Source organism: Vulpes vulpes, chromosome 6 (genome assembly GCF_048418805.1).
Source record: "Vulpes vulpes isolate BD-2025 chromosome 6, VulVul3, whole genome shotgun sequence".
In the NCBI taxonomy this organism is placed as follows: domain Eukaryota; kingdom Metazoa; phylum Chordata; class Mammalia; order Carnivora; family Canidae; genus Vulpes; species Vulpes vulpes.
This window is the reverse complement of record NC_132785.1, coordinates 123,558,643-123,702,821: the sequence shown is the minus strand read 5'-3', so window position 1 is coordinate 123,702,821 and position 144,179 is coordinate 123,558,643. Positions and strand designations below refer to the sequence as shown.

Sequence of the window (144,179 nt, the reverse complement as noted above, 5' to 3'; positions counted from 1 at the left end):
CAGCGAGGCACGGGGGAGAGGCCCATCATGTGCAGACAGAAACAGAGATTGGAGAGAGGCCACCCCAAGCCAGAGGACGTCAGGAGCCACCAGAGTCTGGAAGACACAAGGTGGGCCTCCCCCAGAGCGTTTCATAGGGAGCTTGGCCCTGATGACACTTTGGTTTAGGACTTCTGGCCTCCAGGACCATGAGAACAAATTCTCATCGGTTTAAGTTACCCATTTTGTGGTAATTTGTTGTGGAAGCCACGGGAAATGAATACACCCTGTCTGGCCGTTGCAGAGGGCCAGCTGACGCAGGACCCACCTGCCACCCAGAAGCGGGGACTGGGCTTTGCTCATAATTCAGATGGGACTGTCGCATCGTAACCGCCAGCACAAGTATCCAGCTGTTTCTGTGCACCGTTAGCGACCCTGGCCTTGGCATTGTGGCCTCCCAATACGGCTTCCCCCTCGCAGGAGGAAGGAAGGGGCAGACACACAGCCCGTTAGACACAAGGAGAACGAAGAGCGGTGGTTGGGGAACCTGCTGGCTCCCATCCAGGTTGCACCACCCTGTGCTGCGCAGTCATGGGTCTGTCATTTCCCCTCTGGGCGCCCACTGGCCCATGTGCGAGGGGTCTTGTTGAGAAATGAGTTAGCGCGGGGCCCTTAGAAACCCTCCACCAAGGGCCCGAGTACGCGATCGTTAGGCAAGACGCTCTGAGTCAAGTCACCACCGTGACGGCATTTCCCTCCTCGGCGCGTGGGGCAGGTTCCCTGGATCTGCTGCTCAGTTAGCGCTGCTCCGGCCACGTACCGCACAGCGCGGCTTCAGCAATGGACATGTATTGTCTCCCAGTCCTGGCGGCCAGGGATTGGAGATCTGGGTGTGGGTGAGGGTTGGTTCCTTCTGCAGGCGGGGAGAAGAACGTGTTCCGGGCCTCCCTCCCAGCTTCTGGAAGCCTCCCAGCCTTTTGCTTGTAGATAGCTGTCTTCTCCATGTGCCTTCACGTTGTTTTTCCTCTGTGGACATCTCTCGGTTCAAACTTCTCCTTTTTAAAAGGACACCAGTCATATTGGATGAGGGGCCACCCTAAGGACCTCGTTTTAGCCCATTTACCTCCGTAGAGACCCCATCTCCAAAGAAGGTCACATCCTGAGGTCCTGAGGGTTCAGATTTGGTGGGGGACACAATTCAACCCACATGCTGGAACAGCAACTAGAGGTACGGATCCTTCCAGAAGTCAATCAACCATTTATTGCTGGGGAGGCAAGTGTGGGATACAGCGGAACGGGGCTGTAGCTCGACGAGCTCAGTTAGCTCGTCATGGTGAGAGGTCAAGTGCATGGATGCCCTTGCCTGGGTTTGGAGTGTGAGCTTTTTGTCCTTTACTAACTCTGTGAACTTAGGCAACTGTCTTAGACCCTATAGGGCCCAGTTGCTTCCTCTATAAAATGAGAATAAAATCTCAGTACTTGGCCCACGGGGTATCTGCAACAATTAAAGGAGAAAAGCCCGTGAAATGTGCGCACGTGCCCTCAGCAAGCAGTACATGTTACGACTGTCTTATGTCCCCACTTTCTGGCACACCGTGGGCATTTAATTCAAGTGTGGGGAGTAAGTGAGAGAATCAGAATATATATATATATAAAAAAAACAATAAGTGGGCATAATTTTGAAAGGTTTAGGAATAACCACTAAGCTCCCCGCGTTTGGAAAATTACCAAAGTGCCCAGTGGGTTGAAAAGACAGCCAGTGTCACCACGTGTCCCCACCAGGGCGTCTTCCGTGGGAGAAGGCAGTTTCGCAGTTTCTCCCACTGTCGAGACTGGTAAATGTTTTATACTTATTTACAAGGCAGAGCAATTATGTATAATTATTCCATAATGCAAACACATTATGAATACTTACAGCACCATTTCCCCCCCTCCTCCTAAGGAATCTGGCGGAACTGTGTGTTAAAGATATTTTGTGTAATTGAAATTTGGAACAGGTGTAGGAAGGGAAAAAGCCTTCCTGACAGAGGTGAGGGGAACTGCCAGGCGCGCTCTCTGGTTCGAATAAGAAAGCCATTCCGGGAAGGACTGGGGAAGGGCTCTGCCGTGGGAGGTCCTGCAGATTAGAGCATCAAATGCCGGCAAACTCCTAGGAGAGGCCAGGTGCCAGCCCTCTCGAACACAGCACCTCTTCTTACCCCTCATAGCGCTCAGCACCTCAAAGCATCCTCACCTGCTCACTTGTCCGTGGCCTGCCTCCCGCCACGAGAAGGGGAGAATGTTTGGTCTTGTGCACCAAGTGTGCCCCTGCAGCGAGGCACACAGCTGGCACTCAACAAATTCCTGTTGAATAAGCAAGTGCAAAAATGAGTAAGTCAATCCCCGAGGGGGAGGAGTGGGGCGGGGGGGGGGGGTAAGGAATTAGCATTCGATGAGCAGCTACTATATGGGACAGTCACAGGACAGCATTAGTCCTCGGGAGCTCTCGGGGCTTGGTGTTTTACTCCCAGTGCCCAGGTGAGGAGGCTGAGGCACGGGGATGGCAAGAGGCTCACCTGAGATCACACAGGGACTGAGCTGTGGGGATGAGCTTCTCGCTGGGGCCCCGCTCCACCCCTCCACGCCTTCTGCGGCTACCACCAGCCACCTGATAAAAGCAGCATTTTGTCTGGGCAGCCAGGACATGACAAATCACCCAACTGAACAGTGCCGCTGTGATCAAAAAGGAGCCATCAGACACAAAAACTGGTTTTAAAAATGAAAAGGGGATCCCAGTGGCCAGGGCGGGGGCCGTTCATTAGGCGAGCTCATTTTGCCGACAGCTGAATGGAAACGTGAACCGCAGTCTCTCAACCTATACTTCGGCTTGGCCTAATTCCGTATCAAGTGACAAGTTCGCCACCTGTCCTGGGTCTGGCCCGTGGAAGACCTCAAAGGGCACCTCTCCCCTCACTTGGCCTTGACATACAAATCCTAACTGTTCTTATGTAAGAAACAATAACAGCATTTGTACCCCATCGCGCACAGATGGCTGGACAATCGCCTGCTCCCGTGTCTGCCCCTCCATCTGGGAGAGACGGTGGCGGGGACGGTCACTTTGACGTGTGAGTGCCGCTGACAAAACCACCTGCAGGCAGAGAACAACAGATGAGACTCGGCCCACCTTTGCTCTAAGTGTCAACCTGCGGACACAGTGTGAACCTCAGAGTCAGGCAGACTGTGCTCGGGACCTGGCCCCCCACGTACTCGCTGTGCGACCTTGGGCAGGTCACTCGACTTCTCTGCTCAGCTATCTTGGCCATAAGAAGGACCCCTTCCCTGTGGAGTGATTGTGAGGGTTTGATGTAATGGGATAATGTATGCAGATCACTGCAGACCTGACACAAAACGAGCTTTCTCGAGCAGTAGGTGTTATTCTTAGATTGCTGAGACTCTCAGCAAACGTCTCCTGAACCAACCAAGTGCCCATGAACTCGGCTGCAAATCTGGTTCCCTGCAGAACTAACCCCTACGCAGAGCTCATCCAGAAAGTCAGAGCATCACCAATCTGTGAGGGACATTACAAGTCATCCAATGTGCCCATTTTACAGATAGGGACACCAAGTCCCCAAGAGGGGAAAAGAATTGGCCAAGGTCCTCCAGGGAGGTCACAGCAGAGCCAGGAGTGGAACCCCAGATCGCCGAGTGTTTCCCCTTATCTCCTCTTGCTCCATATATTCTGGGTCAGTTACTATCACTTCGTCACAAATGCCCCCAAAACATGGTGTCCTAAAACAACAATCATCTTCTCGTCTGTGTTGGTTTGCTCAGGCTGCTATAGCAGCACGTCACAGCCTGAGTGGCTTAACCAACAGGAATTTATTTCTCACGGTCCTAGAGGGCAGAAGTTCAAGATCAAGATCTGGCAAGGTGGGTTTCTCCAAAGCCCTCTCCTTGGCTTGCAGGCGGCCACCTTCTCTCCGTGGAGGCCTTTCTCCCGCACATCTGCATCCCTGGTGTCTCTCCCAGTCAGATTGGGTTAGGGCCCCACCCTTATGATCTCATTTAACCTTAATTTTCCCTTTACAGGCCCCAACTCCAAAGACTGCCACATTCTAAAGTATGGGGGGGGGGGTTAAATTCTCCATATAAATTTGGAGAAGAAGGCAAAATTCAGCCCCTGATATTATCTGTCACTGTTTCTGCAGGCCAGGAATTTGGGAGCACTCAGGTAGACAGGCGGTTGGGCTAGGGCTCTGGTGCCAGTGATCCAGCCACAAGCAGGCAGATGGGCAAGCAGGCAACAGCATCACCCCCACGACCTCTTTCAAGTCACGAACTGTACCGGTTGAAGAGGGTCCCAGCAAATGCCGTGTAGAACCAGAACCCCAGGAAGTCACCTTATTTAGAAATAGGGTCATTGCAGAATTAGGTATATGAGGTCATACAGGAGTAGGTTGGGGCCTCAGGCCCATAAGGCTGGTGTCCGCAAAGGAGATGGAGAATCAGACCCAGGGATGGAGGAGACTCTTGTTTTTAGACTTATCCCTCAGGGTTGCAAGGAGGCTGCTATAGCCCCAAGCATTACATCTTCACACTGCAGCATCCATAGCAAGGAGCAAAAAAGGAGACTCTAGCAAAAGGAATCCCTCATCTATCCCTCTCTGTTCTTGTCAGAGAGGAGTCTTCCCCAGAAGGCTTCCTGTTCATCTCACAATCCCAAACTAGAATGTAGGACTGCTCCCGTGCATATGGCACAAGGGAGCCTAGCAAAGGGAGTAACAGGATTTTTGAGCCTCTAGCGTGGAAGATGAGCAAGGGTGAGGGAGGTGTAGGATCGGTCTCGCCACCAAGCCTAACTCAAGACCAGCCGCAAAGTAGGACATCCCGGAGGCTGCACGGTGCAGATGTCCAGGCCGACTGAGGAGGGGAGCTGGGTCAAGTCAGAAGTGGTAACTAGAGATGGGACCTGTGCCCCTGCTGCCCAGCCACCGAGAAGTGAGCCGGAAGGTCCCGGAGCCGGCCCGTGAGGTAGGGTTCGAGACGCTCCCCTCGCCATCAGAAGGACGATCGTGGGGATGAGGACCGACCCTGTGGGTCGAGCCCTGCGTGTCTGCAGTGGCTCACCTCTGAAGGCGGCAGCACATGGGCTCAGGACAAGGCACCGTCTACCTGCCCGCCACCTCCCTGTCCTCCCAAAGCTGCTTTCCCCCTATTTAATTTCCTCCTCTTTGGGCCACTTGATAAAAATACAGTGTGATATTTTCCCCTCGGAAAGGACAGCTACTCGATCAGTATTACAAAGCACCTCCAACTTGAGCTCAACTTGTAACCTCCACTGAAGACTATTTTGCTTTGAGTCACCATTATGTGGAACGTTATTCATTACTTTCTTTTTATTCCCAGCAACGTGTTTTCTATCAATGTGTATCTTTTGGAACTTTTTTTTTTAACAAGAATTAATTTTTCTCTACCACGATATTACAGGAGGAGACAGCATGCATGCTAAACTCCGGAGTGTCTGGCTTCTTGGGAAGCAAAACCAAAATGGAATGGAGTTCATTCTTTCTCCTGGGCCCATCCTGAGGATCCATCAAGCACCCAGTTCTCGCTGCTCACCTGCCTAATGAGAATGCCCCCTCACCCCGCGCCGCCGGCCTTGGGGCCACAGCGCAGGCTCAGTCTTTGAGGTCATCCCAAGCTCTTTGGGTCTTGTGACCTGTGCACACTCAGGTTCAGGACAGACAGGAGTTTGGTGACTCCGGACCCTTGGCACCAGATGTCACCCCCATTGAAGAGAAGGCCTGCTCTGGCTAAGACAACAGTTATAACTGGCTACAAGCAGGGATGGCTCTGGCCCTCTGGATAGTCTGGGGGTAGGTCCAGAGGATGTATTTTCTGAGTGAGTGACCTTAGGAAGGTCAATGATCTCCAGAGAGGCCCGGTGAGCCTCAGGGCTACCTCTGCAGAGTTGAGGTCAGCCCCCAGGGCTGTGTGTAGCCTTCAGTGTCTCCTGGCTTTGTGCTTGGGCACCTCTGAAGGGCAGGGCTACCTCTACATGGGAGTCATGTTTATTCTTCAGAAGGAGCAGAACTGCCCATCATTGTCACTGCCCTCAGGACTTTACAGTTTGGGAAGGAAGAAAGGCAAGACATGTTTCCTATCCTTAAGGCACCATCCTAATGCTGCCTCTTCCAGGAAGCCTTCTTGGTCCCTCCACTCCTGCTCTGTGCCTGGGGAGCGAGTGGTGAGCAGCTTCTCTCACATTATTCTTTGTGGATCTGCAAGCCTCTGTCATGCCTGAGCTCCTCTCCTTTGTCCCTGAAAACCCAGAGCCTAATTTCTACTTGAAGATGCTCAGAAAACACTAGCCGATTTCATGGAGACCCCAGGAGTGCAGACAGAGGTAATTGTGAAGTTAAATAGCATCAGTCTCTGCAGCTGCAAGTGGGTCTCATGAGCATTCCCTCAATGCACAGCTCCTGGAAGAACTGGTTTAGAGGAAGGGTAAGCACACTGAAGGGCCAGGTCACGGCCAAGTGGTCATTTGGAAAGCTGAGTGCCATGAGTCCCCATGACAGTGAGAACCTATCACTGACCAGGCACACCACCATTTCCAAAGAGCTCCAGGGGACAGAGAGGGAAGCCATATTCAAAATGTCTAAGCCTGCAATGGGTTAATAGCTAGAATGTGCAAGAAACAGCTGTAGGTCAAGAAGAAAAAGAGAACAGACTTAATAGAAAATCGGGTGAAAGGTAAGAACAGGCAACGTGCAGAAGAAGAAAACAAAAGGGCCAAAAGGTATGTGAAGAGATGTGGGAACAGAGTGGTCCTCAGAGAAATGCTTTTTAAAACAAAGACAGCACGTTACACATATAGGACTGGCGGAAATCAGAAAGCTGAGTGACGCCACGTGTTGGTGAAGATGTGGGCACCTTGGTCGGATTACAGGCCCACGACTGGAACATGCCCCCTGAGGGCACCCCCCACGGCCTTACAGTACTTCCCCAAAGCCAAGCCTCACTCCACTGTGAGGAGCACCAGTTTTGTGTCTAAGAGAGAGCAAATTGCTGCTATTGACAAAATGCTTTCTTATCATTTAGGACTTTCATACTCATCGAAAGGGCTCTTTTCAATGTTTAGACACAGCTCATTTTATTTTTTTTTTAAGGATTTTATTTATTTATTCATTAGAGACACGGAGAGAGAGAGAGTCAGAGACACAGGCAGAGGGAGAAGCAGGCTCCATGCAGGGAGCCCGACATAGGACTCGATCCTGGGCCTCCAGGATCATGCCCTGGGCCGGACACAGCTCATTTTAAAAATCATTTTCCACTCTTAGACTCACATAAGAGGGAAAAGATTAGTGAAAGAAATGGAGTGGAGTCTTCCTAGCTTTCCTTCCCCTCGGTCCAGCAACTACGCACCAGCTTTGACTTGGTGTTGGCAGCATGCAAGCATGCATTGCCTTCATGGCATTAATTGTGAGCATATCTGAAAAGAGTGCTTGGCCATCAGCCCCCGGCATTCTCCCTACACAGGTTGTTCCAGAACTCCTGTGATGGTGCTGTGATGTCCGTGGGGGGCAGCCAGGGGCAACGGGTCACAACGGCCAACAGCAGGCACAAGGGGCCAGCCAACCTCAAGATGTTAGAATAACTAGAAACGCACGTGTCAAGATCCCTGAGATTGGGAGCCCATCTGGGAACGATGGGGAAAACGAGGCACAGATATCACGGAGAACCATGTGCCTGGAAGCATCAAACAGGCTGTACACACGCAACTGCTTATGTAAATCAGAGCGGTAATTCTCATTAAACATATGGGAACGGTTGTCTACGTGGAGGGAAGGACAGAGGGAGCGGGGAGAAAGCGGAGCAGCTAACTAAATACGTAACAACGTGTACAAGAGTGAAAAAGTGGTGAGGCGGCGAGGTCCCCACTCCAGCCATGAAACTACGTGGCAGGCCGACAGCTTCCCTTGCCCTTGGCATTTCTCTCCTTCCAATGTACTATTTGCTCCACTCCAGCAGACTGTAAGCTCCACAGGGGCGGGGGTTTTGCCTGCTTTATCCTCTGCTGCACGCCTGGCACCCAGAACAGTGTCTGCACACCGCAGACCCCAGGAAAATCTTGGCTGGATGAATGAAATCAAGAACATCTTACATCCCACAGCCAGGCATGTAGTGGCTTCCTCCCCGAGGCGCCAGAGTGGCCCCTGGAGAGTGTGAGCAGGCCTGTGACACGCTCCAGATCTGCAGGGGACGTAACGGTTAGGACAAACTCGGGCCAGGCTGCCAGAGTGTGACTCCTGCCCCTGCAACAGGCCGGCTGTGTAATCTCGTGCAAGCCACTTAACCTCCGCTCCCTCATGTGCAAGATGGGGATGACAACAGTACTCCTTTCAGGGTTCTGTGAGGATGAAAGGAGTTCATACATGTGGCCTTTAGAATGGCGCCTGGAACGTAACATTTGCTATGTAAGTGTAGCCATGTACCAGTTAGCTTGTGCTGCATAACAAACCCACCAAAGTTAGTGACGTAAAATGGCAATCATTGATCCAACTCATGATTCTGTCGTTCGGCAATTTGGGCTGACCTCCACCACGCAGTTCTTCTTCTGGTTTTGGCTGGGCTCACTCTTGCATGTGCTGGCAGTCAATGACCTCACTCACATGCCAGAGAGTTAGCTGGATGTAGCTGGGGTGACAGGGGTACTGGGGCCACGTGTCCCCCTCCTCTTCCAGCAGGCCAACTCAGACTTGTTTGCTTTGGGGGCCATCACAGTGACCCCAAAAGCAGAAAGCGAAAGCAAGCCCCAACATGCAAGCACGTGCCAAGTTTCTACTTGGGTCATTTTGCTAATATCCTACGGACCCCAACATGCCACACTGCCAACCCAACTTCAAGGAGTAGAGAGGCAGACTCCACCTCCTGATGAGAGCAGAAGAATTTGTGGCCATTTGTGCAACCTACTGCTCCCTTGTTTTGTTGTTGTTTTCCAGAAATGCCAAAAACATCTAAAGAGAATTCAGAAAGCCTCTGCCGGTGGCCAGGCTTGATGGAAGCCTGGAAGCCCTCCTTGGGGCTGAGAAATGGAAAACCAGCTTGTTCCATCTCTTATTCCTACTTCCAGCCCTCCATGATAAAAACCAGTTATTTTGAGTGCTAAAGTGAGCTAATGCCAGAAATTCCATCTCAAATGGTCCTTGAACTTCTGAGGATAGGGATGGAGCCCGGGCTTAGAGCAGACGTTCTGCACGGGGTGGGCAGATCTCTCTCTGCCTGAGGCATCCTTCTGAGGGTGACATTTCCACCCCTCAGCCCCCACAATTCTGGCTGTAAAAGCCTGATCTCACTTGCTGCCTTCTCAAACAATAATTTGAAATCAACGAATTCTGCTCAGACATCCTCCTCCCCCATGATTACTGAGCTCTAGACATGGGGAAACAGACATTTCTCAACTGAGCCCTCGATCAGTGATTACCATTATTGCATAATTGGGGACATGAGAAGCAACAGAGTGCCGCGAGCTGCCAGGCCCAAGCTCCCGCTCAAATGACACTCTGAGTTCAGCTGCTGGAAGACGGGGAAATGTGGCTAATTGAGACTAAAGACTGTTCTGCATAGCTTTCTAATTTTCCATGGTTAGTTCTTTTTTATTCTGCAGTGGTATCCTTTTGGTAATTGACTTTCAAATACTACTTGTTACATATCGCACTTAAATGGGAGTATTTCTGGCAGGGTTGAGCTGCACGTCAGATCTAGAGGTGGATTTCATTAGAGGAACCAGCTCTATAGATCGAGGGCACCCCCAACAGTGCCTGCCACACATCAGTGCTCAAGAAACACAAGCCCATGAGATGCATTCACACAACCATCAGTGTAAAGAGCTCATGGTGTCACGTAGGTGTGCATACAGCGGCCACGCACATGTTCACAGAATTCCCACATCTGTCCTCTTACTTCCCAAGATCCTGTGACTTTAGGACACATGATAAATGAGCCAACGGGTCCATCAAAGTTGGAGCGGTCAATCACAAAGCATCCTACTGCACATCTACTACGTGCCAAGCATTGGAAATACAGATGTGAACAGGACAGCACCTGCCTGCAGATGTCCACAGTGTGGGGATGTGAAGGTGGGGGTGCGGGGAGACAAAAAGCAAATGAATTGTAGTAATGCCCTGGGAAAGTCTACATGATGGAGATTTACACAAGTGCAAAATGAGGCAGAGAGGGGAGTAAATCTGTGGGGAGTGAGGAAGGGAAAGTCAAGTTGAGTCTTGAAGGATGTCTAGGAGTCGGCCCGGTGAAGAGGGGTTTAAGGCACCCTGGTTAGAGCAGCAAACTGTGCCTATTGCGGGGAAGGAGGGGGTCCTCTGGGACCATGTGCCAAGGGTACGGCAGCGTGGAGACTGACCATAAGCCCCTGGCCTTGACTCAACACCCATCATTTTTGTGGCTGTGGGCTACCTAAGCACTTGGCAAATACATCCCCCTCTGTGCCTGCATGGGACCTTTTATGATGTCCCCTGGGGAAGGCACATACTCATTTGATTGGGACTGTCACTGCTCCAACCTCATCTGGATTCTTATTTTGGAACTGCCACTGGGACCCATTTGTAAATCATACAATGGCCTCGTTTCTTTGGCCACACATTGTTTTTGATTCTCCAGCGCTGTACGCCTCAGCCCAACTGCCCATTTCATTTGCTAGATCTGCCTCCAGAACCACGTCCAAACATCAAATCTGGCCCCAAAGGTTGGTGATGGCCTCTGCACTGAGCGTGTTCAAAGAAACCCACTTTTGTAGAAGAGGTGCCCCTCAGCGTGCTGCCCTTTACCCCTGTCGGGGGAGGAACCTCCATCTGACCAGTCGGCTCCAGGACTCGGGTGGGGCTACTCTGGGGAGGGGACCCAGGGCCCGGAGGCCAAGGACCCTCAGTACCCGTGGGTAGCACCGTGTCCCCAACTCCACCACGGACCCCGAGATTTGGAATATAGAAGGCTCTGCTGGGGTGCCTGGGTGGCTCTGTCGGTTAAGCATCTGCCTTTGGGTCCTGATCCCCGGGTCCGGGGATGAAGACCCAGGTGGGACTCCCTATTCAGCAGGGAGTCTGTTTCTCCTTCCCCCGACTCATGCTCTCTCTCTATCTCCTGCTCACTCTCTCTCAAATAAATACATTTTTTTTTAAAAGGCTCTGCTTGTTTTGATAGACAACATACTCATTAAGATACAATGTGGAATGTTGTTTCAAAACTTCTGATGATTAATTAAAAGCCACACCTCGTGCGCAGTCAATGTTAGGGAGGGTAGCAAAGCATTTCCCATTAAAAAGGTTGGCAAAATCCATTTCTTTTTTTTTTTTTTTTTAAGATTTTATTTATTTATTCATGATAGTCACAGAGAGAGAGACAGGGAGGCAGAGACACAGACAGAGGGAGAAGCAGGCTCCATGCAGAGAGCCCGACGTGGGATTCGATCCCAGGTCTCCAGGATCGCGCCCCGGGCCAAAGGCAGGCGCCAAACCGCTGCGCCACCCAGGGATCCCCAAAATCCATTTCAAGAGAGCATGACTCTGAATCCAGACAGATGATGGGAATCAAGAGCCCATTTCGTAGACCAGCCTGCTAGTCACAAGATTCCCCTCCTTCAGGGCACCAGGTGCTGCCTTCATGCACAGGACACCTCCCGCGAGCTGCGATGGGAGCCCCCGGGCCGGACCCATCACCTCAAGGAGGACACTGGTCCCACCACACCCACCTTGCCTCTCGGAATTACATGCTGTGAACTATTGAAAACAGAACCCCGGGATCGCACAGGGCAACTGAGAGGAGGACTGGCATTTCTGGGCTGGGGATTACAGATGGAGGTGCCTTGGTGGGGTGTGCGGTTCCTGCTCTTGAGGGCGACCGGGGCAGCTGGCTGCCCTGCTTTCCCCGCGAGCTGGCGAGCAGTGTGACACCGTCACTCACCAAGAAAAGTTCACTTCCCAAAATACCACACGCTGCAGGTAAACGGAAGAAAGGTCAGAATGATGTAGGTGTGCGTGTTATAAACCACCTCGTACATAAAAATTGCCTAATTACTGGGAATATATGGAAGAGCATATATTACTCTGAGCAGCTAGCCCCCAGGGCTGTGCATGAGGGGGAGCACACCTCGGAGCTGCGCAGACCCAGCAGACCTCAGCTTCCTCCAGTTGCAGAGAAAATAGCAAAATTCTTTAGCGCCCAACCCCACCACGTTATTACATATAAAGCCATCTCTGTAAAAATAGAGTGAAAACGTCATTTAGATTAGAATCTTTTGTATTGCTTTCATACTTAAATAAGGTGACTAATCATTGTGGGTATTTTTTTTTTTTTTTTTTTTTTTTTTTTTTTTTTACTCTTTGTCTTTGAATTTCATTATGAAAATTCAAAAGGTGTAACCTTCACCCATTAGGTTTGGAAGCATACATAGTATGCTATTTGAATGAATTAAATTTTGTTGACTTCTATTTCAATCAGATTTTGAAATAAGAGATGGGTGAGCATCATGTCTGCCATCATATCCTTCCATGTTGCTTGGTATCCAATCTCTCTGTGCCCCAAACTCTGCAAATAGGGGTTATCAGTCAAGGACCAAATGCCTTTGGAACCAATAAAACTATGATTCCCTTAAAATAACTTCATAATTCATTTATCCCACTAAAAAAATAATGTGTTGGGTGTCCCTTATGTTCTAGACATTGGGCATTCAGGATTAAGTCAGCAGACAATTCTTGTCCAATATTTCTATAAGCTTTTCAGAAAAAGACAGTCTATAGATATTTAATCATAAAAATAGCTATTTAACAGAGGGCAAACTGGTGAGATATCTAAGCCAAGTTGGTGGGATCAGGGAAGGCTTCCTGGAGGAAGTGGAACCGGACTCTCAAAGGATTAGTAGGAATTAGTTAAAGGGGAAGGAGGAGGAAGGGCTTTTGGAGCAGAGACGGTCTGGGTGCAAAGACACAGAGGCTGGACACAGCAGCTCACTGGAAGACCCACACATTGTTCCTTTAATGCACTACATTAGCACAGACCAGGATGGGTAAGTGCTTTGTTTCTTTTTTTTTTAATTTTTTTTATTTATTTATGATAGTCACACAGAGAGAGAGAGAGAGGCAGAGACACAGGCAGAGGGAGAAGCAGGCTCCATGCACTGGGAGCCCGATGTGGGATTCGATCCCGGGTCTCCAGGATCGCGCCCTGGGCCAAAGGCAGGCGCTAAACCACTGCGCCACCCAGGGATCCCAAGTGCTTTGTTTCTAATTAGTTTTTCCGCACAATAAATAGAACACCTTCTGGAGTCTTCCTTTTTTGTGAATCAGTGTCATAAATCTATACTTTTTTAGACAGCCAGTAGTAGAATACCTAAGCCAGGGTAGAAGAGATTTCTAGAGAGACGGATGAGCAGTGAGGTCAGTGAGGGCCTGAGACATCCTGGTGAAATATGCATCTACCAGACATAGGAAGCGACTGAGCATCAGAAGGGAAAATGGAAGACGCAAAGTCAACCTCTAAACAGGGCTAGACTCTGCACGCCCACCTCCCCATATGCCTATGCACAGGCACGCACAGGCACACACACGCACACAGAACTAGAAGTCGTCTGGGATTGCTCTGGGTCATTTATTCAGGTAGAGGGTGGATCAGATCAGCAATAGTGATTGCAATGGCCTGAGTGAGAAACTCCAGAAGTAAAAGCAGAAATTCGATCAGAAAGGAACGACTACAGAGCAGAGACGGAGTGGTCTACGTTCCAGGAATTACCAGTCACAGAACCAAGGGTGTCCCCAAGATCCCAGATGGTCCAAATGTCTGTGGGGGAACAGATGACTTTGACCTCTTGAGGCCTTCCAGAAAACACTGCTACCCTGCAGTGCCCACCTACGGAACGGACAATGCAAATAACCTCCAGGCCTTTCCATTCACTGGAATTCCATAACCCTGTGGTAACTGGGAACTGTCTTTTTGTTTTTCTTTTGTTTTTGTTTTTTAAACTTAATTTCCCAATCTTTTTCCAAAGGGAAATGTAAAACCAGAACCACTAGTTCCCCCACTCACCCAATCTCTCCTGATAGTGAGCTTTAGCGAGAGGAGCTGCTCTGTGGATTGCAGGAGAAGCAGAGGGCGCAGGTCCAGGGCAAGGGGCTCATGGTCCCTGGTGGGGAAATGAGATTTTGCACAGGAGACAACAGCCTGTGACAATCCAGCCAGGAGCCTGGAGGCTGTGCTGAATGGGAGATCTAGTCAGCAGACCTTTACTGAACGTTTGCTCAAACACACGTTCCCTCATCTATCATCCAGTGTTTGCCAAGCACCGTCCAGGTGCCAGAAAATGTGGAGGAAAACAAGGGTGAATCAGAAGCCAGGTGTTTCTTGCCAACGCAGGGCAAGAAGAGAGTCGGACATGACTGCAGCCCACCTTGGAGCTTGTGAGGGCTACAGGTGCGGTTGCTGTGGCCATCAGGGAAGAGCACCCTGGTTGACCCTTGGAGCACCCTGGGCAGCCCGAACCTAGTAGCAGGCTCATGTGGGAGAAGGGTGTACAAAGGCTCAGGCCTTCACCGGAGTGTGGGACTGCCCTGCAGGACGGCCCCAGCTTCCCTCCACGGTGCTTGCATGGCAGCTGAAGGTCCCCTCCTCCCCACTGGTTTCCTTCACTCCCCCAAGGCAGGGGTGTGCTGGAGCCTGTGGCCACCGGCTTACAGGAGTCAATTCTGGGCCCCTCTTCCTAACTCAGGCATCAGGGCAGGTAGGTAGTGAGTTCACTGTCTGAGAACCGACACCATGGATGTTGGCAAACTACAAGTCAGGACTCTTCCTCACCAGGAAATTGTTATGAAACATTCACCAGCATGCTGCTGTCCTTGTGGCCCATCCCAAAGCACAGTAAGCTTCCTGAGCTCAAGACTCCTCTGCACCTCAGGGTCTGTTTCTTGGGACCCAATTGAAGGCACTAGCTGACCTTAGGCAGGGCCCCTCTTCAAACCAGATCTGCCTCCACCAGCAGGACTCGGGGGTTTTCACCTAATCTCACTGAGCCTTAGTTTCTGCATCTCAAGTGAGAGGCTTGGCCTACCTCTGAGAGTCAGGGCCGTGTTATGTGGGTGCTCTGGGAGTTGGTGAGGTCATGGAAAGGGTATCTCGCCCCAGCACAGCTGGAGATCTCAGCTCTACAGTCCTCATCTACGCAATGGGGACAAGTCTCGGGCTGTCACCAGGAATGGATGAGACCAGTGAACAAAAGACCCCAAGCTGGCGCCCAGCCTGAGACGGTCTCTGTGCAGATGAACGGAGGGCTCCTGGACCACGTTCCCACGAGAGCAGGGTTCCCTACTCACTCACCAGAACCTGACAGCTCAACAATGTGTCGGGTGAGCAGACGACACAGCCAGAGTCCGTTGTCCACATAGCGGCACACAGCATGGGCAGAAAGAGCAGCAGGCAACCCACGCGTAAGGTTTTCACTCACACAGCTCTTCATTGATGCCGCCAGAAACAGCAGACCATCGAGAATTCTCGGAGTGGCTTTTAACAAACACTTCAATTAAACCATGGTCTTCAGAACCAGTCTGTTGTGCTTCCCACCATTAGGCTGCTGGCTGGTGCACCAGGAAGGGTCTGCCTCGGGTTTGGGGTCACACTCTGGCTTCGTAAAGGAGATTCACTCTGCCCCGTCCACCTCCGTCCAGCTTCGGGTGAGGACTGATTGTCACCTTGCAGTGAGTTTGCCACTGCGGTTCTCCCCTTGTGGAGGGTCATCAGGGTTTCAGTAACCCAAGGTGCAGAATCATGCCTTCTTGGAAGCAGACGAAAGCCATTTGTCTTCAGCATTCTGTTGTGGGCCTTACCGATCCCCAAATCACGGGTGTCGGGAATGCAATCGGAGACACTACTTCTGTGTAGCTCAGGCAATGTGCTTTCCTGAGCTGTCTCCTAGTATTTAAAAATTAGCAGCACTCGTGTTTCAGGTGGAGTGTAGCAAGCAGACACACAGGACCCCCGGTGACATGTGGATTGCAGATAAATAATGAATAATGTTTTTAGGATAAGCATGTCCCAGGCAGTATTTGGGACAGATCTATACTATGAAGTTATTTGTTGTTTAAATGAAACTCAAAAATAGCTGGGCATCCTGTGTTTTACCTGGCAACCCGAATTTTAGGGGATTTTCAGAAATCAAAAAGAGTAAGAGAAATCTGTGAGCTTCGACTCAAAGCTGTGTCAGCCAGTTTTATTTTGTGTCACGGGAGGTGTGCACCATCGTTTAGCCGTCTCCCTGGCCGACCCGAGTCCCTGTACGGAGTGGCTGGTGGAGGCCCATCGGTGAGAGGAGATGGAGTATGCAATATTCTAAAGACTTGAAATTGAACTTCCCAGCTTTGAAACATCCTAAGTTTTGGAGGAAATGCTAAGCAGTGGGGAAAAGACAGAGGAAAAAGTCCCCCAAACGACACACATTGAATGCAGCTTGGGCCATCTGGAATGTCCTCTTACTGACCTCAGTTCCTGACCTAAGAGCGGTTCCTGCCATTGGGTGCACCTCCTCCATGACCTTCTGAGAATGGAGCGGACCTGAGTCAAGATGAGAACCTCTGCCCTTCCACAAGGTAGTTTACTTCTGGATTTGGTGCCTTCGTTTCCAAACAAGAGCAGAGGACTACGCCGTACCCGAGAAGGGGGGGTGGAGGAGGCAGAGGGAAATCTGAAACCGTGTGCAGCACACGACTCGCCCTTGGCTGTGGACAAAGAACGCTTGGATTCCTCCTGTGTTCCTGGGCCAAATGGCAGAAGGAGATGGGTGCAGACACACATTTCCACACTTCCGCTGATGACAGGAGCAGTGCTATCATGGCCCAGGCTCTCGCCACCAAGGCTTGCACCCCAGGCGGCTGCTGAAGGAAATGGTCCTCACTGTCCATGTGTAAGGACAAAACCACAAGATGGCCTTGCATAGGCTACATGGGAAGTCTCGCTACAGAACATTCATGCCCTCTAGGTCATGGTCTTACTCCAATAATTTATTGTTTATAATTTACTGTTATTTTTAACTTCCTATTGGCCTATGTGAGAGCCTCTGTTGGTCACCAGGTATTTCCAGATCTCCTTTCCAGTGCAGCCTGGGTCCTAAAGCACAGGAAAGGACAAATCCCTGTGACTGGATTTAAGCCGCTGGGATTCTAGAACTGTTGGCTGCTGCAGGATGACCTGTCCCACACTGACACAAGTGGGGTTGAAAATACCTGAGGGGTGCGAGGCCAGGGCGCAGGCTGAGCATGGCGAAACAGGCCACTCACAGAGACTGTGGCCACAGGGGACAGTACCAAACATGGTGGCTCTGGACGAGATTCGCCTCACATCCCACTGTAGGAGTCCTAACTGTGACTTCAGGCATCATCTGACCTAAGCATCCAATTCCTGGGAAATCACAGCACCATCACCACAAGGACTTTAGGAAGATTCCACGGGATGATGCACGCACGCCAAGCATGGTGCCGGAACACAGGAAACATTCAGTGAAAGTGAGTTAATATTAGCAAGTTTTTCTATATATTATTTCAAGATGGAGGATCTAATACCTTTATTAGATTAGATCCGATTAGATCCGATTGCATTCCCGACACCTCCAACATCATGCGTAGCAAGCTTTACGGAAAGCATTGAGGGCTACTGGTCCTATTTGGACCAATTCCCTGTCTGCCCTGGGCCAGCTCCTTTGAACTTCTGCTTCCTCAGGCCTTGTTCTGCTCCTCTGGTGACTCAGTGAAGTCATATTCTTCTTTCACAGATCAAATATTTGCACACACGGACCTTCTCCACTAGACTCCCGTGACCACCTCTGTCCTCTTCTCCAGACTAAAGGGTTCTGGTTTTTTTCCAGTGTTTCCTCATGGGACATGGTTCCTTAACCTCCCTCTATCCTTTCCACCCTCCCTTGGAAGGCCCTGGACTTGTCCAGGTCCATGCAGGTGGGGGCACCACTATCTGCTCTACTGGGTGGCAGACCACTGAGTCATAGAGCAGCCTCCCTGTGGCCATCCCCCTCCTGCTGACCTAGCCCAGGAGATGGTGCTCAACCCAAGCCCCATGCCTGTCCCCTCCATCTGCTAATGGGCCATGTCTCCTTCATCCTGTTCTTAGGTAATTGGTATTTTTTTCCCTTAATACAAATGTTTGGCAGATTTATTTCACTTCCCAGTTTTCCTGGTCTTCCAAGCATTCATTAATACATTCAACAAATACCTATCCCACATCAACCATGTGCCAGACACCGTGCTTCGTAAGGAGGCCACAAACACCAAGACAACAAGATGCACATGGGCAGCTGAGGGAGACTAATCAGTAATCAACAAGACCGTGCACTCTTTTGATGCTTGGTATCATCCAAAGTATAAACTGCTAGTCCTAGTAAATCATTTCATCTGGAAACATGATAAGCAGATTTTTATGTCTTTATATAAAACAAAATTAAAATGTGGAGAGAAGGACTGAGAATCACAGCAGGACAGTGAGGACTCCTCTGGGTGAGCTCCATCAGCCAGCTACGTAACTCTGACAGTACAATGCCAATATTTCTGCACTTTTTCCAGGACTCTCTGCCTTGCTAAGTCTTGCTCTATTTTATTCCTCCTAAATGCAAGCAAAGTAAGTATATCAAAGAAGGAGGGAAGGAGGGAAGGAAGAAGGGAAGGAAGGAGGGAAGGAAGGAGAGAAGGAAGGAAGGAAGGAAGGAAGGAAGGAAGGAAGGAAGGAAGGAAGGAAGGAAGGAAGAAGGGAAGGGGGAACAGAAAGCTTTTTTAAAAAGAAAAGAAAAATAGAAAATCTTATCTAGAGCTGAGTTTTTAAATTTGACACAAACAGCACAATCCATTTACAAGGCAAAAATTGATACACTGGATGGGTGTTAAGGATGAATGTGTCCCCCCAAATTCATGTTGAACCCCATCTGGCACACAAATCTCATGGGACCTTGTAATTAACCCAGTGAAATGTATCTCACTCAGTGTGATGGTATAAGGAGGTGGGGCCTTTGGGAGGAAACAAGGGCTAGATGAAGTCAAGGGTGGGATTGTCATGAATTGGATTAGCGCCCTTGTAAGAGTCATGAGAGAGCTTGTTTCCCCTCTCCGCCTTCCACTATATGAGGATACAGGAAGCTGGCAGTCTACAACCCTCACCAGAACTCAACCATGCTGGCACTCTGATCTCGGACTTCCAGCCTCCAGAACTATGACAAAGTAGATTTCTGTTGTTTATAAGCCACTCGAGTCTATCGGATTTTTGTTACAGCAGCCTAAGGAAAGACAACCGGGCTCTCTTAAGAACTCAACTTCCTGGGCAAGGGATAGGAAGACTCTTCTCTAAGGAAAAGGACTAGTCCAAGAGGAAAGACTAAGATAATTACACGACAGTGCAGGGGTAGATACCTCTTGAACGCTGCTTCAAATCCTCTCACTCCAGCCCAAGCCACAGAGATGGACTCTGCACAGGCTTCCACCCCCTTAAGTATAACCTGAAAGCCCCGCTTATTTCCTTCTCTGGGATTTGCATGAAATATCTGCCAGGAACAGTGGGCATTCCACATGTGCAACTCAGAAAGCACCCCAAGAAAGGCTGTGAGATGCATATCAACTGGGTTATTTAGGAGGTCCTTGAAGATTTGAGCACCAGTCATTCTTCGTTCACAGCCAATGTGATGATGCATCCCTGGTTCCTATCTCCTGTCCCTCACTTTTCATTGGGGCCACTTTCATAATAAACCATCTGCACATAAGCCTCTATCTCTGGCTCAGCTTTCTGAAGGTACCAGGTTAAGAGACAGGGTTCTTCTATTCTTTTTTTTTTTAAGATTTTATTTATATATTTGAGAGAGACCGAGACAGAGATAGCGAGAGAGAGCATAAGTGGGGAGGAGAGGGAGAAGCAGGCTTACCACTAACAGGGAGCCCGACATAGTGGCACTCGATCCCAGGGTGCTAGGATCATGACCCGAGCCAAAGGCAGGCACGTAACTGACTGAGCCACCCAGAAGCCCCTGTCTTGGGGCACTAAAAACAGCTCATGCTAGAGAAAAAAAAAAAAAAAAAAAGACAGCTCTAAACCCCTCCCCATCACACAGACTCGGAACCCCCAATCACCTTTTTAGTAGCTGATATATAAACAGCCAAGGAAACCAGACATTTGAGAAAACTGTCTCAAATGAAAAAGACCAAAACAAACAGGGCAGGAAAATGGGAATGTAACTTGAGAGAAAGAGAAACTATGTAGGGACAAGAAAGCCTCCAGCCTCCAGATACTATAATCAATGTCCTTAGAGACAGAAGATCCTGCATCCATAAACTAAGACCAAGATGACATTTTAAAGAAATTAGGATAACAGGGAGCTCCTGGAAAAATCTTAAAAACCAGAAGAACAGAAGAAAACTGAAGCAATCTCCCAGGAAGTAGAGGGAAAAAAGACAAAAGCAACAGAAAGCAGGTGGGGAGGGCAGGCGGGGTGAGGAGAAGGGGCTGGGATCAGCCCAGGAATCCCAACATCTGAATAACAGAAGTTCCAGAAGGAGAGGACAGACAAGTATGTTCAGCAGCAATCCTAGGACCCAGAAGTCATCAGAGTGAGGCCTTAACAACGAAGGAAACGATTTCCAATCTGTAATTCTATGTGAGTCAAACTAGCAGTCGAGAGCAACGGGTGAACAAAGACATTTTTAGACCTGAAGACTTCAACAAAACAATTACCTCCCACACATCTTTTTTCTCAAGCAACTAATGGAGGATGTGCTCCACCAACTATGAGGAGTAAACTGAGAGAGAGGAACACGCTGGACCAGGAAACGGGTGATCCCACACAGGGGATGCACAGAGGAAGCCCCAGAGTCGGGGAGAAGGGGACCAGGAAGACTGCGAACAGCCGTGGCTCTGCAAATCCATGTCCGAGGTCTGTGCTGGGCTCCAGAGCCAGAGCCACTGGCCTCCAGTGTGAACAAGCAGAGCCAATCACTTCTGTGGCTGGGTCATTAAGAGATCTTCAAAGATAATGATGTGAAACTCAGACCACATAATGAGATGGTATGTCCCCTAGCATCACAAGGAGTTACACTGAAATCTGGCATTTGGTCCCATACCTTGACTCAAACTTTAAACCAATAAACTGCAACACAAAAAATTTAAGAACTTTCCATCTCCCCCAACCTCGCCTTTCTCTTTCCCTCCCTGTCTCTCTCTCTCTCACACACAGACACAGAGATACTGTGGCTTTGGAAAGCTATCTAAACCTAGAACGGAGGGTAAGTGACACTAGGGGGAAGGAAAGGGTCTTAATTTTTCTGCAATAGATTCTGTGTTTAATGCAATGAACAAAACAGGATTGTTCTCCATCCAGATCCCTTAGAGGCCCAAGATCTTCAATTTAAGATTTCTATTTGCTTTTCTCCCTATTTCTGTATCATGTGCCATGTACATGTACTGTCTATTCAAAAAAAAAAAAGGGTATTTCCTAACAATTAGTTTAAAATGCTGTACGGGGTAGATGAGGTCTAACACACGTTGTAGACATTCACTTAAAGCTCTCACAGTTCACCCATCAATAGCCGGGGGTCAGGGGGAGGGTGTCCCTGAAAAGCCACCTCAGGGCTGGTCCTGCGTTCAGTCTTCCTTGGGAGAGGCCATCAGGCCCTGACCTCTTAGAGAGTTTATGACCTGATCTGCAGAGCCAGTTCCATTTTTATTAAAGGCCAATTAGTCACATATACATTTTTAACAGGATGTTAATTTTAACTTTAACATATAATCTAAGACCCGGATAAAACAGCCTCTCTTGCCCTGTTCCATCAGCTTCTGGCAGAGAACAAAAACCACCAGAGAGGGCCTCTGGCATTCCTGGCCCTTCCTTTGCTATGACAAGTGAAGCTCTTCACCTCTGTCACGCTTTGTGATGGCGCCTCAGCCAAGGAGCCCAAGGCTGGAGAAGGAAACCAGGACAAAAGGTCTCAGTGTGAGCTGGGCTACTAGACCTTTTCACATGGAAACCTAAGTAGAAGGAGCTGTTGGGCTTCACTAGAATCTACCTGCCAGGTGGTCTTTGGGAAGGAAGACATCACCATCAAGGCCAAAGCCCGACGGCGGCCTGGAGGGAGTCAGAGGAGGCCAAGAATGGCCAGACATGGGAAATGAAAAGTACGCAAAGCCACTCATTGCTTTAGAAATTTAAACTACGATTCCCATTATCTTCTGAGTGGGAAGACAGAGTCATTGGAGTTGTTGTTTTTAACACATATTTTTGGAGCAGAAAAACTACCTGTTAGTTTCAAAGCAGGCCACGGGCTGAATGGGCAGGGTGGGGGTGGGCAAGTGCTTCAGAAGCACTGGGCTTGGTCAAGGTGACAGACTCATTTGCCTGCTGGTTTCTCTCCACATCTTCATTCCCTGGGTTCCAAGGATTCAGAGATGAAATGTCAACTGAACACGCCCCATACCAGTCTAATTTCTTTTGACAGCCTGCTTCACAAATTATACGAATTTTTGAAATTAAGTCTCTTTGAACATGGAAAACAGATCCACTGTCTCGATCTGGATGGAGGAGGACCCCACACAGAAACTAAAATCATGGTAAACTAATTTGCAGGGGGTGGGGTGGGGAGTTCGTGTTAGAAATGGTCTCGTGATTTGACAAATAACGACAATGGCGACTCTCCATTAGGCAACGGGCGCTCGGAGCCTATGTGCTGGCTCGGCTACAGTTTTCTTTTTTTTTAATGTCTGGCAGAATGTTTTACAAACTAAACCCAGCAAGACTACAATTCTACCAGAAGGTGCCTCAGATGGTTTTGCTAATAATTTTGATCAGCTGAAATGGAGAAAAACATCCTTTCAATTATTCACTTTCAAAAACCGTCAATTTTAAGTTGGAATACGAAATGCCCCTTTCTTCCCCCCTCTGTCGCCACCAACCAAGTGAAGCCCAACCCCAAAAGAACCCTCACAGAAAGGAACCGGGTGTGAGCGGTGACATTTTTGAATATGTTAGCCTAACAAAAATCTTGTCGCCGGGAGTTTCTTGCCACTTGGAAGTTCAGTCCAGCTTGTGTGTAACTTTGCTCGAGGAGGCTGAGTTCCTTCAGAGAGCTCGCAGGAGGCTGGCATTGCTACGGCTGCAAAGATGGGAGCGCGAACCACCATATATTGGCTTTTGTTTTAATAGCCTTTTAACCAACTTTGTTAATGGACTGAATGCAATTTAGATATGGAACTTGGCTAAAACGTAGCTTCAATTGGCTATTAAAATTTAAGAGCCAACTAAGATAGCTAATTACAAAAAAAGCTCCAGTGCTAATGCTAAGCAGAATTAGTAATAGCAAATGACAGCCTGTCTAGTCTTATTCCCATAGGGAAAGAAACTCTTAACTGAGAAGTCAACCAGACAATGTGCAGCAAACCTAATTGCATTACTGGTATTATGGCATACAAATCTGGCAGCTCGCTGGGACAAAACCGGGAGTAAAGTCTGTCAAACTCGAGTCAGGAAAGCAACTGACCCTCCTTCGCAACCCAGTTGTAGCAGATTCCGGGAAACCTTATTTTTGTTCACAGCTGACGGGTGAGTGCTGTTCCACTGAGGAACGTTCCCGTGTGACCCCGGCAGGGCCTGGGGACAGAGGAGAGGGCAAGAGGCCCCCCAGAAAGCACAGTTCCAGGGGAAAAGACCCTTCGCCTACCCAGAAGGAGAGTCTCCCTGCAGACATTCAGGTCTGCAAGAGACAATAAATATCTGACTGCTAAAAAGTTGAGCTGAGGGAAAAAAAATGTTCTACTTCTTTGCTTCATTACAGATACCCTCATTATGGCATCAGCTGAAGTGCAGACTAGCTCTCCTGTGAAGATTTATCATGTGTGGTGGCCACTTTGAATCGGAGGTACTGGAGTCTTTAACATTCCCTACTCAAGTGTCTCCCTGCTGTGCCTGTAAATGTCAGTCCAGTTTTTTCACGGCTGTGCGCACAGATTAGAAACAGCGGGAGAGCTTGGGAGTATGACTACAATACCAGTAAGGACACTTGTCTTCGTGGCACTGCTCAAGTGATTCTTGGAATGTAGGACCCTGCTGTTTTCTAATATTTACACACAACTGGAGTCATCAAGAGCAGTAAATGCAGTCTAAAGGCAGCTTGCTTCTTTTGTTAGGGACTTTACATTCAAATAGGGGTATCAACAATAACACCAAAAAAAAATAAAAAAATAAAAAACCCCACCATTTTAAAAAGTTTCATATCCCCCCCCCCCAATTTTGCTGCTAAAAGACCAATCAGGTATTATCATGACTGTTCACTTCGCTCGACCCTCGCTTCCAAACATTTTCTATGTGCATCACACAGTTCACCGGGAACAGCGGGTGTCTGGGATTCCTGACCTCGAATTGTGTCTCTGCGGGCTGTGCTTTCTCTGACCTCTACAGGAACAGACAGGGCCTTGGAAGACATTTTCATGTAATTTCAGCCACCTTTGCTTTCTGAACACTTTGCATGGCATAGCAAAGGCATATTTGGGGCCTGTAGCACCTGGAATACAGACACTTTCTTTCAAAACCCTGGTTAGGAACTTTAAGGGGGGAAAAAAAAAAAAGAAACATGACATGGCTATACGTGCATCTTAAGAAATATAAAATGATCATTGTTTAAATTACAAATGGCAGGGCAAATTACATATCTTTGTCATAAGCCTTTAAATATCTGCCAAGGATTTTTGGACTAGAAACCTGAGGGGCTGGGGGGGGGGGGGGCGGGTAGCAGGGAGGCTGTTACACAAGGACCAGATCACACAGCTTTGCAACTAGTGTTAAACCCATCTGGATGTGCACAATACTTCTCCAGCAGAATGGACTCATGCCTTAGCACCAGAATGTTCTATAGTTAATGAAATAAACAAAGACAAAAGAACACAGCTTTTATCCTCCCCTTTGGGGTGGGGGTGAGCCCTTCTTAGGGATCTTGAAGGCACATTTCTCTATGTGGAAAACTGCAAGAACTATTCCTCTCTTCTCATTGCACTGGGCAATCTGAGAGAATCAATACATACTATCCAACTGTAACTTTCCCTGTGTCTACTGCCCTAGAACTTTCTAGCATTCAGTTAGCAGACCCTTCAGTGGCTCAACTCCGACATTTCTATGGTGCTGGCACATACTAGACCCTCATGAACAAAGTTTGGGAAAGGTGCAGGGGCATCGCTCCCATCTGAGAAGTATACCAATAAGGATCAGAATGACCCTCTGTACTGAGATTCTTGTATCAAGGTCAGAAAGAATGCTGAATGAGCAATTTTTCAGTTTTCAAACAAGCTAGCCTGGCTGTTAACAAGGTTTTCATTTATATAACTGTGATAGTTCTTCAGTTGCTTATGTAAGGTAGCAGCAGAAAGACGACCTACAGAAAAGCAGGAATAGGTTTAGCCTACTGTCCCCTGGACTCCCCTCTAGAACTCCTTCTCGCCCCCACAGACCAGGCACAAAAGTTATGTTACAGATCATCTCCATTCATCCTTTTGATAATTCAGACTTCTAAGGAGTGCTGTACTCTAAATCAAAAAGAGGAAAGAATTTTTCCAAAGATCATTTATGGTGGCTCACTTAAATAAAACCATAATTTGCTCAATGCAGAAATGTTACAGGTTAACTTGAGCCAAAATTACAAAAATTCAGGACCACCACTCACAAATTGCAAAATACTACTGCCGTAATAAAAGAAAACTCACCACTATATGAATAATACATGTTCAGAACAGCGGAAATGGTAAACATTTTATTTGCTAAATAACACCCAAGGAATGAGAGAGCTGCCTAAACCACCTGGTCAATGGTGCACTGATAGACTCTCTGATCCAGTGTGTGAGGCTGTGTTATCCAAACACCCTTTTCCAGTATTGATTCTTCAGTCTGTCTTGTCCTCCTTATACCAGCAGAGCTTAAAGAATGAGGGGGACAGAAAACCTGTGAACTATAAAAGAAACCAAAACCCACAGGGTCTTATCTATGCAACTGTTATAATTATGAGAAATTATGAAGCCAAAGAACAAGAGTTTGATTTTTGTAGCATAGTGAGCTCATAAGTGAATTTTTTCTTTCATTTTGATTTCTGTTAATGTGGTTTGGGCAACAAACAAGAATTAATAAGTAAAATGGCATTAATTAAATCAGTGTGATGCTGGCATCAGGACAGACAGATCAATGAAATCGAACAGAAAGTCTAGAACCAGACCCTGGTATAATAACTTAATATATGATAAAGCAGGCATTACAAGCCAGGATTTAGGGGCTGGGGAGGAAGATTTATTAAACAAAGGTTATTTGAACTACTGGTTAGCTATTTGGAAAAAAAGTACATTGTGATCCTTACCAACATAGATATGCCAAAATTAATTCCATATGGATGAAAAATTTATAAGCACTAAAACAAAAAGCCTAGAAAAAAAACATGGTAAGTATTTCTGATTTCAGGATGGGAAGTATTTTAAAACAGTGGTGGAAATTACCATGAAAAATATCAAAAGATGGAAGCCATAAATACTAAATTTCACAAAAATAAAAAATATTACCATCAACAAAACACAAATCGAAAAAAGTCAGCAACGAAAATAACCAAGGGTGAAGATAATCACTATACAAACAGATACACCAGGGAGAAAACAGAGTGATTATTTACAAATAAAAAGGTGCTCAGGTTCACTAGCAATTAAAAATCTTTACCTTATCAATAGGATTATAAAAGTTAGTAAAACACAAGAATGATAAATCCAAGGTGTGCACCCTGACCTGCTGGGCAAAATGCTGGCTGGCTGATTTGCAGAGCAACTTGATAACGTGCATCAGTTACTGTCCACGTTCATAGTTTGTGACTCAGTGGCTTCCTCCTGAAATATCTAAGGAAATATTTGTACATGTGGACAAAGATTTCTGCCCAGTTTAATCAAGAATATCACTTATAGGAGATCCTGGTTGGCTCAGTTGGCACAGCAAGCAACTCTTGACTGCAGGGTTGAGTTCAAGCCCCACATTGAGCGTAGAGGCTACTTGAATAAATAAACTTAAAAAAAAAAACTTTAAAAAATTACTACTTATAATACCCCAATACTGAAGACAACTTAAATGTCCAATATTAGGGAAATGGTCAGGAAAGCATCATAAATCCACAGGAAGAAAATATTATAGAAACATAATTATATTCATGACGTATCTGTAATAACCTGGAAAGTATTTAATTCTAGCTTTAAAAAGCAATATATGAAGTTTTAATACAAAATAATTTGAAGATAAAAATGCACAGAAAAGACTGGAAGAAAATGTGTCAAGACATTCACAGTGGTTGCCTGTGGGTGGGAGTAGGATGGCTAGTTTGCCTTTTGATACTTTTCAACGTGTCCTAAATTTCCTAGTGACCAGGCTTTATTAATAAACTTTGATAATCATAAGGATATAGCCAACAAAAAAAAAAATAGCATTTTAAGGGATAATCAAGCTACATACTGCTCTACCACATATAAACACATATACATAAACACATTTATATTTCTAGCACTGATTTATTGCTATGCAACTTAGGCCCTCATATGCACATTTAATTTAGTAATTCAAAAAAATAATTGGGGTTTTATAGCTCTGGCTTATTAGCACTTTATTTGTCTTAAGAGATCACTACTGAAAAACACCAGAAGCTACTTTACTTTAGGGCTTAGCTGATTACCAAAGATGTACCAGTTGCTTTCTGGAACATCCAGAGCACATATTGCCCCCGGCGTGCAAAGGACAAGAGCCTGGCACAGGTGCCAATCCTCAACAGCTCAGACCACCTAGGCTTGCTAACAACCGAGGGAAATGGCAAAGAAGGCAGGACCACTCGGTGCCAGGAACACCTGTCAGAATGTGGACGCTGGGTTAGGAAAGAACAAAGACTGGCAAAGTCCACTGAAACACAGACCGGAAAGGAAAGAAATGATGCAACATAAAAATAATAAATACAGAACTGAAAAAGGGCAAGAAAAAAAAAAGGCATAACTCCAAATGACGAGTCTATTCGATCACTGGCTTAAAATAAAGGGAATGTAAGAAAACCCAGTGTAAGGTAGGAAGGAGAAGGAGAGCAGTGAATCGGGAGATGCAGCCAATGAATCAAACTGGCTACTATGGCTACTAGTTTTTAATTTCTGCAGCCCTGCCAAGAGAGTAACATTCGAGAAAATGCCAGCACTTGTTAAAAACAATATGTGAGGAAATATTTGTTTTCTTAATATTTAACCAACAGGTTTTGCTATGTTTTTGTGTTTTGAAAAATAAAAAAGGCTAAGGCATATACACAAAAACACACCACACACATTTTATCCTATTTTAAGCGTCAATGTGTTTGAAACAGAACTTGAGAGTTGATTTAGGTGTTACAAATAAACTTGGGACCATAACACTGATGAGCACGAAAATCCAACATTCTACAGAAAACAGGAGGCGGCTCTGCCCAAAATCTAGTTCTCTATTCTGCGAAGACACACAGCTTAAGAACTTCAAGAGGCATTTAAAAGATTAACTTTCAAAGGAAAGTCTACAGATCTGGTATACACTTTTCAACATCTGACCACTACTGGGACACATGTTCCATGTGACAACTAAACACCCACAACAGGGAGCCAAAGTTTTAAAGTCTCTGTGTTGGCTCTGTTTTGGCTCAGAGCTGCTCAAATGCAGTACGCCTTGACAACATGGGGTAAATCTACATTCCTCCTGTGCTACTACTTACTTAATATTTTCTTTAAATCAGCTCACTTTTTTAAAAACAGAAATACCTACTCTAGGCTTGTCCTAAGCAACAGAGAAATCACCAGTTTAATGTGCTACTTATATTCTGAATACATATTAAAATACAGTTCTGGGCAGCCCGGGTGGCTCAGCAGTTTAGTGCTGCCTTCAGCCCAGGGAGTGATCCTGGAGACCCAGGATCAAGTCCCACATCGAACTCCCTCTGCCTGTGTCTCTGCCTCTCTGTCTCTCTCATGAATAAATAAATAAATTTTTTTAAAAAATAAAATAAAATACACGTTCAATCCTTAAATACTTAAATAAAAGTCTGTCTCTATGCCACCTAGAAACATGGGACATGCCATTAAGTGGTAAGGTGTCCCACCCTTTAGGAAATCCAATTCAATTCCAGTATCTGTAACAAAGTAAGCCTTGAAATTGTTCATAAAGGTTTAAATCCCAAGCTTTTATCACCAGGGTGACTAGAAGAGTCCAAACCTTAAAATGTTTGATCACTAAAACTCTCAAGTGCTTAGTTTACTGCACAGACATCATATGCTACAAAACACAACACTTGTAAGAAAAATAATCTGTGAATGAGCAATACGCTTGCTTTGTTTGTTTGTTTCCCAGGATCTCCTTAAAAGCAGCCAGTCTACACGACTGTGATCATGCTACCACTCGATACTCTATCACCTGTTTTCTTTTCATACAGTTTGCATGCTTACGTAGTCCTTCTGCAATCTAACTTTGAAATACATGCATTTGGTCTCTCGCAGAGAGACCCCACTTAAGTACCCCACTTTTGCTTTCATAGCCTTTTCCCTTTGTTCCTCTTGCTTCATACAGCAGTTGCTCAATGAATACTTGCAGAATGTAACAGAACCAGTACGATCCAAATCTTAGAGCCACAACAAATGGTGTATTTGTATCATGCAAAGAGACCTTTATTTTAAGGTTTGTATCTGCTTAAAGGTGAGGACTTTGCCAAGCATTCTAAACACTTAGGGCAAATGTACAATGATTACAAAGTGCACATCATGGGGTTTTTCTTATAAGCTACTTCAGAACCTCAAACACATACCACTCGGGAGAGCTTAAAGAGTATGACCTAAAGATTTTCAATTTTATAAATTAGTCTTTAATAAATTGTACAAAGTATTTACTTCATTAAAAAGTTTATATTTTTCAAAGACATAGGTATTTCATGGTTAGTCCCACCCTAATAGACTCACATGAAAATACAACATTTAAAATAGAGAAAGAGGAAAAAATTAAATGACAGGAAGAAAAGAAAAGTCGGTTGACAGCATCTGATTTACTTCTGGACTCTTTTTCTGGTTTTTGAACCTTGAAGAGAAAAAAAACAAATTCAAATCAGTAACTTATTAAAACTAAAAAACAGAAATATAAGCATTTCCAAATATACTTATTTGTATTTAAAAATCTAAATGACTACAATGATTTGTGAAAATGAAATTCAAACACAAAGGTAATGGTTAATAGCCTGAAAATCTTAGGAAACTGTGTCAACTCTTTAATATGTCAGAAAAATATGCTAACCTGTACCTTCCAGTCTTAACAGAACTCACAACAGAACTCTGCCACTAGCAAAACACATCCAATTTATAAGAGAACTAAAATATTTCTCCCCAAATATTTTATTATGCAATCTAAAACAGTAACTCTTAATGTAAGCTATAGCAACAAGACAGGCAGTCATTTCTTGAAGGGAAGCGACAAAGTAATGCATATTTTGAAAAGCAAAGAATAAAATGTGTTGCTTTTTAAAGCCTGTTACCTATACTCTTTAGGCAGGAGGACACTGGGCCATTCCAAAACACAAAGTCTTTTCCACTAGGAATTAAATAGATCCCAACTGAGTAGCCTTCTAAAGAAGCATCACATCTGATAACTGGTCTAAGTGCCTTATGACAGTTCCTATCCAACAACTCCTGAGTTGGAATAAATCAGTGATTCTACAGTAGGGGCAGAATTCTTTATGGGAACTCCACATGGGCATTCCACCTCACCGGGGAGACTCTATTCCCACCTAGCACCCCCACTCTACCTCCAAGGCGAACACAGCAGTTGGAAGGGTATGTTGAAGGCTGATCACGGCTCCCTAGCACGGGCAAACGAAGTATGCCCTCCCACTGCCTCATGCCTCCCTCTGCCAGGAAAAGAGCAATGGTACCAGGGTGAGGGGCAGTGTGGTCGCCCATAATTTATCAATGAATGTACTAAACAACAGATCAATAATATTTCTTTTCTGAAACATATAAAACATTCTTTGAATCCAGGACAATATTTACCACATGTCTAATAAAAAATTCTAAAGATGTTCTGTTTACAGGCTTATTTATGTGGAAGATCAGTTTGAAAATTAGTGTTTTTTATTTTTCCACGTTCCAGTTTTTACTTAATTGCCATATACTTCAATTAAAGCAAATTTCAAACTTTCATGGATATCTTTTTTTTTCCTGCCACTGATAATCCATAGCCCATATTATGGCTGGTTTAAACTTTTGAGCTTTCTCAATTTTTGTGATATATATTAAAAAAAAAATCCCATGGTAGGTTTTTAGTTTTTTATTTCAAGAATTTTGAAATTATTTTTGCACAGAAAACTAAGAATGTTTTGATGGGTTGAGATGGGCATAACAGAGTATCACGAAATCCAGGTCAGTAATCAGTACTATAGTACATCTTCCCTTTCAATAAATTTGAAATCTAGGGATCCCTGGGTGGCGCAGCGGTTTGGCGCCTGCCTTTGGCCCAGGGCGCGATCCTGGAGACCCGGGATCGAGTCCCACGTTGGGCTCCCGGTGCATGGAGCCTGCTTCTCCCTCTGCCTATGTCTCTGCCTCTCTATCTCTCTCTATGACTATCATAAGTAAATAATAAAAATAAAAAAATAAAAAAAAATAAAAAAATAAATTTGAAATCTATAGTCACATTACAAAGGACACTTAACAACAGTTATCACTATGTTCAAATAGTAGTATTCTCATTAACATTCTAATTTGTCATTTTATTCTTAAATACCACTGCTGATCTCCTTCAAACTAGATTTAAAATTTTTCACTACAACTAAAACACTATCACCATCTTGAATATATTACATAATAATTACGTAATAAATTCATGTTGCAGGATTCTGCAACATGGAGTCTTTGCAGCAGGTATCCATTCAGTATCTTCCCTAATAATCAACTCTAATTGTGGCACAAAAAATACTTTTGTGATTCTCATCTCTTTAAAAAATATACCCATTTTCATAATATATTACTACTGGTAAAAGGTGCAATTTTAAGACTAATATGTAAAACTTAACATCCAAAAAACAAAATATATAAGTTTGGGTACTCTTCTCTGATTTTATTAATGCAGAAATTTAAAGTAAGTGGGAGTTTCTTTGTTCATTTAAAAATATCCTTTTGACAAGATCATAGGTATTTCAGAGGCAAACGTAAATCCTGCCTCCCTCAGATTTCTCTAGAATGGACCAGTATTCAAGGTTACTTCAAAAACAACACTCACAAGAGAAGGTTGTGGAGTACTGTCCATTTCATGTACGGGAGGGACAAAGAACACCAGCCATAAATATCATGGCTACATTAACTAATTTTTGGTATAATTCTGAAGTATTGGCACGGTTTTGAAATGCCAGAATATGCATGGTTTTTTAAGGCTTATCATTTTGTGGGGGGAAAAATTACTTAAAGCAAATAACCAAATTTTCTCAATTGGTAAAAATTATGCCTTGCATAAAAATAAAAGGATTAGAGGCCTCTGTTCTTCTTGAAAACCACCCCGTCACCCCCTCTCTTTCTTTGAGAAAACCTACACAATACACATTTTGAAAGCTTTCAGAATGTGTTCTTACACAATAGACCCCCAACTAGTCAAAATGAGTTTAGGTGTATCAAGAAAATTATACACGTTTTTAAAATGGTCTAAATAGATATTAAAGGAAAGTTGCTCCCATTTTGCCAGGCACAGCATTCTGAAAGATCACACAGTGAGAAAAATCTCTTACCATATTGTAAACCATAAATTGTGTTTGAAAATAAAATTGTTAATGAAGAAACTGACATTTCTAAAGCTGCTGTTAGAGGTAACCATTCTTGAAACACGTTTATGACACAAAATCTTAAAGCTCTAAAACACAGAAGTCACTGAATTGTATTATATATTTCTTGAAAACAAAATTCAAACGTAATAGTGTGCCTCCTCCTTCAAGTTACTTTAAAATGATGAATACAAATATATATTTTCATGAACATTAAGCCTTTTTTTTTGCCAGAAGCAATAACATTTTACCATCTCAGGTAATATTTCTTTCATTTATGAATATTTAGACGGCAAAATACTCTAACTAGCCCTTTACTTTAGAAGAAAGGATAAATTACAATAAGAGGAGAAACAATGTTTAAGTAAAACAATTCAGAGTTTATATGAATAAGGGAGAATTTAATTATTCTATCTTCTTTTTTCTAAATCAAAACCAAAAATCTAGATTGTTCTCTTTAAATTTGCAAGGGGGCCCACACTCGTTATTAATAACTAAAAAAAAAAAAATACAAATATATTTTCTTCCAGTAAAAGCCATCAGTGTAAGGACCTTAAATTAAAATTCTAGGTATAAAAAACATTTTTCATAATTATAGTCGAATTTAAAATCATCTATGTATCAAAACAAATGACGCTGATGCTCATTAAGCAAAGTGCAGGTAACAAATGACCTTCAGGCAGCCAAGAGAGGCAGGAGTCTTCTCCAACACAGCTGTGAATTCACTCTGGGCTAGATGGGTATCAGCCCCTTCCTAACACAATGTGGGCCCTTTCCTAAACTAAAACTGCCCGTTTTAAAACATGAGGGATTTCTTAAAGTAAGAATATTGCTCTATCTTTACAAATGCTCCTTAATTTCACTCCCACTCACTGTCATAGCTGCTGCTGCTAGCCTCTGGCTGAGACAGGCTTCCATGCACTGCTCCTCGGGACTCCTCACTTCCTAATAACAAAATGAACAAGACGGGAGGCAGGAAGAAAGTGGGGATGGGAACAGGCTGTAGGAGAGAGAGAGGAATTTCTTCAAAACCTTTAGCCTCCAGGGTGAAATTCTGTCCTCCCTCTTTAGACACCCCAGCATTCTCTGGGGTGAATTCATGTAAACCTAAGGATGTTCTATCCACACTATATGATAAAGACAATGTTAACTGAGTTGGAGGGCAGACAATTCTCTTGGAAAGTCGAATGTTTGTCTCCACAGATGAGACTATCCACAAATGACACTATCAAAGGAAAGGTAAAATATATCCATGGCCTGACTCAACAGGGCACTTGTACATTAATGAAACTTTTCCCCAGAATAAGCCTTTACTATTAGAAGGCAAGAAATGTTTTGGAACCAAAAAATAATAAACAAAGGGCAGAGAGGTAGGAGAAACCTGGTACTGCAGCCAGTACTGCATCTCTTCATTGCATCAAATAAATCCTCTCTTGTGAAACCTGAAACCATCTTCCCCTTGCCTGAGCTGCTCACAGGTGTGCCTACACATCCCGCACTGCCCAGCTATGAAGGGGACCACATGGAAGCCCAACCCTGCCATGCCCTTTGCAAGTGGGGCCCTGTTAATGTCGATGATGGCTCTGGCTCTGCTCCATACTGGAAGAGCCTTCAGCACTAGTTTATGAGCCACCTCAGAAATGACTTTCTACTTTGCCTTTTGCTTCAAGAGCTTTGAAAAGTGATGACTTGGGGGCTCCTGGGTGGCTCAGTCAGTTAAGTATCTGCCTGCGGCTCAGTCATGATCTCAGGGTCCTGAGATCAAGCCCTGTGTTAGCTCAGCGGGGAGCCGGCTTCTCCCTCTTCCTCCCCCCCACTCATGCTTGCTCTGTCTCTAGTGCTCGCTCGCTCTCAAATAAATAAAATATTAAAAAGAAAAAAAGAAAAGTGATGACTTGAGGCTTTAATTCCTTGTGTCCCAACTTGTTGAGAGAAAAGGAGGGTTGGCACACTTTGTGGGGGGCACTCAGGCGGCCCAGGCCAGTGGAACTCAGCAGCTGCAGTAAGCCCGGGTACTACTCGCCTGATCTGGATCTTCCTCGTATCCCATTATGTACATCAACATGTGGAAATGGAAAGACAATAGCCTGAGAGGTAGGCTTTCTGGCTCTGCCATTTAAATGTCTCGTATCTTGGGCTCCCTAGATGCAAAATGAGAGCAGCTCCCCACCCCAATTTCATGATTACTGTGAATAGTAAATAATGCAATGTATGTACGAAGGACATTGTGATAATACTATACAAATATACGATCTTCTTGCATGATGTTTTATTATAAAATCATAGGTTACCTTCTTGGAAGGAAATGAAATCTGTATTTATATACAGAAAAGGCTAACAGGTAAGACTGTTCAACTTACGGGTCTGTGTGGCCTCTTTTGTCTGTGTATCGGAGCATTCCATGTCTTCAACACTGGACTGTGTGCTCTCCTCAATTCCTTTCTTGCGCTTCTTACATACAAAGATTTTTTAAAAGAAAGAGAAAGAGAGATGTAGTCTGACGGTCAAGCAAATAAATACAACTTACCGTATACTGGTATACATGCCAGTCTATCTAGGTGGGGGTGTTATCAAAACATACAGTAAGAATATATACAATCTCAGGGTGGGTGTTACCTAAGGGGAAGGGGTTGGGGATAGAAGAAAATGGAATTAAGAGAATCTTCAACTATATGTAGTCTCATTGTCGGCTTGTCTGTTATAACCACTTCTAACTTTTTATGCTTCTTATAGTTCATCACTGAAACCGTACCCATCAGGACTGATTATACAGAAACTCTGTTTTGAACATCAAAGCATTTAACAAATTTGGAATTGGCCCTGAGGCTAATGACACTTAATTCTCCCAATTTTTACTGTGTGTGTGTTTGGGGGGGGGGGGGGGGGGGGGGGGGGGGGGGGCGGGAAAATATACTTTATCGATATAGTATATAACTGCTTATACACTGTCAATCGGTGGCAAAATTCTACTCACGAATCAATAATGACCAACTTCCAGTGAGTATTTTCCTTTGTATACTTTTTATTAAAATTTTAAGGGGGACACCTTCCTATAAAGGAAGAGTCTTAAAAGTAAGCACATAGCCCTCCTAAAATCTTGAAAATAGGTTGGATTTTCCACCTCCCCTCAAGCTTTCCCAACTTTTTTTTTTTTTTTTTTTTTTTTAAGATTTCATTTATTTACTCTTGAGAGACACAGAGAGAGAGAGAGGCAGAGACATAGGCAGAAGGAGAAGCAGGCTCCATGCAGGGAGCCCGACGTGGGACTCGATCCCGGGTCTCCAGGATCACGCCCTGGGCTTAAGGCAGTGCTAAACCGCTGGGCCACCCGGGCTGCCCCTTTTCCAACTTTCTATTTATTTTTCTAGTTAAGAGCTACTTAGGAGTAAATGCTTATATTCTGTCACCAGCTAGTCTTCCCAGGTGTCTGTTCAATTTCTTTTTATTATTTTCTATCACTATGACATTTTCTAACTAGTTCAGTACAGTATGAGGGTTTTAATTTACTCAACATGTCTACATGTAGGAATAACTATGGAAGGACTTAGGAAATAACTTTAGAACTTTCTATTTTTCATATAATTTTATCCTATGTAATCTCAAATTTAAATGCGATAAAATCCAAATGATAAGTCAAAGAGCTTCCCTGGGTTGCCCAGATTTCATTTAGGAAATCCTCTCATCTGTCCCAAATTTTAGATTCGCAACGCATCGGAATATCCTCGCTTACGTTTTCCAACAATTAATATTAAGTTAAACTTCATCTGAGAATTCACTTGCTTCGGGCCATGTTGCACACTGCCTGCTGACAGCACACTGCTCTCTTGCCTGACAGCAACAGGCTCTGTTCCACAGAGACCTACATGGGAAAGCTCCCCTCTACTCAAACCACATTCCCTGAAACCCCCCCCCCCCAACCAAATGGTCAGAACTGTTATTATCTACATATTACAAATAACCCCACTGTTTCAAAAATATTCTTAAGGCAGCCGTGAAAAGATTAAAACGCTGAGGTTCCTGCCATTTTCCTAAAGAAAATTCTTCACATAGACAAAAATAACTTGACTAAAGTTTAAGAAACTTTCAAAGGCATTCATTTAGCAGATCTGTATATGGAGGTATTGCCTCTCAGAAATAGCTGTTAAGAGAGGCTGTAACTTCATATAACTGATGAGAGAAGGGGAGAGTGCCTTACATCTTTCTTTTCCAAAGTGTTGCTTCATGATTACCATCTAAACCCTGCTGGGCTGAACAGATTGGCTCGATAATTACATACAATAACTGCAGTGGGCAGGTAACCCTCAGCTGGCACAGGGCAGCTCCCCTGTGAGAACTTCCATATGCAAACTGCACTGATGGAGTGCACTAGGTACATCTTTCCTGTCGGTGCACAGGCCTGATTAACGCCAGCCAAGACTCCAAGGTTAGCATGTCAGCAGATTTGTGATGCATTAGGCAGGAATAAACACAGACACTTTTGTTCGTTCGGACCAAAATTAAGGAGGAATATTTCACTACTATATTGCTTCCTATACAGGAAAGAATGCATTTTTTTCTGATTTTAAGGAGGCAGACTTTTAGATGCTCATTATAAAGGGAGCTATCCAATACATTCTACCCAAGAACCTAGTGCATTCATCTTGTTCCCAAGCTTATTTAATAAAAAAGAGCTTTCTTAATCTCCATGCAGGTAAATTACACAGGAATGAATAAAACAGCCAGTATTCAACCACCACCACCAAAAACAACAACAAAAAAAACCACCTGTGTTTTAAGCATCATGCAATAGGTAAAGCACTGAATTTCATTAGTCCACACTTCAGCTAGGTGTCTCCTGCCCAACTTTTCTGAGAATATATTTAGTTTTGATAGAAAGGGCCAATGGTCTACAGGAAAAGACCAATTAAAAACAAAAAAACTTCAAGTTTAATAGAATCTAAGTGTGTTATTGATTTTATAAGGCAATGAGCAAAATTCCAAACAATTCACTGGCAGCTTCTTTCTCCTGATTATCTCCAAATGCTTCATTCTGTTATTTGTCAACATCCTGGGCTTCAGATAGTACATATTTGGGTTCTCCCAGAACAGAATACTACTTCACAAAGGGACTGTGCTAATGTCTGATTTTGTCATATTCCACACCAGGTCCCACAAAGTGCCTTTGCATTTATAAATGAAATCAAAATATTGTACGGCACACAAGAATGACTTATAAACTTAGAAGAGAGTTTTCTTTTAATTCAGCACAGCTAAAATATCTGCAGAAAATTAAGTTTTTTTTTCCAAAGGGCATTAGTGTATGTATTACGCATTGTATTTTTGAAGTGTTCAGATATGCTAGGCTAAAATTTAGTTAATTAGCAGCTTCTCACTTCCAGCTTAGAAACAGGAAGACAAATCAGCTAGATGCATTTGGACTGATAATTTACTAATAGTCTAAACACTGACTAGAGACCACTTAGAGACTTAAAGCTGTTTTAACGGGACAAAGAATAAAAATCTTGCGAGGCAAAAACCAAAGACCTGTTCATTCTTTGCTTCCCAGGTCCCACATCAAAAGATCACCTCCAGATGCTTTCAAAAGCCTCTAAAAAAAGCCAATCAGATCCACTGCTCTATCAAAGAAGAGGAGTATTCCAGGACTGTTGCTGGTTTTTTCCTCCTTATTACAAAAATCACCATTCTAAGTTTCCTTATTACAGAAACTTAAAATATACAACCTAAAACTTCCAAAGGTCTGGTACTTTACATGTGGCGATGAACAAAGAACTCCAAATACAAACATGTGACTCCATCCATCAGTTCATCTCATTTTATTTACTTAAGGCCACCTGAAGTCACTGGGAAAAGGTGCATACTTTATAAACTAACAGTATTATTTATTTATAGTCCTATATTCATTAGTAGCAACCAGGAGCTAAAAAAAAAAAAAAAACATGGAACATACCTTCTATGAAGGCAAAGCAGACACGTTGTTACGTAATATTTACAAAACCAGTGGAGTTAGTTAACATTCACAATATAGACAGAAAACGCTGAGGCTGGAGACAGAAGGCTAAGAGAACAGGCTCAGTGTTTCTCAGCTGGGGATGGGAAAGATCAGAACTCAGAACTCTTCATTCTCGCTCTAATTTCTATCTTGGAGCTATGTCGTCTGGTACAGGCCCTGCAGTGGACACAGCAATTCCCAGTTGCTGTGCTCTCATATCAGCGCAACCCTTCCCGAAGAGTTCGAGTCCACAGAACTTGACACATCCTATTACACACCCTATTTCTCCCGTCTACATGTGTTCCCAGAAGGCAGGGACTACTGTTCCCCATTTGGGGAGCACTCGTTGAGTCGAGCACAGTATTTTACATAGAAACATCTATGCGTCTGCACCTGTCGAGGAACTCTTCATCCAGTGTTGTAATAAGTGCTGACTTCCTATTTTACTCCAAACCGTTTACAAACTGTGTAATTTTAAGTGAACATTAAATAATTACAGGTATATTTTGAGAAAAAGTAGGAAGAGGCCAGACATAATTAGAAAAAGAAGAAATGAAAGATGGGAAGTGGGTCAGGAAGTGAAGGACTTAAAAAGAGGGGCAGATTAATTTGAAGAAAAAATCTAAAAATATTCTGCTAGAATGCATTAAAGTGATTTATTATTTTAAATGAGTTCCAGTGATAAAGGCTGTAATAAGAATCATAAATATTACAATTTCTTCTGCAATAACCTGCAATACCATGTTACCAGGGGGAGAGAACCCACCACATATTTACTAAGCACCTACTGTGCGCCTTGGTACTGTTACAGGCTGCATTCTCAAGTTGAAAAATACATGCTAAAAAATAGATTAAAGCAAGAGGAAGCTTATCTTTTATAAAAACATCAAACACACACAGGTTAAATTTATGACACTTTAAGTCCTAGAAGACATCACTTCAGAGTTCTGTAAATAGTCTTACATAGTAAGTGTCCAGTGTAACCCCACATGCATGAATGCCATTCAGTGAAGTATCAATGCACCTGTAAATGGAGCCCATGCATGACTTATTTTATTTGTTGTTCCTCTTGTTATTTGCTGAAACGTGCTTGTCAACACGTTTCATTGTCTACTATGGAGGTAGGAAGAGCATGTAAACTCATGTCAAGTTTGCTAGTTATTTCCAGGTCTGGGGGACAGGGTTTAACAACAGAAAATGTTTCATCATATGACTAACAAAGTTTGGAATATGGTGTTCTTCACCAGTTCAAGTTCTTCACCCTTAAAATACTGAAGAATGCTGAAGAATGAAGAATTTACTGTCATTGTCCGAAAATGAATTAATGCTACCTATTGTACAAAAACTGAAATCTCAGGTGACTGTAATGTGGGAGACAATCTGTGAAGAGCTGAGAGGGTGATAGCACAACATGCAGTTTACTCTTGTAGAGGAAGAGCATAGATTTTGGGTTACCCCAGAATGTTCATACTCACAAACAAGCAATAATGTTTAAAAATAAGGGACATTTGTGAGGGGTAATATTTCAGCCTCCCTCCATCTGAACTCTGAAGAAAAGAACACACAATAACAGTTAAGAAGTAATTCAGCAGCAACAGTGACAGAGTGTCACACCATAACCTTTGAGAAGTGATGGCCAAGAAAAGTCAGACACTTTTAGAAAGCACACACCACCAAACCATACTGAGGAAAAGAACATGAGTGAACACCTTTCAGAAACTTTTCACCACTGACCTTCAAGTTACAAAATATAAATAGGAAGCTTGGGAAGAAAGAGTAGAAGAGCCCCTGGAAGAGACCTTCCCTAGTTCCACAGTCCCCGATAGAAAGCAGGACATGTAATTCTGTTTCTTCTCTGGCTGAGAAAAAATCTGGAGAAAGGGGGCAGAATAACTACAATCATTCAAGACTAATTATTTTCAATAATAAACAATGATTTACCAAAATAGATGACAAAAGAGGAAATGAATAAAACAGCTCAAACTATGGAGAAGAATCCCCAATGAGGTTTCTCTTAATATGGGTTTAGATTTTACCAAACTTTTGCCTCTTCTGGCCAGGAAGGGAAAATGGGGCAGGTACTGAGGAAACACAGGTAATCCAGCCTGCAGTACCAGCTAAGCCATGGCCCTCCAAACCCTCCCAGACTGTGAGCTTCAGGCAAAGAATGTCCCTTAACAATGCCAAACCCCCAAATCCAAACTATGAGGAAAAGCGAAACAGTTTCATCAAATGGAAAAGCCAAGGATTCACAAATATGATAATCTGTTATGCCCAGATAAAGCTATCCTATTCAATATTAATACGATCCAGAGAAGAAGTATGCCAACAAAATGAGAATCCTCAGAAACAAAAAAAGAAGATGAAATAAATGATTGCAAAAGACAGCCAAGATTCCACTCTGAAAGAAAACAAAGTCCTCCCAAAAGAAGAAAACTTTATAATGTGCATTGGAGGCTTAAAAGAAAAAAGATTTAAAAAACTGAGTAAATGAGAATTGATCATTTAAAAGAGAAAACAAGGAAACTGTGCAGCCAATAAATAGAACAGTAATCACCATAGAACTTATAAATATATTAGAAACATCAAAAAACAGCAGAGAGAGCTGACAACCAAATGACATGAAGGTAAGTTCTATGGTAATTACAGATGATACAAAAGAAATAGATGAAGAATTAAGCACTTAGAAGAAAACAGAAAGGAAGACGCACATGTATGATCTCTACACAGCCAGAGGCGACTGCACACATGACTGAGAGAAATGAAAGATCACCTAAATAAATACAGGAGTATACTATATTCATGGACAGAAAGGTGGATTGTTAATATGTCAGTTCTACCCCAAAATGAGAGTCAGTGCAATCTCAATCAAAATCCCAGAAGTATTTTTTCTAAATCCCAGAAGTATTTTTGTGGAAATTAATAAACTGATCCTGATATTTATACATAAAGCAGAAGGACCAAGAATAGCTAAGACAAAAAGAACAAAGTTGAAGGAGTAATACCATCAGATACCATTATGAAGCCAGGAGTTCAAACAGTGTGGCTTGGTAAAAAGGTAAGTGGGCCAATGCCACAGAACAGAGTTTCTAGAAGCAGATCCAAACACATATTGTTACCTGAAAACCTGCTACATGCTGTGGGGACATTATAGTCTTTTCAATAAATGGTTCAAATCAACTGGTTATCCATAGGAGGTAAATAAACACAGACTCACACCATGCACAAAATCAGATGCTGTTATATCGTAGACCTTAATACAAAAGATAAAATTTCTTGATAATAAAAGAATATTTTCATGACCTTGGTAGACAAAATTTTCCCAAAAACAGAATACAAAAGGGCACTAACCATAAACAGAAAGACTGATAAATTAGGCTTCATTAAAATGCAGAACTTTCTGTTCATCAAGAAGTACTAATACATTGACACAATGAAAAAATAAACTATCAATTATAAAAAGAAAAGTGTATAATACATAGACTGCATATATATGAGGTAGTCAAATCTACCAAATCAAAAGAAAGCGGACGACCTCCTCCTTTTTCATGGACAAAAGATTTGAAATGCACCTCACAGGAAAAGGACAGTAAGACTGATGGGCATAGGAAAAGGTGTTCAAAATCAATATTCTCAAGGAGATTAAATTAAAACCACAAAGGAACACCAGTGCAAATCTATCAAAATGGATAAAATTAAATATAATGCAAAAGCTACTGTCAAGCAATTAGACGTCTCATAAACTGCTGGTGGGATTATCAACTGGGACAACTGCTGGGAGAAACTGCATGACAACACCTACTAAAGCTAAACATAAGCCCTCCACCCAAGTACTTCCACTATGTATATACCCCAGTTAAAATAAATATATGCAGTTCCCAAAAGAAATTACAAGAATGTTCTTAACCAGCACTACTGCAAATGCCAAAAACTGGAAACAGTACAAATGTCCATCAAATATCCATCAATAAAAGGGATTAAGGAATTATGATGTTCTCATATAACGGAGTGCCATACTATACAGTAACAAGAAACAGAAAACTTCTGTTGCATGCAACAGCATGGAAATCTAGACATACAATGAATAAAAGACACAAAAAAGCATAAGAAGTATACATTGTAAGGTGCTATTAATTTTCTTTAAATGGCAACTAATCTATGGTGTCGAAGTCAAAACACTGGTTACTGTTAATGAAGGGATAATGGCTGGGAGGGGGCCTGCTAAAGGTTTCCTGGGTTCAGGTGATAATCCATACCTTGATATGGGGGATATTTAAATGTGTATGTTCACTTTGTAAACTTTGAATTCCACATTCACTTGTGTATTTTTCTGTACATACGTCATAATCTCACTTAAAAACATAGGGGAAAAAAGCTACCTGGCAAAATCCAGCCAAATAATATGAGATTTAAAATACAGAGCTCAAGCAAAGATCTAAAAAAGAGAATCATTAGTAAACACTGAATCCACTTACATAGAAAACTATGACTAAATCCTCATCAGAAAACAGAAAGAAGGGATCCCTGGGTGGCTCAGCGGTTTAGCGCCTGCCTTTGGCCCAGGGCACGATCCTGGAGACGCGGGACTGAATCCCACATCGGGCTCCCAGTGCATGGAGCCTGCTTCTCCCTCTGTCTATGTCTCTGCCTCTCTCTCTCTGTGTGACTATCATAAATAAATAAAAATTAAAAAAAAAAAAAAAACAGAAAGAAATGTACTGACTTCAACCATCTAAACTTATACAAAGGAAAAGATAGTTTCTATTATTCTAGCATGCTAACCCAGCTAGACAGACTTTCGCCCAAGTTCAGAGGGTGTATCTGGGGCTATCTGACTAGAACTATAAGCTGCCTTGGGGGCAGTCACCTCGAGACAGGAAGCTGTCCACCAGAGCAGCTGCAGACCACTGGTGGGCAATGGAGGGCCTCTACTCTTGTCTCCTTGTACCATGTTTCAGGGTGAGTACCAGCAGGGATTTATTTAATGGTTAATCATTTTTCAGAGAAACTCTAGGAAGGGAACTAGCATAATACAACTTAAAAGAACCAAAAAATGTGGGAGTGGAGAAAAGGGTATGTGCACGTCATTCACAGGAAACAACAGTATATACTGTTGGGAAAAATGCAAATCGCAGGGCCACACTCTAGACCTACTCAATGAATCTCCAGGGATGAGACTTGAGAAATTCTAATGAACAGCCCCTTTTGTTGGCTTGGGCAAGTAACTTAATCAAAACCTTACAAGAAAATAGCTAATGGAGGTATTAATGTCCTTTTAACTTGCTGAGTTCTTTCCAGTAAATTAAGCTGTTCTTAACCCAGATGGGACAGGGAGGAATTCTTTAAGGATGGAACTACGTGCTATTGATCTTTATAGCCCCGGGGACCTAGCCTAGACCAGGTACATAAATTAGACCTTTATATTGTTGAATGTTGGTTTAAGAGTACACACTGAATCCAGTGCTGGAACTGTACTGCCCGATTCTAAGGCAAGTGTTCAGTTCTGATCAACAATGAAAATCTCTGGCTGTGTACTTCCTAAGGGTAGATTGATACCTAGTTTTTTTCTACTTCAGCTTTATATTATCCCCAAATCCTGTGCTTTAAATAAAACTCTTAGGCTACTGAGGCTGAAAACATTTTCAAGTGGGAAAATTCATACTTCACTCTAGTTTCCAAATTTACTGTAACATAATCAAGCATGGCTATTTAAAAATGGATAGAAACCTTGTTTCATTCCACTGCTAACCAATTCTTACAGGTTCTTACCATCATGGACAACTCTCAGGAACATAAAAGAAATATGTATATTGAATTAAAACTATTATCCCTTTCCAAAAGAGATTTGAGTGTCGTAAATACAAAGAGTACATACTTAAAAAGTTTTAAGAAATTATGACAAAGGGAAAGGAGAATACATACTAATTATAAGGATTAGCATAATTTCTATGATTAAGCATAATTAACTCTGAGCTTCCTAGTAACCAGAGCAAAAAACGACATCTTGATTATACACCCCTTGCTAAAAAAGAGATGGAATACTAGTTTATCAAAGGGAAAGTTTTCCCTTGTAGAGAGAAGAGTCCCTAACTTTTCAGTTGGTGGAGCTCTGCTATTATCTGCCTTAAATGTGTAGTATTTACAATGTATTTGAAGAAAATGTTCTGGGCTTTTAAAAAAAAAAAAAAAAAAACTTAAAAAAGAAAACTGGTCTGGTCCAACTTGTTCAGGTTACAAAAACAAGACAAAAGGCCACCTAAAATTAACAACTCATCTACAGTTACATGGCCATCAAGCAGCTTCAGGATCTTACCTAATCTGAACTTTTATTAACTTCTTTTTAATACAAAGAATAGGCCTGGGTCAGCTATGAGGGAAGGGGAAAAAAGCAGTAAACTAATGAAGCAATCTAATAGTTCAGTTGTTATTCATTTTTTTCCTCCTCTAAATGAAGCTTTATACATGTAGGGGATGATCCAGCAGGAAATTTCCAGCCTTCTGAACTACCCAAGGACACATGAGAATTTTAAGTTCACAGATGTTAGCTCTGCAGCAGACTGACCTATTCAGCTATAAAGTCAGCCAAGCTGCAGAAACCAAATTTTCTCCAGCATGTAAGTCCAAATAACAGTGATCTGAAAAGTAAGAGGGTATGGCACTGGACATGTTCTCACTGCAACAGAGATCTTTATTTCTCAATCAGCAAAATTTTAGAGGAAAACACCACAGAAGCTATCTATGAATATTAATGCACAGAAACCTGTCCTGAGCAGAAAGGTGCAAGCTGTATGTTTACACATACATGCAAACTATAAGTTTACTACCTTACTGAAAAATCCCACTCGAGCTGCCATTTTATCCTCTTCATTTCAAAACTGGACGTGGCTTTCAGCACACTTGTTGACCACAAAAATGGAGCGATGCAATTAAGACAAAACTTACAAAAGAAAAAAATTTAGATGTAGGCACATGTGCATAATTTCAGATTTGGAGCGAAACTACACAGAGACCTACTAACTGCCCAAAAAAAGTCAAATTCAAGATACAATTTCAAAATTCCCATCTCCTTTATAACGTTAACTTATAAAGTTAAAAAGAATTATAAAAACCTTTTAATAATGCTGCTTATTTTAAAAAGAGAAAATTTGCTTTTAAACCCTTTTTCTCATAATTTGGAGATTTCCAAAGGAATCTACTGGAATTTACAGAGTCAGTAACAGGAAAAGTAGTATTGTAAAAAAATATTTTTTTTCTAAGAGTAGTTCTTCTTTTTGATTTAAATGCAGCTAGCATTTTATTCAATAATTTCAGACTATAAAGGAAATCTGAGTTAATAATTTAATTAAAAATATCCAATAAGTTAAGTTTAAAGTCATACCAAGAAGTTATTTACATGCCTGCACAATACTTTGCCCACAATGTTCACTGTTAACATAGCTGTCCGATAAGTGAACCTCTTTCTATGCAGATACATAGCTTTACATAATGACATTTCTATAAAGAGCAAACTAATGGTCAAATGGTAAGCACCCCACACCAGCAAACAAACTTTCGAACACTAATTTTCAAATAGTCATTTTCAAACACTGATTTTCAAACGGTAAACGCTTTGACCACATCAACAAAGGAGGAAAAGCTAAGAAAGAAGACCAACCGCACTCAGTGGCCTGGGAGAAAAAAACACCCACACTCTAAATCGCATGCCCCATCCCAATCCCCCTGTCAGTGGTCAGTATCCCAAGTGACAATCTTTCCAGGAATTTACTAACTTGCTACTGCACATAAGAAACTGATACTTATTCATTCTTCTACAACCCTCTACATGTTTTTGTGCCTTTACTTAATGGTGATAGATATTTAATTGCCAAGCAATCTGTTACATTTTTCTTTACTGATTTATTTCCCTAAAATTAGTTTGCGGCAATTATCATCATAGGAGGCCAAAGGATAACTTAGGATCAAAATTCACCTTCGTCATTGACTTTGTTCTCAAGCCTCCATTCTCCACGGGGCTGAGGTCCAGCTTGCCATCATCCTTGCTTCCTATAGCTTTTAGTCCTTGCAAAAGAGTGTCTCGCAAGTTCTGATAGAGAGGTTTCTCAGCATAGCCCAGTAATTTCACTGTTTCCATGTATTTAGCAATTTCATCTAAAAGAGTAACACAATTGTTCTGTAATTTTTTAATCACAAATACAACAGATTTATCTCTTACTTCTAAGAAAATAAGTCACAGTAAAATTAGAATGCAAATGTGTATCCTGTTAAAATATGTTTTTTACATAAATCACTTCTTCAATAGAAAGTACGCTTTTGAAGTCGGGAGCTGTCAGGTAAGTGAAATAAGAAACTTATTTTGAGATAGAATGTAAAAGACATTTTTGTAATTCTAAGGGACAAAAGATGAGACACATATTAAAATTTAAACATGCACGAAATAACTGCTGTAGTTTTAAGGCTACAAAAACAAAACAGGAAAGAACCTCAAACAGATTACAAAGTAAAAGGTACTTAAGTACAAGGACAATCAAACCATTTTTTTTTTTTTTTTTGCCACAGAAGCCATTAATTCTATAGAAAATAGCTGCATTCTTTGTGTAAATGGGAAATAAAACATACCAAAGCCAAGTTGAAGGGAGAAAGAAGCAAGACCTACTTTTCCCATAAAAGAGGAAAATCAGCTTCTGAATGATGAAAGGCTCACTGTACACTGAGGCAGGACCAATCCCCTAAAAAGAAATCTTACTAGTCAAGATAGACACTCCTCAAGGCCAGAAATCCATCGTTAAGCTAACGACTCCTACATCCCCAGCCTCATCCGTCCACTGGCCCCCAGGAATCTGTGTGCCCACTCCTCATACAATGGCTCTTGGATCTCCAACTATCCCCTTGAATCCCAACAAATCCAAATCCAAACTCCTGACCTATCCCTCCACCTGCTCTCCTGCAGTTCCTCCCACCCCAGTTACTGAGAATTCCATCCTTCCAGCTCAAGCCAAAAACTCTTCCCACACCCCACATGCCATAAACCAAGAGATCCTGAGAGCACTACACACACACACACACACACACACACACACACACACACACACTCATTCAAACACTGACTAGCACTTACCATGCGACAGGCACAATTCTAGGTACTTGGGATATGTGAGGAAAAAAGAAATGGAAATCCCTCCCTTCATTTTCTTAATCTATAGAGGATCTATGGAAAATCTAAAGCAAACTTCACCTAATAAGGTCACATATGGAAAACCTTCCTTTAGAGGGGGGAAAATGTGAAGCATGTCCACATTCACCACTTCTGTTCAGTGTAATAGTCATCTATGCTTTTAGTCAGTACCGTAAAGCAAGAAAAGAAAGAGAAGGCAAAGAGAGTGGAACAGTTTATCCACAAACACAGCACTGTATGCAGAAAACCCTAAGGAATCTATAAAAAAAACTAATGAAACTAATAGGTAAATTTACCAGGTTACAGAATACAAGGCAAATATTTAAAAAATCATTTTCTATGTATCAGCAACAAGCAATTGGAAAATAAATTTTTTAAAAATAGATCACTGGGGCAGCTGAGTGGCTCAGTCAGTTAAGCCTCTGACTCTTGGTTCAGCAGGAGTCATGATCTCAGGGTCGTGAGAACGAGCCCCTCAATGGGCTCTGTACTCAGCAGGGAGTCTGCTTCCCCCACCCTCCGCCCATCCTCCTCCTCCTCTCACACACATACACACACACATATGCTCTCTCTAAAATTAAAAAAAAAAAAAATCTTAAAATAAAATTTAAAAACAGATCATTTACAATGGCATCAAAAAAACATCAAATACTTAGCAACAAATACGATGAAGACAGGCAAGACTTTTTACAGACAAAATTATAAAACACAGTGAAAGAAATGAAGTGGAGGATATACTTTATTAGTAGATTGGAAGACTCACTAGTACAAGAATGTCAGCTGATCTAGAGTCATGGCAATCCCACTCAAAATTCCAGCAAACTGGAAAGGGAGGGGATGTGTGTGGAACTGACAAGGTGGCTTTAAAATGTACACAGATACTCAAGGGTCAAGAATTGCAGAAGACCAAAGTCAAGTTAAGGAGCATCAGTGCTGAAGGACTTATACTACCAGATGTCAAGACTCAGTCAGAGTCATTATGACACTGTGGCGCAAGAACAGATAAAAAGAATAACAGAAAGAAGGAGTTCAGAAACAGATCCACAGATCCACAGATCCACACTTGATTTAAGACAAAGGTAGCACCATAGACAAGAAGTGGTTTCTTCAAGAAAAGCTACTTGGTCAACTGTTTATAAATATGGGGGTGGGGAAAAAATCTGGCTCATCCTGATATAAGGCACAATAATCGATGCTAGGTGGACTAAACATCTATATCTGTAACAGGGGATCTATAATTGCCAAAAATTAGAAACCATCAACAGCAGAATAGTTAAGTAATAGGATATAAATACAACAGACTACTATTAGAGATGAGAATGAACACATCACTGTTCAACACGCAACAATGGGGTCCCATGAGGATCAAATGCACAGCATGGGGACTATAGTTAATAATCTGGTACTACAGACTGGAGAGTGGCTGAGCGTAGATCTTGAGCATTCTCACCACACACACACACACACACACACACACACACACACACCACAAAGTTAACTGTGAGGTAATAGAAGTGTTAATTATCTTGATCTTGTTAATCATTCTATGATATAAACATATATCAAATCACCACATTGTATGCTTTAAATGTATACAACTGTATTTGTCAATAAAGTTAAAAAATAAATAAGTAAAAACATTAAGAAAAAAACCCATGCAACAATGGAAATGCATTTCACAAATACAATACTGAGTAAAAGAAACAGGACTCCAACAGAGCTAGCAGTCAAGATCATGAGGGCAGGGATTTTTATCTATGTTGTTCACACTCTATGATTCCATTTTTTATAGAGCTCAAAAACAAATCTTAGGGGTTGGAAGTCAGGCAAGTTAAGTTATTCATTAGCCTAGGGGGAAAGGCTCATGATTCGTAGGAGGCACAAGGGGGGGGACTCTGAAAAGCCTATAGCGTTCCACTTCTCTTATGGTACTTGGTAAGATTGCAATTTTAAACTGCATAAGGTCAGAGTGGACTACCCTAAAAAGGAGACAAATGAGCAAAGGCTTGAAAAGACATCTAAATATGTGTGAAGTAACCACTTCTCACTCCTCCCACTGCTACCTCCCTTCCCTGGATCTCTGTGGTGGCCCTCCTAGCCAGCTCCTGCTCATACTTGCCTTCCTCCCTTAGCAGTCTATTCTCAGAACAGGAGCTAGAGAGTTCCCTTAAAAATACACATTGATGTCACTCTTCTACTCCAAACCTTACACTCCTGCTCAAAGTAAAAGCCAAAGCCCTTATAATGGATGGCCTAAAACAACGCAGTCCTCTAGTTCACCAGACACATTCATTCCTCTGCCTCAAACACTGTTCCCCAGCCTTGCACAGAGCTCAATCCCTATCTCCAACTGCTCAAATGTCACCCTTCTCAATAAGGCCATCCCGGCCACCCTATTTAAAATTCCAACGCCCCCTGACTATACTCCCTACCTCATCCCCACACTAATTCTATTCCCCACTTTCTTTTTTTCCATAGTACTAACCACAGAATATACTATAAAATCACTCCTGTGTTTACTGTGTCTCTCTCCCAACTACAACATGAGCTTCATGAAAACAAAAATTTCTCTTTATTTTGTTTACTGTTGTAACTCTAGTATCTAGAACAGTTCCTGGCATTCAATCAAGCCTCAATAAAAAAAATAAAAAAATAAAAAAAAGTTGAATTTATGAATGAAATTTGGTTTCCTTTCCTGAAAGTTGAACAATAACTTAAGGAAGCTCAAATCCCCATTTAGTCCACCTTTGGAAAGGGGACTGCTGTCGTGATGAGAACAGGCCTCTATACAACAATCACACTTGAAAATACCTAAGCTCTTACGTTATGGGATATGCTGTGCACATCATGATTCTTAATCTTTTTCTCCCAGAAAACAAAAACCTTATGAACATTTAAGAAGTCTTTTCCTACCTGGCTTGTTTCTCTCAGGAAAACATTTGTCCATCAAACCAGCAATATTCTCTCTATATCTGTTAAAAATTAAAGAATGAGTCATTGTTTGAAGCTTTATACCATGGAAACTTATTAATATTTAATGACAGTAAATAACACAATAAGCAGCACTGTGTTACATCCTAAATATGCTTACAGGCTTTCTTCTAAAATAAACTGGAGAGAGAACCAAGGACTCCTCCTATTTAGCAAGTACTTTCTTATTTCTACATCAGTAGCCATTAAAACTATAGTCTCTTCAAGAAATTCTGACATACACATTTATCTTATCATGATTTTGCCCAAGATAATTTAAGTTTTCCTTTACCTCATTTTGGAATCTCTAACATAGTTAGGATCTTTCAAATTATCCTCCCATGGAAGATGACCACTAAGCCACTGGATCATGCAATAACCAAGTATTTCCAAATCACCACGTCTTGATGGGGCTGTGAATACAAAAGAAGCAGGATAAGGATACTAAAATCACTTCTAGGTATAGTTTCAAATATATACAAACCAATAAAGTAAAACAGCCAATCTTACAGTCTTGTTTTTCATCAAAACTTATCATTGCATTTAATAAAAGTACTGAATAAATACTTGGCAATACGAAAGAAGTCATTTACATCCAACTAACAGCTTACTTTAAAATCCAAATTGGCAAACTCTAGAGTTTCAAACTAAGACTATGAGCGTAGGAAATAAACTATAAAGTGGAGACACATTTAATATTGCTCTTGGAAAACCTGAAGACACTAAAATGCTATGAGCTACGGAGAGGCCCAGAGAACTGGGGGTCTCAGCTCCTCTATACTGTACGGGCCCCAGAAAAGCAAAATGCCTGCTAAAGAAAGCAGGATGATTTCACAGGTAAGAAAGTCAGTTTGCCTGCCGCCAAGTCGTGGCTGTCTAAGAAACTTATAGACTTTTAGGGGGAATAACACCCCACATTCAACTAAGCTAAAGACAATCAAAAAGAAATCCTGAGCTGAACCAAACCACCTTCCCTGCTCAAACCATGGCGTCTGTGAAGGACAGAAGGGGACCACAGGGAAAGACAAGGTGGCCGATTACAGGGCTGGAAGAGTCTAACCTCTTCCCCGGATCCCTCCCTGGCCTTACCTTGCCTCTGCAATTCTTATTTATTTATCAGCTTGTTTATTTGTAGAAGATTAAGAACCAGGGAGGAATCTGACATACCCACACCATTGTGTGCATCAATGCTGGTGAATTCAATTGTGCCATCATGACATCTTTTGGGGTCTTCCTTATATTCTTTATGAATTCCTTCTGGGCAATACCGGTAAGCAAGGCCGTAATCTACCAAGTACACCTATAAATGTCCAAGCACAAGGTAAAATCAAAGCCAAAATGATTGTACATATAATCCTTTATGGCCCAGAGATAAAATACTATCATATAAAGGTGGATTCATCTGCAAGGCCACACCACTGTATCCCCCAACAAGTGAGATCCAATATGCTAACATAGCAAATACTGAATTCTGAAAGACTTTTTTTTTGTTTTTAAAGATTTATTTATTTATTTTTAGAGAGAGAGAGCATGTGCGTACACAGGTGGGGAGGGGCAGAGGGAGAGAGTCTCAAGCAGACTCCATGCTGAGTGCACAGTGCAACACAGGGCTTGATCTAGGGCCCTAAGATCATGACCTGAGCCAAAACCAGGAGTCAGAACACTTAATGGACTTCGCCACCACGGTGCCCTAATTCTGAAGGACTTATTTCAAGAAAAATGTTGAGTGATCATGTCACTGAAGTCCAGACACTATCGCCTGACTTTATATACTTTTTAAAATAAGTATGTTATACTTGTAATTAATCCTGTCTGCTAACTTGAGCAAAGATTATAAATCTTGTACTTTTTCTTGCAGGGTCTAAAACAGAATAATTGGGCACAGAGGAAACCATCAATATTTGTTACAACTGCCCCACACCAAATATAAGACTACTGGTGTAGATGATACATGATACATTATCTTCTATTCCTCTGCTCCTTCACTTACAAAATATTCTAATTATCAGTTCATTTCATAAAAGTATTTCAGATTACAATAATGATCTGAAGAACCTTTAGATGACTTTTATCTATAATATATGAGATATATTATATAATACATAATTTAAATATTATATAATAAAGTTTCATATTTAAAACTAAATTTTAATACTACAAAGCACATATCTGTGGCCATGTATGTGTGGGTTTGATGAGCATAAAAGCTAGTAAATTTGGCTTTCTTCTAATCCATAGCCACATATCACATCTCTAATTCTGGGTAACTGTCTCACAAATGTATGCATGTGATCACAAGAGGAAACTGAAGTAAAAATATAGGGACAGATCTAACACACACATCTAACACTAGAAAAATAATCCCATCCAAAGCATATGCCTGAAGGATAACAGAGATGCAAAAATATTTTCCTATAAACAAAAGGCAGCATATTTTGGTTAATAGCAAACTGAAATCAATGGTATTTTTATTTATTACATTGTACAAGTCCAGTTCGCCTCAATTAATGGAATCCTTATGCTTAATGGAATCCTCAGCTATGTTGTTTGTTTGCTTGCTTGCTTTTAACCTTTTTAAAAACATCTAACACAAGATGTCTGGGGATCCTGCGAGTGCCTTTAAGACTTCTCCATGAGCATTCTACAAGTATACCAACTTTCCTTTGTTGTGCACGGAGAGACCCCTGACAGCCACTGTGACAGAGATGGGGCTGGGGGGACAATGCCAGGTGGACAATAAAGGGAAGGTGAAGGGACAAGTGGAAACTAAGCAAGAGGAAGTCAAAGATTGGTTTGAGAAAAAAGAATAAAGTGGAGTGTCAACATAAACACACTTCAAATACCTAACAGTCCCTTCTTACACACCATCAATAAGATGCAAGAACACATATGGAACTGATTTCCTTCAGTGGCCCTACCAGGAGCGCCTACATCAAACCTTACTTTAACCAAAATTGTGGTACAGCTTCAAGAACATTGTATAAACCCTTCTATTCTGACTACACTGATCCAAATAGAGATATAATAACATTAGCTTTTCTCTTTTCCTTAAAAAGTAAAAATTACAAAGTGAATGTAATAAACTAAAAAAAAAAATGCACATTTGAATTCTAAACACTAAGGGTATACAAATTTAGACAGCTAAGATATTTCTGTAAACCAATTGATTTGAATAATCAACATGTTAAAGACCAAATTTTCCAAGTAATAGAACACTTACATTTGATGGATTTCTTGAACAAAGGAAATAAAAAAATGACAAAGCAGACAGGCAAACATAATTCATCGGTGCACTATATAATTTTAAACTTCCACCCCCAAATAGCTATTTGAAATTCATTTTGTATCACAAGCACTTCTTCTGAATATTATTTAGGGCAAAATAGCCAACTTGATAAAGTGCCAACAAATCGCATCAAAAATGTAGAATGTTAACTAGATAAAAGTGTCAAGAAGAAATATTATTATTACCATATCGACTCCAAAAAGTAAAACTTCTGCACAGGTTCAAAAGTTCAAAGCAACCATATTTGTTTTCAAACAACAGCTTTTAACTAGTAGAAATTAAACTTAACAAAGCTACCTGGTCAGGATTCTTGTAGCTCAGAAGCAGATTTGAGGCCTTGATATCTCCGTGTACGTACTCATGCTCGTGAATATATTCCAGAATATCCAGCTATGAAAGCATCATATAGAATAAATTAATGCAGTACCTAACACCAGCCAGCAGAGGACCGAGCTTCAATGCAACTCGCCTTCGCTGGATTAAAACAAGAGGAATGTAGCTCACATACAATTCTCAAGCTTAGCTGCAAGACAGTTTTCCGAGAAAACCTTCTGGCATTTGCTTCATATATTTTCTGAAGGTCACTCCCAAAGCGATCCATTATCATAAACCTGTAACTAAAGACAAACAAGAAAAGTCAATGAAACAAAACAGAACTTGGGTAACCTACTTTGCAGGGACTACTCTCACAGTCATTTTTTTCAAGTCCATGTTAGTAAGAAAGCAGAAGGAAAAAGGAAGAAAGAAGAAAGGAAGAAAGAAAGACAAACATTTGAAACCATTTTTCCCAACTAGAAATCTCAGAGTTGGGAATACTTCCCTGTCCTGCCTGAGGGCCTTCTCCTGGTGGCAGCCAGGTAGTTTCCTGAGACACCCGTCAATATAAGGTAATTAGCCCACAGACTGACTCCAGCTGATTCATTCACAGGAAAGATAAGACAATATGAGTAAGACCAGTATCACGGATTTTCTTCCCGCCGAAGTCAATTCATGTTTCTGGATATTAGCTTGTTGTCTGTGACCGTTTTTCTCTATTTTGGGGGCACATTTTAGCAGTATTAACATTTTATTAAAATCAAGATACCAAAGATGCTATAATAATAGCTGAATTCAATGAAATTGTTTAAATGGTATAAAAGGGCTGTATGTTAAATACTCAAAGGACAAGAGTTAGGGGAAAACAAATATCCTGGGGAAATGTGCAGATTTTTGATTTTGCCACAAACCCACTAGGTCACCTTGGCTGACTCACATCACTTCTTTGAGCCCTGATTCCCCCGGTGTCAAATGAGAGCGTGGGGCCTCATGTCTACGGAGGTCTTTTCTGGCACTTGAATTCTAACCCTCGACAACCGTGACACTTCTGTGTGTGCCCAAACAGCAACACCTCAGTCCAGTAACACAGTTCACCTTATGCTGCTCTAAGGATGACTTTTATCTTTACCAAGTTTTCCAGATTCTGATTTGCCTGGTTAAATCACTCTGAAAAATCGTAAAAACCAATACTACACTCACAATGTATCTTCCAATGAGGATAAGATTAATGATGATCATCAAAACCACACCTATCACTCACTGAAGCCTTGGTCTACTTCACATGTACTAGTGCATGTCAACCTCACATCACCCTCATGAGGTAGAGGCTCCTATTCACCCCATTTTACAGCAGAATAAAACTGATGATTGGTAATTTGCCTTCCAGGAAGTGATGGCGTCATTCTTTTTCACATATCCAAATAAATAAACGTCAGTGGTACACAAAAATCCCACTTATTTTAATCTGTGAAGCCTACAACAAATACCATATGACAAGTTCAACAGGGAAGGAAAGCTAACATTAAAAGACAACATGACAAAAAATCAGAATTCTATTCATTTTTGAAGTGGAAGGGAATGAGAGATCCTCTTATCTAAACATCTTTTAATAAATAAATTAATGTGTATACACATAAAATGCTTTGTCCAAAGTCATACAATTAGAGCAAAATGCATTCATTCGTGCAAGATTTTCCAGTACACCACGATCTCTATCATCATAAAGAAGGAACAATAATTCTGACTTCTGATTTCATTTGTACAACTTGATTTTGGAGGGAGGACAAAAGGACACACATACACATTTGTTTTTATGATAAGTGATGTAATTAGTATAATATAATACAGGGGTAACGAAAATACAACCTCTGCTAACAGTCTAAAAGAGGGCTAAAACACAATTGCTTAAATCATCACGAGATCTATTAAAACATCACACTGAGTACATCTTTGTTTTTATTCATAGACCACTTCACCACTACTGTAAATAATCCCCTAATCGTCTGTTTCAAATTATACACATCAACTGATTTTCCCATCATTTGTGCCATTTTATCTAAGTCCCCAGGAAAGCAGACATTGATGGCTTTCCCTTGGAGGAATTACCTAGAAATAACTTTCATTTTACTATTCAGTGGGAGAAGCATTCTTACAAAAGAAGGTGGTGAAGATTTCCATGCTTCCACAGGGCTCTCCTCTCCTCACCCCAGTCTCCATTACCAGCCTCAGGCCCCTTCTCCCTTCCAAATGCACACCCTGTTCCTGGTGAAAGAGTGATGCTGAGTGCCACACAACAGGCCAAAATCCTACCCTGGCCCTGCATTCATATTACTCTCCCACCTGAGATGCTATCCTGCTCTCCAATGGTTTTCTAAATCAGTAGTTCTGAACATTTAAGGGATTAAAATCCCCTTGAAAGTAAAAGTTAACACAATATTTTACATATATTCTAATAGCTTTTGTTTCATCCTCCTTATTAAGTGGGTAGCTGTTACTCAATTTCACAGACAAGGAAATCAAGGCAAAAGGAGTAACTTACTTAGTCACATACATTTTAAGAAGCAAAACACAGGTTTGAAACCCAACAATATGGCTCTAGAACCCTTGCTCTATTCATAATTACTCCTTGCTCTATACTATTTCTCCAAAATTTCCATGAGAACTATAGAGAATCGTCCCAGCAAAACCTTATATAACAAAACGCCATTATTTCAGGAAGTTCACACACTTGCTGAGGGATACACAGATCCCACGATAAGAACTTCCAAGTAAAAGACAGCACTGTCTGCCTACCTGACAACTACCTCTCCTCTCCATCCTTTTCAACAAAGCACCAACTGGGTTCAGGCATTCTGTCCTCTTCCACGTGGCCACGTGCTCCGCCATGCCAATCACTGTGATCGCTCAGCCTTTGCCAGTGACTAGTTTAAGAATGAGCACTGATACAACCCCAACCAAGAAAACACGAGAGGAAGGGAGGTTCCCTTGCAGGAAAATGAAACACACAACAAGCAATACCTTCTACTGCTGTGGGCTGCTGTGTTTGCATGTGATGCCTAGAAATAGGGCAGCTAGCCACCTTGGGACCACATAACAGAGAATTAATACAGCACAAAGCCAAGAAGAGGGCAAAAGGGCGTGATAAAGGAAGCAAGGTCCGTGATGATCACTCCAGAGAGCTGAGTCATTTTTCCTTTACCTGCAGCTGAAAGCACCCAATACACCCCCAAGAGCCAGACTAAATCTACTCTTCATATAGCTACCAGCCTTATTCCAAGAAGTTCCAGTCATTCATTCAAGTATTTTTAAAACATCAATCATTTTAAAGTATGGGAGGTTTTCTCCAACTCAGCTGTGCCAACTATGTTCTCTCTCCAATCTCGGAACTCCTAAAACATGAACAATTTGGAGTTACACAATTTAGCAGCACTTAGTGGTTTTAATTGTTTCATATATGTTTGTTTCTTCTCATCAGCTAGACTGAAACGTCATAAAGAGGGGGACGATGCTATGGGTAGATCATATATATATAATATGAAACACCAAATTGAAGCCTGAAGGGCTCCCTTTCACATCAACGATATGGAGCATGCTTCCTTCCTTATTTGTAAGAGAAATAAATGCAAGGTGCATTTGCTTTGTTCCTACTCATCAGCTGGGTTCCAGTCAGTTGCTAGTGCTTTTGCACAAGTCCTCCAGACTCTAAATAATGACTTGTTCATCTCTGTCAAGTGCATGCCATGTAGCCCAGATGAAGGCCCAGCAGTACTGCAGGTACTCAGTCAACAGTAAATGGTGAATGCTCAACAGGGAGAAGAAAAACAATACATGCATAGTTTTACCTCTTTCCATTTTTATCATGTAGACCAGACCCCCAGTACTTAGGGACACCCAGGTACTTCAGTTTATGGGTACGAATCCACTTCTGAACTACAAGTTAAAAACACATGCTTGTGATTTCACTTTTGTTTTAAATAAATCTTTTTCATTTTTTAAATTGTTAAGAGTAGAATGTACTTATACATGCAATAAGATTTCATCTTTTTTTCATAAAAAAGGGAACATGTTATAATAACAAATAACAAGTACCTTACAATCAAAGCATTTTTATTAACCCACAAAATTGTGTTACCCTGCTCTAAACACTGTCTTTAAAATGAAAAATCTGAAAGGCATTTTAAAAAAAGAAAATCCAACCACAGTAACTCTAGTGGCAGTTACTAGCTCTAATGATGTAAATGGTTACTTGCTTCTCCAGAAAGACTTAATTTTTACCCAACCTAGAAGTTGTTTACCTCATTTCTAAAGGTTGTCAATCAGGAAATGAAGCTCGAGGGAGAGTGGCTTGAAGAGGTCCTGCTCTCTTCCCAGTAGTCTGTTCTAATTCATCAATTACAAAATCCCCCTCCACCCAGGTTATGCTGTCCAGACTTTAGAAAAATGTCTCAAAAAGACTGGGATGGATATCCTTAAATCCTATGCATGAATTAGGTTACTTCTCAATTTTTAACAATATTTCCTAAATCATACATCCTTTACTAACTTTATTCTATATATTAATATAGGTGAAATCTTATATCAGAATTCTTTCATACACACCTCATCAAAATGAAATTTATTTACGAAGTAGAAAATAAAACTAACAAAGCATCAGAGTATCAGACCCAGTGCTCTAGTCCTGAGTTCACACAAGCAGTGGTCACTTTGAGACTGTACACGTATATATGTATTCCTTACTTTGCTCTGGTTTGGCTGCTCGCTGGTAGAACTTCAGTTCAGTAAAGAGAGGTCCATTGTCACTGGGTTCCTTAAAACATGAGAGGTAATTGGTGCTAGCAGTGCTTAACATTATGGAGTCATTTTCAATGAAACTTCAAAAAGCATGAACATCAGTATTTTTTTCCAATATAATTAATTGTATTACTTAAGTTTGTAACTATGTTTAAGGCATACACTCTTTGGAAATGTTTTAGATATTCTCAGAAGAGTCTGTGAGTCTTACATTTTTCTCAAGGTCCACTTCTGTAAGTGATAAAACACTCAAAATCACATATACGGCTCAGTCTTCACAGAAGTTTAAGAAAAATCTTTAAACTCGTTTTCATCTTTATTAAGCTTTCTCTTAAGCAATGATTGGCAACCATGTGAACTGTCTCAGCAGGGGGCTACCAGAGGTTTCTGAGATCTAATAAAATTCTAACACCTAACTTAACCCATCAGTGTCAAAATCTAACTCTTTTCCCTGTTTCTCAAAGCAGTTGTATCTAGTTGATCAGGACCGGCAGAAACCAATCTTGTCACAGAGGGAATCTTCTGGAACTCCAGAGCAAGCAAGCACTATCCACTTAGCTGCATCCCTTTCTTGCTGACACTGATTCCTGCCTTTTTCAAACTAAGAAGCCCTACAACATCCCACATGATAATTCAAAGTCAAGAGGAAACCAGGGCTCAGTAATAATTGTTTTCCACCAACTTTACTGAACTACGTTCATTTTACATTTTAAGGGGCAGTAACAGGTAAGATGATTTGTGAAGAGGTACACATGCACAAAAAGGTATGGACAAACAAGAAATGTCAGCCTGTTGGGAATTTTGCCTTTGTTAAACAGATATGGAAGGGTAACACAGATCTTACAATTTTGTGGGTTTTTTAAATAGTAAATTGTATCTGAATCAAAAGTGGTTATTAGGTCATGTTTGATCATTTCTGTTTTATCTTGTTTATCGAGAACCTGAGAAAAAAATCTGAAAAGCAGTAAAAACTTCAAACTAGGAAGCTAACATTTCCCAGCTAAATTTTAGGGTTGCTTTTCCTTTAGGAAATATGGGAAGAAAGTTATTTTGGACAAAACATCCGTGTAGCTGGAGTTCCAGGGTCAGCAGAGCATTAGAAAAAATGACAATGAGGCCCACTAGCTTCAGGAATCTCCACTTACAGCACCTATAGGAAGACTAGTCAGCCAATCTGCAAACAGTCAGGCAGTACCTAGTTAAGAATGAGCACTCAACAAACAGGCACCATAAGTAACTAACACGTGGATCAGAACTTGAAAATAAATTTGCCTTGTTCCAGGTAAGTATACTTGTCAGCCCAGCATTAGAACAGAATGGTACACAAGGTCTGGCATCTCACTGCCTCTTAAGAAGTAGAAACTAACCAACATACAAAGTATGAGTCCAAATCCCTAATTTTTAGACTCAGTACCCCAAATTTTGCCACAACCTGTGGCTCCTTTTTGGCATCAACGCTCTCTAGACAGACACCTGTGTGTGGTCAGAGCCCACCGCTAGGCCTCCAGCAGAAGTAGCAGTCTCAGTGTGAGAAATGAAGAAGTAGAAATTCAAGAGATGAAATTTTGGTGAAGTTACTCTCCAAAGGCTAACTTTTAGAATAGCTTATTAATATAATTCAGGTTTGAAAGGGGTTTTCCTAAGACAAATCCTGGCTTATTACCATCAGTATAAAATTCTGATTCATTCCCTTTCAACCTATGTCATATCAACTTTAATTTTCAAGCTTCCCTTTGGGCAATAATTTATTAAACTTATAATAATAAAAATCAACCTATATAAATCAGACTATTATAATGAAAGCCTCACTACAATGAAGGCTCTTTGAGCTCATTTCATACTTTTTCTAATCCAATAAGGTTCCATTATAACAAAATAAAGGAGCTACTTCCTTGGCATTGCACTCTGGCCAAAGCTCACTATTTCTGTGGAAGAAAATACCTTAACTCATAACTAAAATTTTATTAACATATTTCAAATCTAAAATACTTTGCCAACTCTATAATAGCCAAGATTTAGAAAAGAAATTGGGACTGACATTTTAACTAGAATATCACTAAACGTTTCTTTAAGACTTCTAAGTGTCAAAATGAAGATGACAACAGAAAAAAAATTAAAATGTGATAGATTTCAATGGCACCCTCTAAAAGCAACTGGCTGCCATTTAAAAATGAAGCTGTATAAAGTTTCCCCTTCCTACCAAAAAATTATGATATATGAATTGAAAATTCAGGTCACTTCTCATAAAGTCAGTGAGGAAAATGAAACATCAGTCTGCAAACTTCTTGCCAGGGAACTTTGAAATACAGGCTTTATGATCGTTCATACTGTAAAGTGACCACGATATAAAGAACTGTTAGGATACAAGACCCAAAAGTCCACCCCCCCTCCCCGCTCAGTTCTGCTCTGAGCTCACTGACGGGACTGCAGTCGGTCAGCCTGGGGGTAGGTCACTGAAAACTATCAACTGTGTTAACAAGATAACACAAAAGAGTATTTTTTTTCTCCTTGCATAATCCAACTTAGTACCAATTTCCCATTTCCCGCTGCACATCATCTTTCCTGAGGTAAAACACGGTATCTTGCAGTTAACTAGAGGCAGAGAATACAAGTTTACCATGTCCGGTGACCCCAGCATCACGACTCCAAGGCTGCTCCCCTAAGTCAGTAAGGATAAGGCCCTAATCTAAACCATGGTCATTTGGTAGGAGGGAGAATATATTTAGTATGCACCGAAACCTCTATCTTAAATCTGTCCTATCTTCATTTCAAGACCAAATGTAGGAAACATGTGGGCTAACCATCCAAAGCTCTTTCATAGAGCAGGTAGGTATGCATATGAGCAGCAACCAAATTTTCTGACAAATCTTGCACACTGAGGCGGAAGCCCTACCACAAGCACGGGATACCTGCTGCCTCTACTGAATGAAACGATCCACAAAGGTAAACATGAGCATGCGTGAGTCCACTGAAAATAATTAAAGTGCTTTGTGCACCACACTCTACCAGTGGTTCTCAACCCTGAGGCACAAAAGAATCCCCTGGGGAGCTTTACTAAAAATACCAATAGCCAGGCTCTGCACTCAGAGATTCTGATTATACTGCACAACCCGATAGAGAATCACTTTTTGATTTGATATAGCATTGCACTGTTAAGTCTAATTTCATAAAAAACTTGCCTTCAAAAAAATTTTTTTAAGGATTTACCTATCTGAGAGAAAGAGAGCACACACAGAGGGAGAGACAGAAGTAGACTCCCCGCTGAGCAGGGAGCCAGATGTGGGACTCGATCCCAGGACCCTGGAATCATGACCTGAACCAAAGGCAGACATTTAACTGACTGAGCCACTCAGGTGCCCCAGCCTTCAATTATTTCTTAAATAACATCTGCTGGAGTGATTTTTCTCCAAAAGTAAAGTATGTGCTTATTTTAGATTTTGGAAATATTTTGGTATATTTTCTTCACATACGTGGTTATTTCATAAAATTACTTATAAAATTACTTTGATACCACACGTAGTTTTGTATCTTGCTTTTTATTTTTTTGTAATTTTTTAAAAACTTATTTATTCCTGAAAGACTAGAGATAGAGGCAGAGACATAGGCAAAGGGAAAAGCAGGCTCCCTGTGGAGAGAGCCCAATGTGGAACTCGATCCCAGGACCCCAGGATCAGGCCCTGAGCCACAGGCAAGACACTCAACCGGCATACCCATATCTTGCTTTTTTTAGTAATTACTTATGAAATTTCCCCAAAGAGTAGTTCCTGTACCTTGAAAATATGATTAATAGCCCCTAATGTTTTAAATGGCAAATGTTCATAAAGTTGATTTTCATACTGGAAGATCTAATACTGATTTTACAGGTTTGTGTTTGATGAACCATCTCCATTTTTAGTATTACAAAGCTCTGAGAGTAAGACTTATAGAATAGTAGTTTTAGTAGACAGAGCTACAGCATGTCACAAGTGAAGGCAAATCATGCTACTTGAAAAGACACAGACCAGAGATGAAAGTGAGTGGTCTCAAGAAATCAAAAGGTGGTGAGAAATTATGGCTACAACTTTTTCAGAAGAATAAAACTAAAAACTGCATAAAGAAAACAGGTTTACAAGAAAGTCCTTATCACTAAAACTTGAAATCCAGCTAAGGAGAGAAACACAAAATTAAAAGCAACTGTAGCCTAGGAAGGATATTCGCATCTGAGAGGACGAGGAGGATCTGGGAAAGGAAGAGCAACAGCAGCTACTCGGCACTCCCTGAGAGGGTTGAAAGGGAAAGTCAGTAATTCTGATTTGTTCATGGCGTGCTTCCAGGATCACAGACCAACTATCACATTGAAAATGTTAGTAAGATATTAAATGCAAAAGAGAAATCGACTGAATATTTATCACTGTCCTAATTACAAAGAGAAGGAGTAATACAGGCCAATGGAAATAGAACTAAATTAGGAGACAGGAGAGACGCAGAGCACTAAACTAGGTTTGGTAACAACGGGCTTTAAACTTAGAAATAAAGAGTAATTTACTACCTTATGTTAAGCAGTTAGGAAATGCCTGTTCCTACCCATTTTTTTCATAATTCTGTTAAGTAAAACAGGTAGTACAAATGAAGCTACAGTGACTAACAACTGAAATACTTAGAATGACCCATAATAAAGAAGAGCATCTTAATTCTAAACTAAACCGCAGCTGGAAGAATCTCAGCCATAGAGAAGACAGACATGGTGACCTAGCAGCTCTGCCTGTGAGATGCGGCCCTGGCGCTGTCCATCCAACACGTGGGGAGGGAGGTATAGGTCAGCCAGCTGCAAGGAGGTCTCAGCGAACCACATTTTTGAACCTCAAGATTATGAGAAGTCATAAGTGGACTTGCTCTCCTCTCACAATGGAAACTTTTTAAAGACCTGAAGACTAGTCTTACCCGTAGATTTTAATCTGTTGTATCAAAGACGAACAACTCAATTTAATATTAAGAACTTTCCTTCCTCTGATAGAGCAGCAAACTGAGGTTTTTTTTTTTTAATTTCAAGAGGAAAATTAGTCCACAAAGAGAGAAAAATCCAAAACGAAAAGGGCTTAAAGAAAAGCAAAATGGCAGGACACGCCCATCAAGGCGTCAACTTTACTTCCACTTACAGGCCTGATGGAGTAACTTGGGCCCCAGTTAGCCCCCCATGCTGTAAACAAATATAAAAACTGGACAAAACAGATGGAATTACTCCTTTCAGACATTAGATAGAACAGGAAGCACAGACTGTGACCTCTAAAAAATGGGAAACAAACCAGGAAGCCTGGTGGCTCAATGGATTAAGCGTCTGACTTTTGGTTTCAGCTCAGGTCCTGATCTCAGGTTCCTGGGATCGAGCCCCACATCAGGATCTAAGCTAAGCAGAGAGCCTGTTTGAGTTTCTCTCTCTCTCCTTCTGCCCCTACCTCCTGCTTGCACTAAGTAAATACACAAATAAAATTTAAAAGAGGGGGAGGAGGGGGACAAACACAATGAGCCCCAGGCCAGCCCTGGCTTTCCTTACAGAGGCACCTGGAGTAAAAAGGAGATGAATCAGGGTTCTACGGGATAAGGAGACCACACACCAACAACCCTAATGCCAAAACCAAACAATGCGATTAGACATTTTTAAAATTTAGAGATATTAGAAAAAAGATTACAGACTGCTATCCCTCATGAACAAATATGGAAAAATCCTTAACAAAATAATGGCAAATCAATTCCAGCATTATGTAAAAAGCATAATACATCATAACTAAGTGTAGGGTATGTTAAGAATAAAAGTTTTACTCTCAAATTACCAATCAATATCACCGCCACATTAACAGAATAAAGGAGAAAATCCTATGATCCGTCTCAAAAGATGCAGAAAAAGCATTCGGAAAACAAACAGGCAAACTACAAGCTGGGAGAAAATTTTTACAACTCACACATGTGGAATGGGACTTGCATTCAGAACAATGCTCTTACTACTCAATTATAAAAAGCAAAACCACTTAGTTATTTCAAACAAACAAAAACTGAGGAGGCACTTCACATTCATATATGAATGGTCAATAAGCACAATTACCTGGAAAAACTAATCAAAATCAGGCATCAGGTAAAACTATGAGACACTGCTACACACCCAACACCACAGCTGCAAAACCAATCTGACAACTGCACATATTAAAGAGGATGTGGAGCAACCAGAACTCTCACACATCACCAATGGATGTGCATAATGGCATAACCACTTTGGAAATCTGTCTGGTACTTTCTTATAAATTTGAATATACACCCTCCCTATAAACCAGCAATTTTCCTTCCAGGTATTTATCCAAGAAAAATAAAAACCTTGTACAAAAATTTTTGTAGACACTTTATTCATAATAGCCAAAAACTGTCTATCAATAAGAAATGGAAAAAAACTGTATAATATCTGAGCAGTAAGACTGAACGAGTAATCAATATACCAACAATATGAATGAGCCCATTAAACATTTTGCTAAGCGTAAGTCAGAAAGAAAACAGTATATACTATATACCACTTATATGATATTCTAGACAAGAATAATTAGTCTACAGCACAAAAGAAAATTAAAAAAAAAGAAAACCTCAGATAAGTGGTTACCTCAAAGGGTACAGGAAGTAGGGGTCTGACCAGAAAAGGATAAAAGAAATCTTTCTGTAGTGACAGAAATGTTACATATTTTGATACAGGTGGGAGCTGTACAGGTATATGCACCTGTCAGAAGTATTCAAATTATTTAATACCTATAAATTTCCTCGTAAAAACTATACCTGAATAAAAAAGTGTTATAAACAATCACTAAAACAATTCAGGTACAAAAGAGTTAATTCACAAGGGATCAAATAAATACATTCCTCATTGAAAAGAAAATAAAGTAAAGCAAACAAAAAAACAAAACTTCAGGATAATTCTGACTTCGGTAATCTTTAGGAAAAAAGGAGAGTTGGAGAACATATGTCAGTACTTTGCCCAAATAACAGACCCTGTTATCTCTTCTATTATTTAACAAAAGCGTGTTCTTCATAAGGAGTAAAGAACTTCGAGGGAGAAGTTACAAATATAACTTTGTAAGCAGAAAGATGTGTAATATATTCTAAACAAAAAATAGTAGTTAAAATGCCTTTTAGTGCACCCAAGGTATAAGCTGAGCTGACTATTCAAAGTATGCTTATATCAGATGGGATGCTGTCAACTTTTACTTGTTACAAACTAATTTCAGCATTAGCAAAAGAAAGTTCAAAGTAAATAAGTAATTTATTAAAATGGATGGAGAAGGGAAGAAAACTGGAAATAAAATGAAAAAACTGACAAAGTAGTTCAGAAGCAAATGCAAGAAAAAATACAATAAAATTTCACTAAAGTATATAGTCTTACGGGATATAAATAAAAAGCATCTCTATTGTAAATATAGCTAAAATAAAAGAATGAGATGAATTTTTTATTCTACATCTGTACAACTCCATGATTCATTTTTCCCCTAAAAACCAAGATCACTCTAACTCAAAAGGGAAGAAATGGACTTTTTGAACTTAAATTATTTAAAATTATAAAGATATTTTTTGTCTTCTTACATATTAATAAACATTGTTAAAAATGTAGTATCTTATAGTTTAATTCTAGTTATCAAAAAGGATGTCATACAAAATAAACCATACACCCATTCAACAAAAAAAGAAAATCAGCTAAAATATTTTCTTACCACTTTTACAACACAAGGTGCATCGCTGCCCACCGACTTTGAAGAATTCATATCAGCTGTTTGGAAAAAGTGACATATGTAATATCAGAACAAGAAGTAGCATTATTTTAATTAACCTGTTACAAACCTGTTAATATTTAGGTCTGTATATCTATAACTCCTTGATAGGATAAATTTCAGTTCCCAAATATGTGTCTCATGATATCATTATAGTATATTTCACCAATTTGAAGGCTCTTTTTTTTTTTTTAAGATTTAACAGATCTGAAAATGGAATGCATGTTATAATTGTTGGTATCTTCAATAGGATCATCAATTAAGTATGGAAAACTCTGAGTTAAAGATTTCTTTAATTCAAAAGTACTCATAGCCTTTGATATGCTAATGAAGGTTGTGAATTCCCAAGAGGATAATAACTGATGACATTTCTTAAATTTCACAAACCAGGGGCAAAAAAAAAAAGAAAGAAAAAAAAAAGAGGGTAAGAAAAGAGGGAGCTAAAGTTCCAAAAAGCACTAGTTTTGGGGGGAAAAACTCATCTATATCAACAATTCAGGATTTTTGGCACTAGAACTTTGAACTGCCTCCATAATAATCATAATGTGGCTGTCATTTTATTTCATGCAAATAAAGCACAGGTGCTAGATTAAGGAGTCAGGAATATAAGGCTGCCCACATTCATGAAAAAAATATTTTACCAAGTACCTACTAAATGCCATTTCTAGGAAACTGATTTAGTAATGAACAGGAAGAAATAACTGCTACTCTTATGAAGCTAACATTTCAGTGGTAGGACACAGACAGCAATTAAAACATAAAGCATGCTCAATGCTTTGAGTGCTAGGACGGGAAAATGAGGCAGGAAAGAAGGTACACACTGTTGAAAGGTCCTCAGAGAGGCTTCTCTGTCACTGGAACTGTGGTTTGAAGGCAGAGAGGGAATCAGCCATGTAAGTACATGGGGAAGAACATTCCATGCAAACCAGCACAAAGGCCCTGACATGGAAGCCTCTGACAAGTCTAAGAAAGCAAGGAGGCAAAAGTAACTGAAGAAAACTAAGTGAGGTGGAAAGTAACAAGGGACAGATCAGAAGCAGCAGCAGGGGACAAAGAGCAGCATGTGACGTAAGGCTGACATAAAGCTGTCACTGTGGTTGAGCTGGAGAGCCACTGGAAGGTTCTGAGAAGAGGACTGGCAAGATTAGACTTTGATTTTTCAGAATTCTTCAGGCTGCCTGGTGGAGAATGGGGTAAAGAGGGCAGAGGGCAAAAGCAGAAGCAGAGAGGTCCACCTGGCCACAACGACACTCAAGGTGAACCAGAACGACAGCAGACAAGGTGGTGCTAAGTGGTTAGACTGTGGATGTATTTTCAAAAAGGAGTCAACAGGATTCGTTGATAAACTGGATATGGAAGGGAAAGGAGGAAAAGGAGGCAAGGAGGCCTCCAAGTTTTCAGCCTGAGCAACTGCAAAGTTGCTACTTACTAAGATGGAGGAAGCTTCAGGAAGAGCTGGTGCTTTGGAGAGCTTTCTGTCTGAGATGCTCAGTAAACATCCAACAGGCACTTGATATACAAGTCCTGAGTTCACAAGAATGGTCCAGGTTGAAGAAAAACATTTGAGAGTCATTGACATGGAAACACTACTCAGTTAAAGCCATGACCCTGGAAGAGCCCCTAGGGCACGAGCATAGATAAGAAAAGAAGAAACCCTAGGCCTGAGCCCTAAGGCATTCTCACATTAGTAGATGAATTGATGAAGGAGGACCAGTGGAGGAAAACAGCAAGATTTTGAAGAAACTGCAGCTACAGTACTTGAGAGTAAAGAAGGAATGCTAGAGTCACAACAGTAACTACCATGGGCATATGGTAGCTTTAAATAAGCATTCAGTGTAACAAAATATTAAAATAAGGATAGTATTCCAATAATGCTGCACAGTTCAAATGAGGAAAGGGGAAAAGGAGGCTCAGTAATTCCTTCAAACATTATATGCCACAAAATATGCCAGGCACTGGGGACACAGTGAGAAGAGCTGTCCCATTGCCAAGAGAGAGAAGAGTAACTTCAATACAGTATGGACAGTATTATGAAAGGGTTAATGCAAAGGGCCTATAAACAGAGTACCTGCCCAATCCTCAGCTTCGGAAAAATGAAGCAAGAGAAGCATCACATACCGAGATCAAGAGGCAAAGGGCTGCAGGACAAAGCACAGATCCTGAGGAGATAAGAGGGATGAAGAAGCTACGTAGGAATGAGAACAGAGGGAGGGTCTCTATGCCATTCTCCTACATCTGGCACTTTCTCCCCGGAGCTGCGGGGAGCCATTACCATTACGGGAATTTGACTAGGCTAGATCACTCAAGCCACAGCCATGAATGATGAGATGCAAGGGGGCCAGGAAGGTAGCAAAGAAGAGCCACCGCCACAGTGAGAATCCAAACAAAATGTGAAAATGACCAGCGCTAAGGCAAGGTCGACAAAGATGGAGAGAGTTGTCACACAGGTAAAGCCACAGGACTAGGTGAAGTACTTGGGACACTGGTGAAGAAACACTTAAGAATGCCTTCCGGTGTCTGGCCTGAGATATGCCTCTCCTGGTCACAAGAGAGCCGGTGGGTGCCCTGCAGGCCCCTGGCCACGGGATGCACGCAGCAGATCAAGCCCCTGGCTACAGATAAAAGATGGGGAAGTCGACAGTCAAAACACAGCAAGAGCAGCCATGAAATCGATAAAAGCACTCAGAGCGGAACCCACAGAATGAAAAGTGAGCCAAGGAAGGAAAGCTGGAGAACCCAGAAGTCCCTGCGAGGATGACTATGCATCTCCACAGGCAGCAGGACAGCAAGAGGGGACGTGCTCCCGTGAAAGACATGGGAGCAATCTTCCCAAGAAGAAAAGATAAATGGTAGCAAACACTGCAGGAAATATCCAAAATAATTCAAAAGCAATCTTTTTAATTCATGAGCAAAAACTGCTGATGATCTCAACTATGGCTGCTTTTGTATGTCAGTGGGCACCAAGAGATAAACTGGAGGCAGCAATACTAAAGTAAATCCAGATTGATCAATCCAGCTCTATAAAAGCAAAGCTTTATTAAAGGAATCTGTCAAATCATTGGATATTAACAGTACTCACTATTAGATGGCACTTTTTAATGATAAATACAAACACCAATAAAAGAGCACAAATGCAGTGGCTGTGGCAAACGTTCCAAAGGTTACAAATGTAAAGTAACTAATACAAAATGAAGAACCTACTTGCTTCAGGTTCCCACTCCTAACATGGAATGTCCTAAGTGCACACATTCTGCAGAACAGCTTATAGAATATACCATCTCTAACCCCTAAGGTCAAACCTATATAACCTGGCCACTAACCTTTCTTGGTTTATACATATTTTCCCCTCAACAGATAGCCTGGTCTACTACAGCGGGCTTGGCCCTCAACAAAACTAGAGAATCAACACCCGTCTCCCAAAGACAGGTGCCACTGACCGAGAGAAATCCTATTTACAGCATACAGTAGAGCACTGGGCTCCAGGCTGTCTCAGGAACACAGCCCTAGAGACTACAGCTAACCCTACAGCCTGCTGGCCCTGGAGGAGTTGGAGTCGGACCCTCCTAAGAAGATCCTCATCTCGTGGGCAGCTCTCAAACATCAGCACACATCCAAATCACCTGGGGTACTTGTTTAGTCTCACTGCTGGGCCCTCTCTCTACATATGGCATCTGATTCCTAGGCCTGGTTGTAGAGCTGAGAATCTCAGTGCTAAGAAGTTTCCACTACTAACACTAACCTAGTATCTAATAATAGTATCCTGAGTAACACACTGCTTGAAAGAAAAAAGGGTTCCATTACTAAAAATAAAATTTTATAAACCTCAGAGCAGAAATTAAATAATTAGGTAAATAACTAAATCAAGATTAGAGGTGGAGTAGGATATATCATGGAAAAGTCAGAAAAACACTGCAAAAGCAAACATGAAATATATCACTATTAACACTCCAAGTAAAGCAGTCAGCTTTAGAAGCAATCAGGTAAAATATTTTTTAAATCAATGATTTAGTTAACCTACAGAATGTCAGGGTTCCACATGGGTCCTCCAAAATTTCAAGGTAAGTATGCTAATTAATAGCACATTTAATCAGGCCTAGTATGCAATTTTCAGGTCATTCTTCCAATTCCACTACAACGATTAGTAGGGTTATAGAGAAAGAAAAAAAAAATTCATACCTGTTATCTGAAAATCTCCAAATTAAACCAAAACAGAGGGAATAAATCCCAATTGAGTGGAGGTGGGGAAAGAAAGATGGCCATGGCTTTCTCCAGGTCTCAGAAGAAACTGAGATTATACAGAATATCTTAAAAATCTAAAGCACAATATTACAGATCTATCACCCTCTTTTTCTACTGCGAGTAAATCTACTATCTTCTCCACTCCTGTAACAGAGGTGCGTTTTCGTCTAATCATACAGTATTAAGTTGAATGTCAATAATTAGGAACATCCTGTAAAAGCTCCTGAGAAATTATTTGATAAGAAAACATGTAAATCTTTGGACTCGTACACTTACCAAGATATATACAGCCGAAGCCGCCCTGGCCAATGGGCGATCCTAGTTTCCACTCCTTCTTTGTCATGTCCGTGATTATCTCTCCAGCTGCAAAGTGTTCTGCAAGTCGTCTCTTTGCAGGGCCCTGTCTTCCAGCTTGAGCTGCTTTTACACGAGGCATTTTCACTATAACATGAAAGAGAGCGACATTCAGAATTATAATCCTAGAAGTGCTGAAAACATTTTCCACTAAGGGATGCTCGGCGCTACAAAGGTGCTTTCCAAATGAGGAAGAGCATTTATGACACGATAGGAGATGCTTTTTTAACACACAATCCATCGTCACGTCTCTGTGAAGATCACATAATCATCCCCATCTTACAGATGAGGAAATGAAGGCTCTACGCCTAAAAGCAGCAGAGCAACAGACATCGCTCTAAAGACTAACCTGGCTCCAAAGCCTTGATGCTGTGGCCCACAATTACCCAGGGAAAGAGTGGACCTTTCCAAACAGTGATAAGGAAACGGCGGCTGTTTGGTCGGCTTCCCAAAAAAAGGCAAAGCTGGCAACACACAGGGCTCCATGCGTCCCTTCTCACACCTATGTTCCTGGAAGTGAATCTGGATTCACCTTTCTCACTCAACAGCCGAGTTTAACAAAACATTCAGAGAAGCTGCGTGTTACTGTGAAAACAGCCCTGGGCTAGAATCAAAAGCCCCAGATTCTAGTACCACTGACACCAATTAGTCACTTCTCTCTGGGCTGTAAGTGCCCTGAGATCTAGCTTGCCTCACAGAGAGAGAACCCTGGGCAGGGGCGGGGCAGGAGGGCCTCAAACTCTCAGTTCCACAACTACTAATTGGAAAAGATTTAAAACAAATACTTTCTCAGAGGCCACAGTCTCAGAGGCAACACTTTGAAATGGCTGTTCAGGTGAAGGACAGGTTTGTTAAGACAGAACAATTACATTACATAAGGTGGTTTGGTTTGGAGCCTAGATATTCTAAGTACATAGACCAGAAATTAGATGCGGAAATATCCATCCACAATCACGCCACATACATAAGCTCTACATATGCAAATGCTCTGTATTAACTTATTGGAGATTTTTAAATTTAATTTTTCCTTTAGAACCAATCCCTCTTCACTGTCCAAATCTTCTCTAAGAAAACATCTCCAAAATAAATTAATGTGACTATTATTTCTTCCTAGCAATTCCCTTAATTGTATTTTTAATCATTGTAAAATCTTCCTCAATGAAATTTCAGTGTACTCTGTAATAGCCTAGACTCAATACCCCGATCAAGGTGACTTTTACAGCTATGGTTGTAGATGGAGTACAAGAAATAACCAAGACAAAAAAAGAAAAAAAGAGAAAGAACCTAGACACAGCACTTCCAAATGCTAAAATGGATGCCTTCTAAATTTACCCCACTGTAACAAATCATCAGAGTAATCTCCTATTTGATGATTTCCTTATAGTAGTCAAGACAGTTTAAAATGAGTCAAAAAAAAAAAAAAAGACTTTTCCTCTTTCAGTAACTCAAGATAGTAACCAGACTATCTTTTGTATTTTACTATAATTCCTTTCCAAAAGTGGCCATATTTCAAATGAAATATGCTAGCTCAGCTTCTACTCAATATAAATTGTGGTCAACAAAAAGTGTTTTTTCTCCAGATTAAGTGGTTAGCTTTTACTCTGAGTGTTAGTCCTATACCCTACTGGTAACAATTAATGCAGTCTGGAATGACTTTTTTCCTTCCTAAAAGCAGCCCCATAGAATCAGCCATGACTGAGAGTCTCTCAATTCCCTGTACAAATCAGGGGCAGCACACCTATTTAATCTCCCTAAACTCCCCCATAAAACCAGAAAGGACAACTAGAGAACAAACTCAAACCCAAAGGACAGTATCTACAACAAAATGAGGCAACAGTATTCCCTACATCCACAAACCCCAAAATGGGAGTGGGTGAAGATGCCACGGGCAACAAGATGACCTACATGCCACCAGCAGCTGTGAGGGAAGGAGCAGAAGCCAGGGTAGTGTTTCTGATGAATCTGAGGACCCTCAAGTTACCCCAGGTTGCCTCTAGAGGCACAGAGACAACGTGGAAGCTCAGCAGCTGAAGCTGAGGAGGGCCCTGCACACTCCCACAGCAGGCGCATGCGGGGCTCTGCTGGCCTCCACAGCTCACAAGACGAACCAGCCAAAACTCACTCTCAGGTCAAAGCCTCCCCAGGTGGATCAGAAACTGCTGGGAATGGAATCCAAACTGAGCATCAAAAAGATAATACAAAGAAAGGAAAAAGAAGGTTCAAACAAACACAATAGCAGATTTGTAAGTTAGCCTCCATGTTTTGGAACACTATACTAAAACTAAAACAGTACAGAACAGAAAAGGAGGCTCTAGAAAATGACACAAAGTCAACCTGAACTATACCATCCAGAACTAATTGCACATAAAAGAAAAACAATTGCTTATAAAATTCAGCAAAACAAAAAAGGATCCAAACCTAGTCCCGTGCAAATTGAAATTTTTTTAAAGTCCCTGCAGAAAAATACATAAAACATGCCTGCCAAAAAGTTGAGAGCTATGAAGCAATATTTCAAAACAAGCTTAAAAATTTTTATATGGAAAGACTAACAGAGATCAGGATTAGAAAAACTCAGAAACCAAGCGATAGAAGGGAATAACTAAAAAGTCACAATCATTTCAGAGATGAAAACTAAGCTAGAAGGAACATCAGACTGAAGGCAGTTTAAACACTGTGACTTAACAGAAATAGAAAGTGAAAAGGAAAAAAATTTAAAAATTAAAAAGGGTGAAAAAGATAAACATTTCAAGAAAAAAGTCATAGATTTAGAACACAAAAAGAAAAGCCAGTGAACATATAACAAAGAAAATCAAAGCAAGGGAACAGAATACTAAAAATGCTTTAATCTAAGAAGACCTTCCTGAACTTTAAAAAAAAAAAAAAAAAAGTGAAACCTCAAAACGAAAGGTCACACCTCTCCCGGTACATGGAGAAATCAGCCCAGGACAACTCTGCGCTCAAACACACTTAGCAAAATTACGGAACTCCACGGAAAAGAAAGTATTCTTTGAGCATCCAGGCCAAAAACAGATCTCTTATAAGGAGAATAAATCAGACTGTCATCACTCTGACAGCAATACCTATGCCAGAAAAAAAAAGGGAAAGTAACATAGTTAAGACAAAGAAACATGAACCACAGATTTTACACTCTGTTAAATTTCAAGTATAAAAACCAGAAGTGTTCTCAACTTGGAAAAAGGGAGCAAGAATCGACCAGAGAACAAGCTTCAGATATCCAAAATGCCCAAAGAAAACATCGCTGGAAGACCTGCGAGTGAGCAGTAAGCAGACACTGATTTGCAGAAGCAAGACTCAACAAAGACTACAAGGACAGGATATATAACAGGCATATGTTCTGACGAAGTAGATACGGTACAACTGTTAAAAAAAAAGGGGGGGGAGGGAGGAATATATGCCAAAAAACCAACTCTCGGGTAATCATACTGTAAATGATACTTGGTTTTATAAACTAAGGTTACTGTATATATAGCTGTGGAATAATGCAAATGAGCAATAATGTGATATTTTAATTGTCATGCCCCTGTATCCTTAAAAGTCAAGATTCATATATGAAAGAAAGGGGATACAGATGAAAGGCAGAAGAAGTAAGGCTAAAAATGCTTTATACAAAGATACTTTTGGGCAGCCCAGGTGGCTTAGGGGTTTAGCACCGCCTTCAACCCAGGGCGTGATCCCCACGATGGAGTCCCACATCGGGCTCCCTGCAGGGAACCTGTGCAGGGAGCCTGCTTCTCCCTCTGCCCGTGTCTCTGCTCTCTCTGTGTCTGTCATGAATAAATAAATAAATAAAATATTTTTAAAAAGAAAATACTTTTAATTCAGAAGTTATTTTATCTTCACAAAAAGCATGTGTGCACGTGAACGCCCACAGGCACACCCACACACCTTTGCATTTCCTAGCCCTAGCCACAAAAAAGCTTAGAAATAACCAACCCAGTAGTAATGAGTATTTCTAGTACACAAATTGTATGCTTGAAATACTGTTTCCTGTAAAAGAAATCAGATTTCTTGAAGAGATGACTGATTCTAGGTGTGGAGCTAGAAATGTACAAGATAGACTTGGAACATCTTGTCATTTTTAGGTGTCAAGGAAGCTATCAAAAACTATGAGAGTTATGTCAGATATGTCTAAGGAGCCAACTTAAACGTTCCCACTGACCAAAGATGAGCCAATTTGACTCAATAAAGATAATAACCGCTATGGATTAAAACACATAAAATGGGTAAATCCAAGAGTTTATAATAGTAAGAAAACCTAACTGGTCACCTCTAGAGAATAACAGGAAACCACTCAATTTTGAAAGCTGCTTTAAAAAAAAAAAAAAAGAAAGAAAGAAAGAAAAGAATCAAGCATTTATCCTCTCTTTCTTACATGAATTGTACCACCGGGTAACCAAATACTGGATGAAGAGAAATTTCTCCTTATGGGAAAATTTCAGCTAATAAATGAATAAGAATGGTTTTAGGTTAACACCACTTCCACTTTCTAATGAATTAATGGATCCAGACACTGAGCACTGATAGCTACTAACATCAAAATGTGAGAGGTGTCCAGACATATTATACGCCTCCTGATAAAAGAATATACCACTACCCATGAAGTAATCTTGCCAAAAAATAAAATAAAAAATTAATAGAATCTGAATCTGATCAAGCCTATCAATTCACAGGAGATGAATAGAACAGAACATGATAAACTATAGCACAGGAATGCAATCAGCCAAGTCCCAAGGGTGGGAAACCCTACAGTACACATGATCCCATTCCTTCAACAGATAAAGGAAAAAAACAAGAGATGGGGGAGAAGAGAGACAGATGAAAAACAACGTATCTAAAACAAAACAAAATCAGGCAAATCTATACTGAAGTATTTAAGGATGCGCATTGTAGTGATAACCGATAAAGAAAAGGAAGCGATTGCCATAAAAGATAGAAGTTACTTTCAGAAGTGTAAGAAAGTTGTGATGAGGACGGGCAGGTGGTTCTCTTTCCTGGTGTGCGTGGTGGTTCTAATAGCACCTGATAATTCACTAAGTCTGTGTCTGCTTAATAAGGTCTTGTGTATTGTGAAATACTTTATGGTTTTAAGCATTAAAAAATTACTGTTCCTATAATTAACAATCACCAAGGGACCAAAACTGAGAATCTTTTCAGACTCTATGAGCTTGTCCAATCAGACACACACACACACCCACGCACTCCTAAGTAAAATCTGTACTTCATTTCCTAACAGCTATTGGTTGCTTTTTTATTTATAGGCACTTCTCATATATTCTCTAGTAAAGAGATTAGCTCTTTATATTGCAAATAGTCTCACCCGTTTGTCTTTTGAGTTTATTTTTAGCTTTTGGACTTTATGTCTGTCATCCTTGGAAAGCCTGCTCCCAAATTACTCTTTTCAAATACCTCCCATGTCTTCTTTTAGTTATCTGATGGTTTCATATTTTGCTGATAAAATTTTGATTTGTCTACACTTATACTGGTGTAAGATAACCAGGGGTAGGAACACAGGAATTTTCCAAACGGTTCCCCAGTTTTTTTTCTCTGTGTCGGTCATGTATGCACGTTAGGGAGATCCACAGGTTTCGAGGAACTTAAATATATCATACAGCCTAAGTAAACTAAGGACAAAACAAGTTCATACAAAGTTGTTCTTTTTTTTTTTTTCATATAAAGTCGTTCTGCCAACACCCATATCCTATTTTTCCAAACAAAACCTTATTGGTTGCACTCCACTCACTCTGGAGAACACTCCTCTTCCAGCACCATCTGAGCTGTGTCTCAGTGCCAAGACTGTCCCCTTTCTACGCCCTGCCACACCCCCAATTGACTTTAGCGTTTATCCACCCCTCTTATTTCCTGGTTTAGGATCACAGAAGTTCCCCTAGTTTCAGAGAATATGAGAACTGTTTCTCAATCTCCTTGTTTCCTTTCATGTGATTTCTGAAAAGGAGGAGAAGTATTTAAAACCAGAAGCCTCAACTCAAAAATCGTTAAGTTTTACAACCACAAGCATTTGCCTCAGTAACTCAGTGACTTTCCTAAAGAACTTAAAACACTAATTTGAATTCAACAATTGCCTTAATACATTATAGGTTTCTTCTACTGATGAAACCAATACCTACATTAGGTTTCTGTTAAACAATACGCTGGAGGGCACAAACCTCCACCAAACCCAACCTTTCTGCATCACTTCTGCCCACTTGGAGGAAAGCAAATCCACTATTACGGTAGTTTAGGTTTCAAAGAAAAGGAAAACTTTACTGTCACAAAACCCATTACATAATCTGACCATTTCTTTTCCCAGTGACATTAAATGAAATGCAGATGCAAGTGAAAAGCACATCAAGATGCAAATCAGCACTGCCCTTTGCTGAAATCACTCACTGCAATATTCCATATTAGCATATTCACCAAAATTTAATTGTAAACAGAGTAATTATGGTACTAAAGTTATTAAATACACAAAGCAAGCTTGGAACTATACATATTCAAATAGAATTTCAGTGGCAGATCAACTTTTATATCTGAAACAATACCCTAATTAATAGTCAGCTCTGATAATAAAATGGTCCTATTTCTCAGATAACATTCCCAAAAAAGTTCTGCTGTGAATATTAAAACAAAGTTTTGTGAAGAGATATTTTTTTTTATTTCAACAGCTATATTTATCACAATATGATACTGTATTTAGACAACTGACATTTTTCAAGTCCTGGATTCAAGTTTGGAATAATTTTTTCTAATCGCCTGCTGAAGACAGAAAAAAAGCTTGAATGGATGGTAAAGTATCACACTTGATGAGCTCTACAAATTCATCTGGCCCAAACCGGGAATCTACAGTGCAGCAATAAGGCCTGTTTATATATGGGTGACTAGCGGGGTCACATACTTCTACAGAATCTTCTTTAAATCATAAGCTTCTCTGATATGTTTTTAAACTGCAATGGAGACAAACTGACTCATGGATAATTCTGAACAAACTGGACTATTCACCATTCTATTAACATAGTACCTACAAATTCTTCTCTGTGTGAAGCTTTTTCTCACCCACCCACCCCCATCAACACTGACTCAAGTCTTTTCCAAACCCAAAGATCTCTCTCTCCTTCAGTCAGATCTGATCTCTGAAATTTCAGGACTGTTCTCACCTCTTCTTTTATGTAATAAATGCTCGATAAGCTTCTAAGCTCCCTGGGTACAAGAACTGTCTTCCAACACATTGCAGTAGGTAGGAATTCAATAAATGTGTCAAATTAATCTTCACAAACATCTGACGTCTAACTTTATGCTTAATGTACCTCACTCAACTGCAATGGAGACTGAATGCCTCCCTTCTCCAAGCCTGGCAACTGGTATCTATCTCTTCCCACTCTCTACATATAATCACTATGTCAAACCCTGTTTCTTCTCCTCAAAATAGTCATTCCTCTTCTTAACTCATAAATTTCGAGATGACCTCATCTCCCAGTTGAGAGAGAAAACTGAAGTTTTAAGGGGAAATTGTTTTCTCTTTCTAAAACCCAAACCTACACACCACCTGCACCCACATCAAGCCCACTTGGGCATCCATCCTATCTTCTGTCCCTCCTATCGCAATTCAGGGAAGCTTTGCTCCTCTACCAAATATCAGATGGTCCTTTACCTCTGCCTCATACCCCATCCCTTCCAACCTTAAGACTTAACACTATTGATTGGTCCCTCCCCATTGCTGTCCTTTCTTCTTCCTTTCATGCCAATGTCTCAATAATCATGTGCCCCTACTAGTAACCTCTCTGTTCTCCTTGCTGGCGCCACACCTCACTCCAGCCAGACTCCACCCTCAGGATCTGCTCATACTCATTTGGACTAAGGGCACCCGAGTCCAAATGACACTGCACCCTCCCATCTGCCAGCAACACTGTTCATTCTTTCCTTCTAGAAACATTTCCTTCCTTTGCTACCACAACGCAATACCATCCTGGTGCTATTTCTATGGTTTAGGTCATTCACAGTCTAGATAATTTGAAAAATACAACAAGTAGTATAGCTTGTTTTTCCAAGGAGCTTGTCCTGCTTTTTGACATATGGTTTTCCAGGAATGAATCATGTTAAAAAAGCGGGACACCTACACTTCCCCAGCTTACACCAAAATACAAATTCTATAATGTGAAAGTAAATTACATAAAAGAAAAACACGCTGTTAAATAAACTTCAGATCTTAGAAACAAAATTAAGAGCTTTGAAATTAAGATGGAGGCATATACAAAAATAGAACTGGTTGGTACACTTTTCCTGTAAGCTAACAGATCTCAAGAAAAGAGTTTATAGTCTCAAAGAAATTGCTTGCACACCCATGTTCACAGTAGCACTTCTAACAACAGCTAAAAGGTAGAAGCAACCCAAGTGTCTGTGGGCAGATGAATGAATAAATAAGATGTGTATACGTACAGTGCGGCATCATTCAGCCTTAAAAAGGATATTCTGACTCCTACTACAGTATGGGTGAATCTTCAAGACCTTATGCTGAGTGAAACAAGCTAGTCACAAAAAGACAAATATTGTAGGATTCCATAACATGAGGTATCAATAACAGTCAAATTTACAGAAACAGAAAATAGAATGGTTGCTGGGACTGAGAGGAGGGGGAAGAGGGGAGCTCTTGAGTTGTTGAGTGGTGGGTACAGTTTCAAACTCAGAAGATAAAAAGAGTTTGGGAGACTGGTTACACAACAATTGTGTACACACCTAACACTACTGAACTGTACACTAAAAAATGGTAGCGGTGACAAATTTTGTGATTCTATGTGTTATTTGTCCCCCACAATTAAAAAATGACAAGTGTTTATAGATAGGTAAAACGGATATAGTATAATACCAACACATTCATGGTGACCATGTAATCACCCTTCCTGCATGCATGCAAACACACACATATACACAAACTAGGAAAGTCTTACAAGTGGTATTATTTCAAAGGTTGTCCTTACAGAAGCAAATTACAGGCCTACCGCCTTTTATTGCGCTTTACTTTACTTCAAGGATACTGTGTTTTTTTCACAAATTGAAGGTCTGTAACAACCTTCTGCAGAGCAAGTCTATTGGCACCATTTTTCCAATAGCATTTGCTCATTTCATGTCTCTGTGTAATTTTGTAAATTTTCACAGTATTTCATACTTCTTCATTTTTATTTTATTTATTATGGTTATCTATGATCAGTGATTACAACTCACTGAAAGGTCATATGATAGCATTTTTTAGCAACAAAGATTTAATTAAGGTATATAATTGGTTTTTTATCCATAATGCTATTGCACACAACAGAATATACAACAATGTAAACATAACTTTTATATTTGCACTAAGAAACCAAAATATTCATTTGACTTGCTTTATTGCAATACTCACTTGATTGTGGTGGTCCAGAACTGAACCTGCAGTATTTCCAAGGCATGCTTGTACAGAAATCTACTAGTTATCACAGTACAAAATAAAGGCTAAATGAATTATGTGAACTTATTACGTGAATTACATCCATTCATTCACTCACTTAATGAGTATTTATTGAATATATGCCATGTGCCAAGCACTGTTCTAGATACTTATTTGACCTCAAGGAACAAAACAAAGGTGCTGCTCTTTTGACACATTCTAGCAGAGAAAGAAAGACACAAACTGATAATTAAAACACACAAGAAAATTATATAACATTTCATAAAATGTAGGTGCTGTGCTTTAAAAAAAAAAAAAAAAAAAGGAAAGTAACAGACTAGTGGAGGAGGACAGAGAGAGCAGAGTAGCCGGAGGCATGTGAGCCTCACTGAGAAAAGTAGGTGAGGGCTGAGCAGATTCACAGCTGGTGAGTCTGGGGGAATACTGTAGGCAGAGACAAGCAGTGCAAAAATCTTAAGTAAGGAGCACAGCAGGCAACCGAAGAGGAGTAAGGATGCCAGTGTGCCTTATACATGGGGGGAGCAAGGGGAAAATAGAAGGAGGTGACGGCAGGTTAACACAGGAGCAACATGTCAAGCACAGCACTGCAGGCCACTTCAGGACGCTGACTTTAGCAAAGGGAGAAATATACTTCTACAAGATTTGGGAACATGTACTATACTTGCATTTTAATTCATAATACATTAATCAAAATAAAAATCATACTCCATGAACACTTGAGTCAAAAAATCTCCTTCTGCTGACCTATTTCTCACCAGTTTTTACATTTGATATTTTTTGCTAATGTACATTATTTCATTCTCAGAATCCACTCCATCAATAGACTAAACTATGTAAGCTTGATAGAAATTCAAAATCTTCAGTGCTTCTGTAGTGCCTTTGTCACTAATGTCACCTCAAGGTAGGAACGGGCTTATAATGGATCAAATTCCATTCCTATAAAGCAGAGCCTAGGAATAAGGACCTATTCTCCCTTTAACTTAAATGTAAGTAATTTAGTAGTGCTTTAGAGTGAACAGTTTATAACTTTTTGAAAGGAAATAAAAAATTTTTACCATGCTACACCCTCTAATTTCAAAAAAAAAAAAAAATAGTGAGTTCCATACTATCCTGTATTATTCCAGTATATAGTGCCTGCTTCATTAATTCATTTGCTAGACAAATATTTATGTTGAGCATACTCTGTGCCAGGAACTGTTCTATAAGAAAATAAACAAATGAACAAAAACACAAAAAATCTCTGCTCTCATTGTTTTTTTTTAATTTAAGATAGAGGATTTTTTTTTTAAATTAAAACATGCTCAATGTCCAATGGTAGTTAAGTGATAAGGGAAAAAATAAAGTAAGGAGAAGGAGTAGGGGAGGGGGGATGAAATTTAAAAGAAGAACTGGTAAAGCCTTAGGAGAAAATGACCCTTGAGCAAAAAATGACCCTGGGAGGGAAGCTGGCCACGCAGTCGTCCAGAGGAAGTGCATCCCACACAGAGGGAGCAGCAAGTGCAAAGGTCCTAGCTTGTTCTGGAAGTGACAAGGAGGTGGGAACAGGGAGCAGCCAGAGAAGAGTTGGCCATGGTAGAGCACTAGCTGATGTTAGGGATGTAACTGGGCATGGGGTGGTGATCACACCCAACACAGCGACTTTAGTTCTCAGTAAGGTGGGAAATCCTGGGAGGGTTCTGAGCAGAGAAGTGGCATGCTCTGGCTTACATTTTCAAAGGATCACTCTGGTTAATCCATCAAACAGACTGGAAGGGGGCAAAGCAGAAACAGCTACCACTTATTACAATGGTATTGCTATTGGAAAAAACCAATGACTGCATCCTTCCTGAATAATAAGAATGTCAATTTTTTAAACACTGCACTGACTTCTAGCTACCAAACAGAGGAGTGCAGAATAACCTAAGAGGTTTTTAAAGATTTTTTTTAAACTTTACACAAGCTACCAACCCCCTTACCCCTCACCCACAAGTCTTCAGTGCCAAGTAGAAACAATTGATATTAGTGACAGATGGTCTAGGAAACATGCTAATCATCTCTTACTCTAGATATTCTAAGCTCTATCTTTACAACAATTTAGTTCACCAGAATATTAAATATTTGAACTCCTTTATTCCAAAGGCATTTATCAAACACTTCCAAAATCTGTGCCAGAAACTGATGCTTGGAATTGGAAACACATGGTTACTCAACGCAACCTTTGGCCTCAAGAAGCTGCACTCACCTTCACGTAAAAACACCTGCATACAGTTAGGATTTTTGTATCATCAGCTTCAAACAAGGATCAATAAAAAAACCCTCTAGGTAAAGAATGTTTCTGAATCCTCTGATAATTTCTGAATCCTCTGATAAAACTATCAAAGACAGTGAAAGTTGTAGACATTTACAGAACCAAACTCTTGGTTTCAGGGCAGGGAAAAAGCACTTCTTCCAGTGGTGCAAGTTTTTAAGATATCAAGAGCTCTGAAACTTCTGTTTTCTCATTTTTTTAATGAGCGCAAGTTCAGAGCAAAATTATAAACTCAATTACGTAAGTACCATAATGTGAGGCAGTGGCTCTCAGTCCTTGCTACACACAGTAATTACCAGCAGAATTCAGGAACCACACAGGCCCTCTCCCACAAGAGCCCCAGCGTCCATGTGTTGAAAAGCATGGAGGAGGTGATGCACAGACTGGACCACCAATCTAGATATGCTGGCACATGCTCCTTTCTTCATTCAGTCACTCATTTTCAACATACTAGCTCTATTATACACACTTCCACTGTATTAGAGGATGTCAATAAAGGCTCCCTCTAGTTCACTTCAGAAGTTGGGGAAAAAAATATAAATTAGTGAATGAATGATTTAAGAAGAGTCCCCCCAAAAACCACCTTTTTCCCATCCCATCAGATCCCAGATCAAAAATCACTCATTTACATTTCAAACTTATTTGGGATTAAAAAGTAATTACATGTTTTGGTGTAAATGGCTTTCTGCCAAACTACAGTAAGTCAAAGAATAAAAGCAAACGAGATAATCGGTCAACAAAGAACTTCATCACCCCTTTTGCTAAATTATATCAGGAACAATTTGAAAGCAATATATTTAAAGACAATTCTCTTACAAATGAGCCAGCTAATCAGAAGTTGATTAATGCAGTTGATTACTGCTAAGAAATCATCTAAAAAACAAAGTACAGCATCTTGAGTTTATATAGCTTCTTCCCCATCATACCGAGGGTCTTCATACACTTCTTTTATCTCCATAAGTCCTATGGCTGAGACTAAACTGCAAGGATATCCATAGAATAAAAATATACTTATTACCAATACCATTTAACGTAAAAACCTGTGACACAGGAAGGTTACACATTAGGGACACCCAGTCTGTCCCCCTGGTCTCACTCTGAGAACCAGGCATATCAATTTAAGAAGGAAAAACATTTGCAGCCCTATGGTACCTATAGTGACATTAACAAAACAAGAGTCAACTATAGCACAACAACCCATGAGCATATAGAAGTGAACCTCCAGAGATAATGATCCTATAAATTCATAGGCTTGTTCCTGAAAAACATTAAGCTAAACTCAAACTGTGACACAATCTTTGGAAGCAATTGTCACACTAGTCAGGTTTTCACACCTACGCTGGAAAGAACGAGGTGAAGACTCACGCTTCTAATTCTGAAAAAGAAAGTGGGTATTCTCAGAGAAGAAAAATTTCTTCCTAGTCAGAATGTTTTCTACTTGTATTGGAAAACTGATTTACATTACACTACAACATTTTTTGGTATAGCGAATAAAATGTTTAAAATATAGTATATCAAGTGTACTTCCTCAACTTTTATTTCCTTCAAGTGATTTCTAAAAGTTCTAAAAGAGGAGCACTAACTGCAGAATTAATTTTCAACTGAGAATACACAGGATGGTCTAATTTCAAACACAAGCTCAGGATGCCTGGCTGCCACCCCTTCTCGGAAAAGGGAAGGATTCCATGAGGTCTCACTGTGCACCTCTCTTTCTGACTGTAGATGTGATGGTAAGAAGATCCATCCCTGGAGTCCTAACAGGTCTCCAGGAAACCACCATGAAGAAGACATTACAGTAACATTCATTTGTCCCACAGAGAGGAGACACTGGGGACTTCCTGCTCTGCCCATACAAAGGCATGACCTCTAAGAGGGGAACAAGTCTGAAGATACTGACTTCACACCTGTGGGAGGTGTGACGCATAGGCCCTACAAACGGAGCTACAAGGAATGCTTCTCTATGTGAAGTAAACACTGAAAATGTTTTAAAGTTGGAAATGTTGAACTACACTGTTAATATGTTTATACAGCATTTAGCATATTTTGGCTTTTTTTTTCTTTTTCTTTTTTCTTTTTCTTTTTCTTTTTTTTTTTTTTTTTTTTTTTTTTTTGTAAATGATAGCTTTCCCATGAGTTCTCCTACTTGGGGGCAAAATAATGACCAAGCTTTGTATACAGTTAATTCCTGGGTGTTCACATTTAAATTTTCACAGGATAGCAACTAAACATTTTTCCTTATACATTCTTATGGCAGGGCTCGAGGGGAGAATAGCTCTAAATACCAGGAAATTAGGATGACCAAATAGTCTGAGCATATCAGAAATGCACTCTAGTCATTAAAAAATTATTCATGAACACATAAAAGAAAAACTTTAAAGACTCTCAGAGGCAAAAAAAAAAAAAAAAAAGGTTTTTGTAGACAATGGAATAAAACAGGTAAGCCACAAAGAAAATTGACACATTTGACAAAATTAAAATCCATCATTGGTTTAAAATAGCACAAACAAACCCAAAAGGTAAATGAAATCTACAAAACATAACAAAAGGCTAATTTTCTTAGTATGTAACAATTCCTTTCTAAGAAAAAGGCAAAAACTCAACAGAAATATGGAAAAGTGAGGTGCAGAAAGAAAGTCACAGAAAAAGAGGGGGCAGCCCGGTGGCTCAATGGTTTAGCACCACCTTCAGCCCAGGGCCTGATCCTGGACACCCTGCATGGAGCCTGTTTCTCTGCATCTCTCTCTCTCTCTCTCTCTCTCTCCCATGAATAAATAAATAAAATCTTTAAAAAAAAAAAAAAAGAAAAAGAAAAAGAAAAAGAAATACAAAAGGCTTCTAGAAACACACACACACACACACACACACACACACACACACACTCTTTACTAGAATTTTCAAATCCATGCAAAGTAGAGATGCAGTATGATGAACTCCCACGTACATGCTACCTGGCTTCAACAACTATCCACACACAGCCAATCTGTTTCTTCCCTATACCCAATCTACTTGCCCCTTCAGAATGGCTTCAAAGCAAATCATATCATTTCATACGCAAATTCTTCTAACAGGTACTTTTTTTAAAATATAGTTACTAAATATCATATCTAATAAAATTAACAATCATCCTATAATATCATCTAGTAACAAATTCAAAGACTCCCTAACTATTTCAAGAAGTATCTCCTTATAGCTAGTTGCTGCATCTGGCAGATGTCTTTGAATTTCTTTAATGGACAAATGCCACTTCCCTCTTTTATTTTTTTTTTCCTTCCCTTGTCATTTGTCTTGCAGAATTTCTCACTTTGTGAATTTTGCTCATTGGATCCTTATAGCATCACTGAACGTGTTCCCGGATATCTTTTGTTACTGTTACTCAAACTATCCTATCATCTATCTGGTGTTAGTGTCCCTCAGTGAAAGAACACCAGGAACACACAGCTATAGTTAAACCAGCTGGGAGAACACATTCCACAGGAATACTAGGGCAGCTCAGTAAAAGAATGTTCTAAAGAATCTATTACAGGATTCAGGCTTTGGCTGGGTAATTTAGGGGAGGTTCTAAGGAAGCAGGAGTTTCTCTAAATTGGATGTTGGAAAGTAGGGTAATTCTATGAAGGGGTATCTCCATAAACCTTAGGTCAGCAAGACCAGACTAGAATGAACATAAGGCTGGAAGTGGTAAAGCAGCAGCCATCACTCATTTTGGTCAAGAATTTTGTGGATGGCACAGAGACCATGGCTTTGCGCTTGGTTTCATTTTATCATAATGTGAATGAAACCCTGCCTGAGGTATTCTGTAAGACTGCTTACATTCAACTGGAGGACATGGCCTGACATGAATGTCAGGCAGTTTCTGCAGCCAGGGTGCCTCTTTTCTCTTTTGCACTAAACGATGGAAGCCCTTTGCATTGTCACTATACCCTTCTGATTCAACCCCAACAGTCCTGGATATTTTCCTTGCTCTCTAGTATAAAATGTTCTAGATTCCTCATGCACATTTTTCTGCCCCAAATCTAAAATCAAGCACTTCTACAAAAAGCCCGTCTCCTTTTAGTAGAAAAAAATGGTTTAGAGACCAAGATCTGGACCCTAACATATTCACTGGTCCCAAGTTCTCATTATTTCTAGATCTTTTGAGTAGACAAAGGTAGAGGAAGTAAGTCTCTTCAAAGAGAAAATACATCACAAGTTTATATATTGATATTTCCTGTTCAAATTTAGGATTATAGGGTTTTTGCTTAACTTCTTTGCCTTTATATTTGTCTCTATTCTCATGTGTTAAAATTCTTGATTCCAAACATTAACCTAAATAGTTAACTGATACATACTTCTTCTCTTTGAATTTTTGTAATTTTGTAAAACATTTACATTTCCAGATCCAAAACATAGGGTATGCTCAGCATTCCAGCTTCCATTCCTCCCCTCTTCCTGTCCTTTCCCTACATGTAACTGCTTTCATTAGTTTTTCTTTTTTTTCCTCTTTTTAAACAATAAATAAAATACATTTATCTGCATCACCTGCATCTTAGGTTAACAGGTAAAACATATACCTTATTCATCACCATGATCTCATTCACTAACACTATATCCCAAAGATCAACAGCAAATAGGCTCAGCTTCATTAATAAAATGCAAAATAAAATTACAATAAAACCTAATTTACCATTAAAATCAACATTTTTAAGCTCTCAGATTAGCCAAATTCAAAGAGTTACAAAACAGACTGGGTTAGTAGGAGTTATCGTGGCCTATCAATTTAGCATTAGCTACCAAAACGTTACACACACAGCCCTATGGCTGAGTTCACTTCTAGCAATTTATCCTATAGGTACACTCATATCGTGTCCATTTCACAAGGGACATCTCATCAAAGTGGGAGTCAGAGGCTAGAAGGGGGAGCCCTACCACTCAACATCCATTAGGGGAAGAACTGACAACTACAACCCAGCAGAATAGTGGACAGAAAAGAACCATCAATTACAGGCCCCAAAGGGAAAGATGTACATTGCATCTCCCACAAGAAAAAGACTGCCCCCACAGCTCAGCCAGTGAGAAGCCTCAGCACCCAGAACCCCTGATTCCCTCCAGTAGACTTTCACTCAGAACGACCTCACTCAGCTTCCTCTTTCCTCTTGTGCCTCTCTTTTGTCGGACTAGCCTCTGGTTTTGCCACAGTTTGCTTGTCCTGAATTACAATTCTGTTATTCCTGAATGAGTCCATTTCTGTTAGTAAAATAAATGTTATTCTAAGGTTAACGTGTACATGGATATTCACTACAGCATAATATTAACAAAAGACTGGAAACACTCGTAATTTACATCCAAAGGGAACTTATTCAGTGAGTGATGGCATATCCACAGAATGAATATGTAGTTTAAAAACTGAGGTAAACCTATATACATCAATATGGAACAGTCTTCAAGATAAAAGTGAAAAACGTATGCTGCATATGCTTGAATATATATGATTAGCACCCCAGGGACTTGTGCAACAATGTACCATGTATATATACAGTATGTTACTGGTACCCTATATAATCAATTGGTAGCAAAAGATGCCTTTGTGGTAGGAGGTTTAGTTTCCATTCTTTATCTTCCTATATTGCCTAAATTTCTTACTGTGTGCATGTTATTTTTCAACTAAAACTTTCTAAAGAATTCTTCATAAATAATAAAACAGTTTGTATTACAAAAAATACTAAAAGCTCTTTCCAATGTTGTCACTTTGGAATCTGCCCTTTGAACATCAGGATCCGCCCAACTCAGCCCCAGCCATTAGCTCAAATTGAAAACAGAGCAACTGACGATGTAGAAAAACAACCCTCAATGCAGATAAGACCAAAACTTTGTGTTTTGATGTAAAGCCTAGGTCAGTCTCTAAAGAGCAATACAATCTGAAAGTAAATATTGACATGAAGTTCTTACATTAATATGATCACTTATTTTTGCCCAAATAATCCTAAATGAATAAAAATATGACTGAATCAGTATCAGGAAGAATCAATTAGCCATTAATTACAGCTCTTACATATGAATGAACATATAACAACAGCTACCCTCACTATTAAGCACCTATATGGCAGGCTCTACGTTGGCTAATTTAAATCACTATCTCTAACTCTTAGAATAAGCATAAAACATAGGTGACATTATACTGACTGCATATAACAAAACTGGGAAGAAGAGAAGTTAAATAATTTGTCCATGGCTTTTAGAACCAGTAAGTTAGTAAGACCAACCAATATTCAAAACACACATATGGAAAATATAATTTTTGCAGAAATGCCTTTTTGTTATTTAACACAGCATTAAAAAAGAGTATATGCTACAAAATAAATCATTTGTGAAACAAGAAGTCCTAAGGTGGTAAAATATTCACTTTAATATTACAATCTAATACCTTTACAAATGCCATTAAAACAGTATAAAAGATAAAACAGAAATATATTCCCAAGTTTCTATAAATACCCAGCCCAACTCTGCTGAATAAAAAGAATGATTTCCAAAGATCAAAAGAACAAAAAAAAGTAATGAAATAAATCACTGATGTATCTTCAGAAAGAAGTTTTTAGCTGTTGTTTTTTAATATAAAATATTGACACAAATTCAGGGGGGAAAAAGGTAATGAACCACTGCAGAATATTTGAAGAAACAGTTAATAATATATGTATAAAAACAGTGTACTTGATGAGACTATCTTCAGATTCCATTGTAAATCCCCCAATATTCTAAAGTATGTTTGCAATCTCAGCATGTGAATGATGGCACTCTTGTTACCATTCTTTACTAAATGGTCCAGACAAAATCAACTACTCAAAAATCTAATTTTGCCTACATGCAAAAGAAAGTAAAGTGAAAATTTCAGCACTAAGTGGTGTTACGAGCACTAGACTCTACACCCTTGCCCAAATGTCACAGTAGTGACACTGTATTACCATTAATTGCATATATGTCACTCTCTCTTTTGACATATTTTGTGAGAATCTGGAAGTTAGGGACCCTGTCTAACCCTGGTATCCCAAGTCTAACATGAAGCTGTCACTTTGTGAGAAACCAACATTTTTCTTAAGAATGGGCTGAATTAAAACCATGTTCCAGGTCTACCTGCTGTGAACCCAAACATGGTCCAACTTCTCCAGGTCTTTTTACCTCACCTGTAAAATTACTTGGATTAAAGTCTAAGCTTGGAGTTTTACCTACTGATTTGCAGGGAAAGAAGCATGGTTCATTTTAGAATCAGTATGAACTATAAAGGATCTATTCCAGTAATCAGGAGATGTACATTTTCCAGTCTAAGGTATTCCACAATTATGTAGGTTGCCAAGGGAAGCTGTTGCCAAGAGAATGCAAAAGGCTTGAAAACCCTCTTAATCCTCTGGCTTACTATAGAAAGAATGAATGGTCCTTGAACAAAATGAATGAAAAACAAAGGAAAGAGAACCAAGGCAAAAAAATATTTCTAGTTGAAAATAAATCAGACTGAACGTTAAAATAATAAAAAGACAACCCAATTTAAAAATGGGCAAAGGATTTAGACAGACATTTCTCCAAAACAGGTGTACAAATGGCCAATAGCACACAAAAAAGTGCTCGATGGCATCAGTCATTAGGGAAATGAAAATCAAAACTACAGTGAGATACCACTTCACACTCACAAAGACACAAACAAAAAGAGACACAATAACAAGTACTGGTGAGTATTTGGAGAAATCTGAATCCACGTACAGTGCTACAAAAGTGTAAAATTATACAGTCAACTTTGGTAAACAATTGGGCAGTTCTTTAAAAAGTTAAACACAGAACTTACCTTATGACATGGCAATCCTACTGGTAGGTTCATACTTAAGGGAAATTAAAATATACATCTATGCAAAAATTTGTACATAAGGTTCATAGCAGTATTATCCATAGCAGTCTAAACATGGAAGAAACTCCAATGCCCTTCAGCAGATGAATAAGTAAACAAATGTGGCCTATCCATACAATGGGATATTGCTGAGGAATAAAAAGAAGTACTGACACCTGCTACAACATAGATTAGCCTTGAAAACATTATACTAAGTGAAAGAAGCCAGTTACAAAAGACCCCATATTTTACAACTCCAATTATGTAAGATTTCCAAAATAAGCATTATAGAGACAAAAAAAAAAAAAAAAGACTAATAGTTTCCTAGGGCTGTGGGAAGTGAAGAGAGAATGGAGTGACTTGTCATGGGTAGGAGGTTTCTTTTAAGGTTGATGAAAATATTGCACAATTAGATGATGATGATAGTTGTAGTCCCAGGGAGATGCTAAAAATCACAGAACAATACTCCTTAAATGAGTGAATCATAGGTTTTGTGAACTACATCTCAATAAAGGTGTTTTAAAAAGTTAATGAGAAGAAAAATGTGAGATCAAAGATAATAAAAGAAGGAACAATAATGCTATACTGGAATTACACTGTTTTGTGGAAACAAAACTTTACCTTCTGAAAGAAGGGCAGAAGTCACCCCAAAGCAGGCCTCTACAAACACAAATGAACCAGCAAATGACAGATTTCCTGTTCTATCATCCAGATAGTTCCTCACTACTCTGCTTAGGGCACAATTATAGTGCGTAAACCTGATATTCAAAGGTATACCACTTTCCAGGAGCACATATGCAAGACGCTCTAAAGGGAGACTTTGCAGAAATTAGAGCGCACTGGTCATGAACGACTTCTGATGATTCATGAAACTCTACACTGTATCTGTGACTCTTAAAAATTCAAGTAGAGGGAGACTTTGCAGAAATTAGAGCGCACTGGTCATGATCGACTTCTGATGATTCATGAAACTCTACACTGTATCTGTGACTCTTAAAAATTCAAGTAGGAACTGAAGTAAGAGACAAGATAGCACAAGGCTTTCAAAGACTGAATTGGTATCATGAACTACGGCTTACTAAAACAGAATAATGAGTTCCTGGCAAAGGACAAAGCATACCAAGAAGATCAGAAGACCATGTTTGGGCAGGGACTTGCCAACGTGATCAAAAAAGCTGTGTTTCATCAGTAGTTTAGATGAAGATCTAAATGGCATACTCATCACTACTGGCGATAGCAGAAAGCTGGGAGATTATCATAAATATATCAGATAGAATTCAGATCTAAGTAGAGTCTAACAAACCTAAATAACACTCTCAAACTAGATAGAATGATCTAACAAATGAGAGCCAGACTGAAAATCAGAAAACATTTCATTCAAATCCTTCCTTTTACAGATGAAGTTGAAGCCAGAAGGGTTTAATAATAAGCCCAGTTCAGAAGGTGCATGAAAGGTAGATTAAGGCTAGGAATATAGGAACCCTAACTCCCAGCTGTGTCTACCTGACCAATGCTACCTGCTACTACTGGTATGGGTACACATATGGGGGGGAGGCGGGAATCTTGATCTCCCTACCTCACAACACACAAAAATCAATTCCTGGAAACTCAGACCTAAATATGAAAGGTAAAATAATAAAACCAGTAGAAGATAACATAAAAAAAAAAAATCTTCATGACTGTGGGGTAGCAAAAGTAAACAGGTCACAAAATGCACTAACCATAAAGAAAAGATTGGTAAGATGGAACTGATTAAAATTTAGAATTTTAGTTTATCAAAAGACATGTTACAAGAGTGAAATGCTATGCCATAGGATAGGAAGAGATTTTTACAATTCATATATTCAACACAAAATTCATATCCAGAATATGTACAAAGACCAATATTTCAATAAGATGACATCCCAGTTTGTCAAATATGGGCAAAAAAACTTGGTCAGTCTGCAACGGAGGATAAACAAATGGCTAACAAGTATATAAAAAGGTGCTCAAATTGTTTATCCAGGAAATGCCAATTAAAATTACATTGAGGGGACCCCTGGGTGGCTCAGTGGTTGAGCACCTGCCTTTGGCTCAGGTTGTGATCACAGAGTCCTGGGATCGGGTCCCACATTGGGGTCTCTGCAGGGAGCCTGCTTCTCCCTCTGCCTATGTCTCTGCCTCTCTGTGTCTCTCATGAATAAATAAATAAAATCTTTAATAAAATCACATTGAGATCTTCTACACAACCACGGAATGGTTAAAAAAATTCTAAATGTTTAAATGACAGTATCAAGTAGAGGCAAGACTGCAGAGCAATGAGATCTCACATACATAGTTAATAGAAGTATAAATTCATACAACCCCTTTGGAAAACTGTCTGGCAGCATCTATCCATCAAAGCTGAAGATACATAAGCTCTACGGCCAATAGTTTTACTCTTATATACTCAACTAAAATGAATATATATGTGAACCAAAAGATAGGTACAAGAATGGTTACAACAGCATTTTCTATAACTGCACCAAAGTAGATATTACTCAAATTCATCTACAATACAGTAGATAAACTGTGGTATATAATTTGTGATTTTTAGAAATGGTCACAAATTCTGACACCTCTCCCAGAAAGATACGAGGTCTATGTTCCTTCCTCTTGAATCCAGGCAGGCTGGTATCTATTTCAACCAACAGTATAGTAGAGTGATGTTATAGGACTCTCAAGGAGAAGTCACTCTCAGGAAGCTTCCTCTGGGAACCCAGCTGACATGCTGCAAAAACCCCAGGCCTGGGATCCCTGGGTGGCGCATCAGTTTAGCGCCTGCCTTTGGCCCAGGGCGCGATCCTGGAGACCCGGGATCGAATCCCACGTCAAGCTCCCTGCATGGAGCCTGCTTCTCCCTCTGCCTATGTCTCTGCCTCTCTCTCTGTGACTATCATGAATAAATAAATAAAATCTTTAAAAAAAAAAAAAAAACAGGCCTAGTGGAGAATTCTACATGTAGGTGCTGTGGTCAACAATCCCAGACAATCATCTTCAAGACATCCCAGCTGAGGCATCATGCATGTGAGTGAAGGAGCCTCTAAATGATTCTAGACCCCAACCACTGTAGAGCATGGACAAGCTATACCCACCAAATTCCTAACCCACAGAATCCATGAGCCAATAAAATGGTGCTGTTTTACCCCACCAAGTTTAGAGTGGTGTGTTATGCAGTTATCAAAACCCAAAACTAATGTGTTATGCAGTAACACAGAACAACAGAGCAACAGAACAACAGAGCTAAAACAACGATCTACATGCAGCAAAGATGAACCTCAGACACAATGCCACATAAAAGAAGTTTGGGAAAAAGGACTATATATGGTATAATTTCTCTTAGTGAACAAAACGAAGCTATAGTTAAAGAAGTCAGAACAGCGGTTACCTTAGGTGGGAGTGATTACTGGAAAAGGCACAACAAGGGCATCTGGAGAGCTGGAATAGTGAATGTCTTTGCTCTGGGTGGTGGTGATTTTAGTGTGTTCACTTTGTTCAAAGAAAAAAAAATCGCTGATCTAGATCCTTGATATTTGCATTCTTTTTCCAGTATGTGCTATACTTCAGGTGGAAAAAAAATTTTCAGTAAAACATGATAACTCAAATAGATGTGAGACTGTGAAGAAAATATGAAGGATAACTAATTTTCCAGGCATAACTGACTAGATAGTGCCATTAACTGAACAGTTAGATGACAGGGAAATACAAATGAGCAGAGAAAGCAGACCATGTCCTGTTTATTTTGTATTCAAGTACTTACCACAGTACTTCAGTCACTCCAGCCTCCAAGACATTCTTCTCATTTTCATCCTACCTTCTGCCCACCCTAACCTTGGAAACCTTTTTTTCCTTCCTTTCTTCCAGATGCCTCTTAATATGGAGGTTCACCAGGCTTCCATCTTCAATTCCCTCTTCAATCTGCATGCGCACATGCACACACATGCAAACACATGGCCCCTGCTCCTGTATTTTCAATCTTTGTTGATGGCATCATCACCTACTCTTTCTTTTAGAAGAACCTTCTGAGTCAACCAAGAATTAATACTGCAGTTAGCTAAATCCAATAAATTTAACAGCATAAACATAAGCTCCCATTTTGGACCCCAAAACAAATGCCTAAGAATAGGATAAAGATACAGCTTAGGGATGCCTGGGTGGCTCAGTGGTTGAGCATCTACCTTCAGCTCAGGGTGTGTTCCCAGGTCCAGGAATTGAGTCCCACATGAGGCTCCTGCAAGGGGCCTACTTCTCCCTCTACCTATGTCTCTGCCTGCCTCTCTCTCTCTCTCTCTCTTTCTTTCTGTGTGTGTCTCTGATGAATAAATGTGTAAAATCTTTATTAAAAAAAAAGATACAGCTTAGACATATCTACTCAACATCACCCAAGTTTGATGTATGATGTGGTCAACAAGCTGATAATAAGAATATAGTATGTAGAGAGGTATTATTCTTCCCTACACTACTAGAAGAAAAATGATGTATCCAAAACAAAAATGTGACTCTATTTTTTTACTAATCAGCCTTAGAGTACTGCATTCAATCCTAAACACTACAGTTTAAAAATGGAATTAAGTCAAAGGAAAGCCACCAATGTGTGAAATGCCATGAAATCATGCCTTGTAAGGAATAGCTAATGAACTGGAGATGTCTCAACTCAGGAAGACTGAGAAAACCTGATGACCAAGTACTTGAAAGGATGTTACACAACAGAGATGCCGCTTACTTTGGTGTCTCCAAAAGACAGAACCGGATAGGAGAAATAATGAAGGTTTCCACTCAATAGAAGAAAAAGCTTATTAACAGTCAAAACTTGATTAAGAACAAGATAGACTATCTCTAGAACAGTGATCCTCAATCTGGGATGATTTTGTCCCCACTGGCCAGGGATGCTGCTAAACACCCTATAATTCAGAGAACCCCTCCCCCAACTAAGAATGATCCATCTAAAATGTCTCTGGTGCCATGGATGAAAAACCTGCTCCAGAGGTAGTGAGTTCCCTGTCACTGGAAGTATTCCATTATAGACCAGACACTGTACTTATGGACATTCCATGACTTTCAAAAATGGTGGGAGATGAGCAGAAAAAAGATTTCCTGTTTCAAATAATTCTCCAAAGAAAAATATCTTCAGTATGTTAAAGCAACAATGATGATAGTGAAGATGATAAACACTTACTGTGGGCCAGGTGTTATACCAAGTAATTCAGATACACATCTCCCAGTTCGTTCTCACAGCCACCCTGATATATGCATTATTTTACCTTGATCTGATGGTAAAATCAGGATGATGCTCTAATGTCATACAGTGGTTAACATGTGAACTGAGAGCTACCTGACCTCAATCATATACATCGCTGTCCAAAGCACAAACATTAGATGACTTTCAAAGCCTCTGTACACCAGAAAACAAATGAAGCAGCACATCTTCTAGAAGTATTGGGACAATGTCTGAACAGGTTTGCACTCACTGCAAACCTTGCTGGCTAGAAGAAAGAGGAAAGGATTATTTGAAGTAGTCCTGTGATGAAGGAGAGAACAATTATCCTGATTGTCCCCAATTGCCTACTTTGGTAAGAGCCAAGAAGCTCTTATATACCCATGGAATCTCAGTCAGAAGCTGAAATTAATGATGACATCCCTTTATCCAGAGGCGTGAAAGCTCAGGATGGACAGACGTTTGAACATCCCCGACTGGGAATCCTGCCCTTAACAAACACACTAGATGCAGATACATGGTTTCTTGGCTGCCTATACTCCCGCCCATCTGTCGGGATGGCAATGTGCCTGCTCACATGTTGGTCAAACTGTCACTAGGGCATAGGTGCCAAGCAATGATAGTTTTAAATGGGCAGCTTGCATAGCACGGTAAGAGCTTGCTCTTCTGCAGAAAAAAAAAAAATCTCTGTGATAATACTGAAGGGTTGCAATCACAAATGAAATATTTCTTGGTCAGTCTCAACATTTTAGTGGGAAAAAGATCTAGACTGGTAGAAAAGAATCAGACTGAAGAAATTAAATCAAATAGGAAAGGTACTTTGAAGACAAGCAGTTGCGCTAAAGCTTTTCACACTGCCAATCTTTCATTAACACACGTCACAGTGATCTCTTAAGGCAGTAAATCCTTGCTCAAGAAGTCATCATTGTTTTAAAAAATGGGTTGACATGCTTTTCCATGTTCTAAGCAAAAAAGCAGAAATGCATTGATATTTAGCAGTTTGCCTGACATTACGTTCTATTTGTTGGGTGATTATTTTTTAAATGACAGAAGTTCAATCAATATCCAAGATAATCTTTTAAATGCAAGAAAGAAAGCAGAAACCAAAAAGAGATTTCCACAGATGAACAGGGGAAAAAGTATAATTTGTTCAGAGAAAGAAATCAAGAAATGAAATGGGTGCTAAGAACACAAAACAAAAAACGAATAATCTGGGTCACAAATTAATAAATAAGGACTCAAGGCCTGTCCCTGTCACAGCCCCCTGACTAGAGCAAAATGTTCTCAAAGTACATGTAGGTTCCTATTCTGACATTAAAGATGTTTCGCATGGCTTGCGTGAAAAACCTAATGTTCTTATTGTCTGGAAATTCTTCCAGATTCTGGCCTTAGACTTGTCCTGAATGCTGCAATTGGAAACATGTGTCCATGTTTAGCCCTCAGTTACTCAGAAAGACAGCTGGCCCGCATCCTCTGTAGAGTTCTTCCTAGACAAGCAGCAGGACACACTGAGAGAATAACCCTCTCTGCCGTGATAAATAAAGGCGGTACCATTAACTTCCCTCATTGAACCAATTTATTAACTCTTTATGCTTTCACCATTTCAGGTGCTCACCTCTACGACCTTCAGGCTTGATAAGAAACATCAACCATGTCAACAATGAGTCAACAGAAACTATTCTTCTTCCCACACGTAAAATATACTGAAAGTAGCATTAATTTAAGAGAGTCTGGAAGTGCAGCAGAGTTCTCTTTGCCAAAAACAGTGGCAAAAGCCTGAAATCTACCATAATTCTTCCAGAAAATACTAGGAACTTAATATTCTGACATTATACCACTTTTCGAGCTTTCCAGTAGACATCTGTGACACAAAGAGCTAAGTCAAAGGCCATGGTTATACCCTGTTCTTCCTGTGAACCTGTTACCGCCACACAGGGCTTACAACAACCTCTATGAATGCCATTTTGACTCTATCATTTTCCTGCTCAAGAACCCATACTAGCAAACTACAACCAGTTAGAGACTATAATCTAGTCAACAGTTACATTCATGATGCAACTATCCTTCATCTCCCTCCTCCCCTTCACTCGCCTGCTCCCCAAAACAGCCAGTTTTATTTTTTCTAGGACTTGTCTTTGCTCATGCTATTCTCTAAAATGTTTTCCCCTCAAATCCATACATACTTTTTTAGACTCAAGTCATGTCATACTTTCTTAAATCTGTATTAATTTTCATACTTCATTGCATACTCACTTCCTACCTTCATTCTGATATGCAGTTTACCATGTATGGCCAATTGATTTTTTTTTTTTTATAAAGGTAAACTATGATTCAATGGAGCAAGGGTGGTCTTTTCAACTAATGGTTTTGGAACAGTTGGACATCCATAGGCAAGAAGAAAAGAAAAACAAAGACTAAGACCTAAATCTCACATCCTGTGCAAAAATTAACCCAAAATGAATCACAGATCTAAATATAAGGGATAAAATTTTAAGTGTCTTTCTGACCTAGGATTAGGCAAAGAGTTCTGAGACAGCATGATGCCAAGAACACACTCCATACATCAATAAGTTAGACTTCATCAATTAAAAACGTCTGGACTACAAGACAGTATAGCAGATGAAAAGACACGCTACAGACTGAGAATCACCTACCTGGCAAAGCACTTGTATTCAGAATATACAAAGGACACTCAAAACTCAACAGTAAGAAAACAATCCAATCACAAAATGGGCAAAAGATATGAATAGACAAGTCACCAAAAAAGATAGAGAAGTACCAAAAAAGATAGAAGATGTTCAACATCATTAGCCACTAGGGAAATGCAAATGAAAGCCATGATAAGATACTACTACACACCTATTATCATGGCTAACATAAAAAACACTGCCAACCCCAAATGCTGGCGAGAATGTGATGAAGCTGCATCTCTCATAGAGTGATGATAGGACTGTAAAATGGTACAGCTACAGTGGAGACGTTTGGCAGTTTCTTAAGTTAAACATTCACTTACCCCACAACCCAACATTCGCACTCCTAGGCATTTATCCTAGAAGAATAAAAACTTATATTCACGCTAAAACCTGTATATGAATACAGGCTTCCAGTTATAAAATGAGTCACAGGAAAGGTACAATGTAAAGAATATAGTTAATAATGTAACAGCGATGTAGCCTGACAGATGGTAGCTATCTGGTGCAGGTAGCGGAATACTTAAACACGACAAATTACTTTTGTACACCTGAAACTAAAGTAACATTGTGTCAACTAAAATAAATCAAGAAAAAGAAAAAAAAAAAAAAACAACCCTGAACTGGGCTCAAAGTAGCTTTGTGTGTAACAGTCAAAAACTAGAAACAATCCACAGCTCCTTCCGTGGGTTAATGAAATGTGGTTAAATGAAATGTGGTTGTGCCACATTCACTGGACAAGCACTGGACTATCAAAACAAGGAAATTGACAGTGATACAGTATTGGTAATCAAACTATTCCGTTAAATTTCAGTTTTTACATTTTTATGTGTGTATATATAGTCCTAGGACAGTTCATCATGTGTAAAGATTTGTGCAACCATCACAACAATCAGGATACAGAACTGTTACTACACAGAAACTCCTTTGTGCCACCTCTTCACAGTTAACAAACCACCCCCCAGCCCTGAAACTGATCTGTTCTCCATATCTACAATTTTATCACTTCAAGAATACTACGAAAACAAAATGATACAGTCACACATCCTTTTGAGACTGGCTTTTTTTCCCTCACTCAATACAATGCCCTTTAAGCTCCACCCAAACTGTTACATGTCCATAGTCTTCTTCCTTTTTATTATGAGTGGGTGTTCCATTATATGGCTAGACCACATTTTACTTAACCATTTACCCGCTGAAGGGCAGGTGTTGTCTTGGGGTTTTGGCTATTATAAACAAAGCTGTCATGAACATACATGCAGGTCTTCTAGTGAGTAAGTTTTCATTTCTCTAGGAAAAATACCCAAGAGTGTTATTGTTAAGTGTATGTTTAACTTTTAAGAAACTGCCAAACTCATTTCCAGAGTAGCTGAACCATTCTACATTCCTAACAGTAGCAATGAGAGGTAATGTAAATTTGAAAGTCACAATTTCTAAAATATGCGCTGAAGGCCCAAAAAACCAGTAAGATTAAGCCTCTTAAATGTCATAACCTGAGCTTAGTTTATAAAAAGTGAATTTTTAAAACCTTTATCTTGATCCCCAAATAATAGACTTTTTTATTACCTCTAACAATTTATACTTAGACATAATCCCTTTGTTGCTAGTTCAGTTGCCATATTATAAACTGCAATAAGAAGTGAAAAAAGAGGCAATATTGCCAACAGAAACAGTACAAGTTTGTTTCTATGTCTTCCAGACATAGCCTGTGAAGACTGAAGTTGTTTAGGCACTTTCCAACTCTTAGTATTATGAAATGTGTTCACAATGCATTTATACATAGTATTATCAAACAATGGCACTTGTTCAGCTGTAACTTGGTAAAACAATTGGAGAAAAGCAATTAATCTGAAATAAAGCTGAGGTTATCTTAGCTGTGAGATTTCTAACTTCATGAGTTTTAAAAATTTTAAATATAATTGATAAAGATGGATAATGGAGTCTCTTTTGGGGTTCTTGAAACAAGGAGCTAGCTGTGAAGCAGACATCCACATGCAAACATCAGGAAGACAGCCAGTCTGCAAAGAGATGAAATAAATGCACAGAAAGAACTCTAACTTCCCCAAAAGAGTGCGGGGGCAGGTGCGGGGTGGGAGGGGGACATACTCTGCTGTCCTTGTTCCTAATAACTTTCCTGTCCCTCAGTCCCTTTTGGGACCAACTAGATAGTGAAGTCGTAAAACAAATGTGTCTTTCCAATGAAATGCTATTTGCTTAAAAGGTATAGGACAGAACACTCCTAATCTCCCAACTAACAACCTTGCAATTTAATTATATGACTCCACCTACTACACCATCCCACTTAATGTATATATCTTAATATGTACATATGTTTAAAATTCATCCTAAATATTAGCCAGTGTGAACAGTGTCTAACTTAAGTTTCAAATCCTAGAGTACTGGTTCCCATCCAATGAGCCAGAAATCCATGGAGAGATAGAGGAGTTACTGCAAAGAATCATCAAAATACATGTGTCTACATGAAGAATAAAGAAACAATATGATTCACACTGTATTTTTCCAAGTTAATAAAGATTGCTGTGGCTAATAAATTTCTTAATAAATTTACTGGAGAATGGTACTACTAAGTAGTTTATCATTAGTAATTTTTGATGAATATTAAAAAGCTCTTATCTAGGCTCTCTAGAGTGTTCCTTTTTTTTAAAGATTTTATTTATTCATTCATTCATTCATTCATAGACACACACACACACACACAGAGAGAGGCAAAGACACAGGCAGAGGGAGAAGCAGGCTCCCTCTGGGGAGCCCGATGTGGGACTCGATCCCGGGACCCTGGGATCACACCCTGAGCCCAAGGCAGACGCGCTCAACCACTGAGCCACCCAGGCGTCCTGGGAGTATTCCTTTTTGAAAGGGCTGCCCATAAGTCATCCAGAACAAGAGTAGTAGACTGTACTTGGTTTGAGCGCAGAGATATAACACAGGCATAGTTGGGAAAGTGCATGAAATTACTTCAAAACAGCAACCTCAATGCTAGGTAAATAGAATTCAGAAACCAAAGTGGAGAAAAGTTAAAGGGCACAGCCCTCCTCCCCTATTTACAGTGCCTAGTAGCAACGTATTCACAGGAATTTCAGTCAAGGGGCCAAACGTATTCTAGAATACAAACATATCCCAGCTAAGCGCTTTGTCAGGATTGTCACCTTTCTGAATTAGTGTTATAGCTTCTTAAAAATTCCATATTTTCTAAATTGTATCAATAATAGTGTAGTTTTTCAAATGTGTCCTATACATATACGGGCTTCTTGTGCACTGAATGCCAGCCAACTGAAATCAAAAAGAATGACCTCCATTAATTTAAAACAAAGAAAACGTGTTTGCACAAAATACTCCAATGGCAAGAACAGACTGTACCTAGCCCAGGTCCTGACACACAGTAAGCAGGCATGTGATATCTGGTGAATAAATGAATCCATTTCGGCCCTACTCTGAAAAATAACCTCGGCAAGCACGGAAAAATATCCTACCACTCCAAAAAATACCCTCCAGTCCCAGTCAGTTACCAATCCATTCTCATAACCCATCAAGAACAATTTGCATGAAAACCTTACCCACACACACCGAGGCAGCACTTAATTCCCATTAGGTTCACTGCCTGATACATGGCGTTATCTGCACTTGCCCATTTGCATAAATTCAGGACTCACCCTTCATTTGCTATAAGGTGAATTTTAAAGCTTCCAGTAAGTTTTATTTTTCAAATCAAAAATACTTTCAAAATTTTATTTTTCAAATCAAAATTCTATTCACAGTACACCGTATCCTACCAGGGATGACTTTAAGGCAAAAATACATAGTTGTCAAAATAAAAATCTTATTTTTTTTTCTCTTCTACACATCTAATACATTCACTTATATGTTTACTATTTCACATTAGTTCTCAAATACAAAAAAAAAAAGTGGCCTATTTAAGAGATTTTAGGGTCTGTCAACATTTGGAATGTACTGCTGTTTTTATATATATATTTGCATCCTGGAATAAGACTTAGCCTAAGCTTTCCACAGAACCATTTCCTGGGCACTTAGTAACTTATTCTATGCCAGGTTCTATGCTTGACACATTACTCCATTATCCCATTTGTTTAACAAATACCCTCTTACAATTTTTGCAGTACTAAACAAGAAGCCAGTACCCTATAAACCTGATATCTGTACCAGATACTAGCACTAAATTTACCAGTGATACTTCATGTAAGTTTCTTGTTATTAAGTTCAGGTTGTTTTACTGTATTAAAACAGAGTCGGATCAGCAATGTTGAGATGCACAGAGAATAACCATCTGTGATCGCTTCAGCAGAGAAAGCTATTATTAGGTGACTACTTAAGTTACATTCCCTTCTATGGGGAGATGAACACAACCTTATCTATCCAGAAATTTAATTCCAATTACTACACGCCACTTTGAACAGCATAATCTAAATAAAATGATGATATAAAGAACCCCCGCTTCCTTCCGAAATTGCTTTAAAACTGTAGATTAAAATCTCCTCCCCACCCCAAGATCTGCTCCGCATATCGTAAAAAGGCGTCTTGATTCTGAACTTTGAAAAAATAAATGGGGACATTTTTCCCCCTTGTGAATTCAGACACAACAGACAGACCATTCTAGTTTAAAAAAAAAAAAAAGAATTAATGAGGCTCTTCAAAAGCTCCCCGAAACCACCACCCCAAGAGCAAAACTAGGATTTTCCAAGTCGTTCCAAGAGAGGGAGATGGGGGGGGGGGGGGCCCATACAAAGAAAACAAAAAAGTAGTCGCTTGACAAAGAAGAAAGTTGAAGAAGGGATGGCCTCAAAAGGAACCTAGGGTCTTAAAAAAAAAAAAGAATAAGAAAAAGAAAAAAGTAAAAAGTAAAAATAAAAGAAAAAAAAGAAAAAGGAAAAAGAAAAAAAGAAAAAAGAAAAAAGAAAAAGGAAAAGGAAAAAAGGAAAAAAAAAAAAAAAAAGGAACCTAGGGTCTGCCTCTCACTGCCCGGGATTTAACTACATCACCACCTAAGATCTTTTAAGTTTGGAGACCAGAGCCCAAAACTCCTCGGGCGGTGGTTAGAGCAGCGCGCTGCCCTCACGCACGTGCATCCCTAAGGACGCTACGTGTGGGCCACGGAGAGAAGCCGCAGGAGGCACCGAGCGCAGCGCACCGAGGGGCTTTATCTGGGACCTGAAGGGCCCTCGGAGCTCCGCCGCCTCGCACCGTGCCCGCCAGGGCAGCTCCGGCACGGCCTGCCCCGACACCGACAGCTTGGCAGGGGGGCCTGTCTCCGACCTGGGGGTTCCCGGGCCCCGAATGCTATGGGGGGGGGATGGAGCCGGGAGGGGGGGTGGAGCCGGGCGGGGGGGGTGGAGCCGGGCGGGGGGTAGGGGGGATGGAGCCGGGCGGGGGTGGGGGGAGATGGAGCCGGGCAGGGGGGGGATGGACGCGGTGGGGGATGGAGCCGGGCCGGGTGGGGGGAGCCAGGCGGGGGGGGGGGGGGGGGTGGAGCCGGGCGGGGGTGGGGGGAGATGGAGCCGGGCGGGGGGGGGGGTGGAGCCGGGCGGGGGTGGGGGGAGATGGAGCCGGGAGGGGGTGGGGGGGAAGGAAGCGGGTAGGGGGGGTGGAGCCAGGCGAGGAGGATGGAGCCGGGCGGGGGTGGGGGGAGATGGAGCCGGGCAGGGGGGGATGGACGCGGGGGGGGCGGGGTGGAGCCAGGCGGGGGTAGGGGGGATGGAGCCGGGCGGGGGTGGGGGGAGATGGAGCCGGGCAGGGGGGGATGGACGCGGGGGGGGGGTGGAGCCAGGCGGGGGGGGTGGAGCCGGGCGGGGGTAGGGGGGATGGAGCCGGGCGGGGGGGGGATGGAGCCGGGCGGGGGGGGGGGGGGAAGGAAACGGGTAGGGGGGGTGGAGCCAGGCGGGGGGGATGGAGCCGGGCAGAGTGGGTGGAGCCAGGCGGGGGGGGGGGACGGAGCCGGGCGGGGGGGGGAGATGAAGCCGGCAGGGGGGGATGGAGCCGGGCACGGCGGGGGGGGGGGGGGGCGATGGAGCCGGGCGGGGGAGGGTGGAGCCAGGCAGGGGGTTGGAGCCAGGCGGGGGTGGGGGGGACGGAGCCGGGCGGGCGGTGGGGGCAGGCTCCTTCTCCCCCGCCCGGCTCTCAGGTCAGGCGTCACCTCCTCAGGGATGCCCGCCCGCCCTCCCCCCGTCACCCTGGCCCAGTCGCCCGTCCCGGTATCAGGTCTGCAAACTGCAGCACCTGCTTCTTTCCATTCGGTGCCTCCCCTCCCGAATGGGAGCTTCGCGATGCCGGGCGGGTCCTTCCCCAGACCCGGCCCCGAGCGCCCAGGACGCGGGGAGGTCGGAGCGCGCGCGTGCAGCTAGGCCCGGGCCTGGGCCTGAGCCTGGGCCGGGGCGGGGGGGGGGGGGGGGGGTGCGGCAGGTGCAGGAAGCCGGGGCCGCCGCCGGGCCCGAGGGGAAGCGGCAGGAAGGGACGCCCGCGCCGCGGCGCCGCCCGAGGTCACGGCCGCCGGCCGCCCCGCCGCCCCAAGCCGGCCCAGCGCCAGGCCGCCCGGCCGCAGCCCCTCGCTCGGCGCCCGCGCTCCCGGAAGCCTGCCCGCGGCCTCCCTACCCCGAGCCGGAGCGGCGTCGCCTTCTACACTGTACGAACTTCCCGCCGCTTTCGCCGACTTGCGACTCCGCGGCGGCGTCGGCCCCGGCACACCCCGCAGTACGGAGCCTGCTCATTGGCTGAGGGCGGCGGCGGAGGCGGGGCAGCCGGGGAGCGGGGCGGGGCCCGCGCCGCCTCCGCAGGCATGCCGGGAGTTGTGGCCCGGCGCTCCCGCTGCATGCTGGGAAATGGAGTCTTTCCCAGGCTCAGGGCGATCCGGGTCTCTCTCTGTGTGTCCGCCTGGGTTTCCAGACAAGCGTGGTTTCCTACCTGCCAGTAGGTCCCATCATATACTGTACCCTTCGATGCTGTTGGAACCGGAGTAGATATTGCCAGTGTTGCCAGTGGCTTGATTTATTGCATAAGTGTATTGCAAAGGGTTGGGTGTAAAAGAAGCCCTATAAGTTCTGGGAGCTGAGGGTCTCCTGTGCCTCCTGAGGCTTGCGTTTTCCCACCTTCTGCTCCCCCAGCAGCTTGGTTCAGGGTCTTATGGCCAGGGTCTGGAAGCAAACAGCCCGCAGTGCAAACCCTAGCTCTCTCACTTTGTAGCTTTGTGATCTAAGGCAACTTACTTAATTAACCCCTGTGAGTCTTGCTTTCCTGTTTCTGTCAGGATTAAATGAGATGATCTTAGACAGTGCTTTGCCTACAGTAGATGCTCAATAAATAGTAGATAGCATTAATATTATTGTGCCCAACGATTGTCCTACATCTAAATCCTAATTGTCTTTCAAAGCCTACTTCACTGTCTACCTAACCTTCTGTAGCATCTCATCTATAATTCTCTTATGCCACGGTTTCCATTGTGTTTACAATAAACTGTCTAAGCCTTCGTCATCCATGCAGCTGTAAGCTTACTGCGGACTGGGACAACGTTCTAGCTCAAAATCACCAAAGGCGTAGGCAGAAGGATATTGGTGAGGAGGGTCGGCGATGAGGTATTCCCCTGGATCTTTGTTGACAAGGTCACCTCCACCAGGTGAGTCCCTCACTTGAAGGATGCTGCCCCTGGGCCCTCCCCTCCAGCTTGCAATGACAGCTCCCTCCCTCCTCAGATCTGCAGATTAGCACCTCTACTACTCTGAACCGGGAGTTACTGCCCCACTCCTGTGCTTCCCAACCCTAAACCTTTGTTAATAGTCTCCTTGCAAATAAACCCTCCTCAGATCATTTTATCTCAATGTGTCATCTGCTTTCTGTTGAGACCCTGAAGGAAGCACGTGCACAAGGTGAGTACTTGATGAATATTTGTCGGTAAAGAGGTCTCAAGATTCACACATCTCATGGGTATGGAATTCCCCAGCAAGAAAATGTGCCCAGAATCCATTGAGAAAAAGAGACTCTAAACACACACACACACACACACACACACACACACACACACACATCTGTGTGTTAAGAAGACTTGGAATAGGACTTATCTGTCACATTGTGACCATGTTCCCCTAACCTCACCATACACATACAGAATAAATCTCCCTGCTTCCACCCTGGGTTGACAATTGGCTGTCCTTAAAGCACAATTAAGTCAACAGCAGTACATGGAGTATTCCAAGGTGAGAATGGAACATATTTCTTCTGGAGCTCATGATTACATCACCCTCAGTTGGATGGCTCACTGTTAAATGCTACTTAAATGCAGCTATGTTCCAAGGCAGTTGCTAACACCTCCAACACCACCCACACATGCTGAGATGTCCTACCAGTGCAAAGCATGGCAGGGGACCAGTCCAAGCTGCCGTCATGGAGACAGCGTGTCTGAAATGCTGTAGATGGGGATACACCCCCTGGGACGGAGGAGATCCTCAATGAATTTTGATGATTTGATAGCTTGGTATCAAGATCAGGGTTGTGCAGAAAGTTGACCAGCGATAACTTGCTATGGCTGGGTTTTAGAACTTAAGAATTGAACTAAAGAGGAAAGGTCCATGCATATAACCCTGCCATCTACGCAAAAACATCCACAGTCCAAATGTTTACTGAGCACTAACTCTGAGCCAGGGAATAAGCTAACCTCTGAGGACTCTGAGGATTCTGGTGTAACTAATGTTTAAGGGGCCTCTACCACGGGTTAGACACTGTGCTTTTTCAGATACATTCAGGACTTAAATTCAGGAAAAATACATTCAGGAAAAATATCTCAAAGACTAAATTATTCCAGGCCCCCTGAATCTCCTAAGAATGGTTTTCACTGCCCCTTTATGCACAGCTCCAGTACATTAGGGAACTTCTAATAAAGAAATAATTTCAGTGCAGGAATAGAGATTTGTACACAAGGCTGTCATAGTCAGCTAATGGGGTTCCTGGCTGACAGATCATCATAGATAAAGTGGGGTGACCCATAAGTGGGTTCAGCTCAATGAACAAAAACTTTCCAGCTTCCTAGAAAGACAGACCAGCCGAAAATCTATGTGTGGGATCTGTATTGATTTGTCAGATAGCCAGGCCCCAGATTGCCCTTTTTTATTTCCAGGAGCCCAGCTAGCTCCTGTAATCCTCATACAAAGGCACAGAAAGTAACAACAATACAACAGAGCACTTTGACGAAGAGAGAGAGAATGTTGGTTTTGGCTAGACGGTGGCAGAAAAGGTCTGTGAAGTTCAATATGATAGCCACCAAGAGGAAATATTGCCCTGGCAGGCTGTCTAGCAGTTACTGGTTCTGCTGATGAGTCAATGCATGAGTCCCGGTCTCTGTTGTTTTCATCCGTAGAATGGGGATAATCATCCTGGGCCAACCAGTTCTCTGCCTTCCCAGGGCTTTGAGAGGGCTTTGATCTACCAGGAACAAAGCTGCTGGGGTGTCATTAGTCAGTGTAGGCAACCTAACAACAACCCAATGAAATATTACTTCCTGGGAAGAGGGAAAAGGAGGAGGAGGCAAGAGTAGAATGTAGACAATGGTCTTCTGAGTACCCTGCCCCTGGTGCCGAGAGCTGGTATTTCCATTTTAGCAAGGACTTTTGAGCATCTCCCCTGTGCCAGGCACAGTGTCCTCAAGAAATCTGCAATCCAGTGGGAAAGCCAGACATGTCTACAAATTCCAGGAGCTGTGATTTTTTCGAGCACGTATTATGTGCTGGGAAAACTATCCCTGGTAACCCCGAGAGGTAAATAACATGATCCCTGGTGTCCAGGTGAGTAGACAAAGCCCCAGAGAAACAAACTGATGTGTTCAGTGTCACTGCTGGTGACCAATAGAGCTGTCTGACACCATATCCATCCTGATATTACAGCTGATGTTGCAAAAGCTAATGATGTAAGGAGTAACTGGTGGCACACAGACTCCACGTAGTGAGAACGCAGAAAGAAGAGGCAGTTGCTCTGCCAGGCTTCATAGACAAGGTGACAGACATTGATCTAGTTGGTCTATTGAACTAATCTGGTGACGTCCACAATAGTAGAGACAGGTCCTTTTAGATTTAATGACACAATAATTGATGAGTATAGATTATTCTGAGGTCAGAAGTGTCTAAAGGGGGTTTTAAAAGCCTAGGAAAATGTTTCCTCCTCCTCCTCCTTTTCCTTATCCTTATAATGATGATGACAACAACGACGACGATGATGATGGAGGTAATGGTGATGATGACAGCTTCCATTCATTATATCAAGTATTTTCCAGGAATTGTGCTAATACTTTGCAAACAAAATTTCAAGAAATTTTCACAATAGCCCTTGGAGGTTGGTATTACTACCCCTTCCCCCACTGCAGAGATAAGGAAACTAAAGCTCAGAGAAGGTAAGTAACCAACTCAAGGTCACACACCTAGTAAGTGATGCAGCTGGACTTTAAGCCAAGGTTTCAACCAACTCCAAAGACCAAATGTTTAACCACTCCTCCTGCAGTGCACTAACCGTTCATCATTTCATGTGTTTCTATCTCCCGAGCTGGTTTTCAAGACACCATAATTATTTGTCTTCCCCAAGTTTTAAGAAATTAATGGTACAGGAAAATCTAATGTGTGTACCTCCAAGAATGACTGCATGGTTTCTCAATGATGCTGGTTCGCCAGCTCTCAGCAGAGGATATTGGTGGATGGGTTGCTCTCAGCCTACTTGGGAGGAGTGACAGATAAAAGCTACTGTCACTCAGCACATGTTTCTACCATCTTCTACTGCCTCGTCCTACTACAGAGGCTGCAAAGCTAAAACCTGCATTTCCCAGACCCCCTAAGTGCTTAGGGCCCTAAATGTATATTATGCTCCATCAGGTGAGATTCCTTAGGAAGATTTGAAGGCAGAAGTGAGGCATCAACACAGTCACGGAGTCTTGGGATTTTTTGCCACCATGTTCGAATTCCGTGTGTCTTATTTCGTTGTCAGAAGACAGTTGCTCTGGTGGCAGGTGCAGTTGTGAGTACATGTAATAAAGACTTTAACTTTGCCCAAAAGGAGCTCTGACCTTCATCCCAGTGTCTGGGAGATAATCTCTAAGACCTTGAAATCTCACGCTTGATAGGAGTGTCTGTTTGCCTGGAAGTCTTGGGTCACAAGATGGTCTAATAAAATGGTTTAGGGTAGGGCCTGGCTATGCTGGAAGAACCACCAACACAGTGTATGGCTGGTGCTTTGGGTCAGGCAGTATCAGTCAACTTCCAGAGGGACTAGAGATCGGCCACATGGGCACTCAATCATATCTTTGTGCAGAGCCCCAATAAGAACTCTGGACACGGAGGCTTGGGTGTCTGGTTGGCAATACTGGAAGCATTGTCATGTACTGATACTGGGAAGTAACGCTGTCCTAACCCCAGCAGAAGAGGACAACTGAGGCTCTATATTTGGAATCCTCGGTTCTGCTCATTCCCTTGGCAATTTTAATCTGTATCCTTTCCCTGCAATAAACCCTACCCACGAGTATACCGTGAATTGGCTAGAATTCTCACAGCTCTATTTAAACTTGCAAGTCCCAATGGCAGCCTCCTCGTCCTTCCTCTCTTTGACTGTAGCAGAACAAGTGGCTTCCCTGGCAAGGTGGTTCTGCAGAGTTCCAGCTAGTTGGACTAGTTTGGCCCTTCAATGATTTTATAAAGCACTAACCTCTTATATTAAATCCCTTTGTGCTTAAAATACCCAGAATGGCTGTTGTGTTAAACTTTAATACAGAACAGGAGCTGGCCCTGATAAAAGACGTCTCGTATCAATTCTAACATGCAAACTTTTCAGTCTTTAACATCTCTGAAATCAGGATATGTCTCACAATCAATGCCAATTGTAATTAACAGTGATTTCATCTTTCCTTTATCAGAAGCACATAAAATAATGGGGCATACTGTGATTGGTGGATTTGAATAAACTCCAGGGTACCTGGTGCTTGCTTCATTAGAACTTCTCTCCAGATCATCTCTCCTGTTCACTCTACTTCCCACATTGCACACTGGATCTGACACCCCCAAACTCCTAGAGGCATGAGCATTTCTCCTTTCTCCCACTCCACACTTTCTGAAAGTGAAGACAAATGTCCTCAGAGAGAGAAGCAGTGTGGTAATATGATAGCAGCATGGGTTCTGTAGATGAGATAGACCTGAGTCTGGAACCTCCCTCTTCACTTAATGCTGTGTGACCTTGTAGAAATTATTAACCTCACTGAGCCTCTTTCCTCACCTGGTGCTGCTCACAGTTGTTGGGATCAGATGGGGCAGTGTGTGCAAAAATCTTGCCCCTGCGGCCACTCAGTAAAAGTTGCTTTTCTCCTTCTGTTCATCCCTCTCTTTCTTCTCTCCTAAACATCATGAGGTCCACAGCTGTCATCATTGATTGCCAGTGGCTAGCTATAGACTCAGGCCAAATACACATACATGCTCTCATCAGCTGCCAGGTTACAAACTAGGAAAGGAAGGCGTGCTCTTCCAAAAAAAGCAAATTGTTGCTTTGCTTTTCAACCATCCACCTTTTATTATGTTTTGATTTCAGGGCTGCTCCGAGATTCTGGGACAAAAGGCACTGTATATGAATATTGTTATGAGACTCGAAGGGCTCTGAGCAAAACAAAACCGTTTTATCACAAGAGAATTGGAGAGACTTGTTGCCCAGTACAGTCACCACATGGAAAATGCGTTCTTCCCATTTTCCACACATCATCGCCATCACCACCATCCCGCTTCAACTACACACACCCATAGCCTGTCAATCTATAGGCAAATATTTTTCAATAATAGTAACTGAAAGATGGGGCACCTGGGTGGCTCAGTCCATCGAACGTCCAAACCTTGATTTCGGCTCAGGTCATGATCTCAGGGTCCTGAGATCGAGCCCTGTATCGGGCTCTGTGCTCAGCAGGGAGGCTGCTTGAGGATTCTCTCTTTCCCTCTCCTTCTGTCCCTCTCCCTGCTCGTGCACACACGTACATGTGCTTTCTCTCTCTAAAATAGAATAAATAAATCTTTTTTTAAAAAATAACTGAAAGATTTCAACAGTTACCATGTGCCAGGCATACCTGAGTATATTATAATTACATCCCATTTAGTCTTCCCAGGAACTCTGTGAGATAAGTACCATTATTAACCTATTTTACCTGCAAGGAAACTGAGTCTTGGAGTGCTTTGGCAACGTGTCCAAAGTCATATAGCCGGTGAGTGTATGGAGACAGATTTGAACCCAGCCATACGGTGTCAACGATGACCCTCTTCCTGTATGTCAAAGGGAATGTGGTATCCCACAGTGTACTGGCACATGGCCCCTGATCTTCAGACATCTGGGGTCTGATCATTGAGCTAAGTGTCAAGGTCTGCAGCGGGAGAAATCTGAGTGGGCCAGGGCTCTTTGGGAAGACAGAGTACAGCGGGCTACATTTTGTTAATATGAATTACTTGGCTCCCTCTCCTTCTCCCCACTAATATCTCTGCGCCCTGCGGTTTCTCCCTGGTACAGGCAGCAAGGACATTCCAATTCTGTGTCTTGGGGGCAGAAAGCCACGAGGAAGAGAGCCAGAGAACGGAGAGGGTCATTCTCAGCTTTGGAAATTTTAAAATACACTTTGCAAAGTCATGGAAGAAGCAATACAATTCAGAGCTTTGTGAGGCTAGGCTGTGTGTCAAGGGCCAGGGCCTTGGAGTTAAGGGCAGAGCATAGGAGAGGTCTCAGCAGACCAATGCTGAGGGTAGAGGGAGGGGAGAAGGAAGAGGGAGGCAAAAGGAGAAGCTGCCAAGGTGTCTCTAAGAGGGGCCCTATGTGTATCCTGCCCCCTCCTAAGGCCAACCCAAGACATATCGGTGCTAGAACCAATGTGGGGGACACATCTGATGGGCTCTCAAGGCATGGGGTCTCACCTTGTCTCCCAGACCTGGGCTGCTTGTTGGGCCTCGGGCAGTGATACCACAGTACTCTGGGCTGAATTGTGTCTCCCACCCACCACAGTTGATATGCAGAAGTCCTAACCCCCAGTATCTCAGAACATGCCTTTATTTATAGATAGGGGTCTAAAAAAAAAACAAACAAAAAAATATATTTTTTTTTATTTATTCATGAGAGACACACAGAGAGAGGCAGAGACACAGGCAGAGAGAGAAGCAGGCTCCCAGTGGGGAGCCTGAAGTGAGACTTGATCCCAGGACCCTGGCATCAGGCTCTGAGCCAAAGGCAGATACTTAACCACTGAGCCACCCAGGCACCCCTATTGATAGGGTCTTTAAGTGGTGATTAAATTAAGACGAGGTCATATGGGTGGCCCTGATCCATATGTCTGATGTCCTTATAAGAAGAGATTAGGACACAGAAAAACCCAGAAGGACACGGGACAAAGGGGGCCACCTACCAGCCAAGGAGACAGGCCTCAGAAGAAAGTGGTCCTGCCATCGCTTGGATCTTGGACTTGCAGAGAAAATACATTTCTCCTGTTGACGCCACCTGTGGTGTTTTGTTCTGGTGGCTCAGGCCAATGAATACACATGGTGACCAAAGCCTCAAGCTGCGGAGCTGGGTGGCTGTGCACGCAGGGCCAATCCCACACCACCTGTCCGCTCCTCCGGCCCACTCCCAGGGTTCCGAGACCCGGCTCCTGGGCTTCGTGCTCCATCTCTACGAGGCACCAGTTGGTGCGCCAACCCAGCCGAGGCACCAGTTGGTGCACCAACCCAGCCCTGCACCATGCCAGGAGCCCTTGCTTCTGTTGCTCTGTTTAGAAAGAAACTTCTATGAGGCCAAAGGTGTGAACTGATGGAGAGATGCTCCACCAGTGCTTTCAGATGTAAGCTAGACAATTTCAGGAAAATACCAGAAAGGGGACAAGAGAGGAAGTGTGTTGCACATCTATTAAGGGAGACTTTGAGAAGGTGTTGACCTCTTTAATCCTTATTATCAACCCCAAGGGCAGGTCTGATTATCATTACCTAGCACATGAGAAGCAAAGTCTTTGTGGTGGCAGCTAGTTAGTGACAGAATGACACGGTCATTCTCGACACGGTCTGACTCCAGAGCCATGATGACTCCACACTGCCCACTAAAACTAGGTGAGTGGACTTTCCTTCTTCTCTTTTTCTGCCTAAATGTCTCTGGCTAATGCCTTAAGAGAGAATGAATAATCAGCAAGTTGATAAATTATATTCCAAGCAAACAAACCAATTGTTTCGCTAGCAGGTGTGGCTTGATTGTAGACCATTAGTGACCATTAATAAGTGAAACTCAGGCTGCAATTCACTGGTATGTTTGAATTTCCCAGGATTTGCATTTCACACCAGGGAGCTGAGCTCAGCCAATATTTTCATAAGCTAACACCTGCAATCGAAGCGTAAAGCATGATTTCACTGAGGTAACATTTATCTCTGGGAATTAAAATAGAAGCCAAAGGATAATTTGTGAACTTGATCATTCTTTCCTCTGTCATTGGTCTTAGGTTAGCATAGCGATAAGGCCTCAGGTGTTATAAAAATTTGTCGAGTAGCTTTAGGAGGATTCAGGATGTTAGGCATCCACTTGTGCTGCCTCCTTTGATGCATCTACATGCTTGATGTTATACACGTACTGTTGAATAAAGGTTTACTGAGCACCTACTAGGCCCTAGGTGCAGTGTTGGTTCTCAGGGTGGGAAGGGACAGGGCGAGATTGCTGTCTCTAAGAGGCCGCGCTCTGCTGGGGTAGGTGGACACAAAGTGACTGTCACAGGACCACGATGACCTCATTAGGAGAGGGGATTGTCATTCCCTCCTCAAGTTCCCATGAGAGAATTCCATCCCATATCCCAAGGAAAGCAGTCATAGGAAGAAATCTCAACCTTCTCCCCACTGACTCCTCCTACATAAGAAGGGATTTGTCAGAGGGGTAGGTGGTGAGAAGTAACTGAACACGAGCATGGGGCAGACAGCCTTCCTCTCTGATCTCCCCATTCCTGCCCCTAAGGGAAGAGAAGGCTCGGATCTCAGCCAGCCCTGCCTTCCTGACTCAGGTCTGGAAGCATGAATCTCTCTGTTGAGGCTCACAGATGTGGGGCAGAGACTCTCTGTTGTATGTGACTCGGCTCAGGGGCCTCATCTTAAGGTTTAGATTGGGGACCAAAGTAGCAAGGAAGCTCACAAGTCCACAGGTGAAGCCACATTCTCCAGCGAAGCTTTACCAATCCTAAAGGTGGCACTCTGCTCTTCATTTGTTTGATTCTATATTTCAATTTCTTTCAGAGGAAAGGAAATGGGGTGTTAGTTCATTGGATTCCTGAACTCTGGTGGCTGTGACCAGGGGTAAGCAGGAGGAGTAGAGGGAGAATAAAAAGGAACGAATGAATAAATGAGTGAATGAATCCATGAGTGCATGAGGAATGATAACTAACCAAGCAGGGGAAGTGGCCATTAGGCAAAGCTGGACCCTTGAATGAAGTCCTAAAGAAGGCGTGGACAGGAATCAAGCACACAGGGCTGGGAAGGGCACTCCTGGCAGGGGGAAGGGCATCTGCAAAGGCATGAGAGTAAGAGGCGTGGTGCTTTTGAGAAATTGTAAACAGCTGCTCTTGTCTTGTGATGCTCCAGGAACTATACTTTCCTTAGCTGTGGCCCTCTCTACATCTATGCCTTTGCTCCTTCATCTCCTCTTTGACCCTCTCTCTGACACCTCCAGGATGCCCTCCACCACCTTCATGCCACCGGAAGCATTCTTGCGATGGTTGCCAGTGAACCCATGTGACTAATTATGGTGACCTTTGCTCAGGCCACCAGGCCTCCACACAGCAGCCCCCCATACCTGCCACTCTCCTCTTCTTGCAGCACTTTCTCTTCTTGGCCTCTAGAACACGCCTCTGCCCTGGTTTCTGTTTCCTCTTCTGAAAAACGGTTTCCCTGTACCTTTTGCTAGCACTTCTTTGGCTCCAACTTCTGAGTCTTAAAGGCCCTTTGCTCTGTGTCTCTGTTCAAATCCACACTGATTTCAGAGGGCACAGATAAAGACTTGGAGATCTTCAGCACAGAGTTGGCCTGTTAGAACCGAGGATGGGTTATTTATGAGAATGAAGGAAGTAACATAAGGAGCGAGTGTAGACTGAGACAAGAAGTCAGAAAGTTCTGTTGGTGATGAGGGAGGAACTCATAGCATACTAACCTCCCCTGGGATGGGGCAGCCAGAAGTAGGCAAGACCTGAAGGGGATCTGATCCTTGAAAGAAGAGGTGGATCCATGTTTATCTGACTTTTCTACTGGGGACACTCCCCAGCCTACATACCACAAGGCAGCTAGAACCCAAACGGAAAGTCGCAATCTTACTAGCCGGAGGAGTCAGAGGATGGGACTTGAGCTGCTGGAGCAATCAGAAATGGGGAGGGATTGCAGAACAGAGCCACAGGGGCGACCCTAAGACCTCCTGAAATCTTTGGTTGATTGATGATGAATTGCACCCACACGAGCAAGACTCCAAGAAGCCCTAGAGAGAGGAGTATTTGGAAGGCTGAAAGAGCATGCATTGAGTTCAACATTGCACACATTGCACACAGTGTCCCACAGGGGACACTGAGTCAGGAGTTTGAGCCCTACCAAGTTGGTGGAGCTTGATTAACATATTAGGCTATCTCTCCACTGAAACCCACAAAAGACCATGACTGAAGAAGAAAGGTGAGGCTCAAGGACTGGGGAACTAAGAAACAGAGCCCCCACCATGTCACTAGCTTGTCCAGGCAGGGCTGGGATTCAAGCCCAAAGGCTCCAGCTCCAGAACTGAAGCCCTCAACCTCAACTACATGTTCAACCCTCACCTCAAGTAGCCCATATCCTTCTTCTAAAGCACTCATCACCAAATTGAACACCCGATGACATTGTACATGGAGCTATCCATTTCTTGCACTAGACTGAAGCTCCGTAGGAGCAGAGAGCTCGCATGGTGCCTGACACCCAGTCCAATAAATACCTATTGAATGAATAAATGACTCACCAAAGCCTGCGTGTGTATAATACATTAATACATTTGTTATTAGTGAAGACATATGATTAAAAATGCCTTCCTGCCATATAATTTCACACACCCCCTATGATCCTGGAGTGAATTAAATCACCAATAATCACTCTGGTTTGTAGCTGGGTCTATTTGTACATATCTGTTACTGACTATTTTTAAGTACGACCAGGAATTTCTAAGCATAATATGAATGACTCAGTATTTTGATTAATCAGCTCAGTAGGGAAAATTTCCATGAGTAATCAGACTGAACATAAAGATAGTGCATGCTGAGACGGAGTTGGGGGTGCGGGGAGAAAGACAGAGATGAGAAATTTTTTTTTTTTTTGTAGTCAGAAAGGCAGAGTCAACGCTACAGAACTTACCAAGTTCCTGTTTTATCATAAACAGGGTGGCAACTGTTTTTGGGTTCTGGTGGCTGCCACATGAATGACCACATACTTGGTGGCTTAAGATACATTTATTCTCACCCTGCCAGAAGTTCAAAATCAAAGTATCAGCAGGGTGGTGCTCCCTCCGGAGGCTCCAGGGAGAATCCTTCCCTGCCTCTGGCAGCTCCTGATGCTCCAGGCATCTCTTGTCTTGTGGCTGCATAACCCCAACGTTTGCCTCTGTCTTCATGGCCACCTTTCCTCTGTGTGTGTGTAAAATCTCCCTCTCCTCTCTCTTTTACGAACACCTGTTACTGGACCGAGGGCCACTCTAAATCCAGGACGATCTCATCTCACAGTCTTTAACTTGATGACATCTGCAAAGACCCTACTTCCAAACAAGGTCACAGTCACAGGTATGTGGTTTGGCACTTGGACATATCTTTGGGGTGGGGGGAGGACACTATTGAACCCACTACAACAGCCATGGCCAATGTTGCTGCCATCAGTCTCTTTAATGGAATCAAGAAAGGAGGCTACTCTAACAAGTGCCCATGGACCTCAGGTGCTGCTGGGCATGTCTCCTGCTATGCATTCTCCCCAAATTGGAGCTGCTCTGGCCCAAGTACATCCACTCGGCAAGGTTCCCACTCTCCAGAGAAGGAAACAGTGGCCAAAAAGTTTAAATCAGCTGTTCAAGGTCACACACATGGAGAAGTCCAGGTTTGTCTTTGACCTTAGGTATGTCATCTCCAAAGCCAGCGAGATGGCCATCTCACACTGCCTGAAATATACGGGTCATTAGAGAGTTACCGTGTTTTGTTTTGTTTTAAGATTTAATTTATTTATTTGAGAGAGATAGAGAGTATGAGCAAGGGGATGGGGCACAGGGAGAGGAAGAAGCAGACTCCCAGACAAGCAGGGAGCCTAATACAGGACTCAATAGCAGGACTCCCAAGATCATGACCTGAGCCAAAGGCAGACCCTTAACTGGCTGAGCCACCCAGGTGCCTGGAGAGTCACCATATTCTTTAAATATCTTGGCTAAAATGTAAGCACTTCCTGAGTGAAGTTATAATAAGGAGGAGGGTAAATTTGCAAATTAAGAATCTGATAACCAGAGAGGTTAAGTGACTTGACCAAGAGTACTTAACAAATCAGCAGGTGATCAGAAACCACACCCAGGAGTCCTGAGTCTGCACAAGGAAACTTAGAAGGCGCCAGCCAGTTTGAGGTATCCTGTATTGGCTGTGCCAAAGGGTTGTTGTTGGCCGAAGCAAACTGAAGTAGCGAAGTCCTCGGCCGGCCGGACTCTGCCAAGAGGCTCCCTTGGACCGACCCTTCCCAGGAGGCCTCCCTCCCTGCGTAGTTCAGAGAGAAGAAAAAAGCTGAGGGTTAGAGACCCGAGTCTTAGTGGGAGGCCTGCTACCAAAAACTCAAGTAACCTTGAGCAAGACATGTCTTCCCTCAGTCTCCTCAACTCAAAGCAAAAAGGTTGAATTTAATCATCTCAAAACTGCCTCTAGCACTAAGCACTTGTTCAATAGCTTCTAGAACTTGGGCAAGCCTCAGGTCCAACCAGAGCTAGGTCAAAGCCCCAACGGATGCCTGGTGTTGGCTTTGCCTGTCATCCTTTCACCCTTCCACTGAGACTGGCCTGTCTCTATACCATGGCGGGGCGGGGGGCAGGAGAGATGCCCCCAGTAACTTTTACTTTACAGTTGGGAGGGACTGGCCCCATCCCTGCTTCTGCCCTCGGGTGGGCCTTGACCCAGATCTGGCCCATCGGGGCAGTTTGCACCCTGAAAACGATGACTTGTTCAGGGACAGGAGTGTGGTTCAATCTGAGCCAGTGAGATCTAATCCTGGGGCTTATACTGAAAATATTGGGAGAAATAAGTTCTCCTTCTGCTGGTGTTGCCACGCCGTGAGAATGTTGAACCTGGAGCGGGGCAGCACCAGGGGCACATCTGAGGAGCTGAGATGTCAAGAGATGGAGGGAACCAAGTCCTGGGGACCCTTTTGGAGCATCAGGATGTGCCCTTGCCCGAACCCACAACACTTCCGAAGTTCGTGGTTACGAGAGCTGCTTCATCCTTCACTTTGTGTCTGAAGCCACTTTAAGTTGTCACTGCAACTAAGTTTCCTGATTGATACAAAAGCCTTCATTTTGAGGAATGGAACCTGAGAGTGGAAAGTGGCTTTTTCTTGTAATCTGACAGCAGGAAGCACCTCAGGACCCATCGAGTCCAATTCCACTCTTTACAGATAAAGAAACAGGTATCCGGAATGAGACGTGTCTTGTTATATGTATACAACACACACACACACACACACACACACACACACACACACACACTGCTGTGTGAGTCGTCTTATTACAATGCTGAGAAACTCTGTTTATCATCAAACATTTCATACATCCTATTACACGTGAGAGAATTATTATCTAGCCTGGTGCCGTGAAATGCTTTTTCCCATAATGGAATTTTACTCTGGAAGTGTATTTTGGTATTAAAAGGCTCCACTTTATAATGTCGATGGTTCAATCTGTGATCTAAAAGGCACTTAAACGCTTTGAACAAGAGGCATAAAGAGCTTTTATTGCAAAAGCCTTGCTGGATCTACCAATTCCGCCATTGATCCCTTTCCCCAGAAGACTTCTGGAAGCAGCCCGTGCGGTAGCAAATCCCATGGCAGGGCTGGACCTCCAGCTAGTGAGTGAGACACGCTTCCCGTGCTCCCATCTGCAGATATTGAAACTATTCCAGATGGACAGTAATGGGCTTCTTCAGGCACCCCGCTCAAGCAAAAACGTGCAGCCATGCAGAATACGCATGGAGCTAGTTCTCAGGCCCCTTTCCCCCCCGTGTGTTCACTGGGTCACTTCATCTACAAAATAAGTTCAGTAGTACCAGCTCCCAGTGTCCTTGTGAGGGGTCAGTTAAGCCTGAAGCCTGGTACATATAGGTGATCCATGAATGTGGGGGTCCCTGTCCTTGGTGGATGTGACTCTTCAATAACTGGGGGATTTAGGTCTACAAGAGCAGTGGTAGATTGGAAAGGACCCCACGTTTGGAGCCCAGAGACCAGCAAGCTCTCAGCTTTACCCTGGGTGGGCCATTCACGTCTCTAGGCCTCCACTTCCTTGTTGTTGTTTAAGATTTTATTTATTTATTTATTTATTGATTGATTGATTGATTTAAAAGAGAGAGAGAGAGAGACAGAACACAAGCAGGAGGAGGGGCAAAGGGAGAGGGAGAAGCAGACTCCTGCTGAGCAGGGTACCCCGCGTGGGGCTTAATCCCAGGACCCTGGGGATCAGTGACCTGAGCCAAAGGCAGACATTCAACCTACAGAGCCACCCAGACACCCCTCCACTTCCTTCAAGGGAGCTTTGAATATGTCACAGGATTGTCATGGTCATTCATGTCATGCATGCACCATACTTCCAACCCTGAGTCCGTGAGACCTTTCAGCTCAGTCACCTACCATGGAAAACAGGAATATGCTCATCACCTTTTGGTCACTGATCCTCCCTTTGCCAATGGCTGAGCACCAGGGACATTTGGTTCATTCGCTGGTCATCAGGGGCTAAAGGCAGGGGTATCCCCTGAAAGGAGCAGTGGGCAGAGGAGCAGTGAGAAATTGGAGCAATTGAACATTTCCCAGAGAATGTAGCACGGACCAGTGGCCCTACGAGAGTTCCGTGGGGAAACAGGTTTGGGAAACATGGCATTCTATACTTTCCGTGAGATTTCCAATGCACATCAGCATATTTAGCTTTTATAGTCAAAAGGGAAAAAAAATAATTTTGTTTAATTTGGGGCTTCCCAAATCCTACTGCAGAACATCTGTCACCAATCCATAGCGCTCATGGAAGGGAGAGCCCACTTGGGGAGCAAGGCTCCAAGATTCCAGAAGCTGAAATGGAATTTCCAGCTATTTCTTAGCTGTGATATTCCTGCTAATACTTCATATGCTTTCATCCACGTATTCCAGTATGAAGCCATTCCTTGGGCTACACCATCCGTCCATTCCCAAAGCACTCTATCATGCACGTATTCCGTATTCACAGAGCAAGCTCTGCTTCCCATGGTCTCTCCAAGGCAAAGAGAATACCTTCCAAAATACAGCTCCTGACTGCAAGGAACTCACTGTCTAACAGGGAAGACAGACACCTGAGCAGATAATTATATGCAAAGTGACAAGGCCCATAAGATAAATGTGCACCTTGTAGGGTGGGATGGGGTGGGGCAGATGTCAGGAAACCCTTGTTTGAAAGATGAGTTGCTGCCCAAGGAAACAATCAGAGGAGGCAGGGATGCCGCAGACACAGCACGTGCAAAGGCCCAGAAGGAAGATAAAGAGATTTCTGGAATTACAAGAAATAAAATTAGGATGGAGAATAGAGGGTGAGGGGAGAGGAGGAGAAAAGTAAGGAGGGGGCAGGCTGTGAAGGATTTACTGAGTGTGTGTGCCAGGGAGCGTGGCAATCTTTCAGAGGATCTGAAAAGCTGTGTGTTTGTGAATGTGTGCACACGTGTGTGTGCGTGTGGCGAGCGGCTAGGGGGCTGACGTGGTTAGATCTGGGGCAAAAAGCGATAGTTCTGAGACTGCATGGAGAAGGACTTGGAGAAACACCTGAAACATCAGTCAATGGCTTATAGGCAGGGCATGCTTGGAGGATTGAAGATGGCAGCAAATTCTCTGTCAATCCTCTGACAGAGATGGAGTGTGTTTCTCCTCCTCCTGAATCAGGACAGTCCTCAGTGACTTCCTGGCTAATAGAACGTGAAAGAAGGGACAGTGTGTGAATTCTAAGTCTAGGTCATAAGAACCCTTGGCATTTCTACTCAGCCTTCTTAGAATACTCACTCTGGAGGGAGACCAGCTATCCAACTCCCCCTGGACCACCATGCTGTAAGGAAGCCCAAGCTAGCCACGTGGGGAGCTGTGTATTGAGAGCACGATGCCCGGCCACCCCAGCTGCTCTTGTCGCCCGGCCCAGTCATCAGACGTGTGAAGACAGATGCCATCTTGGATAATCCAGCCCAAGTAAACACAGCATGAAAATCAAAGGAGCCCAGCCAGCAGCCAGGACCAAGGCCAAGCACTGCAGCCCCAGTTGAGCTGCTCAGCTATCTCCAGTTGCTCGAGTCATCTGGGCCGAGGCCAAGTCACTGTGGAGTGGAGACCAGCTGTCCTGCATGCCTCTCTGCCCCAATTCCTAATCCACAAAATTGTGCATGTAATTAAACGGCTATTGTCTTATGCCACTAAATTCTGGGGTGGTTTGTTACACAGCAAGAGCTAAACAGGACACACTCAAAGCATCAGATCTTGTAAAAAAAAAAAAAAAATCCTGTGAACAAATAGGAAGTAGTGCATGCTGGTGTGTGCACACACACACATATACATTCTCACACTTCTCAGACACACCTCCTATGTCATTGTTCATTCCCACTCTGACCTCTACTTCAATGGCCACAATTCTGAAGGTGTAGGGACAGTGGCCCATTTGACAGGTGTGGGATGGTGGCCCATTTGACAAAGAACATGATGTAAATATGGAGAGTGTTATTAGTAGGTGGGTTTTGTTGATAAGAATCTAATGCAATTCCAGGAGCCGAACAAGAACACCATGTCAGCCGGCATTTCATTCTCATGGCAAGATCATCTCTGTAGCAATTTCTTATGTTCCTGGGTCAAATCCAAGATCTCATTGCAAAGCCAGCAAAAACCTCCCTTCAAGGTAGGCCTTTGGGGGAATTTCAAGCCATTCATCTCCTCCCAAGGCTCAAAGTCAGCCTAGAATAGCCAAAGGCCAAGCTCAGCTTCACCCTGGCTTTCTGCACTGGAAATGTGAGAGAGGCCTTGGTGCAGGGGGAGAAGGATGGGTGAGGGGGCACACTCGGCAGGAGGGAGAAACAAGGTCTAGTCCTAGAGGACCCTACAGAGAGCATCCTCACCAGGCCACACCCGGAGAGGCCCTGGCCCCACTCCGTGATCAAGAGACCTGCGCTTAGGTTCTGGTTCTGAACCTCAGGTTTTCTGTAACGTGATAGCTCTTGATCTGTCTCGGGGAGTATCATGGGGACACAACGAGGAGGCAAACTTGCAAACTGTCTGTTACATCTGGGAGATGGAGCCTTGAGAGCAGCCTCTTCAAGGGTTGTTATAGGTGGAATATGTCTTCCCAAAATTTATGTTAAAGTCTAACTCCTAGGGGCACCTGGGTGGCTCAGTTGGTTAAGTGTCTGTCTTTGGATCAGATCATGATCCCAGGGTCCTGGGATGGAGTTCTGCGTTGGGCTCCCTGCTCAGAGGAGAGCCTGCTTCTGTCTCTCTCCCTCTGCTGCTTCCCCTGCCTGTTCTCTCTCTCTTTCTCTCTCTCAAATAAATAAATAAAATCTTAAAAAAAAATAATAAAGTCCTAACTCCCAGGACCGAGAAAGGTGGCCATTTTTGGAAATAGGGTCATTGTAGAGCTATTTTATTATGTTAAGATCAGGTCATGGGTCCTAATCCAATGTGACTGGTGTCCTTATAGAAAACAGAAATATGGGCAGCCCGGGTGGCTCAGCGGTTTAGTGCTGCCTTCAGCCCAGGGTGTGATCCTGGAGACCTGGGATCAAGTCCCACATCAGGCTTCCTGCATGGAGCCTGCTTCTCCCTCTGCCTGTGTCTCTGCCTCTGTCTCTCTCTGTGTCTCTCACTAATAAATAAAATCTTTAAAAAATAATAAAAGAAAAGAAAAAGAAAAAAAAGAAAACAGAAATATGAGGGTACCTGGGTGGCTCAGGTGGTTAAGCCATCTGACTCCTGATCTAAGCTCAGGTCTTGATCTCAGGATCATGAGTTCAAGCCCCATGCTGGCTCCACCCTGGATGTGGAGCCTATTTACTTGAAAAAAAAATTAAATTAAATTAAAAATTAAAAAATAACAATAATAAAAAAGAAAGCAGAAATATGGACACACAGATACACACGGAGAATGCCACACAGAATGGAGTTAAGCTGTCCAAGCCAAGGAACTCCTAGAACCTGGCAGAGAGGCCTGGAACACATCCTTCCCTTGAGCCTTCCAAGGGAGCATGACACTGCCAACACCGTGACCTCAGATTCCCAGCCTCTAGAAGTGTGAGAATAAGTTTCCGTTGTTGTACACCACCCAGCATGTGGTACTTGGTTATGGCAGCCAGAGGAAACTCATACAAGGGGTCATTCATTTATCAAACTTGTGTTTCTCGAGCTTCTTCTGTGTCTCAGGCATCATACAAAGAAATGACTAAGACACCACCCTTCCCAGGGGTGCCTGGGCGGCTCAGTGGGTTAAACATCTGCCTTCGGCTCAGGTCATGATCCCAGGGTCCTGGGCTCGAGCCCCACGTTGGGCTTCCTGCTTCTCCCTCTGCCCTTCCCCACCCCATCTGCTCATGCTCTCTCGCTCGCGCTCTCTCTCTCTCTCAATAAATAAATAAAATTGTAAAAAAAAAAAAAAAAAAAAAAAAAAAAAGACCTGACCCTTCCCTACACTCAAGAGTCTTCCAAAAAGAAAAATTCATCCCAAAGCCGTGTACTAAGTTCAAAACAGCAGTACAAGGCACCTACTCCAGCCCAGGGAATCAGAGAAGGCTCTGGGAGGAAGTGACATGGAAGACTTGGGGAACCCCTGGGGCTGTGAGCGGGTTCTCCCTCAATAAGGTCCACTGTTAGGTTTCACCCGGAGGATTCTTACACTTCACTCAAGCTCTTCTAACTCAAGATAAAACCTCAAACAGCAAGGTGTGTCTAAGACAAAAATCCTCTTTCCCTACAGGGGTTCTTGTCAGCAGAGGAGCAGATGCAGTCATGGAGAAGGTCAGTGAGGCCTCCAAATGACTTCACAATTCCCTATGAACTCCAGGGGGTGGGGAAGATTTGTGGTGCACGGACTCTAAACCCAACCGGGGCCAGATCAGAGCCTGGCATCTGGTAGATTCTGTGCAGGTGTTTATTGAACTGAAATGAGAGCAGCACTGAACTCCAACTCAGCCCATTCCTGGGGCCATCAGGCTCCAAGGGGCCTAGGAGTGTTTGCACAGCTCACGTAGACCACTGTGACCACCTGCTCCTTCCATCTGGCAATGGCCCTACTCATCCAGTCCATGCATCTGTGGTCAACGCGATGGGTCAGAAGTGGGAGGAAGAGGCTGCAACATACAGAATGACAGCCAATGGGGTCTCTGACCCACCCCGGAAGTACCTTTTCCAAGGATTTTGAGTTGCAGAGATGAGGAAAACAGATAAGGAAAGAGAGAGCCTGAGACAGAAAGGAAGATCCAGAGAGAGAGAGATGGAGAGAGAATTTGAATGGTCTTTGTCCCTGGTTCTAGTACCTTCCTGAGGCTGTCCAGGTTTCCTGACAGAGACAGGAGCTAAGGAGTCCTTTTGTCCCTGCCTCCAATCCCATTGGCTCTAGTGAGGAAGAACACTGAGCACATCTACCGCCAGGTGCCTCCGTGGGTTATTTCCCCGACAACACAATGAAAAACAAGAGAAATCTTGGCAAACTTTAAAGAAAATATAGTTAATTGCCACTGACATTCTCGCTTTAGTTACACAAGCAAGCCCTGGCTTTAATCACATGCATTATTGTAATCAGCCTGCCAATCACATTTTGAAATATTTCATTTTTGACATAATTACAGTAGAATACCCACAACCCATCAATAACATGGATCAGGCAAGATTGATATTGTGTTTCCAAATGGGACCTGACAAAGCCATCACGGCTTTTGTTCGGAGGAAGAAAGGTAGGACGAGTAGCATCTCCCTCTCCCTTTACGACTGGGTTTAGCGAGACTGTCTCGCACGTCACTCACAACAGGCTGGAAAACCCCACTCGTCGGAACTGTAATTGGGAATTTTCAATTATTCAAGCCTCATCTATGTTATTCTTATTGAGTAACAAATGCAAAATGAATGCTCTAACCTGGGGCCTTTGTGCGTAGACATTATTGTGAAACGGAGGCCTATTATGAATTGCTCTTTTATGTTAATTTACCTCGTTTTCCTTATGAGTTCCTTGCTGTATATCAGGTTATTCATGTATAAAGCTCTCCAAAGTGGAACACGTGCCTGAGAGATTGTAAAATTTGGATTTCTGACTTTTCCAGGTGGGTTGGCTGTGACCACCCCCAGTCCCTCACCCACACCTCTGCGTGTTCATGTCAAGATGGAACTTCGCTGTTAACCCTAGCAGTGAGAATTAGATGCCCCAGACAAATCCTCAGACAAATTGTTCAAAGAGTGACTTGTTTTTTCCATACAGAGTTCTGTTCTTCCAGGAGAAGCCCTTTTATCCAGCTACTTGAAAGGCTGAAGTTGACAGGGAAAGGAGGAGCTCAGATCTGAGGACAATGAGTCCTTGTACAGAGCTTTTTTCTAGAGGCATCCTTATTAAGGACTTAACATTGGGTGTGTTTCATCAACAGAACGGGCCATAAAATAGCTCAAAAGCCAATTCCTGGGGATCTAGTACAGAGGTTCAGATGGGTCAGCAGTGTGACTCCCAGGTGACCACATCTCCAATAGCTTTGCAGAGCACTGAATGCCCACCCCAGGAAGCACACTGTCAGCAAGCCCAGGGTGCTTGCAGGCCTCCCTGGTGCTGATACCTTGATCTCAGACTTCTGGCTTCCAGAACGAGGAGGCTGGCATTTCTGTGGTTTAACTCGCAGGTGTGCAGTACTTTGTTAGGGCAGCCCTACCAGATGGTTATACCATAAGGCAGGTCACTGAATTGACCAGAACCTTCATTCCCTGCTTCCCCTCCATTCCTGGTTAGTCAAGGCTCACCTGCTTTGAAGCTGGAGGATGTCATCTTGTACCTACAGGCACCTGAGTGTGCCTTCTGTGGCCTCCCTCCTCAAGCTGTGACCATTTTAATAGTAACCTGGGGTCTAGGTGTCTCATGTAATGGTATATGTATATAGTGTCTTATGTAATATGACCTAGGAAAAAGAAAGAAGAAAGGAGGAGGTGTTTTAAAAGAGCTTGCGTGATTAGGTTAGACCCACCCCGATACCCTCCTTCTGTCATGTAAGGTGACATAATCATGGGAAGGATAGCTCACCATATTGGTGGGTTTCATCCACACTCCAGAGGGAGGATACAGGGCAAGGATCATTAGTGGTCATTCTTAGACTTCTGTCTACCTTCTAGGAGAATATCCACATGTGTATAAATGCTCAGAAAAGGCTCTGTAGGGATACATATCAAATCAACAGCAGTTTTTTCTCATGCGGAAGGAGAATGTTCTTTCTGGTTTATGCCAGGACTATATGCTTAAATATACATGCTGATTAATTAAAGGGTCAAAGTTAATAGATACAAATGAGACATATAGGTTCCAAATGCTAAGAAAAAGGAAAAGCAATGGAACAAAGAAAATTCAATCTTTTCAATAAAAGTCTGGAAAGGGAGGGGGAGCAGGGTAACTCAAAAACAAAATCATGTCTGTGGAAAAAGAAATGTAAATGCATTATATTCTTATATTAAAAATCAGAAGCTCAGAGTGAGTTGTTTTGATGCAAATACCTATCACATATAGGAGGCACAACTAAAAAATGACACACAAAGACTGAAAATAAAGACATAAGACAAGCAGTAAATAAAAAATGAAGGCCATTGTGGTAATGTTAATATAAGACTGCATTGAATACAAGCAAAAAGTAATTTTTCATATTAATAAAAAGTACAATTTATAAGGAAATGTAATAGTTATGACATTTTTGCACCTGACAGCATTATTTTAAAATGTTCATTTAAAAGATGGATGCAGAGCAGGAAATTTACTCCTATAAAATCATACTGTAAGTCTTTAACATGCTTTTCTCAAAACTGATGGGATCAAATGAAAGAAAGAAATGTAGAAGATTTAAATAACACAATTAACAAGCTTGATATAATAGAAACATAGAATTTTGAACTACCAGGCAGAGAATCCATATTCTTTTCAAGGAACACTCATATAGTAGGCTATAAAAGAAGTCTTTTCTATTTTTTTTAAGATTTTATTTATTTATTCTTAAGAGACACACAGAGAGAGGCAGAGACACAGGCAGAGGGAGAAGCAGGCCTGGAGCCTGATAACGGGACTCAATCCCAGGACCCAGGATCACAACCTGAGCCAAAGGCAGATGCTCAACTGCTGAGCCACCCAGGTGCCCTAGAAAATCTTTTTGGAAAAACGGTGAAAACAAACACATTTCTGACAATTCAATACTGTTAGAAATTAACAGCAACCGTGAAGATAACTAAATTTAATCGATCTGCCTCAAAATGTTAAAATGCCATTCTTGATAACTCCCAAGTAAAAGAGAAAAGCAAACCAAAATTAAAAACTGTTCAGAAGTGAGCAATAATGAGAGCACCACATATAAAAACTCATGGATTGCAGCCAAATTAATACTCAGAGGAAAACCTATAGCCTTGAATCTTCCATCTGAAAATCTTTCTATCAGAAAGATTGAAAATAAATGAGCTAAACATTTAACTCGGGAAACTGAAGAGCTGGGAGAAACAACAAGAAAATAAGCCTAAATAAAACTAAAAATGGCAGAAGGAAGAAATTAACAAACACAAAGGCAGAAATTAATTAAATAGAAAACCAGAAAATAGTAAAAACAAACACTTGCACTTTGAGAGGCGGATGAAATAGACATATTTTCAGCAAGTATGGTTTTTTTTTTTAAAGATTTTATTTATTTATTTATTCATGATAGACATAGAGACAGAGAGAGGCAGAGACACAGGCAGAGGGAGAAGCAGGCTCCATGCAGGGAGCCTGAGGCGGAACTCGATACCGGGTCTCCAGGATCGCGCCCTGGGCCAAAGGCAGGTGCTAAACCACTGAGCCACCCAGGGATCCCCTGGCAAGTATGTTACATCAGTGACTCATTGAAAATTTTTGGAGCACAGACCATGTGCCAGGTGTCCTTCTACTCACTGAAAAAGAAAGTGAGCAGAGCAAAGGGTCCCTGCCCTTGTGGGGATAACACTCTGGTGGAAGTGGAGAGATGATATATTAATAAACAAGTAAATCTAAATGAAGATGAGTGTTCTAGAGAGGAAAAAAGCATGGAAGAGAGATATGGAGCCTTAGATTGGGTTGGTTTGCACTTATAAAGAGGATGGCCCGAACTCACTGAGAAAGCATATTTGGGAAAAGACCAAGGGGAGGGAGGGAACAAAGGCTTGCAGATATCTGGAGAAGGGTATTCCTGGCAGAAGGAAGAGCAAGTACAAATACCCTGGGGAGGGGCATGCCTGGTATGTTTGCAAAGGAGACAAGAAAGATGCTGATGGAGAGAGGAGGAGAGAGAACAAATATTCAATAAAGAGGCATAGAGGAGTTTTTTTTTAAGAAGTTATTGAAAATGTAGCTTATATTACTTAGATATGGGTCAATGGCTACAGCAAAAAAAAAAAAAAAACTTTAAGCAAAGAGGCTTAAACAAAGGAGAAGTCAACTTTCTCATAGCACTAAGGTCTCATCTTAGGCTCCTTCTGCTTCATTGATTTGCATCTCAGCTCATTGTCCCCTGACTCACCTCTAGGTGACCCTTCCAGGCAGCACATTGAGGAAAGAAGGGGAACACTCCCACATTTAAAGACATGTGCCAGGAATTGCACGCAAACCTCACTTTCTTTACAACCTGAATTTTGAAATTTCCCACAACCTGAACTTTGGGACTTAGTTATATTCAGCCACAAAAGAAGCTAAGAAAAGTTGTCTCATTCCAGGCATTTATACCCAGCTAAAAATTGAAAAGTGAACAATCAGCGGCCTGTGCCACAGGAGCCAAAAATCTATCTCTTATTTTTTTTAATATTTTATTTATTTACCTGAGAGAGAGAAAGAGAGCGTGTGTCTGAGAGAGAGAGAGAGAGCACGAGCAAGGTGAATGTTAGAGGGAGAAGCAGACTCCTCCCTGAGCAGGGAGCCCGATTCCAGACTCGATCCAGGACTCTGGGATCATGACTTAAGCCAAAAGCAGACTAACCGACTAAGCCACCCAAGCACCTGGGTCTCTCTCTCTCTTTTAAAGATTTTATTTATTTATTAATGAAGGACAGAGAGAGAGAGAGAGAAACAGAGACAGAGACAGAGACACAGGCAGAGAGAGAAACAAGCTCCATGCAGGGAGCCGGATGTGGGACTGGATTTGGGGACTCCAGGATCATTCCCTGGGTGGAAGGCAGGCCCTCAATGGCTGAGCCACCTGGGGAATCCCCCGGATTTATCTCTTAAAATCAATCAATCAGACAAACAAAAAAACAAACAAACCAACAAACAAACAAACCACCATGCTGGGTGGGTTAAGAACAAATTATCCCAAACCTTTAAGAAATAGAGTGTTTCAGGATACATCCTCTGCAATACTCAGTTACTGAGAGTGGAGAAGGATGGAAAGTTTCCTAGTTTGACCTTTCAGGTTGGTGTGGCCTCAATCCTAAGGCCAAGAATAGTGCACACATAAAAACTATAGGTCAGTATCATTTATAAATATAGAAGCAAATCCTAAATAAAACATGATCGGTGGCCTGTTAAGGGAATAATGCAATTCGATCCAGTAGAGTTGAATGCCAGAAATGGAAATATGGTTCAATATGAGGAAGTCCACCTCACACATTAAAGGAGAAAATCATATGGCCACCTCAAAAGTTACTGAAAAATAATCAGATGAAACCAAGCATCTAATCCTAGTCTTAAAAATAAAGCAAACTGCTTGTTCACTAGAAATGGATGGAGATTTATGTAAGTAGATAAGGAGTATCGTGGCAGAGACTGTTCTAGTCACCATCATCCATTCTGTTTCCCCCCTTGTACCCAACCCCCAGTTTTAGCTGGTAATACGGCCACTGAGCCAGAGACTACATTTCCCAGCATTCCTTGCAGTTGGGTGTGAACAGGTGATTAAGTTCAAGCCAATGGGACTCAAGTAGAAATGATACCTGCAAATGCTAGGTTATTGCTCTAAAGAGGGAACTGTTCTCCTGAGTTCTCTTTCCCCCTTCCAGCTGGCTGGAAAATAGAAATTCCTGGAGCTAGTGTGGAAGCTCCTTTAGGGAAACTGGTGGAACCAGCCCTGGGCTGCTTACCTTGGACTATTGCTGTGAACTCTTACGCAGGAGAGAAATTAATTTCTACCTTACTTAAGTCACAGTAGTCTAGAATCGCTTTGTTGTGCCAGTTAGCCAATGCCCTAACCAGTACTTGAATATGGTAGTTACCATAAATCACCATAAACATGATTTCCAATCATGAATCGTAGAAGTATTCCCATTAAAATCAGGAACAAGAAAAGAGTATTTATCTGCTCTCTTTATCATTCAACATTTTGCTGGATGTCCTAGCCATGTCTCAGCAATTAGGTGAGAAGAAAATAATAACTATTAGAAAGGAAAATTAAAATTTCCATTACGTGTGGGCAATATTATCTTCCTTCTTACTAAAAAGTACTAGATATGGTAAGAGATTTCAATAATAAGTGGCTAAAATACAAGAGATTTTGAGACTCAGTTCCTTGTTTAGGAAATGGGGATAATAGGTCCTCGTGGGATTATCATGAAGACCAAATGATAAAATGATTGGAAAATGCCCAACCCTCCCTGACATATAGTAGGCATTCAATAAATACTCTTCCTTCCCTTCCTTCTTATTCAGCTATAATCAGAAATCTCACACATCTATCTATTTCAAGAGAAAGAGGATTTCTAAGGTTCTGAAAGTAAAATAAATCTCTACAGCATTTCTGTGCTAAGGCAAAACCCTACAGGAATAAAATGGAATCAGAGGCTCTCTGATTGGAAGAAATCTAACAGATTGGTTTGTCTGACAACCCATCTAGGCCCTGAAGGCTCTCTACAACCTGTGCTGGAATGTTTTCGGTGCCAAAGAAAATATTATCCTCTAGAAGGACCTGTTCTTTCAATCCATCCACCAGCCCATCCACCCATTCATTCACCCACCCGTTTATCCACCTACCCACCCACCCATCCATCCATTCATCCATCTACTAGCCACTCGTTCATCCATCCCCCCATCTACTACCCACCCACCCATCCATCTGTCGGTCCATCCATCCCCCCATCTATCCATCCACAGCACCATTCCAGACACTTATTGAGCATGTATTATGCACCACAGTGGTAGGCACTGGGGCTTTCAAATTGAACATATCTTGGTCGAGACACTCCTGTGTGTAAACATATAACAATAACACACTGTGACAAGTGCTATAATAGAGTCCCCTTTAAATTGCTGTAGGAGAATGGAAGTAATAACTGCTGGGAGTGTGAGAGAAAGTTCCCAGCAGGGATGACATTTTAGCCAGGAGCTGAAGAATATCTAAGAGAGAAGAGAGGAAGGACATTCCAGACAGAGGAACAGGAAACTGAATACACAATATGTTCCTACTGCAAACAGTAGGGCAGGGGGTGGGAATGCAGGGGACAGGAGGAGGAGTGTCAGACAGAGGGTCTGGAAAGGTGACAAGGGGCAAAACTCTGAAAGGCTTTGCAATCCCTGCTTCAGTTAAAGTTCTGGTGAGTAGAACCATCATTCTCCAGAAATCTCCTTAAGAAAATATGCAAAGAATCCCCATGATGTTCTTACATTAATCTGTGCTGCTGGCTTGGGCTTAGATGCAGCTTTGCAGAATATATTTTTTAAAGTTTCATTATGCCACTGTACATCAAAATAGGCCAATATAAATTATAATATGGTCATGCCAATAGGACTTGCAAACACAATATTTTAAGTTTATATTGCTTTCCAAGACCCATAAAAATTATTCCGAATGGCTGTTTGCTTTTTGAAGCCAAATGAAAAGGTATTTGCAATTTGATTATTAACAAATCAAATCACTGATATGATATTGGATTCGGTACATCTCAAACTGAGAGCGAAAAATCCTCAGTGGTCAATTATGTAGCATGGCTGGTTTATAGTTTCCTGTGTGTCATTAAGAATAAGCACCACAGCCAACACCGATTTTATTTTGATTTATTTTAACTATTTCTCTGCTCTAAGAATTTCTCTCTCAGCCTCTACCAGGCATTGGAGCTTTTCTCCGACTGAGGCTAGTATGGGTACGATCAGGTGCATAGTTGACTATGAGAGAAGAGCAATGGGGGATGGCTAGGGGGATGCATGGATGCATGAATGCATCAACACACGGGTGAATGAATGATACCATTTTAGTGCACACCAGGTTTTAAGAACTGAATTGCCTTTGTAGTAGAGTGTCCATTTTCTTACTTCTAGCACTGAGTCTTTTTTTAAAATTATTTTTTATGTTGCCTTGTGTTTTGTACCCTGTGACCTTGACTAATGTAAAAGTCCCTTTTATTTAGATATGTTCAGTGCCTCTTGATATTATGGCTAGAGAGAAAATAGTATGTAGGCTCTCAAGTAAGATGGATCATTCTAGATTGGGGCCTCCTGTACAGTGTCTCTGATCTTTCTGCAGGTTTGGGGAAAGCCTTAACCCCTTCTTCCAGCAAGTGGACCTCTCCTCACCCCTACTTCAAGCCGGGGAATCAATTTCAGGAAATCTTTAGATGACCCAGACTCTGCTAGTGCACAGAAATGCATAACCCAGGAAACGCAGGGTAAAGGACTCCTGAGAGCCAACGTGTCTGGGAACACTACTTTCTGCCTAGTGATCTGGAAACAGGATTTGGGATTGGGGGATCCACGTCTCACTCTGCTTTATGCAGCAATTGAGGCAGCCCTAGTTTGCCTAGGTCATTTCTTCTAGATAGATCCCACGGACAGCTTTCCCAGGCTTCCCACCACCTGGCTCTCAACCTTGAGCCTCACCATGGGTTGGGCAGAACAGGAATTATTTCCTGAACTTTTCTAAAATAGAAGGAAACAAAGATTTAGGGAATTTCTGTATCTCATACAAGGCAGCAGGAATGAACATCTGTCTTGTGCCTGTCCAGGGGCCATTTCCCACCCGCAGCATGACAATATTCCCCTTAAAGATCCTTTTAGAGAGTGTCATTCTGCCATGCACGAGCCATGGTTTGGCTTGAGCTGATGCCTAATCCTGCTCCTAGAGGTGGAGAATGCTCCTTCTGCACCCTTAATGTGAAAGAAGATCATGTACTAGGCTAATGGAATGCATTTCCAGGAATGTCATGTACCTACTGAGACAGGACAGGTGTGTTCCTGGAACAGGGGTGATACAAGTCTGGAAGTTTGGGGCAATATCAGCAGAGAGAGGTGGTTTAGGAAGAAACCAGCATGGAAGAGAACAAGACATGAAAAAGAGAGAAAAATAAGATCCGGCAATATTATTTGAGCCTCTGGATCTAGCCACACCTGAAACGAGACCTCCCTAGACTTTTTTGCATTACATATGTATTCTTGTCATCTATTGCTGTTGTAACAAACCATCCCAAAGCTTAGTGGCTTAAGACAGTAAGTCATTATTATTATCATGGTTCTGTGGGTTGATGGGCTCAGCTAGGTGGTTCCGACGCAAGGTCTTCCGTGTTGTATTCAGATGTTAAGCAAACTTAAAGTGTAAAATGGCATCTTAACCAACATGTCTGTTGGCTGGGTTAGCATAAGTGGACTCCCTGGGGGCTGGCCGGGCATCTCTCTCCATGCAGCCTCTCCACATGGCTGGTTTGGACTTCCTCAGAGCCTGGAGGTCTCATCAGAGTCAAACCTCATACCATGTCTGGCTTTCCTTGGGGTGAGCGGTTCCAAGAGAAGGTGGAAGCTACAAAGTTTGTCTCAGGAACCAGGCAGCGTCATTTCTCCCACTCCCACCGGTTACAAGAAAGCTTCTGGGTCAACCTTGAAACTCGAGAAGAGGAGCCTGCACAAGGGATGCATACCGAGTCTTGATTCACTCAGACTGCAGTTTTAGAGCTACCACGATACGCCAGCCAATGTTTTCTCTTTGGTGCCCTCAGAGTTAGATTTCCATCTCTTGCAATCAAAAACAAGTCTGAGCAGAGCCTGGGTTAGAATACAGGTCTGCTCTGCCCTCTCCCGGGTTGAAATCCTACCTGTCAAGACCAAATGAATTAGGCTTTTTGGTGCACCCCCCTATTCCAATTCCTCCTCCCCAGTCGTAGGAATTACATCCTTCGTGAGTCCATTGCACTGAGAGAAGTCATTTGGAAGAGCTGGTCAGAGCCCAAGACCTCACTGAGGCTCAACTGAGGCCCAGAGAGACAAGGAGAAACTGACCAAAATCACCCCACAGTTTAGGGGGCGCATTAGGGAAGCATTCCGGCTGGGGGGATGGATATAACGTTTGCATCTTATTCTCTCTACTGGACCATAAACCTCTTAGAAGCTGGGGCTGCACCCGCTCCATCTCCGGACCCCCATGGGTCTGTGAACAGGTTTTGGACAGGAGACTTTCAGGGCTTAAACAAGCATTGTTGGGACGCCCGGGTGGTTCAGCGGTTTAGCACCTGCCTTCGGCCCAGAGTGTCACCCTGGAGACCTGGGATGGAGTCCCACGTCGGGCTCCCTGCACGGAGCCTGCTTCTCCCTCTGCCTGTGTCTCTGCCTCTCTCTCTCTCTTTCTCTCTCTCTCTCTGTGTCTCTCGTGAATAAATAAATCTTAAAAAATAAAAAATAAACAAGCATTGTTGAAAATTTGCAGAGGTAAACTTTATATCTGGAATGTCCCCAGCCTGCTTGGCTGTCAGCAGCTCTCTCTGGCCCTGGGAGCTGCCACTGAGCAGCTCATAGAGAAAAAGGAGAAGACAGACAAAGGCAGCAGGGTGCCCCAGGCCTGGGTTCCAGCAGAGGCTCTGCCCATGGCCAGGTGAACCTCCACTTCCTCACCTGTAAAGTGGGATGTAGTAACCACAGCCCCTCCCAGTCGTGGGGCTGGTGGATGTAATAACGTATGCAAAAGGGCTTTGAAAGCCCTAACAAGCCACACAAAAGCAGGGGGTTGGCATCATTAGTAGACTGGGACGCAGGGACTCTAATGTGCCCAGCGGGGCGGGGAAGGGGAGGCGAGGAGCCCGCGCATCCTCAGAAGAGCTGCCACCCTCCCCCTCACCTGCCCCAACGCCCTCCCCAGACCCAGAGGATGAGCACTCCCACCCAAAGCTGCCGAGCCCCTCCCCCACCTCAGATTCCCCACCCACTATTAGCCCCGAGTGGGAGAAGAGACATGACTAATTGTGTCCACAGTTGCCTCCTGGCATGGACAATTAGCCACCTGCATCTAATTCTGAGGGACCCAGAGGCTAATTGCATCTGCCAGACCCCGTGGGCTGTGTGTGTGTGCGTGTGTGTGTGTGTGTGTGTGTCCTCCAGCTACCAGTGGGCACCAGAGCAGACGCTGCTGAAATACGTGGGGATCATTGCATTTAATATCCACCTTGGGGGATCCCTGGGTGGCTCAGCGGTTTAGCGCCTGCCTCCGGCCCAGGGCGTGCTCTGGAGTCCCGGGATCGAGTCCCACATCAGGCTCCCTGCATGGAGCTTGGTTCTCTCTCTCTCTCTCTCTCTCTCTCTCTGTCTCTCATGAATAAATAAATAAAATCTTAAAAAAAATAATAAAATGATTAACATCCACCTTGCTGGCCCCGATTACAAAGGGACCAGACCTGGACACTGCCCTTCCTAAGGAAGAGGGACAAAGGACGCTTTCCCTGGCAAGTAAGCAAAAGCACAGTTGTGCAGCCGTAGAGCACGCTCTGAGTGGCTCCGGAGGTGAGGGAGGGGCCGCCCCAGGGCCGCCCCGTGATCAGAACCACCCTGCCCGGGGCTCTGGCCACATGCCCCTGAGAGACCCCTCCACTTCCGTCCCTTGTCCCTCGGTCACAGCGCTGCACCGCTCTGCCCTTGCACCCACACGGCGACCGTGGGCCTCCCTCTGCAGGGGCAGCATCTCGGAGGCCAGGGTCCGGGTGTTAGCTGCCCACCCCGGCTCATGCGTGGAAGGAATCAGTGAAGGACTGAATGATCGAAAGATGACTGCCGCCTCAGGACAGGCTCATCGCGGTTCCAGCCCGTAGCATTAGGACCTGATGGCACACCTTGTCACCTCACGGCCACCCTTGCCTCTCAGCAAGCATGTCCTGAGGTGGGCTTGGTTTCCATTCTCCGCCCCGACACCCTCTCACCATCTCATGTGCACCTGACCCATGCTGAGTTCCTGACCTTGGCCTCCATCCCTGGCATCTGCTCACACCTGCAGCAACCACTGCCTCTGGCTCCTGGGGACTCTGGACCCCATCTAAAGACTTCTGGCCCCTCTGCTCTTTCTACTTTGGACCTCCTTGGGAAGTGGGTCTGCCCTGGAAAGTCCCTAGGGTCTTAGTCTTAGCAAGCGACTCACCTGGTCCCAATAGGGCAAGAGTAGGGGGTCTGAAGACCACGTCCTCTGAGCCACATTAGCCTCTCCCAGGCCAGGCCTCCATCTGGCCCCGAGCTTCAGTCCCCTGGACTTTGACTCCCTCACGTGCTTCCGTTGTCTGCAGAGGGCTCTCCCCTAGCAACAGTGAGAAGTTAGAAAGTCCCAGATCGCAGTGGCTTCCTGCAGTATGGTTTATTTGTGCACCCGATGCAGCCCAACATGGGTTCATGGGGAACTCGGCTCAGTGACTGCACTGAGGCCTCTCGAGCTGAGTCCCCCCACTACCGCATCTGCAGTTGGCAGGCAGATGAGGGGCAGATTGCCACAACCAGGTCTAGAAGTGGCACACACAGCTTCCCCCACCTTCCTTCGGCCAGGATTCGCATGGTCACCCAACCGCACGGGAGCCTGGGATGTGCAGTTCACTTACATGTCCCGGAGGAAACCAGATTCGACTGGGGAACGACTAGCCAGTCTCTGCTGTCTCCACCTAGGACCTTGTACCTAAAGCAATGAAAATGTACAGTTTCGTTGCTTCTGTTAGCCATTCGTTTCCTGGGCGTGCTCCTGATAAAGGCAAAACACTGTGACCTGACACCCAAAGCCCTCCCTGGTCACCTGCCCTTCCATACTCTGTGGCTCCAGCCCCTGCATGCTAGCGAGGACCCCTGGTGACCCCCAGACTGCTCCACACTTCTGTGGTTTGCTTGTCCCTCTGCTCCCATGGCCTCTCTTCCTCCCCCAAACTCCATTCATCCTTCAAGACCCACCTCAAATGCTTCTCCCTGGAGAGCTCTCCCCAGCAACCCCCGCCCTCCGACTCCCAAGAGAGCCAACAGCATGTTCACCATCACCCTGCTTTGCACCCGCCCCCACACACTCTGCTCTCCGTGGCCCACCTGGCAATCCACCTGTACTGGGTTGAACTGTGCTTCCCTAGAAAAGACACGTGCAAGGAAGTCCTAACCTCTGGGACTTGTGGATGTGACTGTATCTGGGAATAGGATTTTTGCAGATGCAATTACATTGAGGATCCTAGGATGAGATCATCCTGGATCTAGGACTGGTGTCCTTATAAGAGAACGGAGAGGAAAATTTGACATCGGGGTACCGGAAGACACGGGGAGAAGGCCATATGAAGACGGAGGCAGAGCTGGGATTGATGTAGCCATGAGCCAAGGCACACCAGGGATTGCGGGCCGCCCCCAGAAGCTGGGAGAGAGGCATGTGACGGATTCTCACTCAGAGCCTTTAGAGAAACCAACCTGCTGGCATCCTTGATTTCAAACTTCTGGCCTCCAGAACTGTGAGAAGATAAGTTTCTGTTGGTTTAGCTACCGAATGTGCAGTAATTGGTACAACAGCCTGGGACCCAAGGTGGCGCCCATGCAGGGTGGCCGCTGAAATCAAGCTGCTGCTGGTCCACTGGGAGCCACAACTTGGCATGCCGGGCAGGTGATCTGATTACGTGTAAGACCAAACAGAGTGCCTAGCCTGTGAGAACACAGGCTTCTCTAAAGAACATTCAAATTTATTCTTAAAGAAAAAAAAATGAAAAGAAACACTATGTCAGGAAAACAAAGCATGTCCATCTGTGCTGGGGATTTGGCTTGCAGTGAGGGTGGTCCTGGGACCGTCCCAACTTATCCCTATCCTGAAATAATCACTAATGGTCCCCCTTCACTCTCAGAAGGACTCCTAAACTACATAGTCACCCTTCCCATGGACCTTGAGTCCTCTGTTCCTTTCATACCAGTCATTCGGAACAGACCTGCCCTACCCCACCTCTAATCATGCCCCCACATTGATAGATTTGATTATTGCTGCACAGAATGCACTCTCTCCTTACCCCTAACCACCGAGGAAGGAGTATTTTCCTCTGTCCAACAGATGTAGGGCTTGACCATTATGACTTGCTCTGGCCTCATGGCACATGAGGGCAGAGTACACTTCCCTGCTGCTGAATTTGGCCGCAGCTCTGTGACTTGCTGTGGCTGATGGGATGTTAGCCAATGTGACTGAACTGAGGGTTGAAAGCACTTGCAGACAATTGGGATTTGCCTCTTGCACCTGTACCATCATGCAACTGCTTTTCCCAGCTCATTGCTACCCCTTCAGCTGGGACCCTGAAAAGAACACCCTTGGAGCAGACCTGAGCCCAGTCATCAGGGGAAGCCAAGCTCAGTCTAGATCAGCAGAACCCCAGCCTGTCTGCAGAAACATGAGTGAGAAACAAATGCATATTATTGTACACCTCTGGGGTTTTTGTGACTGTTTGTTACACAGCAAAAGCTGATGCATACACCCTCCAAACACCACTGGATCCCAGTATGTTTGTGCTCACTCTCGATGCCCCGGTTCCAACTCCAATCTCCTCACCCCAACCCCAGTTAGCACCTCGAGCCTCCCCACACAGCTGGAGCCTCTGCTAACCTCCCCTTCCTGCCTTTGGGGAGGTCTCTCCATGTGAGGCTCCACCTCTAGGGACATGTGGAAAATTATAATGTCTTGTTGTTTTATAATTAACCAATTACATGTCTGCAAACCTCCTAAACCAGCGCTGCCCAGTAGAAACAGAATGTGAGGAACACCTGGGTGGCTCAGTGGTTGAGCATCTGCCTTTGGCTCAGGTCATGATCCCGGGGTTCTGGGATCGAGTCCTGCATTGGGCTCCCTGCAAGAAGCCTGCTTCTCCCTCTGCCTGTGTCTCTACCTCCCTCTCTGTGTCTCTCATGAATAAATAAATAAAACCTTAAAAAAAAAAAAAAACAGAACATGGGCCATATTTGTTATCTAAAAAGTTTCCAGTAACTGCATTGAAAAAGTAAAAAAGAAGCAGATGAAATGAATTCTAATACTAAATTTTACCTAACTTGGTATGCCAAAAATATCATTATTTCAACATGTAACCAATATTATTTAAAGTACATTTCTATATATTTAATATATAATAAATATAATAAGTGGTCTGTAAAACGTGTTATTTTTTCTTTTTTTATTTATTTTTACTTTTTTATTGGAGTTCAATTTGACAACACATAGTATAACACCCAGTGCTCATCCCGTCAAGTGCCCCCCTCAGTGCCCATCACCCAGTGACCCCAACCCCCTGCCCACCTCCCCTTCCACTACCCGTTGTTCGTTTCCCAGAGTTAGGTGTCTCTCAGGTTCTATCACCCTCACTGATATTTCCCACTCATTTTCTCTCCTTTCCCCTTTATTCCCTTTCACTATTTTTTATATTCCCCAAATGAATGAGACCATATAATGTTTGTCCTTCTCCGAGTGACTTACTTCACTCAGCATAATACCCTCCAGTTCCATCCATGTCGAAGCAAATGGTGGGTATTTGTTGTTTCTAATGGCTGAGGAATATTCCATTGACCACATCTTCTTTATCCATCATCTGTTGATGGACATGGAGGCTCCTTCCACAGTTTGGCTATTGTGGACATTGCTGCTACAAACATTGGGGTACAGTTGTCTTGCCGTTTCACTGCATTTGTATCTTTGGGGTAAATCCCCAGCAGTGCAATTGCTGGGTCGGAGGGCAGTTCTATTTTTAATTTATTTTATTTTATTTTATTTTATTTTATTTTATTTTATTTTAATTTTATTTTTAACTCTTTGAGGAACCTCCACACAGTTTTCCAGAGTGGCTGTGCCAGTTCACATAACACGTGTTATTTTTTAAATATTTTGCATTCCTTTTCATACGAAGGCTTTGAGGGTTGGTGTGTATCTAACACAACAGCACATCTCACTTTGAATTAGCCACATTTCGAGTGCTCAATGGCCACATGTGGCTTATGTCTACCATATTGGACAGCACAGATCTAGAACATAGGAGACAGAAAGTAATGCCGCCAATGCATACTACGGCACCTGGCACATACAAGGGACTCAATAAATAATTATTAAATAAATGAATGAACAAATGATAAACACACAGGTATTGTTTCAAAGGTGGTGAAAATTTTATCTATATAATCCATGGTACAAACACCTATGGCTTATATAGATTGAATTTTCATTGTAAAGAGCATTGTAAAGAGATATTTTGAAGGTCCAAGTTGTCTAGAGCTATACCTGAGTCCACATAGAAATCTTGTTCACAGACTAAAATGCACAACTAAGATGTAACCTCAGGCAGTATTTCCCAAACTTGTTTGACCATGAATATTACTTAAATTGTACTGTTTTGTCAGGGTGCCAATAGAAGCTCATGCAATATCATTTAAATTAAAGTAGACAGCACAAAAATGGTCTCACGGTTGAATTAATTGTGGTAAGAAATGATCAAAATGTGATCCATATGCTTAATATAAAGTAAACATTGAATAATTGCACCAATAAATGCTAAAATTATGAGATAAAATGCATAACAAAGACCAGCAATTGTCAAATAGAAAACACGCAGCTTGGCAGTGGGGAGGCAAATGTACAACCTGCTACCGAACATCACGCTTCCCGCGGGCCGTCTGTCACGGGACTTCCCAGTGTGGTCAGGTGATGGAGGCCCTTTCTCAAAGGTAGGTAGATGATCACTGAGAAAGAAGAGCCACCACAAGTCCAAGTTTTACTGCGTGGCAAGCACTGTTCTAATCCTCTGATGCAGATCCTACCACTGGTGCCATTTTACAGATAAAGGAACTGATTGACAAAATGAGGTCCGGTAGGGACGCCTGGGTGGCTCAGTCAGTTAAGCATCTGCCTTCGGCTCAGGTCATGATCGTAGAGTCCCAGGATCGAGCCTCATGTCAGGCTCTCTGCTCATTGGGGAGTCTGCTTCTCCCTCTGCCTCTGCAGCTCCCCGCTGCTCATGTACTCTCTATCAAATAAATAAATAAAACCATTAAGAAGGAAGAAGAAGAAGAAGAAGAAAGAAGAAGAAGAAGAAGAAGAAGGAGGAGGAGGAGGAGGAGGAGGAGGAGGAGGAGGAGGAGGAAGAAGAAAAGGGGTCAAGTAAATTCCCAGGTCAGGTTGTGCCTGAAGAATCTGGGTCCAGAGCCCGCACTTCGAGCCATCCAGCCTCTCTGGTTTCATCATTAGAACAGCTCTATCGATAAGCTTAGCCTTTTTCTAACATTTTGCTTTAAAATAAATGGAAGATGAAAAATGTCAGCAGCTGCAGTTATGCCCTTCCTTTTGGAACCTTCTTATGCCACGGAACAGAGTTTGGGAAATGGTGTTCGGGAAACATATGCAAACTCCATCTAATGCTGCCAGAAGGTGTATTAAACCACTTGCTGACTGCTTTAATCACTGCCCTTTCTCTCCACCTCCATTTCCAAAAGGCAGCTGACAATACGAACAGAATACAATGGATGGAGCAGGGGCGACCCTATTCCAGGGGACACTACAGAAATTAAGCCCCAGACTGCCGTCTCAGCTCCCGACACCTGGAGTCCGGAGGGAAGGGTGGCAGGCCGTGGGGTTCTTCTTGTCTCGAGGTGGGACCCAGCCTGTGTGTCAGGAGGACCGTTTTTTCTTGGCCCCGTGCCTTAGGATGCATTTGTCATGGGGACATTTGCATAAGTGGCATTGAGCAGTGTAATGAATGATGTCCCCAATAGTCATCTTACAAAAATGCAATGATGTTCCTTGGGTGGCTCTTCTTATACCGTCGTGTAATCTTTGCTGAGGGCAAAATATTAAAGTGTTGTTCCACAGAGGCAGTTCTAAAGGAGAATTGAAGTCACTCGAGTGCCTTGATTGTAAACAAAGGAATTTTAGTTAAGCTGCTTTCAGATCTATCCCCTCCTCCTTATCCAGGCGCCCATGGCCCCAGGCCAGGTCCACATCTCTCCCTAACCTGTCACAGAAGTTTCTTCAAGGTCTCCCAGCTTCTAACCCCACCACCTCCGGCCTCTCCTCCCAATTGTCGCCGTGGTGACCGTCCTGACCCTCAGACCTGAGCGCATCCCCCTGTGCTCCAAACGCAGCCACTGTGCAGCCTCCTTGACGGTTCCAGTCCTAAACCCCAGTGTCCGGCACGGGATAGGTGCTCGATAAATGTTCATCGCTGCATGAAGGGATCATTCAGAAATAAAAAAGATAAAAACAAAGTGCAAAGTCTCAAGTCACTCCTGCCGGCTTGCTGATCCCAAACCGGATGCCCGTTGCCTTTTTCTGCGACCC

At 42.5% G+C, this 144,179-nt stretch overlaps 1 protein-coding gene across 5 annotated transcripts; it reads right to left on the bottom strand.

Moving 5' to 3' along the window:
• Positions 1 to 29,691: 29,691 nt before the first annotated feature.
• Positions 29,692 to 138,173, bottom strand: VRK1 (VRK serine/threonine kinase 1). 5 transcript variants are annotated; one of them, XM_072762264.1, is made up of 14 exons: positions 105,866 to 105,969; positions 71,657 to 71,821; positions 67,085 to 67,140; positions 59,313 to 59,382; positions 58,418 to 58,505; positions 54,769 to 54,877; positions 54,558 to 54,650; positions 52,142 to 52,274; positions 51,267 to 51,387; positions 50,918 to 50,976; positions 46,802 to 46,980; positions 45,657 to 45,769; positions 35,204 to 35,291; positions 29,692 to 30,118 (listed from the first exon to the last, which is right to left on the bottom strand). In XM_072762264.1, exons 2-14 carry the CDS (start codon positions 71,814 to 71,816, stop codon positions 29,957 to 29,959), a joined length of 1,431 nt encoding a protein of 476 aa, XP_072618365.1. In that variant the 5' UTR covers positions 71,817 to 71,821; positions 105,866 to 105,969; the 3' UTR covers positions 29,692 to 29,956. The 5 variants fall into 5 exon arrangements, with proteins under 5 accessions (XP_072618365.1, XP_025868337.1, XP_072618366.1 ...); XM_026012552.2 differs by lacking the exons at positions 45,657 to 45,769; positions 105,866 to 105,969 and adding an exon at positions 138,021 to 138,173 and having other exon boundaries at positions 35,204 to 35,294; XM_072762265.1 differs by lacking the exons at positions 45,657 to 45,769; positions 105,866 to 105,969 and adding an exon at positions 138,021 to 138,150.
• Positions 138,174 to 144,179: the final 6,006 nt, after the last annotated feature.

Bases quoted from the DNA above. Each gene is read 5' to 3' on its own strand.
- VRK1 (XM_072762264.1), bottom strand. From the start codon at position 71,816: ATGCCTCGTGTAAAAGCAGCTCAAGCTGGAAGACAGGGCCCTGCAAAG. The intron at 67,141-71,656 runs GTAAGTGTACGA...TTTTCCAAACAG, and splicing joins CTTCGGCTGTATATATCTTG to CTGATATGAATTCTTCAAAG. The intron at 45,770-46,801 runs GTGAATTTTGAT...TTCTTTTGTAAG, and splicing joins GAACAAAGTCAATGACGAAG to TTTTGTCTTAATTGCATCGC.